The following is a 104,246-nucleotide window of genomic DNA, read 5'->3' on the forward strand; positions in this document are numbered from 1 at the left end:
CTGTCCTATTTTCAAGAACAGTTACTTCCAAGAACAAGATGTCCCCATCCTGTTTGCAAGAAGAGTTAGTACACAATGTGGTGGCCAGTTCATGTGTGAAAATGATTCCTCATGCTCCCAGAACCACTCTTTCACAATTTCAGTCCTGTAAAAAAATACCTGGGCCATCAGTGAAGAAAAACATTGATGTGATAACCTGGTCATTCAGTACATTCAGGTTATCAGCTGCCTTCAAATTATTGCCACATAAAGTTGCTAAGCCTAGACCTGACCAACAAAAGCAATCCTAGTTCCTAACACTGCCTCCAGAGCCTTGTACAGTGGCCACTATGCGTGATGGGTATAGGGTTAATTGGAACCTTTTCCCATTTCTCAAAATCAAATCTTCATGCTCCCTAGCAAATTTTACTTACAAGTAGTTTTCTTATGGCCACACAGCTGTTCAGTTCCAATCCTGTGACACAACTACATTGTGTGCATATAGAAATGCTGTTACTTTCAATATTTAACATAGCTATGTTTTAAAAAATATATATTTTTCATTATGGAACATCACTAAGAGTTTAAGTGATCTCTATTAATGATTTTTTTTTTTCTGACCCCATTTGTTGATGGTTCGGCACTAGTCTTACAGGTTTTGATAAAGTGTTGAAGAATTCTTAACCCAGTTACAGTAATTTCCAATTAGTTGTTTTCTTTGCTTAATACTGCCTAGTAATTTGACCCATATGTACAGTAACGGTGACTTTTTTGCCCAGAAAGTGCATATGAAAACCTAACTAGAAATTATCCCGATTCAGATTGACTTGTTTATGACTCAACTGGTTTAACTCATCAGCTGATAAACAGCTTTTTCAGTTAGATTTGGGGTGTTAGAGAAAGGGGAACAACTATAAAGAGGACAGGGTACTTCCGGACCAGGTTTGGGAATGTATTGCATTGTGCGTAAAAAAAGAAAAAAGTAGATTGATTTGTGTACGCGTGTGTATTCGGTTACTCACTGATTATGATTTCGAGTCTCGATGTTTCTACTTTTTCTAGGGTAAATGTACATGTTTCCCAAACAGCTAAATATACTGTATATACATAGGGGCCCAAAAAACATATAAACACTTCAAGATGAAAAAATATATGCCTTTCTTCTGATGGTCATATAATAACATTAACAATGGTGCGACTGCTGACATCTTTAGAGGAAACATAATACAACACATTGCTGCTTTAATTGAATTCGAGTTTTAAAAAATGGTATAGAGAACTGCTGAAGTGTCTATACATTTTTGGGCCCGCCCCTCATACAAGAAAGTATCAAAAAGTTTTGAGACTAGCTTTGTACCACGGCAACAGATGGCAGCACTAGGCAGCATGCACAGTCACAGGGAGAACCAACCTTCATAAGTCAGTGTGCCAAAAGTCATCATCCTGTGTACATCGGGAGCTGTGCATCTGGTGATATTCTGACCATGTGCATTACCACGTCTGCTATTTCATCACAGACAGCAACAGTTAGAACCTGGAGAAAACATGAAAATATGTGTGAAACTGGGCAAATCTGCCGGAGAGACATTTGACATGAAGTTTATGGCAACGCTGCAATGAGTGGTTTAAGGTGTTTTAAGTGGCACGTGTGATTTAAGAGCGGAAGAACGTCACTGAAAGACAATGAGAGTTCAAAAAGACCTTCAACCCCCTAAAATATCAATCATTACTTGTGATTTGAACAAGCTGCTTACCTAGGAGCAGAAGGAACACCACGTCTGTCAAGTCTGGCAAGAACTGAAGACCAAGTGTATACTCAACATCTTTTTCAACATAGTGCATCGGGAATTCCTCCCCAGTGGCCAGACAATAGTGAATTCTACTGCCAGGTTTTAATGCATTTGAGATCATTAATCTCAAAACTTTTTGATACCCCTTCATATACAGTATAAAGGGACCCAAAAAATGTAAATACAAATCAGGAAATAGTTGAAAAAATTGTATGATGTATTAATATTCTTATAATATTATCATATTTAATATAAAATAAATAATCATTTTAATACTAAATAAATGTAGTATTAAAATATGTATACAATTATTTCTTTACCTGAAGTGTGTATACATTTTTTTGGCTGGCTCTGTATAAAATCTGTTACAAGGATGCGGGTTTACTTTTGTAGCTGGCAACTCTTCGTTCGCATTTTCTGGATCTGGCAACCCGAGGCTGTCGCCCGGTGGTGACGCAGCGTCAGCTGTCCGTGTTTGTTTATTCCACGGGAGGTGTCGTGGCGGCTTTGGCGCTAAAATAGCATCATCACCAAACTTTCAAGAATGATTTAATGACGGTAAAAGGCGTTATTACCTTTTCTGACACTTATATAAACATGTCGGATAGAGTCTAGGTTGTATTAAAGAGCGCGGTTTGAGAATGAGAAGAGCGCTGAGGCAGTGTCCGAAGGTCGTCCTTAACCGCTCTGCAGCTAGTTAGCCATGTAGCTTAGCTCACTGCTCTAAAGTGTCTCTCTGTGTGTGTATATGTGTATGTGTCTCGTGCAGAAAAGAGTTGCAGGCACACATTTGTGTAAACTTCCATTCTATCTTGAGAGTTTATTTCCTGTCCTACATTAGCAGTGTTGATAAAGCTAGCTGCGGTGCTAATTAGCTACTATTAGCTGTAAGTTAGCTGAACTTAGAGTTACTGAAGATGTCAGGTATAACGCTGTCATGGTAACACTATAGCAGCTGAGGAAAGCTGGCTGCACTGTAATGGTGATGATTCCAATGAGCTTATCATGTATTAAATTAAACCTGAGTGATGTAGCAGTGTCACTAACAGCCTGTGTAAAGGCAGACAAACCAACAGGCTAAAAAAACATCATGATAAGTTACAGGTTATACTGCATATGACACACTGTGATCAGTGAAACACACTGCTCATGTGCAGTCTTCATCACTAACATGTTCTAAGATCAGGATACTGATTGTCTGTACATTTGTCCGTATTACAAAAATCAGATGTAAATCTGTCCTTAAGGTGGCGCTGTGGTGGATTGATTAGAACTGTGGCCTCCAGGGTCGAGGGTTCGATTCACGCCTCGGGTGTGTGTGTGAAGTTTGCATGTTCTCCCTGTGTACACCGGTTTCCTCCCACACTCCAAAGACATGCAGATTAGGTTACCTGCCATTCTCAAATTACCTATAGTGTGTGTGGGATGGACTGACGCCCTGTCCAGGGTGTACCCCGCCTTGTCGTTGCGGGATTTACTCCAGCCCCCACTCCCCCCCCTCACGACCCTGGACAGGATAAGTTGTGTAAAAGATTAATGAATAAATGAATGAACTTTGTGCTATACATAACAAGGCAGTGCGACACACCTTAATGTTCTTTTTAGAAAAAATAAAATTCAAAAACAAAAAACAGACTTAACCACAACTTCCAAAAATACCATGGTTTCCTGCTTTTTACTTTTTAGAGGAAGCAAAATAGATTCACCTGAAGTCTCATAAACCACAAGGCTAAGCTCTCAAACAGGTTGCAGTTAGGAACACTAAATTGTAAAAAAATATATATATATATCAGGCTTTGTAGTTAAATGTGCACAGAACTTGTAAAAAGGACCAGCAAGAGGAGCGGAGAAATGAGTGTGTGTGAGAGTGAGTGAGTGTGTGTGAGAGTGAGTGAGTGTGTGTGAGAGTGAGTGAGTGTGTGTGAGAGTGAGTGAGTGTGTGTGAGAGTGAGTGTGTGTGAGAGTGAGTGAGTGAGTGTGTGTGAGAGTGAGTGTGTGTGTGTGAGAGTGAGTGTGTGTGTGTGAGAGTGAGTGAGTGTGTGTGAGAGTGAGTGTGTGCATGTGAGCGAGCGAGCGAACGAGGGAGTGTGCGTGTTTGTGTCTGTGTGCGTGTTTGTGTCTGTGTGCGTGTTTGTGTCTGTGTGCGTGTTTGTGTCTGTGTGCGTGTTTGTGTCTGTGTGCGTGTTTGTGTCTGTGTGCGTGTTTGTGTCCGTGTGCGTGTTTGTGTCCGTGTGCGTGTTTGCGACTGTGTGCGTGTTTGTGTCTGTGTGCGTGCCTGGCGATGGAACGGCGCCCCGTTCAGGATGTACCCTGCCTCGTGCTCTAGGGCTTCTGGTATAGGCTCCAAGCCCCCCCGCTGCCTTTTATAAACAATAAAGTGGTATAGACGATGAGTGAGAGTAGGTTATTGTAAAATAATTCTGGAGTCATTACAAACAAAACATGCGGCACACAGCTGTGGCCGATTTAATTCTGTTGTGACCTAACACAGTTGCAGCTGACAATTTAGTTTAAAATCTCAGAATGTGACTGCTGCAATGGATTGGACTAGATCAAATTCAGTAGTGGCAATGTGGGTTCCTAAACTAAACACATCCTTATTACATCAAACTTGAATGATACAAGTGGAACATATTGTAGTAATGTTCTTTAATCACAGGTCTATTGTTAGAGAATATATATTGTGTAATCTGACATGCAGAACCTGTCACATAGACTGTTTTACCAAGAATGTATTTAGGTGATGTCGTACAATGTCATAATACCCACTTGTAAATATTGTACTAAATAATACATTGTCTCTAAAACGTGCGACTATTAAATGTGTTCCTGAACAGAGGTAGTGAGATGGCGGTGTGTGCTCTGTCCATGTTGGATGGCCTGGGTGATGAGGCCACAGCACTAGGAGGTGTGCTCATCTTGCTCCTGGCGCTGGTCCTGGCCTGGCTCTCCACCCACGTGGCTGATCGCGGTGATCACATCCTGGGCACGATCCTCACCGTGGGGGCCCATGCCTCACTCATCGGCCTAGGGGGCCATGACGGCTATGCGGTAGCTCCATCCAGCTCAGACTCAGGTGAGCAGCAGAGCGACGATACAACAGATGAGGACAAACAGGAGGACGATGAGGAGGAAGGAGAAGCAGGAGAGGAGCTGCTGGATATCCAAGGAGGCAGGAAGAAAACGAGCCGAGAGCGCGAAGGAGAGAACGAGGGCACGGAAGATGACGAGGACGAGGGCACAAGCATCACGGTGCGACTGAAGTTTCTGAATGATACAGAGGAGCTGGCTGTGCTGAAGCCTCAGGATACAGTCGGGGTGCTGAAAAGGTAAGAATCAGAGACATACGTCAATTTATCACTGGATTTTTTTTTATTTAATTTAAAAGTTTAGTTTCTGAACGACACAGCAACAGCACATTTGTTACAAAGTAGACATTATTTATAATCTTTTTAAAAAAGTTAAAATAAGATATGATATACCTTTATTTGTCACACAGTGGGGAAATGTCTATGTTGCAAACATAAACTAAACATATGGTAGGTACAGTGTTTAAATACAAAAGAAAAGAAAGAAAAGAAACAAACAATAGAATACTTGCACTTTCAGATGAATTGCACTAGGTAATATTGCACAGTTTAAATCTGTGTTTTTGCAGAGTTGCTATCGCATTGTTGACTGGTTCACTGGGAGCAGCTCTGATTGTACAGTCTAATAGCAGCAGGTAGAAAAGACCTTCTGTCTCACTCCTCCAGACACTGGGTAGAAAAAAAAGTCTGTCAGTGAGAGAGCTGCTTAGAGACTGAACTAGACTGAGATTCATTCTTCAGCAATGATGATAGCTAAGCTACCATCCTCCATTCTCCCACGTCCTGTACAGTGTCCAGGGAAATCCCCAGGACTGAGCTGGCTTTCCCTTTCCCTATCCAGTCTGCAGTATGCAGATGCTGCTGCACCAGCAGACCACTCCATAGAAAATGGCTGAGGCCACCACAAAGTCAAAAAGGTCTTCAGTAGTGCTCCCTACTGCATCTGCCCTGTTCATTTCAATAAATTAAGTATGTGCTGTCTGTGCACTTTTCTTTGCTATTCAGATGAACACCCAGGTAATAAGAGTCCTCTCTCTTTGTGACCTTTCCCTGAATGTTTACTGGAGATAGTAAAGTGTGTTTGTGCCTGCGAAAATCACCACCGGTTCTTTGGTCCTTCCCGCATTTATCTGGAGGCAGCTCTGTTGACACCAACCCACAAGTCCTGGAATAGTCCTCTGTCCTTCCTGTCATCATCCTCTGTGATCAGGCCGAGTCATCATAAACTTCTGCAGTTTAAAGTACTTGAAGTTTTGATTAAACCCATTTAATTCAAATGGTCAGCTGTACTAGTGGCTAATAACTAGGAATGGGAATCACCAGAGACCACCTGATACAATATTATCCCAATACCAAGGTGCCGATTCGATTTGTTTCGATTGTTAGTATCACAGATTTATAAATATCCTAATTCTCTCTCTCTCTCTCTCTCTCTCTCTCTCTCTATATATATATATATATATATATATATATATATATATTAGATTTTCTTACAATTCTAAACAAACTCAGCAGATAGTTTGCTCCTACCGCACAATGTAGTGTTCTTTCTGCCAATGTGTGACTAGTGAATAGAGCATGCCATCTGTAGGTTTATATATAGGAACAGCAACATTTTACCACTTTAAATGCAAACATGCGTATGAATAAAAATAGGTTAGTTAAATATGGCATCAGTGTGGCAATACATGAAGAAGCGTGATATGTAAGGGAAACATTTTATTCATTTTTACTAATAACTGTAAACACTCGGGAATAAAAGGATGAAAAATAGGGGGTTGAAATTTCCACCATGTATTTAAAAATAAAAGTGTGAGAAAAATTGAGGACCACTATTTTGGACACTGACTAAAGCACCATGTATGTAATTATAATGTGCGTATACTATACCTGTAAGTTCTGAGGATTTAACGCATGGTATCCTGTGTACATTACTTTTACCTTTGGGCGGGAACTCGATTCAGTCTAATGCACATTTCCAGGGCTTGTATGCATTACATAAAAACTTTAAAAATCACTCTCTGTCCTCAGTAAATACTTCTCCGGGCGTGAGCGTCAGATTAAGCTGATCTATCAAGGGCAGCTGCTTCAGGACCCACGACGCACACTGCTCTCACTCAACATCACTCACAACAGCGTGCTGCACTGCCACATCTGCCAGGCCCAGAGTCCAGCCTTGGCCCAGGCCGAGCCAGACGACAGGCAGGGTTCTCAAGCCGGGTCGGGTATCAGCGGTGGCCTGCGCTCAGCTGCTCTCACGTTTAGCACGGGCAGCCTGGTGGTCCCGGTGTTTGTCGTGCTACTAGCCGTGGTCTGGTATTTCCGTTTCAACTACCGGCAGCTATTCACGGCGCCGGCCACCGTCTCTCTGGTGGGGGTCACCGTCTTCTTCAGTTTTCTCATCTTCGGCATGCACAGCCGCTGAGTATACAGACAGAAAAAGGAATAACAAAAGAAGGCAGGTTGTTAAAAAAAAAAGTTAAAAGTGGGTTAAAATGCATTTAATGGAATGATTATAATGTGAAAAAGCAGATGCTGCGTGATGAGGAGAAGGAATGGTAGCAGACAAAGTACTCAGGGAGCCTTTTGGCTTCTGGTGCCATTTAGATGCGTGGTGTGTCTGGGTGTGTAGGAGAGAGAGAGAAGAAATGTGTGTGTGTGTGTATGTGTTTGTGTAAGGATTTCCTCATGGGTGATTAGGGAGATATTTTGCTGTAATTATGCTTTAGATTCATGTAATCTTTATAGTAATTTAATCTCAACACGAGGATGATTTTTTTTTTCCTCAAGTCACTGTTCAGCTCTTTGTTGTGGATTAACTTCTATGCCAGTTTTTCTTGTCATTGTTTAAAAAAACAAGCTCCAACCTAGTCTCTAATCTATCATATCTGTAGCATCCAGCCTGATTCTCTGCACTGAGAAAAGAGCTGCAAGCCTCTTAACTCATAGACGAAGATCAGGTTTTGTCTATCCATGCAGCAAGAGAGGTTTTTAAAAAATATATAATTTAAGAAAGAATTCCACAAAACTGTTACATGTAAAATTAAATTTATTGATAGAATTCAAACCCTTACTTCTTATCATTGCAGTCAATGTAAAAGAAATTTATGTTACGTTGCTAATCACCTTAACTTCCTGCACCCTTTCCAGTAAACACAAGATGTGATAGATGGACATTAGGTTGGGAAACTCCAGAGTATTCCACTCATGACTGTTTTGTTTCTATACATGCATCACTTCAACTGTACAGTTCCACTGACCACGCGATACACGAATCAGTAAACCAGAGGGTCATATTTGTAACCAAACTTTATCAAAGAATCTTACTTTCATAATAACGAAGTGCCGTTTTGTGTTATGCTAATCATTTAGCATATTTATTTTCTGAGTATGTTTTGTATGATTAACGAGTGTGCATAGCATACTAGCTCCTTTGTTTCTGTTCATGTTTAAGTTTTGTTAAACAGTATTACCTTTGAGGTGAAAAAACAAACAAAACAATATTATATTAGTTTCAATACTTGGAATGATTTGTTCTTTAGCAATACACATTGTGCTTTGTGCACACATGAATCGAGTTATTATTCAAAAACAGAGATAACAAATGATAATTTAGTTCTGTAAATAAAAAGTGTATTCTGTACATAATATAAAAAAGTGAAAATTAAATCTCGTTTGACATCGATGGGTGTGATCACTTTGTCGTATAATAATAGTGTCTTCGCATATTTCGCTGCATTTTGGCAGGACCTGGCATGGGATGAAACTGGGATTTGAGGTATGTACAACTTGTTAAGAGTTACAGCGGAAACTCTGGATACTAATTGAATTCGTTTGGAGGGGAGTTCTTAAGGTAAAAATTTGTATTGCCATATAAGTTTTCCTGTTAGAAATAATATATTTCCAACACAGTAATCATATTTTTGCATATAAAAATAAAACATTTAAAATAGACAAGGAAATGAAGTAAAATCTAAAAAATAAATACACATTAAACCTATGATTCTTAAGGGTTTTTAAATGATTAATTTTTTTTTTTTTCAAATAAAAGTCCCTACCTTTTTTACTTGCTGACTTTCTTGGGCCCCATAGTGCCATAATCTGCATTGCGTGTGCACTGAAGCTAACAAGTTTTGAACCGCTCTTGGACATACTTACATCTCCGTCAGCATTTGGTTGGGTACGGTTCGTATGCTGATGCAAAAGTTTTATTTTTAAGCCAAAAAGGAAAGGCATTCGTATGATGAGGTTATGCTGTATATAATGATTTTTTTGGTCCTCTGTGAAGTACTGCAGCACAAACACCTGACCTTTTTTTTTTTTTTTATTACATATAATTTATCTTAGAGAAGATTTAAAATGTTGTTAGCTACTATTCAGTAAAAACATTTTGCAAATATAATAAACATTTAGTAAAGAAAAGTTTTATTCATGAGTTTTTAAATAACAAGAAACATTATTATTTCTGTGACACAATTGCTGTAAATTTGTGGGAGTCAAGGATCATAAATTTTCTTAAATAAATATATATTTTAATTAATCTTAATTTTGCCCCAAAGCACCAATAATTTCTGATGCTCTCCCCCCATTTTTTGTAGAAACAAAATCTCTGGGTCCTTAAGTGTAATATGAAAGACACATTCCAGGTGAGACATGGTCCTGAGATACATCAGGCTTTATTTACAATACCACAGGATGTTCAGGAAGAAGGGACAGAACCAACGCCAGCATTGAAAAATTACAACACATCCATAAACACAGCACAACTTCCTATGTACAGATAAGCAATGGTAGAATCTTCTCTTCCGCCATCACACAAACGTTTATACAGACTTTAAATCTGAATCCACAAATTACAAAAATAAAAGATGAAATAAAAACAACAATAACGCTTTGTATTTACTCCAAACGAAGTGCATTTACATTACTTAGAAGACGTGCTATTTTTTAGTGCTTCAGTGTAAAACGAGATGAAGTAAGTGCTCTCATGACCAAAAAGAGATAAACGTGCACATTTCCAGACCACTCGAGGATCACTAACACTAAATTTTACACTGTAAATAAATAGTGCAATGTGTACTAAATAATAATAGCATGTTGATTGAAAGAGAATAATTTGGCCTGAAGCTACAACAGTGATTATCAAAGAAGCATTATTTAGTAAGACGCTGTAGGACTGTTCTGAATCGGCATCGTCGATTGAGAGGCAGCGACATTTTTTTTGTGGTTTTTGAAGCCAAACCGTTAATAGAATGATTTTAAATTATCCATCACACGCATATTGCTTCACTTTAGTCCAGACATGCTACAGCACATTTCTACCAACCACAAGTCGACGTAACCCCGATATTCAAGTGCACGTGACACATATGCCAACACAAATCCTGATTTAAAACAGCAAAGAAAAAAAAATCAGTGTAACGATCATGATGGAGTTTAATGGTGGGTTATGCTTTTAGTTCATCAGGTCATCATAAATATTAGGAGCTGGCGGTGGTGGAGGTCTGGGCCTCTTCTTACGATTTGACAGGGCAAATGCATTCTGGGAGTTGCCGCTGCTGCTAGTGCCTGCCGCACCCAGTCCAGTCACACTGCTGCTTCCTCCTCCTCCTCCTCTCTCTCGTTCTCCTCGCTCTCCTGTTTTTTCCCTCTCACACATTCCAGCACCACTCACAAGTAGAGAGCTAGGCTTCTTCTTTTTCTTAGGTCTCTTAGAGTCTGAGTTATTGGTACCTGTGAAAAGGAGAACAAAAGAATGTTTTACGAGGAGATAGATAAGGAGTACAGTGCTGTGAAAAAGTATACCCTTCCTGAATTTAAATTTTTTTCTTATTATTTGTCACAATTTTTTCACTGATGGAGATCAAAGTAATTTGAATACTACACAAGGATAACTAGAGTAAACAAATAACAGTTTTTATCAGTTTTTTTTTTATTTATTTATTAACATGCTTAATTTTGTCAGACAAATTCCATTTAGATGATTTTTTGACAGGATTGGCAATAATCAAGCAAGTGGTATTTAACTCAGCTTTCCAAAAATCATGATTAATTAAAGCAAGCAGGGTTTTCACATATGGCCAGGAAGGTTTGGACAGCTTTCCCCCCTTAATAATCTCAATCATTCAAAGGTGACAAATATGCAAAAAAAATGATACCCAACCATGCAAAATAAAAAAAGTATTTGCCTCCATCCTGATTTATCATGTTCGAGTGTTAGGGGTAATACAGGGTGTTATTGTCCATGTGTGTGTTACGGCTATAAGATATTAGGCTCAGTGCGTTAAGGCTCTGAGTTACGGATCGGAAGATCAGCGGTTCGAGCCCCAGCTCCGTCAGGCAAGGCCCTTAACCCAGTCTGCTCCAGGGGTGCCGTAAAAATGGCTGACCCTGCGCTCTGACCCCTGCCTACCAACAAGAAGCTGGGATATGCAAAGAATTAAGCATTTCACTGCATATCGTATTGTATATGACTGTGTATGTGACAAATAAAATTTGAATTTGAGATCTATTTAATTGAAATGTATTTTTAGCTACCTTTCTATTTTTCTCACAAAACTATTATTAGTAGTAGTGCTGCACTGTAATGTTCCACATTTCACATTGGCCATCTTTAACTCATTTTATACATTTCTTTACTCAACATTGTTAACACTAAACTCACCAAGCATTCTTTCTGAAACACTATATTTATACTGGGTAGGGCCTCTCTCTTCGCTCAAAACAGCCTCACTTCTTCAAAGGCATGTGTTTCTCTTTGAAATTGCAGTCCACATTGGCATGACTGCATGACGAAAACTCAGCAGGTTTTTCAGGTGCACTTTGATCCTGTAAATGTCACACTGCCAAAAATCCCAACATCCCAAAGGTGTTCTGTTGGATTCAAAGGTCATGACTCATTGTTTGTGTTTATGAAACCAGTTTGAAATGGCCTTTGCCGTTATTATGCTGGAAATAGCCATTAGAAATTAGTAAACTGCAGCTTTGGAACAATGCACATGGTCAGCAGCAATACTCAGCTGTCTCTAAGCTAACAAAAGTGAACCCAAACATGGCCCATCTGCCTTGAGATTCATTCCGTGATGCTTTTCTGCTCAACACAATTGTACAGGGTGGTTATCTGAGTAAATGTATCCTTTCTCTTTACTGCACCATTCTGATTACACACTATTGTAGTGTGTCTGGAGATCACCAGTTATGGAAATACTTTACAAGCCTGGAATTAATATTCATGTTTCAAGAGGGTCAAAATCACAGAGATCGGATTTTTCCAGGTCTGCTGGTTGATGTGAACATTGACTGAAGCTCGACTAGCCTCGATCAGCATGATTAATTCTAATCAGCCACAAAATTGTCTGATTAGATAATTTTATGAATGAGTAGATGTATGTGTTCATAATAAATCGTAATATATTCACATTACATAGGATTTTATGTGTGGCTTGACAGCTTCACAATCATGCTGATTGTTTGCTTGCCTGAGTAAAAAGAGCCCCATGTCTTGCAAGCCTCTTGGTCGTCTCAATGTTAAGTCTATGGGATGTGTTGGGCAGAGGCGATTTATCCCCCACCCCTTAGCAGCTAATTCATAGCACCCCATTCCTGAATAAACCGCATGATTTGACACTTCTTTCATGAGTCTATGACAAACGGTGCAGGACTTGTTATGCGCCTAAGTTTAAATAAAATAATAATATATATATATTTTTTTAAAGCCTAGACAATCTGCTAAAAATGTAGATTTCCTTCCGTGAATAAATACACTACCAGTCAATAATTTAGACACACCCTCTAACTCCATAGCAATTCCTGATTTTTATTTCTTTATACATTGTAAAGCAACGCTAAAGGCGTCCAAAATATGTAATGACGTACAGGAATATTATCTGATCATTGATCGTTGAAATTGAGATGCATCTGCTATTAATGGTCTGTAACGCCTTCATAATGGCTCTAATCTGAGGTGCTGTTTGTTAATTGGTGATGTTTAAGGTTGGTAAATCTAAATGGTCTTCTTCTCTGCAGCAGAGGAAAGTTTTGGTCTTGCTTTCCTGGTAAGGTCTTCATGGATCAGTTTGATCAGCTTGATGGGTTTTGCAAAAGCACTTGACAAGACCGTTCTTGCTAACTATTCCAAATATTCCAAAACAAATCAGTATTGTTCTAAAATGTAGAAAATAAATCCTTATGTCCAAACGTTTGAAGGGTACTGTACATGTACTGTACATCTAAATCTCCTAAGCATTTTATTGTGTATCGTGGGGTATTACTCACTGGCTTTGGAGGACGCAGAGTCTGAAGGTGAGATGTCAGATGAGCCATCCCACTGGAGGCGGGACATGATTAGCTGTCCATCAGGAGTTTCATACCCGTCATTATCTAGCACTGATTCGGGGTCGAGCAGTGTTGACCTGTCAATCGACAAGCCAAAACAAGACAAGACAAAGATTCCAACTAGTACGCTGTTGTCGTTTCACTTATTGTCACATCTAGACTTGCATGTCAATCATGAATAACATGGTTGTTCCAATATGTTATTGTGTCTATGGTAGCACTAATTAAGGGGTATGACAGATGCGCTCTATAATCTAGGGCAAAAAATTAACAGAATAAGAAAAAAAATTGGATGTAACTGCTACAAACATTAAGCTATAAATGTAAGACCTAGACATACTGTATCTCACCAAAGGGCATCAGTGGGACATACATAAAATGGAAAGAAGAGGAACAAAGGCAGAAGGGACATAGAGGTGATCTGAATTCAGGAACTAGGTCATCACTTCCACTTGATCTTTTATGACACCGAGGCAGAGAGGTTATCTAAAATAGTCTAAGCTTAAACAAGGTGACACATATCTCACCTAAACATGTTTAAATTTTCTGCTCGTTAACTGTAAAAATGTGGGAAAATAAAACGAGGAAGTGAGAAGCTTTTCAAATTGTAACTGGGACTTTTCAGCCTGAAGGCCATTAAGTCAGGGAGGGAGGGTGAAACTCACGCGGACGACCCCAGGAGAAAAACTCTGACTGCCCTCCTCTGCTCGTCTGTGTGCTGGGGACAGCGCTGGGACCTGTCAGGACACAATGTGGCATTATGCACTGCATCACACACGCTATCTGGAGACACAGACGTGTCTGCCAGCAATCAATAGGGTCGAGAGGTCAGCTATTAGCAGTTAGGACTAGCCTTGGGTGCTGGCAGAAGTCTAATGAGTCCTATCTTACAGACAACAGGCAGTGCTTCAAAACAACCGCGCACCTGTCCAGTTGAAAAGAAATGTACCTCCAATCAGAATAGAAATGCATCAGTTTGGTTGAATGTTAAAAAAGAAAGGATAAGCCAAATGAAAAGATATTTTATATATTATATTTTTAATTTAATATATATTAAATTCATATTTTTACTCAATTAATACTGTATATGTATTATGTTGCCACTTGTGTTCCATAAAACCAGTCCCAAAATGGACACGATCATTTCCATTTACACAAATGAAAAAAATCATGTCATTACAAGACACATGCTAAATCACAAACAACCCTAGATCTGTACACACAAGCACACATACCGAGAAAAAAAACCCACACACAACTTATATATGTATCTTTGCACCCCACTCTTTTTTCATAAAAAATATTATGGACTTAATAATATTTTGTATTTTGCAGATTAAATTATAGATATTAAAACAAATGTTTTTCAAAGGCAGGCTTTTTGGTACCTAAAGATACAATTTCAAAAATTAGTTGTTTATGTAACAGCCTTCAGCAGCAACCTCATTCCCCCTCTCGTCTGTTCCATTCACTCAGTATTTAGCATCACCAGTATACTTATCACCGGCCTAATCATCTGTCACCATGTGCACCTGTTTCTCACTGGTTCATGATTTAAGTTAGATGGGTTTATCCTAAACAAACCAAAATTTCTTGAAAACTGGTCAGGTACATGGATTGGACTGGAAATGAGAGAGAAAATCTAAACAACTAAATGAATCCTGGAGAAGTACTTCTCATGACTATGTTAAAATTACAAGAAAGTCTGGCTCTTTGTACGCAAAATATGAATAAACGAGGGGTGACGTATATATATACACAAGACTTATATAAGAGATACAGTGGTGTGAAAAACTATTTGCCCCCTTCCTGGTATCTTATTCTTTTGCATGTTTGTCACACAAAATGTTTCTGATCATCAAACACATTTAACTATTAGTTAAAGATAACACAAGTAAACACAAAATGCAGTTTTTAAATGATGGTTTTTATTATTTAGGGAAAAAAAAAATCCAAACCTACATGGCCCTGTGTGAAAAAGTAATTGCCCCCTGAACCTAATAACTGGTTGGGCCACCCTTAGCAGCAATAACTGCAATCAAGCATTTGCGATAACTTGCAACGAGTCTTTTACAGCACTCTGGAGGAATTTTGGCCCACTCATCTTTGCAGAACTGTTGTAATTCAGCTTTATTTGAGGGTTTTCTAGCATGAACCGCTTTTTTAAGGTCATGCCACAACATCTCAATAGGATTCAGGTCAGGACTCCAAAGGCCACTCCAAAGTCTTCATTTTGTTTTTCTCCAGCCATTCAGAGGTGGATTTGCTGGTGTGTTTTGGGTCATTGTCCTGCTGCAGCACCCAAGATTGCTTCAGCTTGAGTTGACGAACAGATGGCCGGACATTCTCCTTCAGGATTTTTTGGTAGAATTCATGGTTCCATCTATCACAGCAAGCCTTCCAGGTCCTGAAGCAGCAAAACAACCCCAGACCATCACACTACCACCACCATATTTTACTGTTGGTATGATGTTCTTTTTCTGAAATGCTGTGTTACTTTTACGCCAGATGTAACAGGACACGCACCTTCCAAAAAGTTCAACTTTTGTCTTGTCGGTCCACAAGATATTTTCCCAAAAGTCTTGGCAATCATTGAGATGTTTTTTAGCAAAATTGAGACGAGCCTTAATGTTCTTTTTGCTTAAAAGTGGTTTGCGCCTTGGAACTCTGCCATGCAGGCCGTTTTTGCCCAGTCTCTTTCTTATGGTGGAGTCGTGAACACTGACCTTAATTGAGGCAAGTGAGGCCTGAGCAATCTTTAGATGTTGTCCTGGGGTCTTTTGTGGCCTCTCAGATGAGTTGTATCTGCGCTCTTGGGGTAATTTTGGTCGGCCGGCCACTCCTGGGAAGGTTCACCACTGTTCCATGTTTTTGCCATTTGTGGATAATGGCTCTCAATGTGGTTCGCTGGAGTCCCAAAGCTTTAGAAATGGCTTTATAACCTTTACCAGACTGATAGATCTCAATTACTTTTGTTCTCATTTGTTCCTGAATTTCTTTGGATCTTGGCATGATGTCTAGCTTTTAAGGTACTTTTGGTCTACTTCTCTGTGTCAGGTAGCTCCTATTTAAGTGATTTCTTGATTGAAACAGGTGTGGCAGTAATCAGGCCTGGGGGTAACTACAGAAATTTAACTCAGGTGTGATAAACCACAGTTAAGTTATTTTTTAACGGGGGGGGGGGGGGGGGGGCAAACACTTTTTCACACAGGGCCATGTAGGTTTGGATTTTTTTTCTCCCTAAATAATAAAAACCATCATTTAAAAACTGCATTTTGTGTTCAATTATGTTATCTTTGACTAATAGTTAAATGTTTCTGCTCATCAAAAACCGTTAAGTGTGACAAACATGCAAAAGAATAAGAAATCAGGAAGGGGGCAAATAGTTTTTCACACCACTGTATATAAAATTCCTAGACTTTCTAGGTTCAGGTTTTCTTGCGAACATATATTTTTAAGTAATGTTTAAGTTCATAAGTAATTTAAGTTATGGAGGCCAAGATGTTTCAACCAATTCCCATCCACTGTCTCTCGAAAACTTTCCCAGCTATCACACAGGAAGGCTGAGGCATGACATGACAAGACAAAAATATGCGAAGATATGTAAAAATAACAATGTTTAACATAATGCGTCACAGTGCAGAACATCACATGCAAGGGTGCTATCTGCCCTCTTCCACATACTGTACATGAGGTCACAGAAACCTACAGACTCGAGTCTTAGAAAATTTAAACCTGGAGTGTTTTTTTTTTTTTTATTAAAGTTTTTCTACATATTAACTATTTATATAAAGCTGATTGGGCTTTTTTTATGGGGTTAATAACCAAACACGGCAATAAATCTTTTTTTTAAATTATTAATTAAGTGCTAAAATGAAAGGGTTGTACAGTATAACTGATGATATGCAGTGTTTGTAGCCTTTCTCATGCAAAAATTGCTAGAATTATGAGGAAAATGAGAACAGAATTTTTATACATTTCTTAAAGTGAGGTTTTATTCAATTCTACACCAGGATATGCATCTTTGTCTGATCAATCACTGATAAAATAAGTCTGGACTTATTTAGGACTTTTAGGACAGCCCTGTTAGTACAGAGGGCTTTTCTAAAGCTATGTGTATTGTGTTTACTAGTTTGTTTGTGAGAACAAGGCTCTTTTACTTAGAGGAAGTTGTTTGAGGAGGGTCTCACTTACCGTGTGCACATCTTTTTAGTGTGCTCTGATACGACCCCACATTGCTAAGAAGAGAAATGCTTCCGTTAGTGGCAGCGTTTAGTCAACTTAAACAAGCTTTGAATCATATCTCTCAGTATATTTCACTACTGAAATTAGTCCTACAGTAAGGAATGGGGAAAAAAATTGATGGAACATTGCGAATGTATTTATACAGTCACTACTGTGTTATCATATTAATTCACATTATATTACAAAACCACAAACATCAGTTTAAAAGAGGAAATACTGTATACAGGCTGATTAGGTGCATTTTTATCTGAATGGACAGAACAAAGAGCTACCGTGGTCAGGAGAAATGTGAGCTCCTCTGGCCCCAGAGTCTCATAGCTGATCCCAGAACTGTAGTACTATAGAGAAAAGAGCAGAAACGATCATGGCAGTCAAACCCACAGTGTGTTAATAAAGGTTATGTACTGTAAGAACAACACTTATATGATCCAATAAATACCTTGTTGTACAGATCTGGATTTACGCTGCTGCTGAGCTCACCTGTGGAAAGGATAATAGAAAAATTATTTTCTGGAAGAAGTTCAAATCAGTGTTAAGGAAGTGTAGCCACTTTATTAAAATGCATAAGCATGAGTTTTTTTTATAAGAATAATAAAAAAATAACACATGATAGAGTGTGATATTTTAGAAAAATGATGGTCCCACAACTACACATCGTGAAATGAAAGATTTAAGAATATAAGAATAAATATGACACCAGATGAGTGCTGTTGTGCTGGATATCAGCAGGGCTGTGATGTGGTTGTAGGCACGAGGGCACAGCCCGAACTGTTCAGATGCAGTTCTGCTTGCTGACCGAGGAGACGAAGTGTTGTTTAAAACAGACACATTTATCAGACTGTTTTTTTTTAATATGGGGTTTAGAAGGCATTGTAGGTGAGACAGGTCCATGAGACTAGTGCCTTGTTCCATGAGACAAGTTAGTTCCTGTTATTACGTTACCAGCCTTAAAATATAAAAGAGACAGCTTTCCTGAAAAACAGGAAAAAGGAAATCTCCTGAGGGTTAAAAAGTGCCTAATTACCTTAATTTAAATATCAGCATTTTTAATCTGTTTATTAATATCATACTGTCTCCATGTATAGATAACTAGGTCAAGCAAAGAAAAAAATTAAAATTAACGGAAATTATTTAAGTTTGCTAGGGAGCATAAAGACTTGAAACAATGGTAAAATGTCATGTGATTTTCACTTCCACACATGAATTGGCCAGCACACTGTATGCTCTAAAAGCTAAATGTGGTCTAATGAAAAATTATAGTGTGTGTGATTTTTCTTTGGCCTGACAGTGTTTAATAATTTATCCAGGACATATTATGAAACATTTTAACTCACCATTTTTATGTTTTAGCGACTTGGACCTTCTGGGGGAATTTGGATTCTGTGGAGTCACATGTAAGTAAGATTTAAAAGCTACACAGTTTGTACTAAAGCACACAAACAGCATAATCCACTTGTGTGTAGTATAAACTTTCTTCTATTGGAAATCTAAAGAACATTCATGCATCCATCCATAATGAAACTTACAGTTCGCATTAATGACTAATCTGTAAACCCAGACAAAACTTAACAAAACATTTAAATACCTTGTCTGACTTCCTCTTCTTGGCTGTAGGGACCAAACGAAAAAAACCTTTAAAACTTCCAAAAGTGATTTTAATGGTTAAGATTTACTGTATGACGAAGACATAGTTGAAATAAATGACTGAACGAGTCAGCTCACGTTTCTTTTCTGAACCATATGACCAGTCGTTGTCATTGATGTCATCGTTGTCCTCTTGGTCACTTTCTGACTTGCTTGTGTTGTTGCTGCTGGCTATCCTAAAGACACACAGGATGCATACAAGGTGCTTAAAATAGAAATTCTGCTGACCTTTATCTCTAAGCAAGATTATAGAGATGGGTTTTGATGAATTATTTAACATTTCACTAATGTTTATCGTTTTATTGGAACAGCTAAATGAAAAAAATATATATATATTTAAGCAATTTTTCTAAAAATGGTTGCATTTTTTAATAAAATTTATTATTTATATAGCGCTTTTAACAATGACCATTGATTCAGTTGATCCAAGATGTCCGCTCTTGTAACTTTACAACATTCATTGATTCCTTTACGAACATTTTTAAAAATAAATTATAGTACAACATATTGTGCCAACAACTTGATACACGCAGATAAATATAGCAGGTCTTTTACAAAACGTTAAAAACAAATGTAAGACAACAAACACAACTCAGCTGAAGAGCTACATGTAAGGTTAAATAACAAAAAAGTGTCATTTAGACCAAACTGGTAATATTATTAATGTAAAATGATCTGTTTTATGTGCAATTGTCCGAGTGGTAGTAATAAATAAAAAAATTTATTTCTAGTAAGGCGGTAGAAATAAAAAAGTAGTTGTAATACTAGTACTGCACAATTAATTGAAATCCTGATATGGGCATTTATCTAATAGTAAAAGGCTGCAGTTTATTTCGTGTAATGTGTAATGTGTAATGTACACATAATGGGAAATGTATGTAGAGTTTGTTAATAATTTAAGTATTTGTAGTAACTTTTGATGCGCTAAATTAGTATCTGGAAATTCCTTTGTGCTGTAATTCGCTGCTAGCATAGATAAATAATACGAATTAATACATTTAATAGTTACATATTGCATTTTAAATCCCAATATAAGTCAAAATAAGGACAATATAATAAAAAAAAATATTTAGACAGTGCAGTGCTACAGTGCAAAAGTTTTATTTTATCATTCTTATTTAACTATTACTGTTTTATTGAGTAAGTACAAAAACTTTTCTGATTTTCAGCCATTAGTATTCCACTACAAAATGGTTATCAAATTAATCACAATGATATCACAAAGCTACACAAAAATATTTGTATGGCAGAAAAACAAAATGTAACCTGCTTGGGTTTCGCATGCAATAAAGAAGCAGGTGCAACAGTCAAAGACCTTAGAAGAACTGTGGATGGATCTGTATGATGCTCGGTAAAACTTAGAAGCTGATTTTCCTATGAAACTGAACTCATTTTACCTTTAATGTTTTGTTAAAGGCATCCTTGATGTACAGCATTTATTTGCCTGTGCCTTAGACTTTTGCACAGTACCGTATATAATCTTAACCTTAAATGGTAAACTCTATAATGTTGAAGCCCTGAACTAATTTAAGTACCAGTAGCAGCACGTGTGATGGTGTTACATCAGTCATACTGTAACTCATTTCTAAACTGATGTCTGCGTTTTGAATGTTGAAGTGAGAAGGGGTTTCTATTCACTCTTCCTTCTGCTCCCTAACTTGCTCTTGATATTGACTGTAAAGCAAATTTCTTTTCTGGAACTAGTATACGTCTATGTGAATGGAAGCTGATGTGAAATGTGCTGACCTGCGGCTGGCGATGCGACTGCTATTGCGCCCCATCCCCAAACATTTTTCCAGATGAGGGGCGAATCGTGAGGCTGCTATGCTTCTGTTACAGTTGGGGCACACACACTCCTTATTCTTCCACTGGTTGTACACTTGTCCGAATATGTCCAAACCTGGCTGGTCCACAATTTCTACAGGATAGAAGGACAGAAAAGCAAAATCTGACATCAAATAGAAAAATCATGGAGAACTAGTAAAAATATTTTAGCATTATTTAAATGTAGTTTTTGATAAATATTTAAATCATATCATCATTAGAAATCATACCTCTTCAAGAAATCTGACTAACTAATAACTAAATTATAAGGCAAATATAAGAACATTAGGATTATGTTTATGAAATAAATGTTTTGAGGGGTTTAGGGGAATTTCTTTACAGTTAAAGGCTTCTCAACTGTAAACAGATTGGTGAGACTCTTCCACTCACCAAAATCTTTCATGCTTTCTTGGTCCATCTCGTCCAGGAAAAAGTAGCCTTGCTTGACAGCTCGGTGCACTTCAAAACAAAGCCCCAAACATGCATCTTCCACCAAGTCTGAGTATATGTCATGAGCCAAGGCCTAAAAAAAAAAAAAAAAAACAGACAGAGACAAGAGCTTACAGTAGTTTATACTGGCCATTTACCAGGTTTAGTTAATTACTTTGTTTTGGATGGGTGGTAAATTGAATTTAAATGATGAGGACATCTTTACCTCTAGCTTGGTGTTATCCAGGCCTGACAGAGACATATCATCCATTTTCATTTGCAACAGTTATTGTAGGGCAGCCATCATAGTTAATGGGTTATAGAGCACATGGAGGCTGTAGAGGGAAAGGAATGTAACAGACATATTTTAAAGAATTACACGTTATACCTCTCTATCAAAACCAGTATTAACCCTTTTATCAATTTGATCTACACTAGCGATTCTATTAGAGCTATACCGGCCAACCCTCGCTCTCAATCTGCATCAGTACTGTAAGTCCACCCGGTCGTTCAGTTCGACGTTCCTTCCTTGGATCACTTTTGGTTGGTCATGACGACTGCAGACCAGGAATATCCCACAAGAGCTGCCAGGGGCCAGGGGTCAAGGGTAGCTCAGTGGTTAAGGCATTGGACTACAGTTCAGAAGATCCCAGGTTCAAACCCCACAACCACCAAGTTGCCACTGTTGGGCCCTTGAGCAAGGCCCTTAACCCTCAATTGCTCAGATGTATAATGAGATTAAAAAAATGTAAGTCGCTCTGGATAAGGGCGTCTGCCAAATGTTTAGATGTAGCTGCCATTTTGTTGATCTGACCCAGTCCTCTTGCTATAACAATTTGTCCCACAATTCACTCAAATCCTTATGCGTGCCCATTTTTTTCTGCTTCCAACATATCAACTTCAGGAAAAAGGTTCACTTGCCGTCTACCATAACCCACCCACTTCCAGCCATCATTGCAATGAGATGAAAAATGTAGCTATTGTAAGAAGGGCTGAATTGTAATTGTTAGACGACTGGGTCAGAACAACGTCAAAGATGCAGGTCTTGTGGGATGTCCCCAGGCTGCAGTGGTCAAGACGTGCCAAACGTGATGCAAGGAAGGAAAACCGGTGAACTGGCGACAGGCTCACTGATATACATGGGGAGCGAAGACTGGCCCGTGTAGCCCAAATTGCAGAAAAGGTTAATGCTGGTTCGTGTAGGAAGGTGACAGAACACATGGGCACCTACTCAATATTAGGCAGGTGGTCATAATGTTATGGCTGATCAGTGTATATCACACAGTTCGCTGGTCACTGACAAAAACATTTATTTTTTTTTTAAAGTTGAACACAATTTAAAAAAAAATGAGAATAATAAACTTTTCCCATATAAATAAATTAACTTCCTTCACCAAAGAAACTTCGAGAAAATGAAGACCGCCTCAGCCTGCCTTCTTAACACCTTGTAACACATTCGCTAAGCATTTCTTTATAAAACTGAGCAATTAATCAAACTTCAAACAGGAAATACCGCCACAACCAGCCACACATCAGAACCTACAGCCATTGTTAGCTCGATAGATGTCAACTTACAGCATTTCATGACATTATGTTTCCAAACGTTTTTTTAATAGATAAAAAGAATACAACATGTATTTATATACATCGTGTTTTTGCGAACAGTGTCGCTTCTATCACGCGCACAGGTGACAGGAACTGCTAGCTGTTAGCTATTTAGCACCTACAGTAACGTTGTACACTCATTGTATATAAAAATAATCAGTCCAGTAGTGTTACATTAACGACCATTACAGTGAAATAATAATAAAAAAAACAATGTATCTATAAAGACGCAACAGTTACTGAGGCGCTAAGTGCTACTGGTTTACTTTCGAATCTGTAACAAAATAATCCAACATTAAACCTACCATTAGATCCAGCGTCACTATCCTTATAGCCGGTTTATACACTTCAGCGAAGTGCAGTGTTAAAGATGTGTTTTTCTAAGTATTATTAAATGTAACCACCTAATATATGGATGAAAAAGCCGCTGAATATTTAAATATGGAAAAATAATAAAGCGCAGCCATTTTGACAGACGCCAGGCATTACTAATCACCTACCGAGCGCCAGCACCCAGATTCCTGAATTACAGTCAAGGAGAAACCACAGATTACAGAATTTACCATTTGCTTTTTAATACAAGCACAAGAAAATACATTAAAGTAATTTTTTTTTTAAAAAAGAGAGAGAGAGAGAGAGAGAGAGAGAGTCAGGCAGTTGATAAAGACAGGTTTATTTGTTCAAATGGTATATTCCAGGAATATAACACTTCTGACTATAGAAAACATCCAAATGTTCCAAATTAGCAGTACAAATTTCTTTTTTTTGCCATTTCTACAAATAAACAAATAGCTGAGGGGTATAAAACCTAAAACATAAATTTAAAATTTTCCCTCCTCAGACCAAATGACAAACTAATCCAGACCAGTGGCCGCTGCAAGCATCGCCTAGGGAAGCTCAAATTAAACAATGGTCACTCAATACAAAAAAAAAAGGTCATATTTACAATTACCATACAATAGCAGTGATCCAGATCCATCTGCACTGATCGCCTCACTTTTAGTCCTACTGCCACATCTACAGTGGGTTCCATAAGCTGCTATGCTCTCAACAAAACGTTATAAATAAGCAGATTATTCAGCTCGATATATAGGAGACACACACATCATGTCTTGTTCATATGAAGGGGAATTGATGCAGCACCTCTGGGTCTTCGAACATTGTGTTGGGGCATAAAATACAGACATCAGTGATCCAAGTGGTGCAGGCACAGCTCAAAACCTAGCAAACTCTTAAAACTTTTTATGCAATGATTTTTGTTTCTTTTTCAACACACAGGGGAAAGATAATGAGGGGGGATAAAACAACCACCCCAAACTGTTCATATATACATAACATAAAGGAACGCTCATCTGTTAAATAAAACATCTGTTTACATTCCTTGAGCTGGTGCGTATCAGAATGCATCAGTGATTATTAAAAAAATATAAAGGGGATTACAAGGAACGGGACAAAAGAAACACCAAAAGGACATTCAGCGGACTAGGCTGTTCAAGATAAGTGCAAGGAAAGATTCATACAGACTAGACCTTTAAAATAAACCAATATTTAAAACAAACCATTTAAAAAAGCAAAATTGTATAGCCCTGAAAAGCAACATTAAATAAAAAAAAAAAAAAAAGCAAAAAAAATTGTTATATGCAGTGTTTGGAGGGGAGATTCCTCTCAAAAGTATACCACAAAATATAACTTTTTGCTATTTTTATTACAAAGACTAAAAAAAATGTCTTTGAATTTAAAGCAATAATTTGAGAATTGTTAAAATCCAACACAAAATGAGGGAATCTCTAGCATTTATACAAAGGAGGGGGGAAAACATGGTTAAAGCAGCTCCAAGCTCCAACACCTAAGCACACAAAGAAGATGGTGGCTTATTTACACACATGGACTGAGATAAAGTGAAAAAAAAAAAAAAGGTTTGCTTCACTGTTCCTCAAGTTACCACATCATGAACCAAAGAACAAAATTACATCACTAAAGCAGGACAGGGTAAAAAGACATGGGAAGGGGGGAAAAATGGACATGGTGAGGGTTAGTACAGTGAAGAGGGGGGAGAATCATTTCTTTCACTTCACCTCCTCAAAAAACCCACCAAGCTACCGTATTCTTTGGCTCACTTCATTCTCCTAAAGATGGAAAAGAACCCAAACTATTTATTGAAAACAATGCAACAAAGTGTGATGTTTTTTTTTTTTTTAACTCACCACAGAACTAAAAATATTAATAGTTCATGGGATAATTTAACCTCTACTAAAGATACAGATGGGTGTGACCCCTGGGGAATTTAGGAATCCTCAGTCCTCAATCAACTCAACAGGCAAGCTCAGCCGGGCAAGACAGAAGGGAAATGGGGGTCTAAAGCAAAGGAAGGTGAGCGAGAGAATGAACATTGTGGTGCAGTGGCTAGAGGAGTGCACAGCAGGCCCAAGGCTCTGCCTCATGGCTCAGTTCACAGGGTCTGTGGCAGTCTGTGGGCTCACTCTACTCCAGCTCCCCTTCACTCAGAGTCAGAATCAGAAGAATCCTCAGAGCTTGATGCACTGCTGCTGCTCTCCGATTTATTCTCCTTATCCTCTGCCTCTTCATCCTCTTCATCTTCGTCCTCATTCTGGAACAAAAATAACAAATAAATAAAGATGAATTTTTCCTTATGACAGCTTAATGCAAAAAGGTGAGATAGCTTAAAAGCACATATATGGCTAATAAAAATTATTACAAATCATTTCTTTAATTTATCAAAATCAATAACTTTTATCCATAACCTTCTCTTAAAATTGGTAAAATGGGCCGCTTTAGAAGCAGCTCTCAACCTTTCACAGATGGAGGGGGAAAGAAATACAGTAACCAATATATGAATTACTTCTCCAACTTCCAAACCGTTTGGTTGCGAAAATGTTACATGATACCAATACATAATGATGCATAATTCTAGATATCTCACATCATCTTCATCATCATCATCTCCTTCTTCGCTCTCCTCTCCGCTCGATGATCCATCCTCAGACTCCTTCTCCTCTTCTTCCTCATCATCATCTTCTTCTTCATCCTATAAAAGAGATTATACACAGTAAACATAAGACAACTGATGCACCATGGTTATTGCATCATCTTACACAAAACTTTATAAATAGGCATTTTAAGACACTGACTGAGGACTTGGGCTTGGCTTTCTGTTTAGCACTGGTACCCCCTGGTTTACTTGTGCCTCTCCTTTTCTGAAAAGAGAGAGCAAAAAAAAAGAAAAAAAAAAAAAGGATGAAATACAATTTTAACTTAAGTAGCCTAAATGTTTGGAGAAATCGAATATACCATACCAAAATGACAGGCCATTTATAACTTACCAAGGAATTGTATTCCTTATACGTAGCTCTCTCTTGAGATGATAAGCTCTGAAAAAGAAATTATTACATCATTCACTGCAGAATATATAAAATAAATAATAATAATTAAAAAAAAAACCAAATCCAATAAATTATTATTCATGGTCCACCACCTCGCACATGTTATTGTTTTAGGTATGAGGGTAATATTTGGTTGCTTGAAGCTAGAGGTTTTGAAAATAAAAGTTTAAACAAATGCAGCCCCTGCCTGTCTCTGCAAAGCCACCGGTGCAAAAATAAATAAATAAATAAATAAATAAATATTTAATGCATGAATGCTCCTGCAAGAGAAGTTGGTTGATGTTTGGTTTTTCCTGTCATTTCAGAGGTCCCACAGAGGCATAAGTAAATATTTAATTTACTGCTGCTTGGAACTATGTTCTGCCAAATGTTTACAAGCATGTAATAATTTTAATTAATGCCAGCTGAATGTTTATATCTGAAAACAGAGTTGATAGGAGACGTAAAGTACCGCTAGCCACTGTTCAAGTAGCACTTTGTATTGCTTCTGTTTCTCCTCTGCAATTTTCTTGTAGCGGTCTTTCTCCTTTTGCGGGAGGCTCTGCCAGCGGCTACCGATTTCAGTCATACGCTCTTTCATGGGCAGGTGGTTCAGCTCCCCATTGGACAACATTTCCTGAGAAAATTTCTGGTAGCCATTTCTGAGGGAACAGAAGTCATAGAGAATTAAGCATTAAGAGCAGTATTATGTCTAGTCATTTGGCTAATATTCGACTCACACCTTGAGTGCCATACAAGAATCACTCACAGTGAAGTGCATTTGGGAAAACAACCCTTAAAGCACAATAGGTGGAGCTGTATGTGGTTCAAGAGATGCATAAAAAAAAATGTAACTTACGATGGTGGCTTTTTAGGCTCTCCTTCAAATTTCATCTTCTTCCCTGAGCCAACGACCCCAGCAGGAGAGCGCATCTCACTCAAATCTCTCTGACAGGAAAAAGACAGAAAAGCTAGTTTGTTACTTTCAGATTCAGAGTAAAAAAAAAAAAAAAGTATTTTCATTGGCATAAAAGTAATTGGCACTACATTTACTTATGTGCAATAGGATGTGCTCTAAGGAGCATTACTATGAGACAACATTTTTACTAGATTTTCATGTTTAGCTCACTAAACACGACATGATGGAGTTAAAGTCTTTTAATTGTATGTAAACTGGAAGAAAAAAATAATTATATATAAGACTTGCTTACATCATATCTCTTCTGGTCCTCTGCAGCCTTTTTGATCCACATGATTTTCTCCTTCTTCTCCATTGTGTTCCACGTAGCCTCCATTGCCTTTTGGGCCTTTGGTCGATCATTCTGATATTATAAAAAAAATTGCAAAAAGTAAAATTTTAAGATGCATTCTTAACATTGTAACTTCCAGTCTACTTATAGAAAACCACCACATGTTTCTCTTACCTTAAATCTGGCCAAGTAATCACCAATAACGCTGTGCTGCCAAATGTCTTGTGCAGTCTTGGGTGGGTCAGGCAGCTTGCTTTGCTCCTCTTTTCCGCGTTTCTCTGACTCTGCCTTCAGCACTGCCTCTAGGTTCTTGTATTTTTCCTGTAAGATAGGGGGAGTTTTCAATGACCACAGGCGAAAGCTTGTGCTGCCATACTGTTTTATATAATGTACTATGCAAAAATCTTGAGCCAAATCTCATTTCTTGATATTAATTAAATTATGTAGAATCACTTAAAGAAATTGGAATGAATAACTTTCCAGCTCGTCACAGTAAAAGATAAATTTGAAAACTGGCTGTTTATGTAACAATATCTGCAGCAATGCCCCTCCGCCCCTTCGGTTACAATTATTCAGCATCACCAGTATACTGTACCAATTACTAGTCTGAACATCCGTCATCATTTGCACCCATTTCTCACTGGTTCATACCTTAGCCTAGATGTTTTTCATGCCTGAATGATTTACAGGTCACTGTGTGACTTAAACACAAATATTCCTCTAAAAACTGTTAAGGCACAGGGACCAGACTAAAAATGAGAGCCAAAAACAAGACCCAAAAGTCTTTCAGGAAGCCTGGTGAACTATTACTCAAGACTACATTACAACAAGAGCTGTCAGCTTAGTAGCTTTGCTACTGATAAGATGAAGGAGTGGCTCAAGACTTCTGCACTGTATTGTACTTTTAGTGTACTCGATTTATGACCAAGTGCACAATTCTTTGGTCAAACTCTTTTGTTTATCAAGCATCCTTAAGACTAACAGTATGGCTGCACAAACTTTCGCCCACAGCCAACATTTATTAAATTCACAGATGCAGGTACCAGCAAGATAAACGGCCGATCTGTTTTGTGCAAGATGTTACCTTTTTCTTGTCCGAAAGCTCATTCCACATGCGGGCCAGAAGTCTGGTGAGTTCACTTTCAGACAAGTCAGGTCTCTCCTGCTGAAGCTTCTGCCTCTTTTCCTCAGAAAATATGAACATGGCAGAGATCGGACGCTTTGGCTTAACAGGACTAGTCTGTACGTAGAAGAGAAAAATGGTAAGACAATATAAGGAACGGTTGATGGATAAGGACTAATATGAATACACGGATAAATGGACATAATGGGAAGACAGTAAAAGATAAATAAATAAAAAAAATACACTAACCTTTGCTTTAGAGCTCTTTTTGGGACCGGGACTGGCACCACCAGTGGATTTTTTAAATCCAACCATCTTCTGCTCTCCTAAGATTCTCTGCTGTTCTTCCTCTGAAATGCTCTGTAGAACAGATTAAAACATACCAATTTTACAAAACTGAATAAATCATTTTTATTATTTTTAATAACATTAATAATAATAAAGTAGCTTTATCCACTTACACACAGGAAACGGTTCATCTCAACTTCATATTCTTTCTTTTTCTGAAATAAATGTAATAAAAAGATGATAAGTGGAAAAGCTGAGCTCATATCTTAAATTAAAGCAGCTTACTGTCTGGTATGCACATCTATATTTAAATCACTAATACACAGTACCACATGCTAATAGTACAGTTTTAGTAGCAAGGTTGTTGTGTGCACACTTATGCATTCTTACTACATGAGTAATCTGCAAATTGTTCTCTGACCTGCTCACAGCGTTTCTGATAGGCGTCTTTCTCGCCCTGTTTGAGCAGCTTCCAGCGCTGGCTGCACATGACCATGCGCTCAGTGCTTGGAACATCTTTCATGCCAGACATAAGCTCAGCACAGAACATGGAGTAACCGTTCCTAGAGAGACAGCATGAGAGATCATGGAAGAGTCCCAAAACATGCTACGGTAGACCCACAATAATACTGCAATCTCTTAAGCTAAATGACAAACAATCCAGACAATCTGCAGCCTGATTTATGAATTATGAACATTTATTCTCTCTTTTTGATGCCATTCTGTATACTTACGACGGTGGTTTGCCTGGTCGCCCATCGCACTTGTCCTTCAGTTGTCTTTCTGCTTTGGTCAAAGTGGTCTTGACAATATCGTCTTCGGTCATGTTCAGCTGTGGGTGTTGTTGAATGAACTCCCGCATTATCTCCTACAACACGGCAGGGTTCACAGGGTTACAACAAACTCAAAAATTTTCACTAAACAATTTTTATACATAGAACACGCACATATTGCTGATAATCTATCACAAACATTTAAAGCCTACATGCTTGGCAAGACAAAGCACATATCCATCTGAAGTATTTCAATCAGTAAGAACAGTAAAATACTTATGTTGCTTGTACCTCATACTGCTTATGTTGCTCCAGAGATTTGGTGATCCACTTCAGTCTCTTTTTATCAGGAAGCTGTGTCCACTTCTTTCCCAGACTATCCTTAATGTCTTTGGTGGTGGCCTGGACATTGAAATCAGATTACATTACTGATTACATTTTTCTAAAATGTTAAATGGCTGAAGTACTGTAACAACATTGCTAATATGCGGTGGACATCTGAGTCAAAGGAAATTACCTCAGGGTGAATTTTGAGGTAAGCTCTTTTCTCATGGTTGTACCACAGCTGCTGTGGTGTCATAGGTTTCTCTGGTACATTGGATGCTTTCTTGCTTGTATTCTCCAGCAGGTCTGGATGGTCCTCCCTGAATATATGCGCACACACAACCCCTCACAACATTAAAAACTGAATAACAGAAAAATTATGTAGATGTAAAGTCTCCAAATGTCATTCACATAAAAAAAAAAATCCTTATCAATTTTTGGAATATTACACTGGTACTTACTTGAACTTTAACATGTTAAGCTCAAAAGCTTCCTTTTCTTTGAGAAAATCATGCACATATTTTTCCTGCAGAGAAAATTCAACTCGGTAAGCGAGCACAAAAAAGGAAATTTATTCTCACAATTAATTAGTATTGAACTAGAATTAGTATTCTACAAATGGATGCCTATAAGAAGTCTCCACCAAGCATTAATGCACATCATATGTTTGTACCTTTTTACGTTCAGGTAACTCCTTGTACTTTTTGGAAAGAATCTTGGTAAGATCCAGATTGCTCATCTCGGGGTGAAGTTTAGCATATTTTGCTCTCTTTTCCATGAAAAAGCGAAAGTATGGCGTCAGTGGCTTCTTAGGGAAATCTGGGTGTTTCTGTTAAAAGGACAAAAAAATAAAAATGTGCTAAAAAAATTAGTCAGCGGCATAAAAAGAAGCTGTTTTCTGACTATTAAGCATCCAGTGTGAAAACCTTAAGGAAATTGGAAATGCCACATGTATTCTGTAAATGATTATTAAGTGGAATAAAAAACCCACTGTTGAAGCAGTATAATGCTGCTTAAAAGAACTAAAAAAAAAAAAAATCTGCTGACAGGAAATATCCATCTACCTTCAGTTTTTTGCCTTTGTAAGGATTCTTGATGTAGTCTTGAGCATCCACAATTAACTCAGTCAGTGTGCGGAATTTACGGATCTGAAAGAGAAACCATGACACAAAGTTGCAACGTCAGTCACAATAAAGTTCCATGTTCACACACTTGACATCGTCAAAAGCAGTTAGGATTGTGACTTGGTTGGAAATGTCCAAAAGACACAAGTTCCAAGAACACCTACATTTTAACCTAAAACTTAGCTAAATCTCTTCCTAATTACTAAAATTACATTAAGCTATATCCTAATGAGGAAAAACTTTGACACTAATACTGACTTTACTATGTCTAGTTTTATTCCATGTTATCCAGTACAACTCATTTTGTTTTGATCCTCACCTCTTTTGAGACCTCAAGCCATTTTTTTTTGCACATCTCAGCTGAGTATGTGTTAAAAGCAACCTTCTCCCAGTCCAAATGAGCTTCAGTCGTCTTGTACTTGGTCAGGTCTTTTTCTGGTAGATTCACCTTCATGGCATCCAGGAGTTTTAGCAAATCATCCTGGGCCCAAACTACAACTGTATGCATTTAAGGTTGGAATTAGGTGGGCATTTTTTTTTATTTGCACACATAAAATAGCTGCACATTCAATAAAGCAAAACTGAACGCCTCCAAATTGGCAAAAAAATCATACCTGGCTCTTTACTTGTGGAATCCATGCTTCCATTCATTCTCGAATATCACTTCTAGAGACACAAAAAGTGAATCATTAGAAAAGAAATTGTGTTTTTTACTTAAAGGTTTTCTAAAATGTTAAAATAAATACACAGTGTAATGTAAAATTAAAAATATGCAAACTGGATGCCAAACATTTAATTAATTTGACTACTACCATCTGATATCACCCATATGAGGATGGTTTCCTTGTTTAAGTCTGGTTCCTCTTAAGGTTTTCCTTCTACTGTTATTTCAGCGAGTTTTTTCTTGCCACCAGCTGTCACCCCAGCTTGCTCATCAAAGTCAAACTGAATTATGATTTATACCCCCCTTAGAACTTTCTAAATAACTTCCATATTTTATTCTGTAACTTTGCTTTATGATAATGACCATACACATAAAATTTGAATTAAATTTATTGATGCAAACTTAACAGAAGGCCTGTAGATAAAGAAATCATCCAAAAATACTGTAAAGAACATAGTGATGAGAACTGATTGTTACACAGATACACAGCAAAAAAAAAACAAAAAAAACCCAAAACCTGTTATCTGATTTAGGGGTGGCACGCTGGTTAGCATTCCCAGTGCATTCCCAGCCAGGTTTAATTCCCACCTGTGTGTGCATGGAGTTTGCATAACTGCACATCTCCTCTAGGTACGCCGGTTTTCTCCCACAGTCAAAAGACATGCAGATTAGTCTAATTTAAGTTTCCAAATTGAACGTAGTACATGAATAAATGTGTGCACTGCGATGAATTGGCACTCTGTCCTCCATGTACCCCAAGTCTCATGCATGCCCACCTTGTTTACAGGATAAGGCAGTATAGATGATGACAGAAGATATCTGATTTAGGACCACATATGAAAGTTGTTGAGATCTGAACTAAAAAGCTCAGATGCCATGTGCGTGTTTTTTTTTGCATGCGGTTATGCAAAAAATAACTCATAAAAAAGTCACATATGAGCTTAAAAACAAACAAGCAAAATAAAAGACAGAACAAACCAGATTTGGGGCACCTTTGCCTGCAGTGTGAACGCAGTCTTAAACTCTAATTAGTATAGCTTTTTACAAAATACATTATTGTAATTGTTGGTCAAATAAATAAATAAATCTGAAATATTACCACAAAAAATTAACTGACATGGTGAAGGGAAAACGCTTAATTTCATTTAATTATACTTGGACTTACTGTCTAATATTTTTTTAAACTGTATAATTTGATGCGGATGACGCAGTTAAAGAAACCATTATAAAGAAAACCCTAAAGGAATGAGTGCTTACTCTGTGGAGTGGAATTAAAACCCAGCCCAACACATAATAGTTGTTCATTACGCCGCCCCTAACCGTTTACGCTGCATCGGGAGACAGAGCCCATTGCCTGTGACGGCTTCAAATCTCAAATAACTCTGCACTCGATGCGAAACACAGCGGCCAAATGCGTCCAATCTTCCATTTTGTGTCCCCGCTCTAAGACTTTTGGAAGACTGCGAGTCCGCGGACATTTTGCGTCGCTTGTTTCACCTATCGGTCGCTTCTCGCCGCGGAATGGCGCGTTTCGGAGCGGAGCGGATGCTGGGAGGTAACGTTACGGCGGAAGGAGGAAGGACGGGCAGCTGGAGGCGACCAGCTGATCACGGAATGGATCCGCTTTCTTTCGCTCTCGGTCGAGGCGGGAACGGAGGCCAGTAACGAGACATGACTACAACGTGCACAGACTCGAGTCCGCCTCAGTGCTAACGGGGCGCGCGGAGCTCCGCTTCCGCCATGGAGATGGAGGGGGTTTCTGAGTGTCGCGCGCTAATCTTACACGACCAGTTTTTTTTGACTGGGAGGAAGCAATGTTGAAATGACTGACTTGTCATTTTCTGAAACACCATGCGACATTTTAAAACACCACCGTTGTTTGGGTTTCTGTGTAGATGGGCTGATTTAGCCACAAAATGACTCGACAATTTTCCAGGGCGAGGCGCTCCCATTACTGAAGCTCCAGCGGTAAAATGGCGGAGCATAAACCGACCCAAGCTCTGAACAGACATGAAGGAAAGCCTAAATAAACTAAAAATGACAAACCACGCTACTAAATTGCTAAATGACTTTACATTTTAACATGCTTACAGAAATACGTGCGTGTTAATTGCACGTGTTACCCTTTAATTTACTTTTTTTACTATTAGTTTTCTTTTTAAACTAAATTTAAAAATAAAATCGACAGATGGTAAGATCCTGCTTGTAAGCGAAATAAAGCATCTAGAACAGTAAAATATACTGTTAATGTCAAATCAATACACACTGTAAGAGCATTATTATTATAGAACGCAAATACTAATGCTACTTTTAACAACGTATTACATGAAAACAAAACCCAGCAAGCTAGCTTTTGTCGAGTGCTAAGCGACCTATCACTGACCTACACTAGCTAGGCGGCTAGGACTGACTAGCTAGCTAGCTTCGGGCACCAGAACAGAAATGAGTGAAGCCCAAATTCATGAAAAAAAGCACAAAAAAACGATACTTCGTCGTGCTAACGTACGGTTAATATTATGAAAAACGTTATCACAAACGACCTTACCGTAAAACCCTCCTGTTACCTCGACATTCAGCTGACGTCGAGACTACCAGGGTAGCGTTAAGCGCGAGGTGCTGGTGACCGTATGGCGGCGAGTGGGAGCTGGTCCTTTAATGGCTTGGAGGACGAGAATAAAGAAAAACTAATTTTCCCAAGCTCGGGGAGTTCTGGCGAGTTTCAGTAATGTCTGGGTTTAAAAATACGCGATGAACTATTTATTTAAGGAGTCAAACATGCAAGTTTTAAGCGCAGCACGAAAGAGAAAAACAAGACGAAGAGCCGAGACTGAGAGCAGCTCGCTGGCGTGACGATGGTTCTACAGCCGCCATGCTTCTTCCAGCTCACGGTGCTCTCAATCAGGCGCGCTGGCGAAGGGCAAATAATGATTAAAGCCGTCGTGGCTTTGAGAACTTACCCGTTTATGATTTACTCCTGAAACATAAAGCAGTCGACAGACGGTGTAGGCAAATGATCACGAGCTCGGGTTTCTCGGTTGTGTGAAGTCGCGCGAGCGAGAGACAGGACGAGCGCGTGCGGTGAGGTATTTAACCGAAGCTCCCTGATGGCTAACCGGAGGCGGCCGGTTTCTGCTCGCATACACACAGCCTCATGGAGTCCTCACTTGGCGTGGAGATAGATAAACGCGTCGGGTTCTATCGCATGTATCAAAAATAATATGCATATATCTTTTTAAATAATAAACCCGTGAAGTGTATGGGGTATTTTTTGAGCCTCGCGGAGAGGAAATTCAGCTTAACCGACCTCGGAATCTTCTCTATCCTCCCAGCACCAGGCAGCGCGTTTTAAAACAATGTTTTTTTTTTATGTTTAGTCTGATGTACAAGTGGAAAAGCAAACAAACACGTATTTAAACATAAACAAGTGCTGTAGTTTACCTCAGGTAAATCAGTTTTTTTTTAACCCAGCGGTGGTTGTTGTTGTTGAGAAGAAGAAGACACAGGCGGCGGCGAGTTCGACCTGTCGCAGCGCGCGCGTGGTTGGAAACTGCTTGTGTGGAACGAGGGGAGGGTTGAACGTTGGCCAGCCGCGCGCCGCCGGTCCAGGGCACGAGGCTCCTCCAGTCCCCGCAGAGCCGCGAGACTTTTTTCCCCCCCCGCCTCCATCTCTCTCTCGCTCTCTCTCGCGCGCGCGCTCTCTCTTTCTCGTTCTCTCCCCCTTTTCCAGTCAGCGCGCGCTCTCCGACCCTCTCGCCCGTTCCGTCCATTTCTCTTTTCCATGAGCGAGACAGAGACACCCATCCTGCATTTTCAATCTGTCTGCTCCTTCCCGTCTTTTCCTCTACACCACCGAGATCGTTTTTTTCTGTCCTCCAGTTTGCACGAGACGAGCCATGATCTCGCTTTCAGAAAGGAGAGTATAGCGAATAAATGCTTTATAAAAGACCAAATGCTTTTATAACTGATTTCTTCACGTTGCTCGCAATGCTTTTATAACCTCATCAATAAATAAATGCACTTGATTTCCACGAGGTTTTTGTGTGATTCTTATGAAAATAGAGAAATCATAAAGATGGAAAAAAAAGAACAGTTCACTTTTACATCTAGTTCACACGTCTATTCCTCTTTTTGACAGTCTGTGTGACAGCTCCATTTTTTTCCAAGCCTGTAAAATATCATTCATCTCCACCTTGCGTGTTTGTGGGCGTCACGCACTCTGACCAATCAACGCTCTCGGAGTTTGTAAAAACAAATGATTTACCAATCAGCTCTACGAACACACACACACACACACACACACACTGCAGCACTTTACCTCTCTGTCACAGCATGAATCCTGGTTGTTATATAGAGTAGCTGTAACTCCAGGTTGACATTTTATCACTCCTGAACAACCGAATATTTATCTCCATAACTGTGAGAGGAGGTGTCCATGCAAATAAAAAGACAAAAGATGTAGACAGTCAATACTATTAGTTAAAATGCATACATTTCTTTTTATTCTTGTACATTGTATGTCCATCATTTGTTTTCAAAACTGCCATTAACCTTTATTTAATATATATATATATATATATATATATATATATATATATATATATATATATATATATTCTGGACAGCTTCCCCATCCACATTTTATCAACTTCTACATTAATTTATATATTAAATACATAAGATGCATGCACACGCATACTTACCAGCCAATTAATTATGTACACCTTGCTAACGTTGTACTGGGTTGAACCAGATTTTGCCTCTGCCTTAATTCTTTATGGCACATACTCAAGAATGTGCTGCAAACATTTCTTAGATATTTTGGTTCATATGGACATTACACCACAGTTACTGCAGATTTTTTTCATCTGCATGCATGATGCAAATTTCCAGTTTCCCTACACCCCAAAATATGCTCTATTTAATTGTGATCTCCAGAGGCCTTTTGAGTACGGTAAACTTACTGTCATGGTTTAGAATGCAATTTCAGATGATTTAAGCTTTGTGACATGGTATGTTATCCTGCTGGACATAAAGGGATGGACATGGTAAGGTAGACTATGGCATTTAAACAATACGTAATTGGTACAAAGGTACCATAAGTGTGCCAATAACAAACAAACAAACAAACAAACAAACAAACAAAAAAATCCTCCTGACCATTAAAACCAGTAATCGAGACTTATTAGACCAGGCAGTGTTTTTTCTATACACTATTGTGCAATTTTGGAAAGCTTATGTAAATTGTACTCTCGGTTTTCTGTTCTTAGCTGGCAGGAGTGGCACCGGGTGTGGTCTGCTGCTGGTGTAGCTCTTCTGTTTCAAGGTTCAACATGTTTTGCATTCAGAGATGCTCATCTGCATACCTCAGTTGTAATGAGATGTCATATACAATGTGATATCAAGCAGTTTCTAAATTAGCTATACTTTAAAAAAAAAAAAAAAAGACTAATTTTACAAAAAAATTGTTTACAACAATTAATTAGCAAACTCTGTTTTTTTTTATATGTTTGTAGAATTCGCTATTGACGGTCTTGGTCGCACTGCAGACCAGCCTCGCCTTTTCCAGTCGTGAAGATAAAAACTTTTACTGAAGACTATTACTTTGTATTAGGGTTGTACCTATACACCCAAGTTTTGTCACTGGTAACGATCTTCGACATGAACGATGAGTCATCTATGGCAAACTGACTGAGTTCTTGACCTCAACGCAATGTTCCTTGTGCTCCTGGGTCTACAGCCTGGTGACAAACCTGGCGGAAACACGGTGCATGTTCAAATCACACGTTAGGATCGGCTGAACTGTTTTGTATGATGCACCGACAATGGCAACAATAAAATGTTGTTGATTGTTCTCTGAGAATCATGCACAAGTTGCAGAATGGTTTTGACATTTTCAGGGTTGAGCTTGTTGAAGGTCTTCTTAGTCTCTCATCATCTTTCATGGATGTTCTTCTGCTCTTAAGGTGCATATGCCACTTAAAATACCTTAAGCTCCTTATTATGCGTGCAGCCTTTTGCTGCCATCTGTTGTTGGCCATTTTTTTTTATATCACCTCGTATATTGCTTCTCCGAGACCATGGCTTATGTCTTTCCTTATTGGCATTGTGTTACCATACACCCGAATGCTCCAGACCAGCAAACTGCCAAAACCTCTGATTTTATAGAGGTCTGCACACTTGCCGATGATCAAGGACCGATGAGGCTTAAATCCTGTGGAAGCAGCACATTACTTCGTAATGCCCACATTTTCTTTCTTTCTTTATTATTATTATTATTATTATTATTATTATTTTTAACTTTATTTTTGTAAATAAATAATTTCATGGTGAAAAAAGTTATATGTTGTTGTTTGTCTGAGGTTGTATTTGCCTAATACTAGACCAACTATGATCAGAGGATTATTATTATGCTTTTTTTTTTTTTTTACACAAAAACAGAATTAAAAGGATTAAGATTTTACACATAACGTGTAATAGCAGGTAATTATACCGAAGTGCAGCCGAAAGAATAAACAAAACAACAACAACAACTATTAATAATAAAAAAGTCACATTTTCTCCACTATTTTAGCTGGCTTTGTTGACAGTATTTTTTTTATTACTTTTATTCACTTTATTCTGTTAGCTCATTAATAAATTGACATTTGTAGTTGTCCCTAATATTTGTTTAAATAATAACCATAATATCTAATTTTGCTATAACAGCTAAATAAAGATGAGAGTGTGGAATGCTAGCTATTAGTCCACCAGGGACCCTTTTAGGCTGTAAGTATAAAATACAAACTTTTAAATATGATTATCTTTTAAATAGAATTTTAATAGTTTAATGAATTGCAATGCAGGGTTAAATATCAAAAAGTATAACAATAAAACGGAATTTACATTCATCACCATTTAAAGCCACTCTAAAATTCTAAAATATCCCTGATCTTATAAACTGCATCAACAATCATTCAGCAACTGGACTGGAATAAGAAATTTACAGATATGACATTTGTAACAAATTTCAGTTAAAAAAAAAAAAAAACTTGACACATTTTGATATTGTAACTACTGTCAATGTAGAAAACATTAGAGGCAAAATACTATATTTAATTCCAAACGCTGCATAGGACAAAGCTTTTGTATAGAGCTAAATAACAAAACAAAAAAAACTTATTAAACACTTATTGCTAAAAGCTTTTCTAAATATTAAAAACTACAAATTCTAACGATCTAAAAAGTTAAGTAAAACAGTTTTAAAAAATGTATTGATGATCTACTCAGTAGTGGGAAATAATTAACATGTGTAGGCAAACCAGAAAAAAGACTGATAAAGCTTGACTATGCGAAGGTTTTGACACTGTCGTTCCTGTTTCTGTGGTTCTACGCTGTAATTCCTGTGATTGTTTAAAGATGGCGATGGGCAGAGTTTAAGGCACGACGTCTGAGGTCTCACGTTCAGCAAACTGCAAGTCATTTATGAGAAGGGACACTCGTCATACACATCCACTCCCTGCTCCTCTTCAAATGTCACCTTAGCATCATCCGAATCCAACTGTCAGGATAATAGGCAAAATATTTGCAATTACAAAAAGACAAGTGAACAAGGCAAAAAGTTATATACGTAGACAAGAGTAAATCTCAAAATACAGTACACGTAGGACTAAATGAAATAAATTATACTTTAAATGACGTAGAAAAAGGTTGAATGGGGAATGTTAATAGTGGAAAAAAATAACTTGCATTAGTAAAAAGGACCGTTCTTCCTGCATATTATTTTGGAATATGATAAATATGCTCTAATAACCTGTTCAGCCTATGCCCTAATATATACTCAGCAAAAAAAGAAACGTTCCTTTTTCAGGACTGTGTATTTCAACAATAATGTTGTAAAAATCTAAAAAACTTTACAGATCTTCATTGTAAAGGGTTTAAACAATGTTTTCCATGCATGTTCAATTAACCATAATCAATTAATTAACATGCACCTGTGGAATGGTCGTTAAGACCTAAACAGCTTAAAGGAAGTAGGCATTTAAGGTCACAGTTCTAAAAACGCAGGACACTAAAGAGACTTGTCTACCGACTGTGAAAAACACCCAAAGAAAGATGCCCAGGGTCCCTGCTCATCTGCGTGAACGTGCATTAGGCATGCTGCAGGGAGGCATGAGGACTGCTGATGTGGCTAGGGCAATAAATTGCCATGTCCGCACTGTGAGACACCTAAGACAGCGCTACAGGGAGACAGGAAGGACGGCTGATCATCCCCGCAGTGGAAGACCACGTGTAACAACACCTGCACAGGATCTGTACATCCGAATATCACACCTGCGTGACAGGTACAGGATGGCCACAACAACTGCCCGAGTCACACCAGGAACACACAATCCCTCCATCAGTGCTCAGACTGTCCGCAATAGGCAGTCCATGAGGAGGAGATGCACTGCAGTACTTCAAGCAGCTGGTGGCCACACCAGATACTGACTGGTACTTTTGATTTTGAGCCTCCCTTCATTCAGGGACACATTGGGAAACATTTTCAGTTTATGTCTTATGGTGTTGACTCTTTTAGTGTTCATACAAATATTTACACATTAAGTTTACTGAAAGTAAAAACAGTTGAAAGTCAGAGGACGTTTCTTTTTTTGCTGAGTATATACAGTATAGTGTCTTTTAGCCAGTCCTAATGACATGCACATGACAGCAGGGCCACTTACGCATTTCATCTCTCTGGTAGTGAAGAGACGTCCGGTCATGAGAATACGCAGAGGAACGGTAAGAATGAGGATAAATGGCAGGGCCAGGGAAGCGGCGGTTGATTTAACTGCCCACAGGACGCCCAAACACACAAGCTGGATAAAGGTGAAGAGATTCATTCGCCAGGTTCGTACCTGAAAAAAAAAAAGGAGGAAAGAAACACGTTAAAAAACTATGAAATTAGTCAAAGCGTTTGCATTTTCCCCCATGTGTATTTTAAGTCTTGGACTAATATTTATAACACAAAATTGTATAAAATACAACTTCAATTAGCTAAAATACAATGTAAAGCCATTATTTTAAATATTCCACCACAGGAGTCTGTCGCAAAACAGAGGACAGAGGTAAACCACTGTTAGAAATATATTATTATTATTTTACAGCATAACATTTGTAAAAAAAAATTTCAGGCACAAAAAGAATACATACTTGAGTGGCGTAGGGAAGAGACGGGTGGTATTTTTTGGGCACGAACATCAGCTGTACGCGCTCCCATAGCTGAACACCACTTAGAGAGGTGACACCCATGTAGAGAAAGACGCCGAACAGAGCTGACATGGGAATCAATGACAGGACGGGCCCCATAAAGATGGATCCACCTGGAAAAAAGGTAATTATTTCAGTCTTTCATATTGTATATAATTATATCATATATAAGTTAAAAAATATAATAAAAATAAAACTGAAGTATAAAGTGTACACATTGTAGAGCAAAGTAAAAAGAAACTGTAAGCTCTACTGAAGCTTTCATGTAAATCATCTCATGTCATCTCACCTAATTGGCTAACTCAGGGATTACATAAGTATAAATGCCATAATCTGCTTAATTAGGTCATTTTATTAGCTACTGTAAGAAGAAGCAGTAGTACAACTTATTGTTATTTCTACAAAACACACGTTGTAATCTGCTTTGCTTTGATTGCTGTCATTAATAGTAAAATATTAAATGTCAGATCGCTATCATTTAATGTCGTCTGTTCGTTAGTGTTACAACATAAACTAGACTTATGTCACATAATACAGTATTATGCGGCTGTATTGGATATAAGAGTATAAGATGCTGGTATTAGAGAATTTTGTGAGTCAATAGTATTAGTACTAGTAGTATTAAACATACCCAATATATTGTGAGTGGAAGAAAAAATTATAATTTTTTATATTTAGGTTAAAAAAAACATAACAAAATACTCACCAACTAAAGCAGCCACTACAATCCCACTAATCCTCTGCTCCAGGACTTTACTAATCTCTGGTTTAGGGCCTTTGGACATGACGGTGAGGGCATTTGCATGAGTGACAGATCGCACTGTGGTAGCACTAAGCCAGGGTGAACCAAAAAATGCTGCAATTCCACCCATTGCCACAATGAGAAGCAAATCCAAATGGAAGCCAGAGCCCTTCACCATCTTCCTCTCTGGTTTACTTATAATCAGCCTGCAGGTTGGGAAGAAACGTTCAGTTCCAATATATTATTTGCAGAGCAACATAACAAGTAACTTATGGTGAACATAGACTATGATGCTGTAATACATAAACACTAACTATAAATTTTGCCAAAGTAATTGTCACTTTAAATGTTTTTTTGTTTTTTTTACTCTTTTAAATTGCCTTGAACCATTACCACTCCAACTAGCTAATTCTACAGCAGGACCCCAATGTAATGTAATGTAATGTCGTCCCTCATGTCCAGAGTGCAGGGCTTATTATATTGTGGTGTTCTATTGGACACACATGGCTGTGTCAAATGTTTTTCTGCAAGTCAAGGACTCCTAAACATTTTATATTAAAGAAGCTACCCACGTGGTAATCTGGGACTCAAGGAAGATGAGAATGAAAACCAGTAAAGCTGGAATGGCACTGGCAAACATGAGCCAAATGGGAAAATCTCCATTCTTTCCCAGTGGTTGGATGATCCAGGTTCTGTTAGGGTTGGTCACACTCAGCCCCTTTGGGACAACCAGTTTCTAAAGTGGGTTGGAAAAAAAAACCCACATAAATAATAGAACAGACATTATACTGATCACACTGATATAATTGTTATGCATCCTACTTTGATAAAAATAAATTAAATGAAAATTTATTTTAGCTCAATTGTAATAATTATTTATTTTCTCTAAAATTGGATACTGTAAAATATTGTGAAAAGGTATTAGAGAAATGTAAAGACAATTAGAACGCAATACGAGGACCATCAACAAGGATCTAACAAGTCGAGTCACTTCCACCTTTCAGACATTTTGCTTAGACCCTAACCATGTGTGGATCAGTTTTATATAAAAACATCATATATCAAATACATTTCTAAATGTAACTGTATATTTAAAAATTTAATTATATGTAAACATTCACTTTCATGCACTGAAAAGTAGTTTATTACTTGACAGTAATATTTACTATTACTTTACTTCCTTAACAACATACAAGTAATTCTCTTTTTCAAATTTTATTTGAAATATATTGTTTAAACATCTAGTTTTTTTTACTATATCATTTTCTACTAATAGACTAATAATCCAGAAAACATATCCAGAAAATCAACATTTACTACAAAATGTTTTAATTAGAATTAATTACACAACACAATTGCTAAACTGAGTTATAAAAATATTTGTAATTTAGAGTAAATAAACATGCATTTTCTGATTTTATGTTAATATCTCTTAAACCTATGGGTTTCAAATTCAAATTCAAATTCAAATTTTATTTGTCACATACACAAACATACACAGTACGAAATGTAGTGAAATGCATTATACGACTGCCATTGACCCTAAAAGAGAATTAAAGTTTACAAATAAGAAATAAATATGAATAAAAGAAATACGATAGAAACTAAATAAAATAAAAAAATAAATGAAACTAGGAAAAATAAAACTAAAAATAGAAATAAAAATAGAAATATGATGTACAAAAATAGAAATAGAAAAAATAGAAATAGAAAAATAGGGTTTCCTGACCTCTGTGTGAACATCCTTAATAAGGGCATCAACTCCAACCATAATCAAAAGGGCGATGGGCACGCCGAAATCTCCAATCATGCGGCGAAGCTGAGGAAAGTCAGTTTTAGATTAGACTGTTAAAGACTTAAATTAAACAGGAATATAGAGCTGTAAAGTTCAATTTACACACTCCTTTAAATGCGAACAATTAACATTATCATTGTAACTGCTGGCAAGGTACTTTTAAGCCATGTAATAAACTTCAAATTGAAAATTTGGTGGTTTGCTTACAGGGCCTGGAAAGAAGATGCTGTTTTTGAATTGACGGAGGAAATAGGCGATGAAGAAGCAGCCGAACATCAGACACATTGAAAGCAGGGCAGTGTTATAATATGGATAATGTTTCTGATCTTCCCCAGGGACGGCAACTGTAGTTCCGTTACTTGAGCTGCCATTCAGAGTTGCATTTGGACTGACATTCGAAGTTAAAGGGTAACTTTCAAAAACCTACACAGAGGAATATGACACGAGTGAGAAGAGTATGAAAAGAGCTGACAACTAATGGTCAGTTAAAGAAATGATTAGTCAAAACATTGTTGCGATTAGAAAATGAAATGCATATGACATGCTAATTGTTAGCTGCGTGATACTATTCACAATTATCATTGTTCATCGTTTTTAAATATGTAACGATGTTCGAAAAACATCAAAGGATTTCAATTGAAATTGAATTGATCAAAGGGATTGATCCCTTTAAAGTTTTGTCGTTACCTTGATAAGATTGACAAAGGTTTCATAGATGAAAATGAGGGAGATGAGGATGGAGAAGATCTCTTGGGTAAAACGAGAGATGAAGCGGACGAGAAAACTAGCCTCAGCCGCTACCACAATTAACACAATGATGATCAACCATATTCCAATCCACACACGACCCACAATGTACTCAATGCCCATCTTTTCACAGAACTGACAGACAGACAGACAGATAAACACAAAAATATGATGTTATGGATTCACTTCAACATGTCAACTAATCACATCAAGAGATGATCATGACAGACTTGTAAGAAATGTCATTGTATAAATAAACTGACAACAGCAGTACACATTTAAGGTATCCCACAAAAGTTCTGTATTTATAAGTTTTTTAAATAATATCAATAGTGTACTGGCATGAAGGCAGTAATATACTGATGAATATAAAAGTCTGTTTTGGTCTTTTGTAGGTAAAAACATTACTTATAAATGGTATTCCACAATATACTATACAATAAGTAAGTTTATATTCAATGTGTAATTGTATTACAGCTGATAAGTGAGGAGCCATACTTGAAAGAATGACTCTTCAAACACCAGCAGTGGTCCACTGAAGCCAATGACCAGCACAGGTTGGGCAGAGAACATGCAGAAAATAACTCCCTGTATGCTCGTAGAAATCATCAGCTCTGGCACTCCCATCCATTTGTTTGTCTTCTCCGCTAACAACAGAAAATGGGGAGCAATTGAGAATTAAGGTACATTTCCAGAATAGACGAGTTTCACAAGGAGAATAATACTCACACAAAAGTCCTCCAAAGGTGATGGCAGGAGATAGTGCCGCAAAATAGATGAAAATAATGGCAGAAAACACCTGAAGATTGATAGCATCGAGGAAGTCACTCAGGCAATGACGATATCGACGTTTGATGTCCTTGACCAGTCCACCAAACGGATATCCAGTTCTAGCCAATGGATCCTCCAGTGGTTGTTCATACTCTGCTCATGTGGGCATATTAGGGATACATTTATTTATTTAAAACATACATTTCAACTTCCACAAAAATGCTAGGGTTTTTTTTTAAACCCTGACATTTAATCAGTCCGTTTATCTATAACTTCTACAATAAAGCTAAATGCACAATCATACCAATAGGTAATCCTAACCTCCTAACCTTCATCTTTTGGTCCAAATAGAATTCGGTTATCAGAAGTGCGAACTCTGTCACGTAGCATCTTCTTTTGGAAGCGAATGATTGGCTGGAGCATGGTCTCAGTCTGGATCTCAGTGGGTGGGATCACAACACTGCAGTCCATGAAGTCAGCTATGGCATTGGTCAACTCTTTTTCACTTTCAGCAAGATAGGCCTCCAAGCTAAAGACCTTTTGGTGAGAGACAGATAGAAAAAAAAAAGTGAAGACCAAGTAAAACTTCCTCATTGTTGCATGGTTCTCCATTTTGCCCATGTCCTTCGAACAAAATTCCTTTGTTATTTACTATAAGTAGATAATAATAAGTCTGAAACATATAAGACCTATAATTCATCATCATCATCCCTGATTCATGCCTACTTATTGTTTTACAAATTGTCTATTGTAATAATATTCCTTAGCCACTACTTTTCTTACCCAATCAGCCATGAGAGTACCCATTGCTCTGCCACTCTCATGGAAATCTATACCACTCTCAGCAGGGCCCACAAGGGCGAATATAAAGCGCACAGGCACAGAAGCCTCCATAATCCCCTCCATCACCACAGAATCGCGTAGTCGCACAAATGCCACGACCGGCTTCTGTAGAGAGTCCACCACACCTACATACAACATCAGAAAATAAGAGGAATTCAACATACTAAGCTGTTTTTTTAATTTAATTAAATTATAACATTTTCGGGAAATTATCCTTCCGCCTCACCTGATAACACGATAGATGCCTCTATGTTATCAGACGTGTCTCTCTAAATGAGAAGGATTAAGAGCAGGATCAGTGAAAGAGATTGTTACAAGTTTTTGCAAGAACCTACGCTCATAGAAAAAAAGCTGGTAACATTTCTTCTTATTAATAAAGGTTATAACTAGAGACTTTTGTTTGAAAAAAAGTGAAGCCCATTGGTGTATGTTAAATCTTTAAAATATTTGGCGGAGGGCCAAACTAAAGTATGTTTTTCAGTAAAAGATGATATGATGGATGGATGCGCTCTTAATGGAACCTTCTGGAATTTTCGGAAAGGAAATCCCTTCTGAGGTAAAGTGTCACATAATTCTCCTACACATGTGAAGGTAGGTGAATACTGTAGGTTCAAAATTTTGGTTAATATAGTGATCAAGAGCAAATCTACTAAAAAGTAGACATTTGGTAAACAAATAAAGACTCAGTACCTGTTTGGTGACAGAGAAGGTCTGCATCTTAATGCCTGCTGAGGTAACCTCAACGCTCTCAACTTGGCTGTGTGAAAGAAAAAGCAAGTTAGTCACCGTATCCCCAATGGAGGTGAGTTAATCCACCTGGTTGAGGTGTACTACTTTCATCTCAAAACTAATATCAAGAGTTACAACTCACTGGAGCAATGCTAATAGCTCGTGTATACATGTACGCGTATAGGTGTTTTACCTGCGCTTTTCTAACAGTGCCCTCATCAAAATGTCCTGATCTGTGACCTGAATCTCATTTTTTGAAAGAAGTTCTTCTACGATCTTCCCAGCAATGGTAGTGAAGTCATTTTCCTCCAAGTCCAACAACACTGCCGCTGCAAACAACCAGTTTAAAAAGGTTTTATTTATATTTGCGATAATGCAACTTAAAAAAAATCTAAATTTTTTAGTTCTAAATGCTTCTCCAAAGGTTCCAGAAGGAAAAAACCCATTGTTAAAGTCATAAAGTCAAGCTGAGAAGCATTTAAAAACCTACCTACAGTAAATAAAGAGAAGGATTTAGTGTGCCATCATCTTTACCACACAAATTTCCCTAAAAATGTCCTCAAATCTCACCTGTGCTCATGATCCTGCGGAGCTGAAGAAGGCTTCTGAAGGTAAGACAGGAAATGTGTGAGGACCCCCATTTCTCAGTGGTTGGATTGAACGTTTCCTCATACCCCACCCAGCGACCGGTCTCCTGCCATTTGTCCCCCAACAGCTCGTTCAGCTCCACGTATGACTGATACACAAACACAGACACAGAGTTACATGATGGAATTCAATCATAGGTCTGGGGCATGTGTTGTTGTAGAGTCTGCATGGAAGGTGAATGTATGTCGTGGGCATGTGTTTACCTGAGCATCACCTCTGGTGGTGGCATTGGTGTTGGTGTTCCAGGCAGCTGTATCACAAGGCATAGGAGATAAAAAATCTCAATTTATCTCATAGGAGATAAATAATCATGACAAAATGTTCAAACACATGAGGTGAATATTATAGTGACATACTGATGAATGTTTTAAGCTTTACGTTTACTTCAAATGTGGTGCAAATATCATTTATCAGAATCAAATGATTTTTAAGATAAATCAGGATTATACCCTGGGTAAATGCAAGGTTACAATTATGCTTAGACATCAGCCAAAATCTACTGTGCAGGTACTATGCTCCATAATGTACGATGTCTTTAGAGCATTGCATAAGTATTCACCCCTACTAGTTATAACTTTTTAGTGTTATAAAATGGAATTCATTGTATTTAATTATATATGACTCTATACACAACAACCTCTAATACCAAAGTGAGGTTAATTAAAGAAAAAAAAAAAGTAAATGTTGTTACTGCATAAGTATTCACCCGAGCTTTTGATGTAAAAACACCCAATTAGTTCTGGTGTGCAAACTGATTGAACTGGTTGGTACTTTTCAAAGCTTGTTTTAATAGCTCTATGATCTTCATAAAACTTTTGGTTAGAAATAATATCTAACAACTTATGAGGTGTATTTATTTCAGGCCCATATAAGATTTTATGCAAGCCACTGGATATATGCAGTAAGCAAAAGAACGTGTGTGTGTGTGTGTGTGTGTGTGTGTGTTACCCTCTGGGTGTTTGCTGATAATGTAGCTCTCCTGAGGTTGCCCCTCCTGCTGCTCTTGTCTCTTCTGCTCCAAGTCATAGCTCCCTGTACGTTCAGGTACATTCCTACAGGGGGCGACAGAGAGCCTTTACTGAAAAAATGCCACCCATGACTGAGTCCCGCTGCTTCGAGTCTCACACATTGATCTCACCAGAGCTTACGTATGATAGGCCAGGCTGCCCTCTGTCCTCTTTTTATCACCCTAAAACATGAACAGTGATGTCGAATCTTTAATCAGTGAGTTTAGGGCCATGCTAGACCCGCGCTTTAGAGTTTTTTTTTTATTTATTATTAAATGAAGACACTGTCTATGTTTCCCCAGCAGAGGGCGCAGTCAATTGAATATTGCTGCCTTCTATATAAATGTTCTGTATGTTGGTGGTTGTCAAACTTGGGCATCTAATGATTAATGACACCTTGTGTCAAATTATTATTATTAAATTATTATTATTAATTATTATTATTATTATTATTATTATTATTAGTAGTAGTAGTAGAATTTTAAGCTAATTAATTATATTCTCTCAAGAAACGGATTAACATTTGTGATATTTGAAAACTGGGATATGGACATAATCATGGATGTGATAAGACTGATAATGACTTTGGGTAACTTTTCTCATGTTAATTCCTAACTAAAATAAATAACATTTCTCGGCTTAATTTTATGTTTTTGTATTTTATTTTTATTCTTTTTTTATTTGATGTAAAGCCATGGACATGAGTGGACATCATCTGAGGTGTGTGTGTGTGTGTGTGTAAGTGTGCATGCACGTGTGATACCCACATGCTGATTGGTGAGGCTGGAGGTGACTCAGCATCCTCATAGGACATGTCATTGTCCTGATAGGACAGATGAGAGACAGAGTTTCACCAGTTAAAATTAAACATGTATTATTTTATGTAGTAGTGCATTAGATATCCATGCTTTGCTCACCCCTGCAAAATTCAGGACAGCTTCCATGAGTGGGGCTGTGCTCTGCCTTTTGTAGACTTTTCCCCAAACTCAGAAAATGTTACACAGAACCTATAGTCACACACACACACACACACACACACACACACACACACACACAAGCACACACAATACAATAGCTTTTTAATAACTTATCGGCATGATCTATATAATAGGTAACTAACACTACTTCTTGTTTTTGTACATGTGTGTATACAATTAACACGATGTAATGACTTTCATGTGTGAATTTCTCACTTAAGCAAATCAAACCCCTTTATTTTATAGGTTTACCTGTTTTATGTATGCAAAAGCCCATTTTCCTAATACCATTTTCCCCTTTTCTTGGGAATGTTCCCGCCTCTCTCGCTCAGCCCCTCTATCACTGTTTCTCTTGCAGACCTGCTGCATGCACTCTTATACAAGTGTATTAGCTATAACGGCTCCATGCCCTAACTCTAGAACATCTGATCCGGACTGTAAGTGATTGAGCTAATGTATGTTTTAACTTAACCAGTGCAAAGTACAGAATCATCAGGTCCAGAGCTGCTGAAAAGTCTTGTGTTAGTTTGGTGTTTCTGCTGAGATGAGCTCAAACAGAGGCAGGGAGATTTCTTATGCTGTACGTGCTCTTGTCTGATAAGCCCTGCTATCAGAACCTAACAGTCAGCAATACAATTTGTCTTTTAATATGCTCACCTTAACAAAGCTTAATGAAGCATTAGACTGTAACACTTTGATACTCACAAATATAGCTCATTTTAATTAATGGTCCATGTTACATTTAGTCCAAAGAAGGAATAAAAAAGGTTTTAACTTATATAGTAGCCTATATAATAGCCTAACATGGACAGTATGTTTTACTTTGCCTCTGTAGCGCTTTTTGTAATATAAGTCACAATTTGTAAATTCGGTTTTTGGGCTAAATTAAACTTTCTACGTACTGACCCCCTGCTTCAAACTGTATCACATCTTTGAGAGGTGTTTTATAGTGCATAAGACATATTTAATGCATAAACAGGACACACACTGTCATATTTTGCACTTTGAATAATGTTACCACCTTTGTTACAAGCGATGGTACCATTAAGTATAATTTTATACTCTGAATTGTATAGTATAAGAGTGGTTAATTTGCAAGTCATTTTTTTGCATTTCATGGATATGGTGTTAGAACCCTGTGTGTAGCTAATATTAGCTAGCTAATTATTTAACAGTTCTTGCCATTTTACCTTTTTTGTCTTTCTCGTTTTAAATTCATTTTCTATTTTAAAGCAGCTACAAACGTTTTACTGCTCTTCCTAGTGACCGTGTTGGTTATTGTATTTCTTACAAGTCCCTCCCCTATTGTGGCTATTTACATGTATTTAATTCAATTTGAATTCAATTGCAAATTTTACACATATTTTATTTATTTATTTTTAATGTACTAGAACACATTTATTCTAGCTTACAATAACAGCCAGTCATCGGCTTATGTCTTTTTCAGTTTTTTAAAGTTGACAGGAAAGAAAAACAGTTTGCTCTGATTATTACATACTGTACCACTGACAGATGATTCCGTCTATATAAATGTTAAGTAAACATATCCTAACAAAAGACTTTACCGTATTAATGATTACTTTTTGTTGCTGTTAAACAATAACATATTTTAAATTTCCTTAGTATTGTTTGAAACATCTTATATTATCCATACTGTATTATCACTATATTTCAGCTGCTGTTGTTGAAAAATTCCATCTTCTGGCTAATCAGAATTCAACAACGCTGCGGTATAATGTAATTTAGTAAATATCATAGCATCAGTTATAATACATTTAAACTTAAATCGCCTATTATTTTGGACATTTAGTAACTTATTTATGATTCACACAATGGGTGACGAAAGTCTAAGCAGCACAGGACTGCAAAATTGAATTTGGCTGTCGTTGCATATTAGTTGTGACTCTGCAAATTTAGAGCGGGAGGCACAATTGTGTTTCGCTTAAAGCAGCAGAATGGCCTGTGTCAGCCTTGTCTGTAAGACAAACCTTCACAGATATGGGAATTATCAAACACACACCAGCATGTTGCACACCCATGCACACCCAAAATGGTAAAACTGGCATGCAGTGCACATGTTCCCTTAATTTGAAAGACATGCTGCATTAATATTTAGTTAAGAGAATTTATTTAACTATTTAAGGATAAAATACTAATGCTTTTTAAAATAAATGCTACTTTTACTGATTTAATTTTATGTTTGGTGAGGTTTGCTGGATGAGCAACAGCAAGAACCCAGGAGTCCAGGTTATGTAGCACAAATAAAATTAGCCATAGTGAATAAAATCCATGTGTCCATGATACAGTAATATCATAAAAAAAGTAATGAAAAAAAAAAGTTAATAGTTAAATAGTAAAGGGGCTAGCTTCCTAAATGGACTTTTCTTTGAAGTGCAACTCTGTTGATTTTATAGACAGAAAATAGATTTTTTAAACATTTCTTCTGATAGACAAAACTATTAACGAGGGAATCCCTCTCTCTCTCTCTCTCTCTCTTTCTCTCTCTTTGTAAGACTTCATTTATGAACATCATGGCTGCTATGAATTCTGAAGCAATTCTAATGTTGTTGAGCATTTATTTAAATAAAATACATACATTTAAATAAGTACATTTGCAGAAAAAAAAGCATTATTGTTGTCTTTTATGAATTCGTACTACATTAGATGCTGACCTGTACATTTTCAAAGCAGTTTTCCAGTTTAATATACACAAATTTACATTCATTGCAATAAATGACTTCATCATTTATGTTGCATGTATACAGGTTTACACTCTTACCTGGATCCAGGTGTTTCTGGAGGTTCTTTATTGTCTTGGAGCGTGGAGATCCGCAGCCGTGCTGTGAAACCCGCCGTCTTTCAGGACGTCAGTAACCACGCAGGGGGTGTAAGAAAGATAGTTAGATTCAAAAAGATTGTAATGGTAGAAAGGGAAACACCCATTTTGACGCCATAGCAGAGTCACGTAAAGCGGGATGAAGCAGAAACTGACGTCTTCTCGCCCTCCATCACGCCCACCTCTTGGTGAGCACCCAGGGTGGCAGAAGTGATAAGCACCTACTGCACAGAATGTCTAATTGATAAAGAGCCAGTTTACAGCAGGGATACCCTTTACCTGCTAGCATAATATTATTGACAAGCTGCCATGGGTAGTGATCAATTCAATATACACAAGTTTGGGAGAAAAAGAGGGGGTAAAAACAAGAGAATAGGGCAATCATGATGAGATGTGACGGTTGGCCATAATGGTGGTAGGGTCTTGCAATCAGCATTAAAGCATTTGGTACTTTAATGTCAGCTTGTTTACTGTTTGGGGATTCCCTTTTCAGAGGGCTTCCCCTGTCATGGTCCTCCTCTGATCAGTTTGATATGTAGCTTTTTTTTCCACTGAGTCATGCATTCTAGTAATGATGCTGCCAAAGAGCTGCTTGGGTTCATGTTTTTTTTGCAGGGCATTATGCCATGATTAACTAAAATATACGTCTAAGTAAACATGATAGGTATATTGTAGTGAAATGATCCAAATCCAAACACAGTATGTTCCATCATATATTATATACGCTTAGGGCCAAGGTTGGTTTAAAATCTAGAGAAATATAATGCCATGTAAAAGTCTTAACCACCCTTATTCTCTTTTCACATTTTGTACAAGTTACATCCTGGAAGCGAATGATGTTTAACTGGTACTTTAGCTGCAAGTACAGCTTTTACAGTAATTATCTATCAGCTTTAAATAGCTGGATCCTGTGATTTGAAACCAAGTCATCCAAGACAGATTTGAATCTTTGAGACTCAGCTCAGTCTCTGCCCCATTCTCAGTTCTCTCTATAATAGCTCTTTTATTTTACAAAGTCACTTTATTGGGGTGGCACAGCACCTTATTGGTTAGCACGGTCGCCTTGCACCTCCAGGGTCTGGGTTCGATTTCTTGCCAGGTTCGATTCCCGTCTCTGTGTGCATGGAATTTGCATGTTCTTCCCGTGGGTTTCCTCCGGGTACTCTAGTTTCTTCCTACAGTCCAAAGACAGTGTGAATGAGTGCGTGTATGTGTGTGTGTGGGATTGCAAGAGATTGGCACCCTGTTCAAGGTGTTCCTTGTGACCTAAGTCCCCTGGGATAGGCTCAAGCCCCTCTGCGACCCTGAATACAGAATAAAGCAGAATAGATGATGAGCGATAAGTCACTTTGTTTAACTGACATATTGTGCCTTGTGTTAAACAAATTGCACACAGTTTGATTCATGCAGCATTACATAAAGCAACTTTTCCATTTTTTAATAATTTTTTAAATCATTTATCTACAGTTACTCCTTTATCTTGTTCAACTTCACATTGGATTGAGAGTTTATCTGGGCACGAGGCAGGGACACATCTTGAATGGAATAGTGGTTACACCCAGGGGACATTTCACAGCATTGGGTTTGTGTGGACATACTCCATTCATGATGCATCTTTATTCTGTTGCATTTCAAAGGTATCAGTTTTCTGATGCTGAGTCATGAGCACCAGTCTTTAATTAGTCTCTACTGTATTATTACTGCATGATGCAAGAAAAATAGTATGACCTCCGAGAGTTGAAGACTGAGCTTTATTTATCACTAGCAAGAGTCCGTTGAGAGCAACCATTCATACTTATGCTGCTTTACAGCGCCAGGTAGATGAAAGGCAAAAGTGAGATAAAGACTGAACAAAGAAAGAAAGACAGCTGCATGGGTTTTGATCCATTAGCACTTGGGTATTAAAGGTGCATTCGGTTTGTTTTTCAGACTATTTGTGGAGTTCTTCTCACTCTACAGCAGATGTCAATCAAATATCAGCAGTGATGCCATAGAGAAATAACAAATAATGTGAACCACCAACATTTACATGTTTAGGACATGGAGACATCTCTGTTTACTTGTCAATCATGTTGCCTGTTAACTGTCTTTCTTGTCACGGCATCTCATGAATTTAATTTATAGTTTTGGATGAAAAAAGGGTGTTTGTCTGGTTTGGCTAACCTCCCCCCAGAATAAAAATGTTTTACATAGAGTATCCCATAATTTCTAAAATTAAACAAAAGTAAAACATTGTCATGCAATAAATATTTTTAATAGGCATGCCTTTGAAAAAAGTGACCTAATTAATGTCCTACAGTATGTCCCTATTATGTGACACTGTACCATCTAAAATTGACATAAAAGCTTATGAAAACATATGAAGTTTTTATTTATTTTTTGTTGAAATGTGTAATAATAAATTGTATAATCAGAGTGATTTCCTATGAATACATTTATCAACAAACCTGTATGCTTTTGAGCAATGCACATTTGTACAATCATAGTAGGATCTCCAGTCAACATTCACATTCACACACTACAGGCAGTTTGGGAATGAAAGTTTGCGTAATCTGCATGTTTTTGGACTGTGTGAGGAAACCAGAGCACTAACCAAGCACGGGGAGAACATGTAAACTTCATGCACACAGACCCGATACAGCAATTGAACCCATGCCCTAGAGGTGCAAGGTTGTAATTACTGCTTTTTTTTTTTTAAATAGTATTTTTAAACATAGAAACTTTTTTGAAACATTCTTGCTCTACAGCACTAACTTACATGTGCCTATGACTTTTGCGCAGTACATTTGCATAGAGCAAGATAACTAGATAAAGCAACATAGAGCTAGATAAAGTGATATCTAATCTATCTACGGATTGTAATTCCAGTTATTTTAGCAGCTGATGAATATTATGGGTTTCTCTCAAAAAGATTCTGTTTTGAAATCCCTTTAAAAGGCATTCATCATGTAGGTGGTTAGTTATTAATGTTTATGTTGCTTTTAAATACATCCTTTATTTAAATTTGTTGACTTTTGAAAAATGTAAAAATGTAAATATAACAAAATAAATAATGCCGATTTTTTTTTTTAACAATGTTGAACAATGCCTTTTCCCGCATGATGGAGCTCCTTACCATAAGGCAAAAAGTGAGAACTAAATGGCATCAAAATTTTGGGTCCATGGCCAGAAAACTCCCCAGACCTTAATCCAATTGTGAACTGGTGGTCAATCCTGGGCGGACTAACAAAACTGCAAAATTCTGACAAACTCTAGGTTTAATTATCCAAGAATGGTCTGCCATAAGTCAGGACTTGGCCCAGAAGTTGATTGACAGCATGCCGGGGCGAAGTGCAGAGTTTTTAAAAAAGAAGGGTCAATACTGCAAATATTGACTCTTTCCATAAACTTATTGTAACTGTTAATAAAAGCCTTTCACACTTATAAAATGCTTGTAATTATACTTTAGCATACAATCGTAACCTCTGACAAAAAGATCTAAAAACATTTTATGAAAACTAATATTTGTGTCATTCTCAAAACGTTTGGCCTCGGCTTGTTTACAACACTCGGTCATTTTTGGTAGGAGGTTAATCATAAGCACTTTACTGATGACAGAGGTATAATAATTATTTTTGAACAAACTGTGATTAATTCTGATTATAGTTACATGTCAATTTAGAAAAAGGGTGTAGACACTTGTCCTATGTCTCCATGCCCCCACCCCCACCTTTTCCTGCCCTGTCCCCTAAACCATTTCTATTTGTTGGTTATTATATTACAATAAAGATAAAACAAAATCTGACATGATATATCATGTTTTGCCCCCCCATTTTTTTAGGTAAGGGGTGTATTTTTGTATCCACAATATAAAGTAAATGTATGTATTACGTTTTTCTTGTAAAGACAAGGGAAACAGAACATAACAGATGAAATAATAAAAAACACACTATGTTTAAGGTTTAAATTTGCATTTATTGAACAGTATAATTCGTATGCAACTTTCACTAGTTTTTGCTTGTTAGAGCAAATAAAAGTTACTATAATTGAGTGGACATTAATTCATTGGACGTACAGGAATGCTTTATACAATCATGTTTGTCTATTAACTTAAAATATGCCAATAATTATAAAATAATTGCACAGTTCAAATAACTGAAATTATTATTTTTTTTGAATGCAAAGACAAGGGCTTCACCATTACATAACCACTGATGGGAGAAAAATAGAGGGGATGCAACTAACCTTAGAGTGGGAGGGAACAAGTGCTGTGCAAGTATAACTAGAACACAATTTAAGAAACACTTTTTAAATAACGTCTGTAAAAAGTCGTTGGCCTTCTTATCAAAATAAGACATAGCCTATATGCAGTACAGATGATACGACTGATACATTAGAACTGGTAATAGCTCCATATCTTTTGCTATTACTAAAACAATAACTCACACATGTTATTAATATAAATGCTCTTTGATGCTGTATTTGAATTTGAACCCTGTTTTGTTCGTTGAAACGTTGCCCATGTATGAACACACCCACAGAGCAAGAAGTGATAGGCTCTATCTACACAAGGGCAAGCACACTGTGAGGAGTTATTATCAGCTGCCAGAGTTCACATATAATACGTGCTAAACTGGGTGGTGAATTGTATAATACACAAAACACTCTTTTCTTATAAGTTTTTATACTGGAGGTATTTTATAATATTTGTTTGATTGAAACCAAGCCATTTTTTTTATTATTACTATCAGTAATTCTTCTTTTGTAATAATTTATGGAAAAAATTCTGCAGAACTGCAGAAACCACAATGATTTTCATCTAAATGCCCAATGCCCAAATAAGGGTGCCAATCCTTTAATCCATACAGCCCACATATTTTGTTTGCCCAAATGAGCTTGTGTGAGAGGTTATTTTTGCTAGTAACACACCTGTACCAGACAGAGGAGGACTGAGTCTGATGTCTCATGATTTAGAAAAGATAACCGGAGAAGTACAGGCATGACTGGTTTGGTAACCTCTGATCTATCAAAATAAACCTTAATCTAATTGGTTAAACAGTGTTATATGGTCTGTAAAAAAACATATTTAAACTTACAGCTTGACAGCATGATCAAGGCAGAATTAAGAAACTCCTTGTCACAATGTGAACAATAACTTTTTTGTACACTTCCTTATTAAAATTAAATGTTACAGCAAAAATTATGAGATTAAACAAAGTAACATGCTGTGTAATAAATAAAAATGGGTAGGTTGTGTGGTTATGAGTAAAATAATTAACAATATCACCAGAGTGCTCTATTCTGCTTATATCACAGCAGTTAACATTAATATGGCTTAAGGAATGAAATATTTTAAATAAATGAATACACCTGCACTGTTGTGGAATGTTCTATTTTCGAAAGGCAGGTTGATCCAAAATGCAGACACTGGAGACTCCTTCCATAATTGTAAATATTTAAACATTTGTTGAAAATGTTTCACAATCTTCACGTAGTCTTACCACATAAATTTGTTACTGTAGAGACTTGTATGTTTTTGATTAGCCTTAATATTAAAACTATTAACATTAAAAACCACCTAGTTTTTAGGCTCCCATTTGTGCCACTTGAGGACCCTAAGGACCCCTTGAGGCATTAATTGACTCCCAAAGCAATTAATTGATCGCTGAGATCTGGCTAGTTTACACTTCAACCACACCTAATCAGCTCTGTAGCCAGAAAACAGAAACATAAGTTAGATCCTCAGTCATGCTCTTCTGTTCTTTTTAGACAGCAAAGGCTTTCTTCTGGCAACCCTTCTAAATAAACTGTACGTGTTCAGTCTTCTTCTAATTGTGCCGTCATGGACTTTAACAATTAACATGCTCAGTGAGGCCTGTCAGGTCTGAGATGTACCTTGGTGTTTTTGTATTTCTCTCAATATTGAATGCTATGACCTTGGGGTGAATGTCCTGGGACGTCCAATCCTGTGAAGAGTGGCATTTGTCTTAAATGCTTTCCACTTGTAAACAATCTTTCTTGCTGTAAAATTTTCCACAGCAAATTTTTGGAAATGGTTTCATAAGCTTTTCCAGTTTGATGTGCAGCACCAATTGGTTCTCTAAGACCAAGGCTGATGTCTTTCCCTTTTGGCATTGTGTTATCACATACCTGAATGTATAGAAGTCTGTACACCTGTTGATGATCAGTTAATCAAGGACTGATGATAAGCAGCACCTTGCTGCAAAATACGCTCTTAAACCCTGTTGAAGCAGTAAGCATTGTGGATATGTTTTTGGCTTAATATTTCTTAAATAAATAATTGCATGGTGAAAAAAAGTTATATGCTGTAGTTCATCTGAGGTTGTATTTTCCTAATACTACGACCCATTACAATCAGATGATTTTTATTACGTTAAAAAAAACTCTTCTTTGTGCCCAGAGTCTCCTAAATGACTCCAGGTCCCCATGACCCTGTCTAGGATAAGTAATATTGTTGGGGTGCCAATCCATCCCAGGGCACACACACACTTTGGGCAATTTGAGGACTAGCAAGTAGCCTAATCTGCATGTCTTTGGACTGTGGATGGAAACTTGAGGAGTGGCAACAGTGCTAACCACTTCCCCCAGTGGTAGTAAGTATGTCACTGAAATAGCTTCACATCAACTTTATAGCTAATAGACAAAGAACATTTGGGACCTAGCTTACCCAACTCTTTATTTAAGTCTCAAAATGATACTGCGCATGAACAGCTTTAAACTTCAGTAGTTTGAAACCTTTCATTATAGGGGACTGTTGTATAGACATTAAACCAACACTCTACAGTCACCTCTGGGTTCTTGGCAAGGTCTCCTTATTTCCCTTCCCGTCAAGACCCTGTAGCAGGTATGTTGCCCCTGTGTTCTTGCTCTGGCCCTCTTTTTTCCTCCCTTCCCACAAAAAATATAACTAATATGTAGTTTACATATAGTTCTTGCCATAGACATCCCTTTATACTGCCTCAGATTGTTATGAGGTCATTGTTCTTTTTCTTTTTCTCACCTTTAGGATGTTAGATCTCACTTGCACACAGGAGCTTTCTGTTTAACAGCTACAGTAATTAGAGCTACAAGTAACCTGACCTCTAAAGCTGGTGTTAGACTCCGACCATCTCTTTCATCTCTCAAACTACAATGAGCCATTCAGAACTCAGTGGGCACCAGCCTAAGTTTGATTTCCCTTGTTAGATAGATTTGCATTGTCCTCTTGCACAGCACAACATTTGCCTTGCAGTTCCTTCCTGTGTGTATGTAGATTCAGTTACCGTGCATGTAGGAATTGGAGAGGGTTTCCCCTCTGTTCCTCATCTCTCTATTCTTCTTTATTTATTTTTTATCATTCCTTTATTTTACCAGGATAAAAAAAAAAAAATCCAATTGAGATACAAAGCTCTTCCATTGATCCATGGTCAAAATGGCAGCACATTAACTTTCACAAAAAAAAAAAAACACTTTTTAAAAAATACATAAAACCCAAAACACTCACACATCCACTAAAACTATACAAAATATGTACATATTTCCTTTACATAAAACTTACAAAGAGATTTTGAAGAATATTTAAAAAGGGATGTACTTCTAATGTCAAAGTGTTCTGCATTTCATTCCATAATCTAGGCTAAAAAAAAGACAGATTACAAATGTAACAAGGCAATTTACCCAATAATGCCTTGGCAATAAATAACAATAAATGCAACTTTCTTCTCTGATACAGAGAAGGCCAACCAACCAATGAATACAAAGTACAATGATGAGTGCATGTAGAGGCACTTGTCACAAATCATATTGCTGCGTTATACACAGAATCTAACTTTTTTAGTGTAGATTTGCATGCATATAAATCACATCACCATATTCCAGCACAGATAAAAGAGAACTCAAACCCATTCTCTTTTTAACTTTAAAAGGAAAACATTTTTTTAAACGAAAAAGAAACCCCAATTTTGGTCTAAGCTTTTTTAAAAGAGGTTCAATATGAGCATTAAAACCCATCCTTTCATCAGGCCATATGCCTAAAGATTTATAGCTGTCAACTCTTTCTATATATATATATATATATATATATATATATATATATATATATATATATATATATATATATATATACATAGCACAGATTGCAATATCTGGAAAGAATCTTGTAGCAACTCTATCTAAATGTATTTTAGCTGCAGTTATCATTTGCCTAAATCATTTTAATATAATGAAAATAAAATTGGTGCTAAAATGGAACCCTGTGGAACACCTTTATTATTTTCAAATTCTATAGAAGGACAGTTATCAGCAGTTTACAATCTAAGTTTAATAGGGCTTTACAAACTTGTTCCACTGAAATCCAAAATAAAATCAAAACCCTGAGTAGCACTATCTATGTCAGATTTGGCAATCTCTTTTATCTTATCCTTATGTAGGGTTAGTACCAAAGGGTGAACCAACAACAATAAAATAATTATTAAAATCATTAACAATGTTCTTCTTTCCTTTTATAATTTTATCTTTTATCAGGCAAACTAGTAAAAAAAATTTAAACCAAAAGCTGATTTAGTAAACTGCCCAAATTTGGTAGAATCATTAAAATTTTCTTTTAACATCTTTAAATATAATAATCGCATTTAGAGTTCTTTACCAATTTAGTACAACTATTTCTTAGTGCCCTATAATGTACCCAGTCCAGCTGATTTTATATGAAAGATCAGGAAAAAATAGCACATAATTGTTAAATGGAAGGAAAATGATAAATGGTTTTTTTTTTTTCAAATAAAAATCTGAAAAGTGTTGCATGCATTTGGATCAGCCACCTTTACTCCTAAAGCTACCCCTAACTAAATCCAGTGAAACCAATTGCCTTTAGAAAGTAATTTAATTAGTAAATAGAGTCCATCTGTGTGTACTTTAATCTCAGTATAAATACAACTGTTCTGTGAAGCCTTCAGAGGTTTATTAAGATAGGTTAAGATAAGATAGGATTTATTGTCATTGTATCATTACCTGTAAATGAAATTTTTGCAGTGTCAATAGTCAAGGTGCAGCAATCATCCTTGCCTTCAACATTCAGCAATAAAAACAAAAATACATAAAAAAAACCCCTATTTCCAAACACATTCATTAATTCAATTTCATATTCCCACCTATTATACATTTTCATGTAACGCATTCCATGTTTTTTGGTTATTTAGTGCAGTTATGGCTGTTAGAGAACGATAGTGAACAAACAGCATCATGAAGCCCAAGGAACACGCCAGGGATAAAGTTTTGGACAAGTTTAAAAAAAGGTTAGAATATAAAAAATATCCCAGGATTATCTCAGGGAGCACTGTTCAGTCCTTCATCCGAAAAATGGAAAGAGTACAGCACAACTGCAAAACTTACCAAGACATGGCCATCCACTTAAACTGACAGTCCGGGCAAGAAAATAATTATTTAGAGAAGCAGCCAAGAGGTTCATGGTAATTCTGGAGAAGCTGCAGAGGATGGGAGAATCTGTCTATAGGACAACCATTAGGCATGCACTCCAGAAAAATGGTCTTTATGAAGCAGTGGCAAGAAAAAAGCCATAAGAAGTCCCGTTTACAGTTTGCAACAAGTCATGTGGAGAGCACAGAAAACATGTGGAAGAAGGTGCTCTGTTCAGATGAGTCTTTTTGGCCTAAATGCAAAACGCTTTGTGTGGTAGAAAACTAATACTGCACATCACCTAAAAACACCATTCCCACTGTAAAACATGGTGGTGGCAGCATCATGTTGTGGGGATGCTTTTTTTCAGCAGGGACAGAGAAGCTGTTCAGAGTTGATGGGAAAATAGAAGGATTCAAATACAGGCAATTAGTTTCTGGTGATGGGAAGTTTGAATCATTTATTGACTTGGTTCCTTTAATCTCATTCATCAAAATGAATGACTCTTTTTTGAGTCATTTAGTTCATTTCGTACTTTTGATCAGAAATAAAATAAATAAAATGTTGCCTTTTCAATAAAAAGACCCCCAATACATCTACATATACAAATTTTAGCTACAGTTCTAGTAATAAAGGGCATATTATAATAAACAGAATGTGTAGCTCACCTCTTATAGTTCTTTTGAATCTATTGCATCACATAGCATCTATGGGAGTCATGTGACCAAAGAACGAATGACTCGGGACCTGAAGACTCATTGAGGAAACCGTTCAATTCTGTTTCCTGTGTACTGAACTGCATAGCGTCTATGGGAGTCATGTGACAAAAGAACAAATGACTCGGAGTTAGAAGAGTTGTTGAGAAAGAATCGCTCAATTCTGTTTCCTGTACATAACCTACAGAGATTTTGCAATGATTTGCACATGCGCGCCCAGTAGAAAATGAACGAATCACTCTCCGAGACTATTTGTTCTTCTGAGTCACATAAAAAATTCATTCAAAAAGAACGAATTGTTCATGAACGACCCATCACTATTGGTTTCAATAGATTTTAGTTAGTGTATCGGAGTAAAGAGGGTTGAATACAAATGCATACCACACTTTTTAGATTTTTATTTGTAAAAAAAAAAAAAAAACATTTATAAAAACCATTCATCATTTTCCTTCTATGTTACAATGATGTGTCACTTCCTGTTGGTCTAAAACATTCCCAATCAAATACATTTACATCTATGGTTGTAGCATGAGTATGGATACTTTTGCAAGGCACTATAGGCATAGAAAGCACACAGGTTATTTTCATATCCAAAAAGATCAAACAATTCCAGGAAACCAAGGTTGGTCAGGCAGGTTCTAAGATATGCAAACACATGTCGGCTCTGCACTCACTAAATTATCCCGGGGGTTCAGGAGAATCAGTTTCCAATAGAACGAATTAGATTGCAGCTAATTTAAACTCAGAATTCGTGGCTTACTTTGTTGGTGTAACAAATTAGGCGGAATCAGGACAGATCAGGCTTTCAGAGTCAAGGCAGGCATCAAAGAAGGCATCAGGAAACTCTAACATAGAATTCTCGCAGAGAATGTCAATCATCAAGAGGATTGGAGCAAAAGTGTATATCATGACAGTCCAGACCTTAATCTAATTGAGAACTTTGAGATGTGCTGGAGAAGGCTTTACTCAGCAGTCTGACACTTCGATTATCAATGCAAGATCTTGGAGAGAAATTATTGCAACTCTAGATGGAAACAAATGGTGCAACATTGCATAAGTTTATCAATACTTTGCTGCAATATAAAAGGCAGTCCAAGGAAATATTAGAGTCTGAGTCTTATTTTTTGGCCAGGCATTATATAAGCCTGAGGAATTGCAATGCATATTTTCATGTTGCTAATTTCCATTTGTTTTTCAGTTTTGGGGGTTTGCTTTCCCAGAGTATGAAAATTTCCCTTTCTAATATGCTCAAATTGGAATCAAGTTCATATTTCAGCAATATCTCAAGGGATGCATGTAGCTGTTTCATGGTGAACTCAACAGTGGTGGGTAAAGTACACAAATCCTGTACTTGAGTAAAAGTAAACATACCCCATACAAAATATTACGCAAGGTTATTTCATCCATTTAAATTTCTACTTAAGTAAAATTACAAAAGTACTTATAATCAAATTGATTAGAATATCAAAAGTACTGAGTTTGTATTAGCTTACCGTACCAACTGTAAACATGCTGCAACCATCTGTAGACAGTACATCTGTAGACTCCTACATTTAATCTGATTATAACTTTATATTTATCCAAATTCCTTACCATTATCTTTAAACATTTCTTTTGCTCAATATAAAAAAATTAACAAGACAGCTTTTTTGTTCTAATGTTATACACCCCGTTATCTGACTCGTTTTTTCAATGTTATTGTCTTTTATTTTGTTTATGTCGTGCTAACAGCGGGGAAAATAACCACTGACCATTGATAATCTCCCACCATCTGGGACACAAGATCTCACCCCGTGGGGTCAAAAAGATCACAAGAACTGTGAGCAAAAATCCCAGAACCACACAGTGGGACCTAGTGAATGACCTGCACAGAGCTGGGACCAAAGTAACAAAGGCTACCATCAGGAACACACTGCGCCGCCAGGGACTTAAATCCTGCAGTGCCAGGCGTGTCCCCCTGCTTAAGCCATTACATGTCCAGGCCCATCTGAAGTTTGCTAGAGAGCATTTGGATGATCCAGAAGAGGATTGGGAGAATGTCATATGGTTAGATGAAACTAAAATAGAACTTCGTGTTTGGAGAAAAAAGAATGCTGAGTTGCGTCCAAAGAACACCATACCTATTGTGAAACATGGGGGTGGAAACATCATGCTTTCGGGCTGTTTTCTGCAAACCTCCGTCTATCCGCAAGGGCAGTGAAGACGAAACTGGGTCTTTTAGCTTGACAATAGTCCCAAACACACCGCCCGGGCCATAAAGCAGTGGCTTCATAAGAAGCATTTCAAGGTCCTGGAGTGGCCTAGCCAGTCTCCAGATTTCAACCCTATAGAAAATTTTTTGAGGGAGTTGAAAGTCAATATTGGCCAAAATATCAGCAACAGTGTGTGTAAACCTTGTGAAGACTTACAGAAAACGTTGACCTCTGTCATTGCCAACAAAGGGTATATAACAAAGTATTGATATGAAATTTTGTTATTGCCCATTACTTATTTTCCACCATAATTTGCAAATATTCTTTAAAAAATCCTGTGATTTTGCTATTTTTTCTCTCATAGTTGAGGTATCCCTATGATAAAAATTACAGGCCGCTTTCATCTTTATAAGTGAGAGAACTTTCACAATTAGTGACTGACTAAATACTTATTTTCCCTGCTGTATGTGTCTTATTTTACTCTGTTGCTGCCAATTGTGCTAGCTTAAAGAACTTCTGCATCCCTCTGGATGGTTTAGACAGTATGGACAGTGATATTGATCATTATGTCAAGGATCAAGCCTCTGTGGGCACCGTGAAGGTTGGGTGTTCACAGTCCTCTACACAGTATTCTCAGAAGAATGAGTCCACTCATGTCAAGAATGGTGATACCAATCCTGCACCCACCAAATGACGTTGCATACCCACTCCTTACCCGCATGTCCCTTCGCCCGCAGTGTCTGAGGTTAGCGCTGATCTATTGCCAATTTGTTATAATGTTGGCATTTAAACCGATTTCAAAGTGTTTGTCAGTACACAAACTGGTGATAGTGTTACTGTTGGCACCCAAACCAATTTTACTCCTGCGCTGACACGTTTCAACTTTTATACCTCTCACTGAACTTCCTATGACTGTTGTTCTTGCTCAGAGAGTATTGCCTACTGATATGTGATGTCTCATCTGTACACTTCAGGTGCATATATACAGTGGGGCAAAAAAGTATTTTTTTAATCAATTAAAAAAGTATTTTTTTTTATTTATTAAAAATCTTTGCTCGTCTTGCGGAACACTCGGAAACCACGTTACTCGCAATCCGAGGTTTCACTGTATATAATTAAATTATTCCATATATTCTTAAGTTAAACCAAATTTATTTTAATCGAAAAGCTGTTCACTTTTCTGTTCACTGACAAGATCACTTAATCACAAGATAATAGTTAAAATAAGTATAGCATACTTAGTTAAAATGTTTTTAAGGCATGTTTTTTCAATAAATTGGTCATTTTGGGTGCTTACATATTTGGCTGGTTAAATGACAGTAAGGCTGGTGATGACCTTAATTTGTTATTTACCTAGTTATAAATCTTGCTGTAAATTACCTTTTTGACAGTTAAATTGAAAATGAATCAGATTGCCTGCATTTTAAATAAAGTTAGAATCAATGAGCAGTTGGTCATCATGCCAATAACAAATTCCTTTATAAATGATTCAGTCTACTTCTATTGCTAAAACAGATGTCCAGTGCTTTAGTCTGAAGATCACCCAGGTCTGTTGTAGTTTGCCTAAGAACATCCTCCGTTCTCGCAATAACATGACTAGGTCTGTCTAGCATTCAGCATCTGCAGACAATTACTTTACTAATTATTCATGATGTGAATTGTTGTCTAGATATTTTAGTTGTTGTCTTAGTTATTTTCCCTAAATTCTTACAAAGGGTTAAATTATCTAATCAAATTTATTAGCAGATTTTAATTTTTATACTCTCATTTACTGTTTGTATAGTGATCAGAGGTGGGTAGTAATGAGTTAAATTTATTCCTTACATTTACTTGAGTAGCTTTTTAAAAAAAAATACTTCTATGAGTAATTTTACTGCACCATACTTTTTACTTTTACTTGAGTAGTTTTGTGAAGAAGAAATGCTACTCTTACTCTGTTACACTCAGCTACGCTAGACTCGTTACTTCGAGTTGACTCCATTTGACCAATCAGCTGTAGTAACAATAACTACATGTAGTCTTAATACCACACACACATATATATATACACACAGTATATATATATATATATATATATATATATATATATATATATATATATATATATATATATATATATATATATATAAAATTATTATAATTTATAATAATTATTGTAATTTCTAAAAAAAACAACTAATCGGACATTACGCTTGAAACAGTTACTCAGTACTTGAGTATTGTTTTCACAGAATACTTTTTTACTCTTACTTGAGTAATATTTTAGATGACTACTTTTTACTTCTACTTAAGTAATATTATTGTAAAGTACAGCTACTCTTACTTGAGTACATTTTTTGGCTACTCTACCCACCAGTAGTGGTGGCCAATAGTATTAAGACTATGTTAACATATGCTATGTATTATAAACATAGATTTCACCAATTAGCTCTCACCTAGAGAGAGTTTTGTGAATTAACATCAGCTGAACAAATATGTAGCAGCACTTTTACTTTGTGAAGACATGATGTCCACCTCTGCACAAAAACACAAACAAACAAAAAAAACTAGGAAATTCTGAAGTGAAATAACTTTGATTTGATTTATGCCCAGCCAGATCTAGTAGTTTTAAAAAAATGAAGGACTTCATAGATAGTTCTCAACTGAGCTGTGAGAGGCCTGCTCATGGGTTACTATTGACGAGTTCAAGTCAAGTTGGGATTCATAGACAACAAGTTCCAAGCAAGTCCTAATTACAGTTTTTTCTGATTGCTTAAACAGTAATAATGATTCCTGTAGCACAATTTCTAAAATTATTAATAGTTGTAGAAAAACTATTCACTGAGTTTGCAAAATTAAAAGCACAAACACTGCTTTGCACACAGTTTGCACTTTTATAACACACAATTTGCAAATGTATAAATACAATCTAATCCACAGCACTCCTTTTGCAGAACTGTAAACACAACTCAGTACTTTACACACAATTTCCAAATTATCAGAACACTCCTAGTAAAACTATACACATTTATGGACATTTTTTACACTTTTTGTGTAACTGTTTGACCACACTGCACATGTGAAAACAGTTTTATATAATTAGTTCACTTTGCAATCAGCTTGAGCACTATAAATAAGCCACAGGTAAGCTTTCAATGTGGAGAACAATGGAGGGCAGACTGAGAAGAGTGAGAATTAGAGGAGGGCGAGGAAGAGGAAGAGGACGAGGACGTGAAGGAGCAGGTGGAAGAGGAGGAGGACAAAGACTAGGAGGTGAATTTAGAGGAAGAGGACAAGGAGGTGAAGAGGAAGGAGGAAGGATAAGAAGAATCAGAATTCCTGATGACATCAGAGCAACAATAGTAGACCATGTAATCAACCATGGAATGACCCTAAGGGAAGCTGGCCAACGGGTTCAGCCTAACCTCAGCCGCTACACTGTAGCAAGTATCATAAGGACATTTCGAAATGAGAATCGGTTAGTACAGTTACTTCATACTACAGTAAGTTTTCTAGTAGCACCATACCCTAATGAAAAACAATACAGTACTTGACATGTAAAAACTGAATTTGTTACTTTACAGAGTTGCTAGAAATCCAGCATCTGGGGGCAGACAAAGAATGTTCACTGAAGAACAAGAGACTCATATAGTCAATATGGTGTTGGCCAATAATTCCATTAGGCTGCGAGAAATACAGCAGCGCATAATAGAGGATACCATCACATTCCAAAACATAAACAACGTGAGCATCTCTGCATTATCTCGTGTACTGGCACGAAATAGAATAAGAATGAAACAAATTTACAGAGTCCCTTTTGAAAGAAACAGTGAGCGCATAAAACAACTGCGATATGAATATGTTCAGGTAAGCTATAATATCATTGGTACTGAATGTGGAAGTCCATCCTGTAGTGCTGTGTATGAACCTGCTGTGCTGCATTTGTTTTGTCTTTTCCAGAGAGTGATGGAGCTAGAGGCAGATGCCATGGGTCATGAACTGATTTATGTAGATGAGGCAGGTTTTAACCTAACTAAAACAAGGAGACGTGGCAGGAACCTTATTGGACAACGTGCTATAATCAATGTGCCAGGACAGCGTGGTGGTAATATAACTATGTGTGCAGCTATGAGTCAAAATGGTGTTGTGCACCATCATGCAATCCTGGGCCCATATAACACTGCACACATTATTACATTCCTGGATACCCTATATCATACACTCACTAATGTTCAGAGAGCAGAGCAGATGAGATATGTTATCATATGGGACAATGTTAGCTTCCATAGGGCTGCTTTGGTCCGCAACTGGTTCACAGATCACCAACTCTTTACTGTACTAAACCTCCCCCCATATTCTCCATTCCTGAATCCAATCGAAGAATTCTTCTCTGCCTGGCGCTGGAAGGTCTATGACCGTCATCCCCATCAGCGCATGGCTCTTTTACAGGCAATGGAAGAGGCATGTGAGGATATTGACCAGGCATCATGTCAGGCCTGGATACGGCACTCAAGAAGATATTTTCCACGGTGCCTTGGACAAGAAGACATTGCTTGTGATGTCGATGAAATTCTGTGGCCGGACCCAGAAAGACGACATGATTGATATTTTTTCTCTCTCTCTCTTTCAGTGAAATTGTATGTTTTTTTGTGCTTCGTTTTGATATGTATGAATAAACATTCATACTTACAGTAAGTAAAATTTGAATCCTTGTGTGTTTGTATGACAAAATTATGTCAAAAGTATTACTTCAAATTCACCTACCTTGTGCACAGAGAAAGCAAAAGCCAGATGTGTTTTTTATTTATACCATCAGTGTGTAGTTGGCACTTTGTGTGCTTATAAATATGATGGTTAGTGTTAACTGTTTGGTACAAAAATACCATTTTTACAAAGGTTTGTAGAGTTAAACAAGATGTATACTCTTTTGCAAGAGAACTAAAATGTTTTGATAATTGGGTGAAAGGTTTTCTTATTTGTGTGTAGAGTTTTGCAAAAATAGCCAATAGTTACAAAAAATGTGCTTAAGCAATCAGAAAAAACTGTAAAAAGAAAAAAAAAAACATCTCTGACAAGAAGCATGCTGAGTCATCCTCCAGTGTACATATTTTCCTCTTTTCTGTTCACTGAGACTTACTCTTGATTGACAACCACTTTTTGTTATTCATTTGTTAGAGTATGATCTCATTATCATGAGGTTTTAATTATCCTATGTACAGTATGTATGGAAACTAAAATGAGCCCTGATCACATAATCATGTTGTTTTGTCTACCAAGCCTTACAGACTATTCTATGGAACCATAGAGTTGAGCCTGTAAACACACACTCACACGCGCATGCACATAAAAAAATCAGTTTGAAGCTCAATCCATAGTTTTTATTCATTTATATTAGCAGGGCAATATTTTATTTTATTTATAAGTACTTAAATATGTAAAACAAGATGTAACTTAAAAAAAGAAAGATAAAGAGAAGATAAAGAAAAGAAATTACTGCATCCCTAATCACCTATTTAATAAGCAATGCGTGCCGGTAAGTGTAAGACATTTGCACATAATTTGCATAAAAGATAAGAGAATTAGTTCCTGCCCATCCCACTACCCTGTCCCTCATATTTTGTCTCTCTGCTTCTACAATAGAGCGATTTGGAATAAAGTGTTTCATACCATAACCTTTCGCATTTTCAGCTATAGTAATCATGTAAGTCCAAAATGTTTAGTCCAGAAGCAGAGAAAAAAATATGACACACGGGGAACTGAAAATCTAAAGTGTCATAGTTCTTATAAAATTATTATGAGATGTGCTAATCATAAGAGTGGGCAGTGGCTAAAGGTCAACATGCTAGGAGATGACGCAATCCTTAACGCATCTAGTGAGCTTCTTAGGCGTGCCATCCTGAGCCTGGATAACAGCAGCCACCACCTGGAGAGATTTATAGAAGAAAAGGTACACTTGGCAAATAAAATATATTTACAAAATACAATTAAAAACACTTTTATTTTAACAATTGGGATCACTTTCTAACTACATGGTTAAAAAAATCGGTTTCCCAGTCACACTTACATCCTCCTCATGAGGAAATCCTCCCATCTCTAGTTTGGAGAACACAAGATGGCCATTGATCTCAACCTCGAAACATGCTGAAGAGAAAGGAGACAGCTTTGATTTGACTCAGAGCTATTAAAAACTGAAATTAAATTGATCAGTCATTTTTCTGCCTTCTGTAATGCTCGCTCATCACAAAGCAGTTTTATTTTCAGTATTAAATCAATGTTGTTGTAGATTACACACTGCATTAAAAATCTATGTAGCATTAAATTAAAATAATACACCTATATTTAATGCTAGGGTTATTATAATTTATATATTGAATTAAATGGAAAACTGCTTGCCATTTCTTGCACATTGTCTACTATATACACAGTACACAACTAATGATTACTATATTGATAATGATTATACATTACTATACTTAATATATTAAAATGTTTTACATTTAATATTTAATAAACTATATAGAACAAAAAGTCATGTTGAATATGATAAAAAAATATGCAGACACTTAAGTATTGCACCCCCACATGTATGACAGTCACTAATAGACATTAATAATGAAGAGAAGGTGTATAAGAGACAGACGTGGCTCACTTTTCCTCACCACAGTCCCATTAACCACTGCATCTGGAACTTTGGCCATGATGGCTTGTCTCAGGCTCTTGAAGCGCTTTTTGCAGACTCATCTTTCACTGCCGGACACACGCACACGCACACACACACATACACAGAAACATATCTGTCAGATATCAAATAAACTTCCTATTTCCTTTGAATTTAGTGCCACATCAAGAATTTGTTTTGCTGGTCCAGTAAAATTAGTTTAAAACTAATTTAAAACCAGTAAAAGTTTAAAACCAGTAAAAAAAAAAAAAGAATATTACAGCCAACATTTAATAAGTCCTGTTTTTTTTTTTTATCTAAGAATGCTGACATTCTCTCATAATATGACAAAACACAAATTGTTGGTGAAAAATTTTTAAAACTCGAATAATTGTATGGTGGCCCCAATCCTGTTATGTACCACAATCTACTCAAAGCAATGAACAATTTAAACACAGTTACATCTGAGATTGACCATTTTGGTAGCGAACATAACATATTTCTTAATATGACTGAAAAAGATAGATTGATTAATCTTACCCGTATTTAATGTTTATATTCACCATTGTTTATATTCACTTTAGGTTCACTCAGCTCAACTGCTTCCTGCTCTCTAATGACAGGGCTACGTTCTGCACTTTTGATCATATTCAGGTAACTGTATCACTTAGCTGAATAACAGGCTAACAGGCCACACCCACAACCACACAAGAGAAGGGTGAGAGAGACAGAGAGAGAGAGAGAGAATAGCTATGTAAAATAGCGCATCAATAGTTTTCTTTCAATACTAAATTTCCAATACTATAATATTTATCCCTTAATACTTAATTATTTTATTATTTTATTACCAGTTTATTAATATAATAATATTATCATTATTTATTAATAACGTAAAGTTTGCAATCTTTAAAAGGCATGCAATAAGTAGAGAATAGACCATTTGGGGTTGTTTTTTGTTTTATTAATAGGAATATAACCAATTATATGGTGGTGCGATTTCACATAACAGATCATCCTGAAGGGTCTTTTTTCTCTTATACCACAATTTGTCACCTAAAAAAAACAACAAAAAGGTAGTCCTCTGTTACAAAGTCAAAGTTAAAAATTTATTTAATTTATTAATGCTTTTGCACAAACTCTTACATAATTCTCAACATTTAATTTATACAACTCCCCTCTCAAATGCATAACTACTGTAGGTAATTCATGTGCAGCAAAGATTCCACAATAAATTAAAAAACATTAATTGCAAACTTAATCAGGAAACGTTTAATTTCAAATCAGTGGGCTAAATGTGTTCATCACGACTTATAAATCCTGCAGTATGAACTTGACAGACAGAATCTTTCTGTACGTCTTGTTTTCTTTGTTAAACAAACACATTACTATAACCATAAGTAAACTATAAGAAAATAAAACAAATTATAAAAATGGTAAAAAATATATCAAGAAAAAATATATAAGAAATATAAAAACCTATCTGTACAAAAGACAAAATAGCTAGATGGAAATAAAAATAGAAATAAATGGAAATGTCCAGAAAGTGTGCAAATGTGAAATGTCCATGAGTGTCCGGTCTATAGCGTACCGGGGTATGTGCATCTGTGCATGGGTGAACGGATGAATAATGTCCATAAGTGTCCATTTCTGTGCGGTGTGCAAAAACACAGAGATGATTAGTCCTGTATGAAAATGAAATGAATCCCTCTTTTTTTAACCAATGGAAGCCAGGAATTAAAAATTTTATGTTTCTGGACAAACACAGATTGACAACTCTATGAAGATAGCATTTTCCTATTGGTTAATGTTTTGGTTTATTTATTTATTTTTCAGAGACAGCTCGGCCTGGTTTTCTGTCGGACATGAGGGTAAAAGGCAATACCATGTTTCACCACACATTCACAACATAACATGGGGTGGCCCTGTTTCACGCCCTGTAAAATGCAGTCAGCAACAGCACAGAGGTGTTTATTACCGAAATAACTCTGTACAGTCTGAGAAAGCTGGAGGAAGCCCGGCTTCCGGATGAACACACCACTGGAGACTCCATCCGTAAATGTTAAAGCAACCATCTCCATTACCATTTCAAAACTGTCCATAGATGTGGGAAGTCAGTTCACAAGTTCTACTTTACACCACTGTCAGAGCTATACAGTGGTTACTCACGCGAAATGTCTATGACTGCCACGCACTCTGTCGCGGCAAACGGCAACAGCCAAAATAAATCAGTCGCAATTCAAAGTAATTTGTGAAATGACCGCCAGGTGGCGCAAGGGGACATTTTGCAAACGGCTGCAATTAATTTAGTTTAGACAGACTCTATGTTTCTTTCTGTCTACTGTTATTGTTATTATTAAAGAAAATAGCACAAACAACAGCTCAAGGGCTTGTAAAAACATTTATATTTTTAACGGTAAAAATGTCAATTTTGGAGTCAGTGGTCTGAGCACAACGTAATGATCTTTGTATGATAAAATGACTCGTGGCAGGAATCTACAAGAGGCGCTTCAGTTTCAAATAATCATTTAACGCTAAACCCAAACAGAAAAAGAACATGATAATAACAATCTAAAGAATAACATTTATCTTGATTTTAGCTGTTTATGTCCAGCATTGAATAATTATTTAATTATTATTAATTAAAGCTGCTCACATCGCGCACTTTTATTTTAAAAAATGCAGTGTTTAATCAGCAAGTATATGTCGCCTCTCTTTATGATAGATGAATAATCTGATTTTTCGAAGCTGTTTGTGTCGGCTCATATCTGGAGCATTTTGATCAAAGTGGAGATGAAAAGTGAAAGTGTGTAACAACAACACAGCACAATGCATGTGAGTGAATGGCTGAAATGTGGTTGTGAATAAGCCTTTTAGTGAAATATAACAAACACACATTTATACGTGTTTAATAAGCGGTCTTTGTGGCGCTGTGCGAAACGCACACCGATGTGAGCCGCTTTATTTCAGATGGTTGTGAATCGAGCGAAAATAAAAAACAATACAAGGCGTGTTATGATAAGGAAAGTTTCTATCTCTTCCATTCCAGTGATTCAAAAACGGTAAAAATGTCAATTTTGGAATTCACAGACGCTTAGTGGTCTGAGCACAACGTAATAATCCTTTGTATGATAAAATGACTCGTGGCATGAATCTACATGAAAGGCTTTAGTTTCAAACAATCATTCAATAACATGATAATAATAATCAAAAGTAAAATAATATTGTTCTTTTTGCTGTTTATGTCCACCATTTAATAATTATTTAATTATCAATAATTAAAGCTGCTCATATCGCGCGCTTTCTCTTCAAAAAATGCAGTGTTTAATCAAGTATATGTCGCCTCTCTTTATGAAACGATATGACCTCATGTCGGCTCATATCAGAGCATTTTGATCAAAGGGGAGATTAGAAGGGGAAAAGTAAAAGTGTCTACAAATAAACATAACACAATGCATGTGTGTGAATGGCCGAAATGTGGTTGTGAATTAATCTTTTGGTGAAAGTAAAATGTTCGCAAGAACCCGCGGCGCGCACGTGCGCTCTATCACTTTGCAGAGTTTTGATGTCAGATGAACGCACGCGCCGATATGAGAAATTTATAAGAGATTTCTCTTTCTCAGAAATATAACAAACACACATTTATACGTGTTAAATAAGCGCTGTCTTTGCGGCGCTGTGCGAAACGCACGCCGATGTGAGCCGCCTTCCTATCTCAGTCATAATATACAAATATGTTTTAGCTGTGTAGTGGACCGCGCGTGCACAACCTCTCGCGGGCGAGTCTCTGAATACACCGTTTTTAACGGGGTGGGGATAAGAAACACCGCACCGGCAGAACTAGACTAATGATTATGAATGCGTCGGGGAAAACAGCAAGGAAACTGACTGGCCATTTTAATAATTCATTGATAAGTTGATGTCTTTTCGTTTCGGCTGTGAGTGGATGCGCTGTAGTAATCCACGTTTCATACGAATTACATAAGCTGATTTTTTTCCTATTAGTTTATATAAATGTAACGTCGTGGTTATTGCAACAGGCAAACCCACAGACAACTACACCACAGGTTTCCAGTCAGGCAGGCCCGCGGCCACCCTCATGTGCAGTTGCTAGGCAACGCCGCCATGATGGCAATTAGGGGAAGGCATGACACCTGGATCCATGCCTATATAGACCCCCAACACGAAGCATTAGGCGTGCGGACATTTAGGAAGCACCAGGGTGTGGATCGTTGCTCCGGTATAGGAAAAGAAAAGAAAAGAAAAGAAAAGAAAAAGAGAAAAGAAAACTGAAAAGAAAACTGAAAAGAAAACTGAAAAGAAAAGAAAACTGAAAAGAAAACTGAAAAGAAAAGAGAAAAGAAAAGAAAAGAAAGAGAAAAGAAAAGAAAGAGAAAAGAAAAAAAAACTGAAAAGAAAAGAAAAAGAGAAAAGAAAACTGAAAAGAGAAAAGAAAGAACTAAAGGTCAATAAGAAGAAGTAACCCTGTCTGGAGGGGACAGGAGATTCAGTTATATACTTTAGGTTTGCTCTTTGTCCCGTTTAATTAATAATCCCACGTTATCTTCGAACGGGAGAAGACTCCTGTCAGTGTGCACAATCACTTTAATTATTTATTAAAGAACATTATGATGATCATAACAGCCTACTGCATTTAATTCTTCTAATAACGCATAAACACATCGACATCTGCTGACGCAGTAGCACGGCCTGACAATGTTTTAATTTTTATGGTAATTAATTTTCGTTTATTTCAGTTAATAAATCTACTACAATTTAAAGAACACAAAATATAAGATCACGAAAAACATTGTTCAAGATGTCTTGGTATGCTGAAACATTAAAATTGCCCTTTACTGGGGATAAGAGGCCTGATTGAGACACCTGAATTCAATAATAAATAGGTTTGGCCAAATACTTTGATTCATATAGTGTAGAGGACTAATTTTTATTATTCATTAAAAATTATTGTTAAAGTCTGATCTATTTATAATCTCTAAATGGGATTTTCCCATATGTATGGTATATGGTGTAAATAGAGAGTCATATCTGATGCAATCGTGTTGCACATAATCACATAAGGATATCTACGTGTTTCTCATGTGATGTTCATAATGAGGGAAACTGAAATGAGCCCTGATCCTGTGATCATGTTGCCTTGTGTACCAAGCCCTATAGACCATTGTTATGGAACAATAGGGTTGAGCCTATAAACATACACTCGCACACGCATGCACATAAAAAACAAATCTCTGTTTAAAGCTTTATTCATCATTTTATTTATTCATATTAGCAGTTTAGAATTTCATTTTATTATGCAAATGAAGGAATCTTACATGATGTTTCCATAAAATGAAAGAGCATGCTTTTTTTTATATTAAGGAATGAAGTCCTGCCAATGCCACCGCCCTGTCCCTCATAGTGTCCTTTTGTCTCTCTGCTTCTACAGTAGAGCACTTTGGAATGTGGGCTTCATACCATAACCTTTTGCATTTTCAGCTATAGTAATCATGTAAGTCCAAATTGTTCGGTGCAGAAGCAGAGAAAAAAAATACGACACAAGAAGAACTAAAAATAAAAACAGATTAAGTGACAAAATTCTTATGTATTATTATGAGATATGGTAATCATAGCAGTGGGCAGGGGCTAAAAGTCAGCCGGCTAGGAGATGACGCATTCCTTAGTGCTTCTAGTGAGCTTTTCAGGCTTGCCATCCTGAGCCTGGATGACAGCAGCCACCACCTGGAAAGATTCAGAGAAGAAATGTACACATTACAAATTTAAATATGTTTATAAACTACACTTAAAGGGACTTTGGGAGTTAACCAACAACAGGTGAGTCTATGTTAGATTTTAGCAAATGGGAAAGTACTTGACTGAATAGGAACAACTTGTTCACTACTCAAGAACAAATCTTACTATAGAGAAAATATATACTTTGAGCAATGGCATCAATCACAAAAATAACCATGAAACAAGATAAATAATATAAAAACAATCTTTTCTCAGTTACACTTACATCCTCCTCATGAGGAAATCCTCCCATCTCTAGTTTGGAGAACACAAGATGGCCATCGATCTCAACCTCGAAACATGCTGAAGAGAAAGGAAAGACAGCTGTGCTTTGACTCAGAGCTATTAAATACTGAAATCAAGAAGCAGTCATTTTCCTGCCTACTGTAATGCTCGGTGTCATCATAAAGCAGTTCAATTTTCAGTGTTAAAACAATGTTTTTCTATGTAGATTACACACTGCAGTAAAAGTCTATGTAGAAATAAATTAGAATTAGGCACCTTCATATTATACATGCTTTGGTTATTATATAATTTATATACTGTAGATACACATGCGGTATCCATATAAACCATATTAAATGTAAAACTGCTTGCCATTTCACTACCTATTATATATAGTATAAATACCTATTCTACACTACCAAGAATTTATTTATTTATAATCCCTACAAATACGTAATATTTTAAAAACATCTTCGTTCAAATATTTATTTTAAATCCCCAAATACACTATATGATAAATAGTATGTGGATACTTGAGTACTGCCCCCTCACATATATGACGGACTGTCATTAATAGTCATTATTGATGAAGAGAAGGTGTATAAGAGACAGAGGTGGCTCACTTTTCCGCCCCACAGCCCCGTTCACCACTGCATCTGGAACTTTGGCTACGATGGCGCGCTTCAGGCTCAGGAAGCGCCGGTCGTAGCCTCATCTTCCACTGCCGGACACACAGACCAAAAAAACAAACAACAACAAAAAAAAACATATCTGTTAGATCTCTCAAAATGCTGAGATTTCCTTAAAATTCTGACTTTATTGTCAGAATTCTGACCTCAAAGATTAAAGTCAGAACTCTGAGGATAAAAAATCGGAACTCAAATTACTTTTATGGTTGCCCTAATCCTCTTACATACCACAATCACCTTAAAGCAAATGACAAATTTTAATGCCGAGTTGCATCTGCCGAGATTGAACATTTTTGTGGCGCCTTTAAGAAACATTTTTTAATATGATGATGAGTAAATGAAAAAAAGATGATTACCAGTACTCGACGTTTACTTGCACCATTGTTGTGTTGCACTTCAGGTTCACTCAGCTCTCGGCTGCTTCCTGGTCTCTAATGACAGACTAATCTCTGCACTTCTTGGTCGCATTCAGGTAACTGCATGACTCAGCTAAATCATAGGACACACCCATGCCCCACAGAGAGAAAACGAGAGAGAGAGAGAGAGAGAGAGAGAGAGAATAACTGCATAAAATAACACATCAATAGTACTTTCAGAACAAACTTTCCAAAACGTATATATTCATTAAAACTTAATACTTAATTTTTATTATTTTTTTTTTACTGCTGGTTTATTTAACTATTACCTTAAGTTATATCTTCTTAAAATGGAAAGTTTGTAATGTTTAAAATGCTAGTAGTAAGTAAGGAACAAACCATTTAGGAGTTTTTTTAAATATAGAAAAATAATCAATAATAGGGTGGCGCGATGCATCCCATGTGAAAGTTAATTAATATCTCATAACAGATAATATAGTCAAATTCAAGCCTAACACATTGTTCTCTTTTGGACACACAGTCCCAAGTTCTTTGAGCTCTCATCACATTGTGTGTGTATGGAAATGTTCTTACGTTCATAGTAAACATAGCAATGGTTTTTACTGTTGTATGATTTTTTTTTTTTACCATGCAACGTTACAAAAGGTTTAAGTGATCTTTCATGATTTATTTCCCACATAGTTGACAGTTCAGGATTATATTTCCAAATTTTATGGTTCTTAACCCAGTTCAAGTGATCTCAAATCACCTAAGTTGATTTCTTTCTTTAATGCAGATCCATATCTTCCCATGCTTTTTGTATTGATCCTCTAGAACAATAATAGTTAATATCGAGCATCTTAAGATCGTCAGATTGTGTGTATTTGAAGATATAAACATTGGTTGTCTCTCAATAGTTTCACTTCCTATATACATTTATCACAACGACTGTATTCACCTCCTTACTGTGGTAATACGTGTGGTAATAAGTAATTACGTTTGGTTCTGACACAACGCTTTCTTCATTTTAGGAATTATGAAATTGGGGAAGAGGAAAGCTTGTGAAATGTTTTGATTGCAAAAGTAGCTTACCAGAGACAGCAGAAGTTTTAAATAGGGAATTTAAAATAAATAAATGAAGACTGCAGTCTAGTATTTATATATAATAAAAAAAAAAGTTACTGTAACACCTTAGTCACAAACTGTTTTAAACTGAAATATTTCTAAATTATTTGCAAACACGTAATCCATCCATCCTAAATAAACATTAACCAATCAATCCAAGCTAAATAAGAATAATTGTGGAAATGAGTCAGAAGAACTTGTACAAGCTCCAATTTCTTAGGGTCAACACTTAAGGTCTTTGTGTGTGAAGTTCATAATTAGAAGAGAAATATGGTTGTTTATAACAAACTAGAAAAAACAATTTAATAGATCATTCTACAATAAACAGTATCTGCATTACTTTCAGGCAACATCATTTTATCCATCCAGTAAGTACATGATGTCAGGAAATGCAAAAACTCTTTATTCAATTTTTATTCAGGCATGTACCATGTTGACAGCTGGCATAACATTTTAGAGAATCGGGATGCGGAGAGACTGCAAATCTGAGCCACAGTGAGTTGTAAATGTGGATAAAACAATTACCTATAAAAGTAAATTGACATCCTGTGTTTAAGTTGCTTGCTTCAAAGTTAGACATTAGCATTACTTTATCTCTGATGTTGTTGTTGTGCAATCAAATGCAAAAATAATGGCCAAATGTCAAATGCAATAGCAAACATTAAGGGTGTTTAACAAAGCTGCTATAGGAATTTCAAAACAGCAGGCAGGTTACACAGCTCGTACAGGTAAAACAGGTCTGACTACATTCATGAGTTATCTCTGTCCCTGATAAAATTGTAATGAAGTTACAAGGCAGACAAAAAAAAAAAAAAAAACAAAAGTCACATAAGCAGCAAAGTGGTTTTCTTTGACTAGGAAATAGTCTTACAAAACAATCAAAAACATTTCAAAATCTTAGCTAGCATCTGCAAAGAAAATGGATTTTTATTATAAACAAAAGATACTTGAAGATTAGCCATACACAAAGTTCTAAATGCTCACTTTATTATTTCTGTTGACTATTGTGATTACTCTAGCAGTGTCATTAGTTTGCCCTTATGAAATTATTAATTTAATCATTAGTAGTCATTATTAAATAGCTGCAATTGAAGAAACAAGGCAGCAAAAAGAAGGTTAAAATCTGATTTAAGTACATGTTTAAGGTGTCATTCCAGACACACTTTATTGAGGCTTCTCAACCAAGCTGCTTAAAAATCCATAACTGTAAACATACACAAACGTACACTGACAAGCACTAAAGTTTTGCTAAATATCTTGTTAACAAGCCTTTTTTCCTAGTGTAGAGAATTCTATTTTTTTCTCCACTTGTATATCTCCCCTTTGTCTTTGCTTCAGGTTTGACAATGACTGGACTAAGAGCTTCATAGTGCAACCTTTGGTTTTTAGCTACACTAATCATTTAAGTCCAAGACACTTCGTTAGAAACAGAGGCAAAAGGAGATACACAAGAAATAGTTAACACACAGTAACAATGGTTTCACTCATACAGTATCCTTGTTGTTTCTGAGGTAATCAAATCCTAGGTGTTAGAGTATGACACAAGGTGGCCGGCTCTTGGTGATCTTTTCCACTGGTTTGCCATCATGGGCTTTCTGGATAGCCTCCATGATCTATAGAGGAAAAAGTGTAAATTAATTTAATACAACGGCAAGACTAACACTAGTGCAGGTGCAAAGCTTATAAATTAAGGCACTATTATACTAATCATTCTACGGTTAACCGGTATTTGTAATAATTCAGAACAGTTTTTCCTTTAAAGTAGATGGTTAGCATTTGTTGGAATGTCACAATACAAAAAAACTGTTTGACCTTAAAGAGTCTTTAGAAGAGGGAGTTGAAGATTTCTTGGTAACATGACAATCTATTGTTTAAAAAGGCTAATATGGAAATCACATTAAATCTAACTAAAAATAAAAGTATTAAACTGTAATCTTTAATCCAAAAAAAATTATCTGTGTAAAAAGCACTTCAAAATGTGTTGATATTAGAAAATTATCAATGCCACAAAACAAGCAACATACAGCTGCAAATAAAAGCAGCTTGTAACAGCTTATTTATATAAATCTGTAGTAATTATGGCTGCCAATAACTTCAGTATTAAATTGCATTCTATGTCTTTTTTTTCAGCTGTGTTTGTGTATGATATTTCAGCAGTTATCAATAAATACTCACGTCGTCTTCATAGGGAAAACCACCGGTTTCTAGCTTTGAGAAGACCACCTGCTTGTTGATCTCAATCTCAAAGCTCCCTGAGAGGTTAAAAAAAGCAGTTTTAGCCAAAAACAACAATAAAAATAAAAAAAAGCTTCAGCTTTTTAACATTCTGTAGATTTTGTTCAACACACCTTGTCTGCCGACGAAGCCGGACACCTCCGCCTCAGGAAACTCAGCGAGGACGACTCGCTTGAGCTCCTGAAAGCGGGGCTCGTAGCCTCATCCGCCACTGGGAAAGAGCAAAAAGAGACAATTACAACAATTCTGTGGGTGCAAATCACAGAATATACTGCATACATGATGTATACACTCTCCATAATGCCTCAGCCATGTTTTCTTCAGAATGTGTCTGTGCCTGATGCACAAACTGATACGAGTACATAAACACACACTTCATAGTCATCATGGCACTTTGTTATTGCAAAGTTATTTGGCTAAAAAAAGAGTTCACACACAGAAGCGTGAACATGGGAGGTAAAATAAAACATGCTGTTTCAGGTTTAAGAAGGAAGATGTATTACTGATTATCATGTGATTACTTTATGATGCTGTAATAAATGTAATCATTCCAGGGGATCAGATCAGTTAAGACACAAATATGTACTATAGAGTTCTTTTGAATACGAATGTATTATTATTTATTTCACTGAATTTTCAAAACACACACCTTAATTAAAAATACAGCCTGATGTAGAACTTCCATATAAAAAAAAACATCTTGACCTGCTAACAAAGAAACAAACTGTGCTAGCATTTCCTCCTTTTTTTTTATTTTATTCTATTCTATTACAAATGATCCATTTTTTACAGCTAGATTAAAAAAAAAAAATTTCTTTAACTTTAATGCTGACTTGCTTTGAGTCACAAAACAAATGACTGCAGTCTTGATGATGTCTGATTTTCTGCAAACATAACACTCATGCTTAGTCATGATTGTATTGTTGGTTAACATGAAATAAAATTCAGTTCATCACATTGCCTCTGTTGTGCTTAAAAAAAAAAAAAATGGAATGTCACTTTATATTGCACAATCTTCATCCATTTGTGGAAAGATCAAAGCAACCATGAATAAAAGTTTAAGGGCTATTTGCTTGGACAAACAATGTCATGTTTGTACACCAAACAGTCATCTTACTTTTAACATATGGCTGAAGGGGAAGGTTAGTGGGTTGGATCTCTGAAAGGTGAAATTAATAGGAAAAATGTAAAATAATTTGAAATACCATAATAAAGGTCGTATGCATTTGTTGTTTGCTGTAATAAAGCTCTTTTGTTCTTGCTCTTTTGTTCTTGTGGAAGTAGCTACTTCCACAAGTATATGTTACACTTGTGGAAAAACAACAATATTTATCACTTATTTATTTATTTATTTATTTATCATTTATCTTCGCAAGTTTGTTTATTAAATCAATGCAAATATGAGGCTTACATTTCACAACCTATGTACAACGTTAGTGACGTAATGCGAAAAACAAGCTAACCCGGAAGCGCAGTAACATGGAAACCGAGCTAGCAACGAAAGATAAAAAAAGTGCGTTTCCAAGCTTCATTTGAATTATTGAGCCCACCCCCGAGAGAAACTGAAACAGCTCCTTCTTTAAATAAGAAGCTTTATATGCTTTATAAGCTCTTGTTAACTTATGCTAACACAACACTGACAAGCTGCTAGCTGACTAGCATAGGAACTAAACAACACCATTGCAACAAGACTTTCCTTTCATTTTCCAATTAAAAACATTTCTAAACCTTACCAATATTCCACTTTGATCTCTACACCCATCACCGCAGCTCAAACAGAGATTCACTACAGGATTCACACACTCCCTGTTAAACACACAACGCTCACACTTTGACAGAGGCGGAATAACAAATGACTCGCACACTTATATTGGCGCACTCCTGGAGGTGTAGTTATAATAAGAAGGCCACACTGTACAGAATGTAGTGCACTTGTATGGGTAATAGCGAGCGATTTGGGACGCAAGCGCAGTGAAAGAGCAGAAGATCTAGCGCTACCTGTGGACTGGAGTGGGACTGGTGTCTGCTTTGAATTGTAAAGCAGAAAAAGATCTCTTTTATTCTGACAAGTTTATTATTATTATTATTATTATTATTATTATTATTATTATTATTATTATTATTATTATATTTTTTACATTCGGTTAATGTTAATTAACATACTAGTTAACATACTAGTAATACCTCCGGGGTCCTGCTTTAATTCTTGCTTTGGGTCTGTGTGCATGGTTTTGGCATGTTCTCCCGGTCTTGGTGGGTTTACACTGGTTTCCTTTTATAGTCCAAAGATGAAGGCCTATGGAAATTGCCCATAGTGTATAAGTGTATGTGTGTGTGCCTGTGCCGCAACCCGGTATCTGGATAAAGTGGTCTAGATAACAACAAGGAGTTTTTATTGTTTTATTGTGCTTTTTTTCTTTAGTTTATGTGATTCAATAAGGTATTTAGCTTTGAGGTAATTTGGTCAATCAATGATTAAAATATGCCTTTGCATTTATTTTGCATATTTACTGACAAAAAAAAAACTAAAAACTTTATAGACTTTATGTCATGATTACATAAACCAGAAGGGTTAAAAGTCATTGCAAACAATTTTGCATTTCTCTGTTTATTCCACAACATGTTTGCCTCATCATTTTGTTTAAAGCTCTTTCTAAGTCTCAGAGCCAACCGGGTCTATTTTCAATCTGAAATATCCAGGTACTTAGGAAACTACAAAAAAACAACATCCATCCCTGAATCTTGTATACAGATAGCATACAGTACATGCCTATGGCCTTTGGATGAGCGAAACATTCAATTTAGTCTCATCTGACCACAACATGTGCTGCAAATTATGCACAAGTTTTGCAGGCTATCCTGGAAATCCAAGAACATGTAACTTGAGGCAAAAAAGAAACCCACAGTTTCCACGGAGAAAAAAAATATACAATTCCACAAAGACATTAACACACGTTTAGGATTGAAGCAGAGACTTTGCAGACATAAGTTGCCAATGTTACATAATAATAATAATAATATATTTAGGGTGCCACAGTGGTGTAGTGGTTAGCACCCTGGCCTTGTACCTCAAGGGTTCAATGCTTAGTGTGTTTTCTCTGGGTACTCTGGTTTTCTTTCACAGTTTAAAGACATGCAGATTAGGTTAATTGGCGTTCCCAAATTGCCTGTGGTGTGTTTGTGCACCCTGCAATGAATTGGCACCCTGTCCAGGATGTCCCCCACTGTATCCCAAGTCTCCTGGGATAGGTTCTTATAGGATAATTATATTTAATATTGTGGCGTGGGCGGGGCGGCGGCTGACGACCAGCATGCCTTGCGGGGATGTCGGTGTGTGTTCACCATGTTGGGGAAAGGTGTTTGGGTTGGTGGCTTCGGCCCTGTTTGTGTGAGGGGTGTGTGATGTGTGAAATGTGCTCCAGTTCAAGCTAGTGCTGAATTGGATGTAGACTCCTGAGTGAAGGTGCTGCTCATGCCTTACATGCTGTGTGCTTAATAAAGTACTCCCAGCCATTGCATTGGGTAGCAAATAAGCTCACTCGTCTCTCCAGCATTCTTCCCGGCGTAAAAATGCTACAATATCATATTTACTTCTTTTTTAATTACTTCCTAAGGCATTTTTAAGGCACCTCGCCTAGCTGTCCTGAGTCCCCATTTACTCAGATTGTGATACCTTTTTACACAGGTTGTGAGACAGTGGACCACATGATGGCAGCAGCGACCCACTGAAGTCTCTCAACGAACCCAGCTCTTCTGTTGATTGAGCACTCTAATATATACTCAAAGCTCTGCTTTACAAACTACAGCATATTACTTTACTTCCTATTAACTAGGTCATTGTTTACTTTACCCAAGAAAAAAATTAATCTGCATTACTAATATACATCTGGTCCCTGGCCTAATCACTTGCACTTGCGCTGGGATCCTGGTCTAATTAAAAACATTTTCTGCAAAGCTGGATGTTTTTTGGTCTGAAGGATAAAGTAAGACTGTGGGAATTAACTGATTAAGGTCTAGCTTTAATCTTAACGTAACCCAAGATCACATTTTCTGAAAAAGGCCGAACATGGGGTGGCGCCTTGTTATATAGCCTAAGCTGACAGCCTGCAGGATACAGTTTAATGTGGTTTTTTTATATTACCAGACTGACCACACAGTAAACGAACCTTAAGTGTACAGCATAGTTTAGCCTACAGGCATGCATTTACTTAGCTTCCACGATTGTCATACCTTCTCGTGTACTTTCAAGTTTTAAACCTAGTTATTTTTCCCCTTGCATTAAGATAATGATGTGCTGACTTGCGATTGAACCTTTTTTTTTTTGATCAGTGACTCTTTGATCTGTTATGGAAAGAATTAATATTGAGAATGTCATATGCCACGGAGTTGAATATTAACAATCCTCCCGTATCAACTCAATAATCTCGTAATTTTTCACAGGTGCTCTTAGGCTTTTTTGTACAATCATTTGATTGGCACAAAAGTTTTTTGTGAGCACTTTTGTGATTCATAGATGATTTAAAGAAAATAACCAAGGCATTTTGATTACTGGCAAATTAATGCTTTAAAATGTATATATGTCAAGAGAATTTTTGTCAGATTTTATCTCCTACAAATCATTATTGTATTTGGATTTCAATCAAACTGTGAAGGTGTAAATATACCCAGAATGAATTTAATCTCACATAAAGCACTTCACATATATTGTATATGTGTAAGGACAACAAACATATTACTATATAATATACATGTTCCTCGCTCAACAAAGTTGCCATGTTTTGCTTCCTCGAGGAATGCCATGATACAACAACTGTCTTTAACATAAAGCTGGAAACAAGAAACAAAGGTGGAAGTTATTACATATAATAACTTAAATTGCTTATTGACCGCGATTCAATTTGACAGCTTTAGACATTCTATATTATATTTTATTCCTTTCATAAGCTCTATCTTAGTGCTACAGTGTCAGAGAGAGAAAATGTGTGCATTTGGAGTTGATGGCGAAAAACACATTTAGAAATTAGGAATGCCTGATAAACATCACTGTAAGCATTGACCTATCACTTGCTAAATTTTAATTATTTTTTTTGTCTCTTTTTATATTACAATGATGTTAACTTTTTTCCCCCCTAATTACTTTACGATGATGTCAACTTCTAATCCATTTACATTAATGGTATGAAATAGTGGTAGGCCTTGATACTCTTTATAAGAATTATCAGTTCTTTTCATTTGTTTTTAACATGAACTTTACGTGCTCCCATGTGGGTATGGAGTTTGCATGTTCTCCCCATCTCCTGGGTGGGTTTCCTCTATGTAATCTGATTTTGCCCACTGTGCAATGACAATGGGAGAAAATCAGGTTGATTGGTGTTTGCCCATAGTGTATGATTAGGGGTGGGAGTGTGTATATGCTTGGATTCAAGCCCCCTGTGAGCCTACCCAAATATACCTAGTATATATAATGAGTGGATGGATAAATCACATTTATATCATCAATACTATAGTGAGGGAATATGAACAACCCAATGGCTTTTGCTGTTAGACTTACTATGATCAGGGGCGAGGATACTTCGTACTTCTGGTGTTAGCATATAGCCTCTTAGTGTTTGTTATGGAGTTTAATCCGGGATCCATGTGTTCTGTCTGGTGCCCAGTGCCAAGAGCTACCCACTCCCATATTGCCTTTGATTAGGGGCCAGGTGTGTTAAAGGGAGAGAACACAGATGAGAGTGATACAGAATTCTTGACATATGACACGCTAATGGGTTCTTACTTATTGTTGGATTGACAGCTTACTACCGTGCTTTCGGCAGATGTGGTGCAGATGTGAGGAAGTTAATGTTTAAAGCAGAGCGCCAGAAAAAGAGAAAAAGAAATTTAAACAAAGAAAATTTAAACAAGTTGCTAAAAAGGGAAAAGATGGTTTATTCAGTGAAAAGGATGGTTTTATTACTGAAAGTTACCCCCCCAAAAAAGTCCACCAACACACATTGTACAGATATTGGTAATGTTAGTTAATGTTAGTTCATTACCTAACCAGTTATAGAGTAAAAACAACAATAGCTATCACATAATTATTAGAGTACACAAATTGTTGGTGCACTACTATTAGAAGACATATTACACAGACACTACACCATTGGACCACTGATACTTTTCTACCTGTTATCAATCTGCAACTTCATTATTCTGTATGTTCTGTATGAACTATATAGCTGTAGATTTATTATTTTTGACTTTATTGATTTATTATAGGTTTATAGATTATGACTAGGCTGACTTTGTATTTATATTTCTGTATATTTTCTGCATATACAGTACGCTTATATATAATATAGAACTACTATAGGAAATAACATATATCTGTCACATATTCATGAATAATACATGCTTATAATATATATTCCCTTATACAAATGACATTTTTCTGTTATAACAGTATTTTACACCTCATACTGTTATCTATTCAATAACTATTGATATAACTGCTGCAGGTATTTACTGCCTAAGTATACATATATGCATATTTACTTATATAATAATCTGAACCTTGTAAATTACCCAATGCCAATATGAGCACTGATGTATATACGCAACTATTTGCACTTCTGGTAGATGCAAACTGCTTCACTTCACTTTTTTTGGCTGCTCCCATCAAGCGGTCGCTACAGTGATCCGCACACAACTTGGCACAGGTTTTATGCTGGATGCCCTTCCTGAACCAGCTCTTCCATTTTATCCAGGCTTGGGATTGACACTGCATGCAGTGGCTGGGTAGTATGGGGTGTGGCAACCCACTGGCAGCAGGACTCAATCCTGGATCCTCAGATTTCCAGATCAACAACCTAGAGCCTAGGGCTGAGCCACCACTGCCTTTTACTGTGCAAAAACAATAAAGTCATATATGTATACCTGTCTATCTAAGTACAACTGCATGGGAGTATTTAGGGATTTAATGATTACTTTTTTTATTCTGGCTGGCTTCTATGACAATTTAAACACTGGTCTCACTTTCCTCCACACCACTTATTGTGTAAATAAATAGGCCAGCAAAATAAAGGGTGCTCAGACCTTTTGACTGTGTGTGCTTCTATACCCTGCAATAGATTGTTCCCCCAGATTTCTGCCGAGATGGATGAAGTTATTGATAAAGTTTTGTCATGTGAAACATTTCTTTTTCAGGTCAGTGTAGTCAAACAAGCTTAAAGTTGGTGAAGGTTTATATAGGAGTTTAGTTTGACCCAGTTTTTGAAAACCCACACAGACCATAACCCAGTCACAGGATTAAATCAGGGTCGCTGCAGCTGTTATGTTGCAACTGTACCCGCTTTAGGTTTTTCATTAAAAAATGTGATTCTGTATAAATCAATAGGAAGTTCAGTAACATGTACATTCACTTTTATATATACAGTAACTCCTTGCTTTTTACTTTCTGTTCCGTATAAGATTTTTTTTAAAGACTATGAACACTATGGCCTTAGGGAGTCTTTCCAAACAATTCTCATAAGCAGCTCTAATAACCATACACTGGGCTTTATTGTGTAGTATGTGGTTCGAGAATAAATACAATTTTATGTTAACATTCTCAGATAAATCTACCTAAAGAAGAAAGGCACAGCATAAGTTTCCAGCAGAGGTAAATATTCCCAAAGCCTTAATTTTCCAAATCATACATCCAGTATCTTTAAAGCTGACAACTCTGCAGTGCAGAAGCAGTGAAGCTGATGTTTTTCAGTTTATGCCATCACTAGGGCGAAGGCTCTAGTGTCCTAATGGAGCAGTAGACACACTATAAGCACTATACCTCTGAAACTCCATTAGCTCCTGACTGGTTTATATACACTCAAGTCCTTACTACTTTTGGGAAGCTATCACCCTGGCCAAAATTTGATCTCTGACTTGATTAGACCACCACTTTGTCCATGTGTAAAAGAAAAAAGAAAGAAAGAAAGAAAACAAATTACCTGGACTGTTTCTCCCTTACACTAATTGAAGTGTCTGTACAAAGCATGTGTATATTTTTTCTAACGTGTGCATGAAAGAAAGAGAGATTTGTGCATCTCTTATTGACTCAATTACATTTAAATGTGTTATTGGTTTTAAGGAGTGTGCAATTCTCCAGAACTCCAAGAAAATATACAGTAGGTTCTGGGGCTGTATATATAATCAGGATATAAAAACAAGCCTGTAGAGAGATGTCTTTTTGCAAATGTCTGCCATTGCTTCTATCAGTGGAAGCACCCCCCTTCCCTCCCTCCATCCTTCCCTCCCCCTTACTTATTTGTCAGAGTAATCATACTCCATCTTGCACCATGCTGTCTCACTGCTCCTCACACTTCGGTCCGCCTTGCTCATTAGAATAAGTCTGCAGCTTGGCAGGAAGCACTGGAGAAATATATATCTCTCTCCCTTACTCTCCCTCTCTCTCTCTCTCTCTCTTTCTCTCTGGTGGGCAAGATGATTCCTATCCACATCCATCTCCATTAGTGTAATAGCGTATAGCAGCTCAGACAACTCTAACCCCCCCACCATACCTCCCCTCCCCTTACCCTTTCTTTCTGGATCGCATTTCTCCCAGTGCTATTTTTCCAGGTGGAGAAAGAGAGTGTGGGTGAGAGAGAAGGTAGGGGGTATGGTGAAGGAGAGAGAGAGAGAGAAAGAGGGAAGCCAAGAGAAATTGTAGTTAGGCCCGGTTGAAAAAGAATCATCCATCCTTTGCTTCCTGTCCACTCTATACAGTCACGACCCTCATGGGAGACTCAGCTCTCTGTCCAGCTCCGATTTACTATCTGTATGTGTTAAGTCTGCATGTGTGTGCATATGTTTCGATATGAAGGTCTCTAAACTGGGAGCGCAGACAGACCCCCTGCAGCTGCTTGCATTCTCTTCAACACTTTCCCACCACTGCCAGGTCTTCAACATAATGCCTACATGCATCATTACATCTACCCAACCCCAAAGCTCATAGCCACACATTAGCCTAGCTGCCATTCCTACTATGCTAATCGACAGTCATTATTCCAGATGAAATTATAGTGGCTGTGCTTTTGCTCCTACTTTAACCCCTTTTCTTAAACCCAAGAACGACCCCAAATCCCCCAACCCAGGCAGTGACACGCCAGTGCGAGGCAACAGAGGTAAAGGTCAGGAAGCAATTATGGGCAGGAATAACTGTGAATGTGGAAAAACAGTGTGGAAAGTTCTAGATCGCCACTGAGGTTTGTCATCTGTTCAGAGCAGGTCTCAAGGGCAGACTACTGCTAAAGCTTGCTGGAATCCTCCTAACATCTTCTGTGCCAGGAGCAACCCTGTTGGAAATTTTGGAGAGGTGAAAACTCTTGGCATGATGGTTTAAAAGTAATGGTAGGCTAACAGTAGCATTAATTCATGCAGAGTATAATGGCTTCATGTTTCTTCAAATTGTAATCAAGTTATTTCATTCAGCTTGTTCAGTTCAGCGGGGTTGCATATTCATTGTACAGCTCTGCAGTGAATGGATGTGTCTCAGATATCTCAAAGTAGTTCACTAGAGTGGTAGAAGAAATCAAGAACCCATTCTCCTGTTTCCTACACTCAATTGATGAAAGCGGTCCACAAGTTTTTTTTACCTCATTTTCATAAACGTGTGGTCATGGCTGTTAACTAATGACCTCTTTCAACAACATGACAGGGGAGTAAGGGGAGCCACTGAACTTTTTTGATCCACTTTATACTCAGCCATGACATTGTTGGAATTCAAGCTCAAAGTCTCCCAGTGGTTTTTTGTTATGGATCCTGTGATTACCAAGTTATGTATAAATTCTTTAGACTCAGGCTAAGGGGTGAAGAGGCATGAAGATCAGTAGGAGCAAGATGAAGTACACATGTGTAAATGAGAAAGAGGATGAGGGAAAGGTGCACTTGCAAGGCTTGGTGGTAAGGAAGTTAGATGAGCTTAAATATTTAGTGTCAACTGTCCAAAGCAATGGAGAGTTTTGTAGAGAAATGAAGATGAGGGTGCAGGCAGGGTGGAATGGGTGGAGAAGAGTAGCAGGAATGATCTGTGACAGAAGGGTATTGGCAAGAATGAAAGGAAAAGTTTACAGGATTGTGGGGAGACCAGCAATGTTATACGGTTTGTACAGTAGACTGACAAAAATGGATAAGGAATAAGTATATTAAAAGAACAGTAAGGGGGCAAAGTTCGAAAGGCCAGATTAAAGTGGTTTGGACATGTGCAGAGGAGGGATGATGAGTATATTAAGAGGAGAATGTTCGAGATGGACCTGCCAGGCAGGAGGAAAAGATTAAGGCCCAAGAGGAGGTTTATGAATGTGGTGAGGGAGGACATGCAGGAGGTTGAAGTGACAAAGAAAGTTGTGGTAGACAGATGGTGGATGGAGACAAATGTACCACTGTGGCAACCCCTAACTAGAGCAGCCAAAAGAAGTAGTAGAAAACCTACAGTAAGCTAGGACTGAAATAAAAAACTGTTTTTGCAATTTGCAGATTGATTCCACTTCTCTATAAAATAAAGTAAGCTTACTGCAACAGTTACTGCAAATCAGACAAACAGCTTACAGCCACAAGTGATCAAGGTCATGGCCAGCTGTATACCAGTGTTGCCACATTGGGTGGGTTCCCATCAGATTGGGCAGTTTTTATTTTGCTTTTGTGGGTCTAAAAAATTTGAGCTGTGTTGAGAAGCGATTTGCACTTTCGCAAACATTATACATTTTGTAAACTTATTTGAAACAAATCCTATAAAGAGTGCCGGTACTCCAACCATTAGGTCATCATGATATTAAAAGACAGACATACTCATTTTGGTGTCATTGATTACTGAACTCAGACACTGACGCACAGTCCACTTGATATTTTTCTTTGGCAAAGGCACTAGATTTGAAGGAGATTTCTCATGCTGAGTTTTTCTCTCATCCAAACTGCTGTCCAGCAGGTAGTGGTTTTGTATTGTACTGCTGTGTTGCTGCTACTGACCTAATAACGTTGGCTGCTCGCTGTAGTGCAATGTTCTTATGTGGCTAAAGTGTTACAAACTCCAAATAAACAGTGACAGAATGCTGAACTGAATATTGCTGAAATATTTTGGGAGGTTTTGCATGCATTTTAGTGGTTTTTGAAAAGTCTTTCAGAAACCACCATGTAAATATGGCAACACTGCTGTAGACTGAGGAGTGTTAGACTGAATAGTTGATATTAGGGATGAATTCCAGAAGGAGACTCAATATGTGTGGCATAGTAGGGGAAAGCTAAGCCGCAGCACAGTTGATGTTTTCCCATAAGCTCTGTTCGAGTTTAAGTCCTTTAAAGCTTTACAAATATTTGGCTTATGATTTCAAACTTTTGATTTCAAAAGCCCAAGTTTGAAGCAATGACTGGATACTATCCATCTAAATTCACTCCAATACTTTCCAGAGACTTAAGTGGCTGATAAATTCTCCAGATAGAGTTGAATTTAATGTTAGCAGTTAGAGTTTTTTTTTTTTTTTTTAACTCCAAGCAATGCAAAGTGGCAAGGTCTAAATTAATTAATAACCTCCTCACTTATATTGCACAATTACACCAGGCTGTCAGGTGAGCATTAAAGTTACACAAAGGTGTCAGAAGAACACAAACTCAATACTCAAAAAAGTACAATACTTGCCTAATAATGTATTCCACTATGAGTAGAAGTACCACTTATTATTATTTTTTTACTCAAATAGAAGTATCAAGTATGTGCTCTAAAATGTACATTAATTAGAAAATTACAAGTATTGCACAAAGAAATTGATTTTTCCGGCCATCTATACAAATGAGTTGCTGATAAACAGCGTTTTAAGGCATTTTAAGCATAATTGAAATGAATGCTGTTGATAACATAAATGTGCACATTTGCTTTCCTAAGAAATCTGAACTGTTCATCATTTTTACGGGAATAAAAGTTATAAATTAATAATGAATTAACAAATGTACGCTCATTGGTGTTACAAGTTCATTAGGCCTTGTAGGCATTGCAAAAGATGAATATTTTAGGCTAGTTTATTCATTTATTAATAAATTATATATTATTTATTAATAAGATCAATGTGTTAATTTATGGACACAAGTTATGTTAATAATTTAATTAAATTAAATTTAATAATTAGAAAGAAAGATATGAACTCCGTATAGGTTTCTGGACAATGTTGAATAACTTTCAGCATGGATAAAAAAGAGAGACCAGTTTACAATGGTGTAGTTTTATGTTAAGGGAGCTGTGGCTTTTCAGAAGCTATAAATGAATAGTTGATTACCTTTGTTAAAGATTTAGGGTTTCAGCTTCTAATAGGCAGTTGCTGTAGTGGTTGGCAAATGTCAATTTGTCAAAATTTACCTAACAAAATATGCTTTATTTCACAAAGACAGATGAAAAAAATTATAACATAAAATTATAATCTAGCCGGTTGCTACATTACCACTGCTTCCCTCTATAATGCAAGCAGTTTATACAATTAAACATGGGCATTCTGCTAGCATACAAAATACAGTAAGGTTAAAAGATGTACTAAAACATTTTAAGTTTGTTATAAAAACGCAGTTGTTATTGGCATGGAACACAAACCAAATGCGTCAAATGAGGACAATTTGCTCACTATATTGGCTAGTTAGCTAGGCCACCTCTAATCTTTCATTGACAAGTGTGTTTGAGACAAGTAGCCATAAAGGAACCAAATGGATCCATCACAAAGTGTCCACTTTGTAATCAACTTTGTCCCTCTCTGCTTAATATTCTTCTGCTTCTTTGTTTTCACCCATGCTAAGAAGCATATTGACCAACAAGGGACTTCCAGGGAGTGCAACTGATGATAAGTTGCTTAACTTCATCCCAGTAGATGTGGAGGGCTTTGAGGTTGTTGATAAAAGTCCGACAACAAGTCAGTCGAGATTGTCTCCTGCTGTGCTGGCCCCCTTGTGGAACCCATAGAAGTGCATCTAAGTGAATAATGTGCCTGGCCTGTCAAAGGCATCTGTGTGTGCTGATTGTTTTTAGGCTAGGCAGCTTGCTTCGTCATAGGACCTCCTCATTGGTGATGTGGTCAATGTAACAGATGCTCAGTATCTGTCTAAGGCAACGTTGACAGAAGAAGTTCATCCTCTGGGTGATAATGGCTGCCGCTTTACAAATTATGGCAGCATAGGTCACCATGGAGAGGATGAAGATGAAAATGAGCTTGATTATAATGGAAATGTGGACTCGAAAGCTTTTGACATCAGTCTCCATCCTGTTCAATGATGCAGAAGATCAGCAATTTAAACTATTTGACCTCTCTAAAATCATGCCCATTGTTTCTGATATTTGGCCTGCCAGTCTGCATACACAGGTTAGCTGGAAGGTTTGGATCTATAGGCAAAAAATATATATATTTTAAAATGCTCCAATTGTCAACCTCTGACTTTGTGGCACTTGTGAATACACTGAATATACAAAGGTCAAATATTTCTTACTATATAAGAACTCGTGTAGTCACGTGTAGAAATATTTTTTTGTTTAGGAAAGAAATAGTTCCAAGTTGATTCTCTAGACTTTAGGTGACTCCAAATAAATCTGTTAAGTTGGTGTTAAGTTTTGTTCAGTTAGATATTCTATTGATAGATATCTAGGGTATCAAATAAAAGGAGAAAAGTCAAATAACATGCAAGGAAAAACACTTATTTATCCAGACTTTTGGACCACTCTGTATAGATATAAATAATAGCAACCTGCAAATCTAAACTGAGTTTCCTGAAGAATACAACAATATGAAAAACAACAACAACATTGATATCCAGCAGAACATGTGGATGGCTTAACCTTGACCTATGTCCTATTTGCTGAAGTTTGCACAAGCTTTCATTAGGATCACTGAGGCGCTGAATGTTACTGACCTCCAAACAGTGGCAAACATTTCAGTGTCATTAAAAAAAGACAAGCTTAAAACTTTGATATCAGCCTTCAGCAATATATATGCATTTGTTTTTTTTTGTTTTTTTTTTTGTCTAATGCTCTGTTTCTGGTTCATAGTGTCCTGTTATTTTTGCGAATTTATTAGACAGATCTTGAAAATGGAAATGCCCATGCCTTTTCTAAGTAATTGTCATTACGCAGAGCGGAGTGGATCATATGATGGGTTGCTATCTATTATTTCCTTTTAGCAGGAGCTGTGGATGTGATGGTGAAGCACAGCATTTGGTATCATGGAGTTAGACAGGAAACAAGATGAAGATCAGGAAGAATAGAGGAGTGGATGGCATCGGGTTCAGGAGGATGAAGGGATGGAGTGACAGGTAGGAAGGAAGAGGGAAAGAAATGGACAGGATCAGATTATCTTTGTCAGCAAGACTAACCTGTGCTTTCACATACAGTATAGATAGACATCTATGCTCTTGTCATGATTTGGACTACATACATTATGTTTTTTTTTTTGGTTTGTTAATTCATTTAATAATTTTAAGAGGTAATAAGAAAGAAACCCTTATTAAAAAATGATAGAAAGGCTTATACTTTTGTTATCCACCCGACCTAACCTATACACCTACTTCTACTTAGCTCTTAATATTATATATTATGTCTTTTTAATTATTATTATTATTATTATTATTATTATAAAGATAGATTTAATAGCAAAATCATTAAAAAAGACAAAAATATATAATATAGAGAGAAGTACTGTAGAAGTAGGGTTATGTTCAATGTAGCAGCTAGAAGTTTAATGCTAGCATGCTAGCAAAGTTTTGTACATTTTACACAGCACTATTAGCTGTGCCTAACAAAGCAAAAACAAACATGTTTTGTCTAATTGTTGATGATTAATTTGACACTGTATATACTATTTTATTTTCATTTTTAAGTTACCATAAACTAAAATAACAGAAAAAAATGATGATTATTACTATTATTATAATACTTTTCCATCAGTCTGTTAGCGAGGTACTTAAAATGCTCAGTATGTGATTTCATAGGAAACAATAGAGTGCATGAGGAATGGTAGTTCTAACTGTAATCAAAAGAAAGGAAAACATATGTCATTATGTCTACAATTAAATCACCGTTTACTGAAGCTTGTATACAGATCCTAAAGTTGTTTTACAGTTGGGTGTGGTGAAATCTAAGCAATTTGTTGTAATAGTCTGTATTTTAACATCACAGTGTAATGTGAAAAACTGGGTGCTTGGGACACTTCAAGTAAGAAAATATGTGAACTGCAAGAAAGAGTGTAAGCAAGAGAACATGAATCATGAGCGATGAGAAGTACGTATAAGCCCAACCTTTACCTCTGGCAGTTAACTTCCTGACCTTCCACAATATGCAAGCTCTGACCTCTCACCTTTAACAGGTCACAGGCATAAAATATTTTACAATCCTTTAGCTAAAGTGTTGTCTGTAGGCATAGTCCAGAACGAGTTTAACTATTACTTTTACTGACCACATTAAATGAAGTTGTTTTGTCGTTTAATCCTTAGTCTTTGAACAATTGCTTTTGCAGCCTGGTTATTGGGTGTTTACAACAATAATACAATACCCCCATTATTGGTTATTTTCTAAGTAAACCAAACCGTATCATGTTTTATTCCTGAATGCTAACGGATAAAATAGATGAACGGACATAATTTCTATTTTACTGTATTTGATGAACATGCCATTATTTGTAAGACTCTTTTCTGCCGTGTGTTTTTTTTTTTCTTCCCAAAGTTCTATTTTAACTTTGTCACAACTTAAAGCATGCGGAACCAATGCTCATTGAATCAATAATCATACCTTAAACAGTCCATGCTGTGTATGCTCTTGGCAGAGAGATGCATGGGTTTGATGTGGTCTTCCCCTGTCCTGCATACAAATTCGTGATTTACTTTAGTTAAAAGAACGCTACGCTGATGACAGGAGAAATGGGCACATTTTGGAATATTTGGTTGTCATATTTACACAAACCACATTCATCTTCATGGGTTAAAATACAGATAAATGAGATAGAACTTGCTGGAAATGAATAATTATTGCAAGGGTTGTATATCATGTAATGCTGTGATTAGATTCAGATGTATGGTGGCCACACTGAGAAAATGTGGCTAGCGCTGACAAAATGCCAAGCGCTGATTTAGGATCAGCCTTTCATATCCTAATAGATGTTTTTCAAAAGGCAGGAGCAGATGCTGCATTAACATGAACAAAATTTCAGCTTATTCTTGTGATATACAATAGGTCTGGTCCAGATGGGATGATGGCGAGGTAGTTCGAAAAATCAAGCAAACATGTAGCATTTTAGATGTGCTCAGAATGAGGAAACATCTGAAAAGGAAAGGTTATCTTGACAACCTGTTTGTAGTCAAGCAGATTGCTAGTTGGATACCAAGCTTGGCAAGTGTAAACAGTACAAACACATTTAAGGGACAGTGATATCATAGAATTCAGCTTCCTAACTGACTTTTTTTTTTTTTTTTACTAATAATAATATGATGTCTAATTACTTTTAAATGAAGTTTCCTTCTATTATAAACCAGGGGTCAACACAAAGCAGTTGTCCTGGTGGTTGATGCAAACTCCAGCTGTTTCAAAACCTAGACAAAACTGCATTTGTGGAATTTAAACTTAGAGACAGAAATCTTTACTTGAGCACCCTGCAAGAATACCTTAGTGTCGTTCTGGGTATCCTGTCCTTTTTTCTTTTTTTTCTTCTTCTTCTTCTTTTTTTGTTGTTGCTACAAATCTAAACCAAACCATGCATTTTTTCACATAGATTTTCGGATAATATTTAGATTTAGCTACTGCAGCTTGAGAGACTTCTCATGTATGTCATCAAATCACTTTAACTACATGAGAGTGCAGTTGTCCAAAATTGGACCAGCTCCCACCATCACAGCGGCATTTATAAAATCCAAACAGTCCTTTCAATTCACATACCACACTAGAGCAGCCATCCCTCAAGAAAACACAACTAGTGAAATAAACTGTTTAAAAAGTAGCAAAAGTTCTACTTCTTCAAAAACAATTTAATCCTCCCAACCCATCCATCTATCCATCCATCCATCCATCCACCCACCTAATGATTCTCTATGATAATCCTTTATTGTAGCCTATTACTGGGCATAAATTATACACCTTAGAGAAGAAACCAGTCACTACACATAAGTACACCAATATACACATTTACTGACTCCTCTCGATTAGCTCTTATACAGTAAATACGTTTTTTTTTTTTTTTAGCTTATTAGTATTCCTAAAGCATGGTCTATGATCAGTTATTCTCGAGCACTTCTGTATGTCACGCTGAAAAATTGTACATTTAAATGTAATGCAAATTCCATTCAAAAGAAATTAACTGTGTTTGCAAAATTTTGCTGACTTAACCTTCTTAATGGTTTTTTTTTAAAAGCATGTGGAAGGCTGGCAAATCCTATTAGGCACAAATGAATTACAAACTACATAAACCCCATATGTGTTTGCTGTTATTCTCCTTTTTCATTGCTGTAGCATGTGACTTAACAGCCGTTGTTTTGATTTTAGCAGACCAGAGGCATTAAGCGATCAAAGAAGGGAAAAGATGAACAGAAATAGTGAGAGACAGACACAAAAAGGAAGAGGATGAGAGAGAGAGAGAGCGAGAGAGTTCTAAAGGATGTCTGTAAATGTACAAGATGGTGTTCTGTTCCATCTCTAAAGAATACGGGAGACTGGGCCATATAAACCGTCCTGGTGGGATCTCGGCTTCCTGCATTCTTTCTTTGTTCTTTTCCAACCCTTTTTCTTGACTCCGTCCTCTTCATGTTTAAATTTCTGACAGGTATACAGTGACTCAGGCATTCTGCAAGAGGTAGGAAACGACAGGATGACGAACAGTAAGAATAAACCGAGCCAGTAACACATGCACTTCAAATATAAATTCATTCTCCCCTACGGCTTCCCTGGATTACCCCATAACAACCCCTCCCCAAACACACACATAAATAGTGTGCCATGTGCCCTTTCTGTAACCAAGTACAGGTGATGCAGCTTTTACTGAAAAAAAAAATAAAAATTAAATTCCCTAGTTGCCTTTTAGTGGAGGTTACGAGGTTTTGGACGCAAGCAGTCAAATATTAAAGCTTATTTGTCTTCCTTTTCTTCTCTTTTCTGCAGACACTGATATATGAAGTTAAACATACACCCCACTCACATTCACATGGTGAGACTTGTCCACACACACTACTTATGAGCTGGAAGTTCTTCTCCTGCGGACTTGAAGTAGCTGCTGGTATGTCATGGTTCCTTTGAGGTGCAATGAATGCTGGGATGGGAGCTGAAGTCTAGATTGCTACACTGCAGATGTTCATGGGCCTACAAATCAATGCAATTTCACAGGGATTTAGCTTAAGCTTTACATTTTTAAATGGCATATTTACTAAGTAAATATGCATATAGATGCATATGAGGCCTAGAACAATCTGGTATTGTTTTGACAGAAACAGCTCCAATTAGTAACTTATTAAAAATTGTGTGAGGGAATAAATTGTACAATAATTTAATTATGAATAAATTTTCCTATACTGTGCATGGTCTGTTGCTTATTCCATAATCGAGGTCAGATGCTTCTTTTCGCATTTTTAACAGTTTCTGTACTGATGTTGCTTCATCCCTGTCCAAGTTTTTTTTTTCTTCAAATGTTGAATGAGAGAATAATTGGAAATGTGACTTTATGAACATTTTACTGGAGGACATTAAAAGGGCATTTTAAAACTCATAGTTTCCTCACACACTTTTCTCAGCATGTCTGCTTTAGCACCATCTGGCCATGTGGTGGTCTTAAACCCAAACTGCTAATTTGATGCACTTGCTGAAATAAAATGTAAAACTGCTGTCAGAATGAAAAACTGTACACGGTCAAAAAGGGTGACATTTTCACAGCATGAGGCAGATGTTTGGTAAGACGGCACGGTCATGTTCTGGGTGACCAGGAGATGTAGAATGACATTGTTTTTATGCTGAGCTTTTCTAAAGCACGTAAATGGATACAGCATAGATATGAGATCCTATAGTTACACTGCTGATTCAGCTTGTAGGCTTTTCAAACCACCAAGTATCCATGTCAGTACTTAAAAAGCCTCAGGTTTAATAGATAGGCCCCATCCAGCCCATTAAGGACACAGGGTCTTGACATGTGCAATCTACCTCCTGCTGTTATGGACCTTCTACTGGTCCTCTACTTTGTCCGTCCTGCGGTGCGGCTCAAGAGTCTACACACCTGCACCATCATCTGAAAAAGGGGGATCAGGTTTTATTACTAAAGTCACTACTACATTATATTTAAACGTGGAAATGACATTTTCCGCTTGTGTTAAAGTGCACATAAACTTTATATCCATATTATCTATTTAAATGCAATATAAATGCTATACAAATGCAACCTATGTATATAAATGCAAACACACTGTCTGTCGAAAGGTAACTTTTTTTTTTTTAATGTTCAGTATCGTATTTAAATTTCAATGACCCCCAACACATGTCAAAGCTGCAGTGCGATTTGAAGAGGAAGGAGGCACCTCTGGGTGGAATAAAATACCTTGAACCATCACCCAACCTTAACCCAATCAAACTAGATTGAAAGGTTTAAGAGTGAAGTCTATGCAGTTCTAAAATCCACTGGGAGTTCCTGCAGGGTGCAGACACCAGAGCAACTTAAAAGAACACCTGGAAAATCTCCTCAGTTGTATGAAAAAAAGATGTGCAGCACATATAGCTGTAGTTTTCCACTCACTTGTTCTAAATTGTCCAATTTCCACTTACTAGGTGGTCCTTACCTACTGCTAATAGTTACCAATATGCACGTGCTGCCCCTGAATAACAAAGTTGAAACATCACATTGCAGCTGACAAAAGACTTTGAGATGTTAACTATACCCTTGAGTATAAAACACAACCTCAACTGACTATCACTGCTTTGATCTACAGTGGAGATCTACTCATAGGTCTGACTTTGTGTGTTCATGATGCACTTTGATGGAATGGCAATCCCAAATAGGATTAATACAGAAAAGGGACTCTGAGTGACTACACATGGCACTTTTAAGTTGCCAGCGATCCTGACTCCCTGAGCCCTCCGGACCTGTCTGACACATTGAGTTGAAGTTCTCGTCACATGAAGGCCTTTAGCGGCTGCTGAAGATGGTCTGCTTGGGATTTGTGCGATGACCGAGGATGAGTCCACTCAGTAACCATGAAAATGGTCTACATGCACTAAATAGTATAGGACTGAAATTTCCATGGAAAGTTTTGTACCTGAATCTCAGAGGATGCAGAGAATGGAAGTGGACTTCATACTAACTTAAACACCTTTCCCGCTATATAGCTATTTACAGATCTCAATCTGTAAACGAGCATTCATGGTATGCGCCGGACAAACAAGTCTGATCCATGGAGACCCCATCTTGCAACTTATAGCCCTTTAGGGATCTGACTCTACCTTTCTGGTGCCTGAGGCCACAGCACAGCTTCAGAGAGTTTGTGGAGTCCTGTCTTGATAAGTCGGAGCTGTTTTGGTGGCACAAGGAAAACCTGAAACCTAGTTGGTTTAAAGTTATTGGTTTTAATGTTATGGCTATACAGTTTATATGGTATATGTGGGGTATAAGACTTGCCAGACTTTTTGTTGTCTAGAAGTGCCACATTTTAACACCAAAATATTCTAGCATGAGTTATCATCCATTTCATTTTGAACTGTGATTATTGGGATTTGTGCCTATTTACCCAAAAGAACACAAGGGGGTGGGCACTAATGTCAGACAAAGAAGCCTGGTGCAAAGTTCATGTTCCATTTCATCCTAAAGTTGTTCAGTAAACTTGAGCCATGGGTTCCATATTATGTTTTTCCACTTTAACCTTGGTAAAATATGTGTCAAAATTATGTACAGTAGTTGCTTGACTGTGACCCCAAATATGGATCGTTAAAATTAGTGTGTGTTTGGCACAAAGTTGGATGCAAAATGGTTGTACAGACTGTCTTTGTACTCTGTTGAAATATAAATTCCCTTCACTGGAATTAAAAGGCCAAAAGATTTTCCAGCAAAACAATGCTGCTATACACCATGAAGATACAGTTTGCCAAAGTTGGTTTGGAAAAACTTAATTGTGCTGCACAGAGCCCTCCACACCACTAAACAATTTTGGGATAAAAAAAAACAAAAAAAACAGACAGCACCCCAGGCCTCCTCATCGACAACAGTGCAAAATCTCCACATACTGCAAAATCTAGCGGGGAGTTTTCCCAGGAATATTACATCAAAATAAATCCATATTAACAGCATGCATTTGAAATAGGATCATTAACAAGAACATAAAGGCCACATGTATAGTGTATAGACCATATACAGTAGTGTATAATAATGTTTTATTTTTCAAAATTCAGAATTCAGAACTTCCTATATTCAGAATTTTTTTTTTTTTTTTTACTGACATGGTCACTCTAATCTCCACTATAGCCTGAAAAATATACATAAATGCATACTTGTTAAAACAAAGAAACAAACAAATAAACAAGCAAACTAAATAATAATGCTAAATCTGTGTGTCTAGACAATAGACTCAGAGACTCTTCCAGGAAGACTGGACAACATGGAACTAAAAACACTTCATGTATCATCCCCATAAATAGTGTTATAAGACCACACACACACACACACGCACACACACACACGCACACACACACACGCACACACACACACACACACACACACACACACACACGCACACACACACACACACACACACACACACACACACCCACACACACACACACACACACACACACTTCAGTGACTCTGCCCGCCCTCTAGTGGTACTTTTTATTAATATAGATAAACACGCGCTTTCTAGGAGTCTCGTGACGTCATACCGGTCTCACGCGTTCAGTTTTTCCCCTCTAATTCGCCCAAGTCATTATTCCACGTATTAACTTACAGGTAATACGGCTTATTAAAATATTGCCTCATTTTCAATAACATGGCCTGTGAACGGCTCACGATGGAGTAATTTTAAGAAAAAGAAAGAAGCATAAATATTTTCAAAGCCGTAAAATGAGTCAGGAAACAATAAAGACAACATCAAAAGCACCTGAAAGTGATATTAAGTATAAATATTATCTCACCATATGCTAAGCTGAGAACATTGAAAGTAAGCAAGAAATGATCTAAGATCTAACGAGGAAAAAGGGAGAAAACATTACAGGCTGTCAAATTATTACATAAGTCATTACTACAACTTATAAAATAGTATATAAATATTGGGCTAGCAGGGGAGTGTATAATATTTAAAAAAAGGTTTAAGAGAGAGGTGCTGTAAACAGTAAAATAATAATAATAATAATAATAATAATAATAATAATAATAACAGCAGCAAACAACAATGATAATAACAAAAGAAAACAATAATAGCAATAAGTGCATAATAATAATAATAATAATAATAATAATAATAATAATAATAATTATAATAGATTAGCTACAACACTACTACTACTACTACTACTACTACTAATAATAATAATATAACGAATACTACTACTACTACCACTACATAACTTTATTATCATCAATAACACCATTGATGATGTAGTAGCTACTACTACTACTAATAATAATAATAATAAAACGAATCATCATCATCATCATCATCATCAACATTACTACTAACAATAAAAATAATCATTAATACAGTATAATCATCATTATTAACATTAC

At 36.9% G+C, this 104,246-nt stretch overlaps 6 protein-coding genes and 1 long non-coding RNA gene across 13 annotated transcripts; 2 read left to right on the forward strand and 5 right to left on the reverse strand.

Moving 5' to 3' along the window:
* The first annotated feature begins 2,217 nt into the window (after positions 1–2,217).
* Positions 2,218–8,543, forward strand: tmub2 (transmembrane and ubiquitin-like domain containing 2). The gene is made up of 3 exons (XM_053515459.1): positions 2,218–2,327; positions 4,607–5,098; positions 6,890–8,543. Exons 2-3 carry the CDS (start codon positions 4,617–4,619, stop codon positions 7,281–7,283), a joined length of 876 nt encoding a protein of 291 aa, XP_053371434.1. The 5' UTR covers positions 2,218–2,327; positions 4,607–4,616; the 3' UTR covers positions 7,284–8,543.
* Positions 8,544–9,505: 962 nt separating this feature from the next.
* Positions 9,506–23,446, reverse strand: atxn7l3a (ataxin 7 like 3a). Its single transcript, XM_053514109.1, has 13 exons — positions 23,245–23,446; positions 21,561–21,669; positions 21,296–21,428; positions 20,828–20,999; positions 19,160–19,257; positions 19,023–19,045; positions 18,772–18,817; positions 17,877–17,917; positions 17,710–17,775; positions 17,387–17,430; positions 13,858–13,929; positions 13,133–13,269; positions 9,506–10,591 (listed from the first exon to the last, which is right to left on the reverse strand). Exons 2-13 carry the CDS (start codon positions 21,609–21,611, stop codon positions 10,314–10,316), a joined length of 1,161 nt encoding a protein of 386 aa, XP_053370084.1. The 5' UTR covers positions 21,612–21,669; positions 23,245–23,446; the 3' UTR covers positions 9,506–10,313.
* Positions 23,447–23,595: 149 nt separating this feature from the next.
* ubtf (upstream binding transcription factor) lies at positions 23,596–35,529 on the reverse strand. Of its 5 annotated transcripts, none has more exons than XM_053514108.1 (21): positions 35,304–35,529; positions 31,816–31,867; positions 31,521–31,699; positions 31,142–31,225; positions 30,751–30,906; positions 30,539–30,603; positions 30,271–30,397; positions 30,045–30,155; positions 29,715–29,848; positions 29,402–29,543; positions 29,154–29,195; positions 28,942–29,052; positions 28,654–28,809; positions 27,744–27,878; positions 27,531–27,641; positions 27,179–27,267; positions 26,792–26,981; positions 26,281–26,328; positions 26,089–26,154; positions 25,881–25,985; positions 23,596–25,547 (listed from the first exon to the last, which is right to left on the reverse strand). In XM_053514108.1, the coding sequence occupies exons 2-21, from the start codon at positions 31,850–31,852 to the stop codon at positions 25,437–25,439; spliced, it is 2,199 nt and encodes a 732-aa protein (XP_053370083.1). In that variant the 5' UTR covers positions 31,853–31,867; positions 35,304–35,529; the 3' UTR covers positions 23,596–25,436. The 5 variants fall into 5 exon arrangements, with proteins under 5 accessions (XP_053370083.1, XP_053370078.1, XP_053370079.1 ...); XM_053514103.1 differs by having other exon boundaries at positions 27,744–27,890; XM_053514104.1 differs by lacking the exon at positions 35,304–35,529 and adding an exon at positions 34,823–34,944 and having other exon boundaries at positions 27,744–27,890.
* A 3,132-nt stretch (positions 35,530–38,661) lies between these two features.
* Positions 38,662–52,280, reverse strand: slc4a1a (solute carrier family 4 member 1a (Diego blood group)). Its single transcript, XM_053514535.1, has 21 exons — positions 52,129–52,280; positions 49,290–49,379; positions 49,140–49,195; positions 48,314–48,417; positions 47,569–47,615; positions 47,288–47,453; positions 46,911–47,046; positions 46,679–46,745; positions 46,215–46,257; positions 45,929–46,113; positions 45,475–45,682; positions 45,104–45,298; positions 44,873–45,021; positions 44,315–44,509; positions 43,835–44,050; positions 43,562–43,651; positions 42,405–42,568; positions 41,797–42,038; positions 41,034–41,203; positions 40,565–40,738; positions 38,662–39,402 (listed from the first exon to the last, which is right to left on the reverse strand). Exons 2-21 carry the CDS (start codon positions 49,314–49,316, stop codon positions 39,325–39,327), a joined length of 2,712 nt encoding a protein of 903 aa, XP_053370510.1. The 5' UTR covers positions 49,317–49,379; positions 52,129–52,280; the 3' UTR covers positions 38,662–39,324.
* Positions 52,281–67,226: 14,946 nt separating this feature from the next.
* LOC128544801 (uncharacterized) lies at positions 67,227–69,486 on the forward strand. Of its 2 annotated transcripts, XM_053515075.1 has the most exons (3): positions 67,227–67,940; positions 68,047–68,329; positions 68,423–69,486. In XM_053515075.1, exons 1-3 carry the CDS (start codon positions 67,618–67,620, stop codon positions 69,065–69,067), a joined length of 1,251 nt encoding a protein of 416 aa, XP_053371050.1. In that variant the 5' UTR covers positions 67,227–67,617; the 3' UTR covers positions 69,068–69,486. The 2 variants fall into 2 exon arrangements, with proteins under 2 accessions (XP_053371050.1, XP_053371049.1); XM_053515074.1 differs by having other exon boundaries at positions 68,047–69,486.
* A 357-nt stretch (positions 69,487–69,843) lies between these two features.
* Positions 69,844–71,765, reverse strand: LOC128545041 (uncharacterized). The gene is made up of 4 exons (XR_008365827.1): positions 71,661–71,765; positions 71,112–71,209; positions 70,527–70,603; positions 69,844–70,385 (listed from the first exon to the last, which is right to left on the reverse strand). It is a non-coding gene; the product is annotated as an uncharacterized LOC128545041 (long non-coding RNA).
* Positions 71,766–76,372: 4,607 nt separating this feature from the next.
* Positions 76,373–83,432, reverse strand: selenow2a (selenoprotein W, 2a). 2 transcript variants are annotated; one of them, XM_053515458.1, is made up of 4 exons: positions 83,274–83,432; positions 81,654–81,751; positions 81,481–81,557; positions 76,373–76,859 (listed from the first exon to the last, which is right to left on the reverse strand). In XM_053515458.1, the coding sequence occupies exons 1-4, from the start codon at positions 83,300–83,302 to the stop codon at positions 76,779–76,781; spliced, it is 285 nt and encodes a 94-aa protein (XP_053371433.1). In that variant the 5' UTR covers positions 83,303–83,432; the 3' UTR covers positions 76,373–76,778. The 2 variants fall into 2 exon arrangements, with proteins under 2 accessions (XP_053371433.1, XP_053371432.1); XM_053515457.1 differs by lacking the exon at positions 76,373–76,859 and adding an exon at positions 79,688–80,918.
* Between the last annotated feature and the right edge of the window lie 20,814 nt (positions 83,433–104,246).

The sequence above is a fragment of the Clarias gariepinus genome, chromosome 16, assembly GCF_024256425.1.
Source record: "Clarias gariepinus isolate MV-2021 ecotype Netherlands chromosome 16, CGAR_prim_01v2, whole genome shotgun sequence".
In the NCBI taxonomy this organism is placed as follows: domain Eukaryota; kingdom Metazoa; phylum Chordata; class Actinopteri; order Siluriformes; family Clariidae; genus Clarias; species Clarias gariepinus.

Coding starts and splice junctions, on each gene's coding strand:
- tmub2 (XM_053515459.1), top strand. CDS start 4,617: ATGGCGGTGTGTGCTCTGTCCATGTTGGATGGCCTGGGTGATGAGGCC. Junction 5,099..6,889: donor ACAGTCGGGGTGCTGAAAAG/GTAAGAATCAGA, acceptor CTCTGTCCTCAG/TAAATACTTCTCCGGGCGTG.
- atxn7l3a (XM_053514109.1), bottom strand. CDS start 21,611: ATGAAAATGGATGATATGTCTCTGTCAGGCCTGGATAACACCAAGCTA. Junction 17,918..18,771: donor GTCGCTAAAACATAAAAATG/GTGAGTTAAAAT, acceptor TCCTTTCCACAG/GTGAGCTCAGCAGCAGCGTA. Junction 17,776..17,876: donor ATCCAGATCTGTACAACAAG/GTATTTATTGGA, acceptor TTTTCTCTATAG/TACTACAGTTCTGGGATCAG.
- ubtf (XM_053514103.1), bottom strand. CDS start 31,852: ATGAATGGAAGCATGGATTCCACAAGTAAAGAGCCAG. Junction 31,226..31,520: donor GGCTTGAGGTCTCAAAAGAG/GTGAGGATCAAA, acceptor TTTCTCTTTCAG/ATCCGTAAATTCCGCACACT. Junction 25,986..26,088: donor AAGCCAAGCCCAAGTCCTCA/GTCAGTGTCTTA, acceptor TCTCTTTTATAG/GATGAAGAAGAAGATGATGA.
- slc4a1a (XM_053514535.1), bottom strand. CDS start 49,316: ATGGAAGCTGTCCTGAATTTTGCAGGG. Junction 45,299..45,474: donor ATTTGGACCAAAAGATGAAG/GTTAGGAGGTTA, acceptor CCACATGAGCAG/AGTATGAACAACCACTGGAG. Junction 44,510..44,872: donor TTGAAGAGTCATTCTTTCAA/GTATGGCTCCTC, acceptor TCTGTCTGTCAG/TTCTGTGAAAAGATGGGCAT.
- LOC128544801 (XM_053515074.1), top strand. CDS start 67,618: ATGTGGAGAACAATGGAGGGCAGACTGAGAAGAGTGAGAATTAGAGGA. Junction 67,941..68,046: donor ACATTTCGAAATGAGAATCG/GTTAGTACAGTT, acceptor GTTACTTTACAG/AGTTGCTAGAAATCCAGCAT.